General features: G+C 31.8%; 4 protein-coding genes across 15 annotated transcripts in view; all 4 read right to left on the minus strand.

Moving 5' to 3' along the window:
- Nucleotides 1-7,745: 7,745 nt before the first annotated feature.
- LOC147073794 (cytochrome b5-related protein-like) lies at nt 7,746-45,399 on the minus strand. 2 transcript variants are annotated; one of them, XM_085944243.1, is made up of 6 exons: nt 44,873-45,399; nt 39,857-40,103; nt 38,152-38,555; nt 25,112-25,303; nt 23,228-23,449; nt 7,746-8,161 (listed from the first exon to the last, which is right to left on the minus strand). In XM_085944243.1, the coding sequence occupies exons 1-6, from the start codon at nt 44,938-44,940 to the stop codon at nt 7,885-7,887; spliced, it is 1,410 nt and encodes a 469-aa protein (XP_085800369.1). In that variant the 5' UTR covers nt 44,941-45,399; the 3' UTR covers nt 7,746-7,884. The 2 variants fall into 2 exon arrangements, with proteins under 2 accessions (XP_085800369.1, XP_085800370.1); XM_085944244.1 differs by lacking the exon at nt 44,873-45,399 and adding an exon at nt 43,100-43,234.
- Nucleotides 45,400-45,865: 466 nt separating this feature from the next.
- LOC147073795 (cytochrome b5-related protein-like) lies at nt 45,866-56,058 on the minus strand. 4 transcript variants are annotated; one of them, XM_085944606.1, is made up of 6 exons: nt 55,992-56,018; nt 55,284-55,642; nt 54,651-55,054; nt 51,897-52,088; nt 50,767-50,991; nt 45,866-49,655 (listed from the first exon to the last, which is right to left on the minus strand). In XM_085944606.1, the coding sequence occupies exons 2-6, from the start codon at nt 55,560-55,562 to the stop codon at nt 49,391-49,393; spliced, it is 1,365 nt and encodes a 454-aa protein (XP_085800732.1). In that variant the 5' UTR covers nt 55,563-55,642; nt 55,992-56,018; the 3' UTR covers nt 45,866-49,390. The 4 variants fall into 4 exon arrangements, with proteins under 4 accessions (XP_085800732.1, XP_085800733.1, XP_085800731.1 ...); XM_085944607.1 differs by having other exon boundaries at nt 55,987-56,004; XM_085944608.1 differs by having other exon boundaries at nt 47,900-48,275; nt 49,359-49,655; nt 55,284-56,058.
- Nucleotides 56,059-73,777: 17,719 nt separating this feature from the next.
- On the minus strand, nt 73,778-84,230 carry LOC147073796 (cytochrome b5-related protein-like). Of its 8 annotated transcripts, none has more exons than XM_085944430.1 (6): nt 82,911-84,230; nt 81,872-82,117; nt 78,175-78,578; nt 76,632-76,823; nt 75,025-75,249; nt 73,778-74,211 (listed from the first exon to the last, which is right to left on the minus strand). In XM_085944430.1, exons 2-6 carry the CDS (start codon nt 82,100-82,102, stop codon nt 73,920-73,922), a joined length of 1,344 nt encoding a protein of 447 aa, XP_085800556.1. In that variant the 5' UTR covers nt 82,103-82,117; nt 82,911-84,230; the 3' UTR covers nt 73,778-73,919. The 8 variants fall into 8 exon arrangements, with proteins under 8 accessions (XP_085800556.1, XP_085800558.1, XP_085800555.1 ...); XM_085944432.1 differs by having other exon boundaries at nt 73,779-74,211; nt 78,208-78,578; nt 84,057-84,226; XM_085944429.1 differs by having other exon boundaries at nt 73,779-74,211; nt 84,057-84,215.
- Nucleotides 84,231-137,591: 53,361 nt separating this feature from the next.
- LOC147073797 (uncharacterized) overlaps nt 137,592-144,179 on the minus strand; it is a 16,188-nt gene continuing 9,600 nt past the window's right edge. The window contains exon 2 of the mRNA XM_085944692.1: nt 137,592-137,704. Coding sequence (XP_085800818.1) covers nt 137,592-137,704 — 113 coding nt within the window. The remainder of the gene's footprint in view (nt 137,705-144,179) is intronic.

Raw genomic sequence — 144,179 nt, forward strand, 5'->3', positions numbered from 1 at the left:
AGCCACTAACTTCGATTTCTGGTAAGGTTCATAATACTTATAGTATGTAATATATATGGCCTAACTTAAGTGTATCTGTGATGTATTTTACTACTACAAATTAATTGGGTTTCAGTAATATATTTTTTTCTTTACCATATCCACTACTTAGAGCCAAGATACGTGGCGCTTTACGTCGACACAAATTGCAGTGCCACAATGCAGATTTGCTTGATTCAATTGGAATCATATGAGACCTGTGTTGTTGCACCACAGTTTATGTTAATTCACGGCGCCCTATGTTTCAACCCTTAGATTTAGCAAATGGATAGCTGGCAGCTCATCTAGGAGTATATAAGTCAACAGTTTTCTTGTATCTTTCCAAGTCAAAATCTGACATACTTGAAATATAGATAGCCCAAGTTGAAATTCTCTCCGATCATCCATATCACGTGACCAACCCAATTCCAACTTTGCAGCTTAAGCGCGAATCAAATTTAGGTGCATGTCGCTGACTATCACGTGACATCACAGTAAGCGGAAAAAAATGTGTAATGTCGTTTCCTTGGTGTTTAAAATGTTACCAGACTGATGCTCCCATCCCGTAGCACATTTTGAACCTTTAAACTAACATTGTCAGTGTAAAAAAAACAGATTTTGAATTTGAACATTGATTTTATTTAAGTGATAATTAAATTAAGACACTTTTTTCATTTTTTCATAACTTTTTTAAATGGCAGACGTAACACAGCATGAACGAGTATTGATTTTAACCTAATAGACATTGCAAAGATTTCAACCAAGATTTTCTTTGATATAGCATTTGTTGTTGAAAATATTTTATTATGGTAAGTATATTAAAGTAAAAAGTATGTAATTATTGTTAAGTTATGTTTACATATCACATTTTAAAATTTTTGGCTAGTTTTTACATTTAGAAAGGCAAAAATAATTATAATGTTGTATAATGTGTAAAATATCAAAAATAAATTGAGTCATGTATTTACATTACATGTTCTTTTAATTAATAAAGCTTTTATTATTATTATAATACTACTAAACGTATTATACATTTACATTATTCACCAGTGACATAACGTCATTCATGATTTAAAACAGGTGTAACTTGTCAACGTTAAAGATAAGATTCCAAAATGAGATAAGTCACCAATGATTGCATTTTGTCATCTATAAAAACACGCATCATGGCCAATTGAATTTATCAACATAAGTTTACAATCGATAAAAAATTACTAAGTTTAAATTACTTGACTAAGAGTATTGTTGTACCTGCGTCAACAATGACGTTTTTTATAAATTATCTCTATAATTAATAATGTTTGAAAACAAATGACAACAAAATTGAATCGATAAGAACTATAAAAACTATATTAATTTATTTAAAATGTTTCAAATAACCCCCCCTCGCTTGCGATTGTATTGCGTTATTATCATTAAAATAATATTTTGCTTTCTACTTAATACGACCTTCCACGTTTGGGGTTTTCTACAGTTTCCTGTATTATGTATCATGTACTTTCATAATATTCAGTCAGCTCTCAGTAATTATGGGTCTTCTATAAAGAAACCAAACTGGGTGCTTGCAGGGTGAACAATAACAAAACTTAGTGTATTCAAAATCCACATTACATATTCGAATAGATTAATTATTATTATGTATCCTTTACCATCCTTAAATATGTAATTTTATAGCATTATTGTAATATTATATTATTTCAATAAAATTTTGATTCGTATAATATATTTCACAAACCCAAATATCGGCAATCATCAGAGTTTTCTTTGTATTCATCATCATCATCATCAGCCTGAATCTATCCACTGCTGGATGAAGGCCTCTTCAAGCTGTTTCCACTTCTCTTGGCCCTGTGCATTGCGTTGCCACGTACTTCCGCAGAACTTTATCATTTCATCGATCTAGGTCTACCTTGCGGACGTTTTGTACTTCTTGGATACCACTGGATGACTAGATTTGTCCAACTATTGTCTCTTCTTTGAGCTATGTGTCCAGCCCATCTCCATTTAAGGCTTTTAATAAACTCTATTACATCGCAAACCCTTGTCTGCTTCCTTATCCACTCATTCCTCTTTTTGTCCTTTCGCGTTATGCCCAGCATGCACCTCTCCATACCACGTTGTGCTACTCTAAGTTTCTGGATCTCTCTTTTACTTAGGGTCCATGTTTTACAAGCGTATGTGATCACGGGAAGCACACACTGGTTGAACACTTTGCGCTTTAGGCACAGTGGAGGGTCACTTTTGAAGACATTATTCAGGCGGTCAAAAGCACTCCAGCCTAGCTTTACTCTGCGAATAATTTCATCAAATATACATCGATCTATATAAATCTTGTTATCCCAGATAGATGTAGCTTTTCACCTGTTCGAGCTGAGTGCCATTGATGGGGATCTCTTTTTGGCCCGCAAAGCAGTTGAACATGACTTTCGTCTTTGTTACATTTATTTTCAAACCTACTTTGTTGCTTACTTTAGCGAGTTCCTGTATTCTGTTTTGGAGGTCTTCTGAGTTTTGAGAGATACTCTGTATTATAATGATTAAAATATAGATTAAAATGCATCCATATATCTTTATTATCATTCTCTTGTGACTGATGATCGTTATTATTCTGATATGCAACAGGTTACAATGACAAACACTAACCATTCTAACAGATATAGTAAAATTAGTTGTAGTAAGTAGATATCCATAGACATTGATGTTGTCAACAAACAGCCCTGTCTCGGATTTAACATATCTTATAAATGTAAATGTGAGGCTAATACTATAAGGAGAATAGTAATGGAAAAAAAAACGTTAGGTATGTCGAAACTACAACCAATTTTGACATGCAAAAATATTACCAAAACTACTATATTATAATGCATCTCGTAAAATATAATGTAGAAAGACAAAAGAATTTAACACTCAGTTTTTCAAAATTATTTTTAATAGATATTAATATTGTACGGGACTAAATATACGTTATTCCCAAAGGATATAAAATGCAAATGCCAAATTATTTTCTAATTTTAGCTTGTAATTTTTAATAACGAAGAAAGTGAAGTGGGAGAAAGATCTAACCAGCATTTATATTGGTTTTCCTTTAATAACCTCCTTAATTAATATCAAATTGGGAAAATAAAACACGATATTATTAATATATAATATATTTCAAGTTTTTGGGCAATTTTATATTCTGACTATGACCGAAAATCATTACAAAAACGTTGTTTGTACCTCGTGTACAATTTGATTTATGTGGGTTAAGTCCTTTTGCATTTTAACAGTCGATATTATTTTTCCTCCTAATTATATGCATATGCCTCCAATATTAGGAAGTTAAAATATATACAAATACATTAGATGCATTTTACATGGTGCTGGAGGCATTTTTTGAGAATCTCTACTCTACAGTGAAGTTTTTTATACAGCTTATATGAAAGATAACAGCATATAAAACTCATAGTATTTGTTTATTTTAATTACCGTAGAGAAGGAAAAAGAGCTTTCGTCAAATGAACAGATAAGAATTCCTCAGGTTTTCCACTGAAACCGAGCCATCAGAAGATTGGAAAAACTGATGATTTCAGTCATAAGATTTTAAATAAAAATAATTCTAATTAATAGGTAGGCTGTTATAAATTTGCAAGAGTAAATAGGTGGGTACTTACGCTAGTTTTTACGTCAATTAGAAAATATTCTATTTTTTACAAATTTTGTTTTATGGTAGGTATACAAAAATAATGTCTTTAATGCCCATCTTTTTTAATAAAAGCTCGTCCAGTATAAAATATTTTCTAAAGCTCGCAAACCAATTTTTGTATCGCGAAAGATTACGTCTTCAATACCTGTTCAAATAGTCCGATGATTAATGGACTTTATTATCCCACAACACTTTATAATGATGACTTAACACTTTCATTCAACTCTCTCGGTTTTTTGTGCAATTTAAGCCCTAATAATTCAACGGACCAAAAAGATATCCTCACAAAACATTTCCTGGAAATAGCAAATTTTATCAACCAATTTGTTGTAAATTTATGTTTAAAACAGCCCATCTCCCAAAAATACCTAAATTAATATAAAAATATGTTTAATATTATCTAATATCATCATAGATGCAACAGCTTAACGAGCTTATTGGCCAAATCCAGGATACGATTCCACTCCCTTTATCTACAACTAGATTTGTATTTTGTTTGAGCCCCTAGGACAGAGCTGCAGCCGCCCGTGTACGAAAAAATCAATAAATAATCAACTAACAAAAAATATAATACACTGATCTACATATTTTGTCACATTTCAGATTCACACCCTATATCTGGACCATGTCCGATTCTAATAAGATCATATGGGCCTCCACAGAGTACAGGTTTGTATTAACAGATTTTTTTACGAGAAATGGATGCCAGCCACTTGCTCAACCTATTAGGTCCATACTCTGACTCATACACAAATTGAAAAATAATATGTGTATTTTCCAGACCCAGTTTGAATCATTCGAACCTATATACGCTATAGGCCGACGCTTAAGCCGCGCGGTCATCGTGAGTGTTAAATAAACCTAAATTACCAATCAGTAACGTCATGCACTAAATGATTCAATTTTTTTTCAACACCGGTGAATGTGTGCGAGACGTAAACTACAGGTTGTCTTATTACGAAGTTATATACTTATTTCATTTTTTTACTCTATAATTCAATCAATAATAGAAGAGCAGTTATATAATGTTTGAGGCTTTCACGGTTGTTTTTTATCGTAGTATATTCTTGGCTTTTCACCGTGTCTCCTTCTTCCTTCTATACTCGACGTTTCGGGCTCGTTGCAGAGGCCATTGCCAATAGATGTGTTATGATGAAGTATAGTGTAGGTGTATGTATGCAAATGCCACTCTAAGAATTCCAAAAGGAATCCGATTAGCTAAGAGCAAACGTTGCTCAGAGTGCTGTGTCAGTTGTGACAATCAGAGATACCGGATCGAATATTGGATATTGCTGACAGTGCCCATGACGTTCTTAACCATAGCCTACCACCCCTATTAATATTTCTCACAATTGGTAAATGAAGCCATCAAAATCCATAAAAAAACACTGAAATGTCGAGAAAATAATGAAAAAGTGCACATGGAGAAAAGCCAAAAATCTATTACGATAAAAAAAAACCGTGAAAGTCTCAAAAATTATGTGTCTTGTACTGTTGATTTATTTTTCTTGTACCAATCTCTTTCAAAGGTCTGTAATCATCCGGGCGATCTTCTTTTTGCCATCTGTCACCCAAAACAGTTATGTAGACGTACAAATTACGGAAATTCTTAAGGAATAAGATTTGACATCGTCCTCTTTGCATGAGACATGATAGTTGTAAGAAATAGCATATTACATGTTTATTAATCAATGTGATAATGTCATTAGTTCGCGGAATTAGTTGATCTTGGGATTATATTATAAAATATATATAAAAAACATTTCCTTTTCAAGTGTTATAATAAAAAATATCTACATAATGTAATTAAATATTTTCTTAAATAATTAAGTTTAAAAAAGTTCAATATTTTCTTTTCCTGTCTTGCGTATTTATATTTAAAGCATGTATATTTTTATTGAGGTAAATAAGATATGGTAGAAATATAGGTAGGCATGCGGCTTATAAGCTTCGGATTGCCAAAGCCTTACGCTTGAGTGTCCAAAATTCTACACAAAAATTTTCTTTGGCATCGAAATTCAAACAGATATTGATGAGATTTCTCAAGTGTGTATTACTTTGAGTGAAAAAGTTTTTCAGATGAAAAATTTTTCGTAAGGTACAAGACGTGTATTGAAATCGAAGTCCGTTATCGGAAAAACTTTAAGCATTTATTGGAATGTAAAAAAGCTTGTACATGACTGTTGACATATAAGTTGTAATACTACATAAAACTACTTACTATCTTCCGTTTGAAAGCTTTATTTCAAATAGTGATTCAAGTGACAGTTTTAAAAAAATGTATTTATTAGAGATATTTCACAATAGTTTATTATAGTTTTAGTCACAACTATCAATAATATTCAATACTTAAAATATATGTCAAAATTATAATCTAATTAATCGATTATTACAGATCGCGGTTAAAAACGAATGTGTGACTAGCTAAACTTTTCACGTGAGATAGCGCATATTGAACGCAATAGGGCTTTTGCTGCCTTCGGAAATCGAAAAAGTTTGAAGCCATCTTGTGTGGAAGCTTGTTGCAAAGTGGAAAATAAAACTGTTTTATACTTCGCTTCTAAAACTTTATTTTTTACCGTTGGCGATTGATAGCTTAAGCCCTCTCATATAACTATTACAATACAGCTTTGGAACGTTTTCTTTAAATATTCATGAAAGGGGTATTAATATTTAATTGAATAGTTAATTAATAAACCAAACGAATTTTTTTTCTATAAAAATGTACAGTTATTATAAAATATCATCTTTATATTTTGCTATAGACTAAATTGAATTTCATCAATCCTTCCCATTAATTCTTTCCTGTGTCCAGTAGCCACACTTGCACGCCAAGAAGTTCCAACGTACTCTCTTAACTCCGTTATGTTTAATTAAATATAGTGTTTTTTTATTGCTAATAGTTTTTTTGGCGTGTTAATTTTTTTAAATGTAAATTCTGACTTGTTTCGGTACCGTGAATGGGTAAAAAATCAGCGATAGTCGAAGCACTCACTGCTCATTTTTTTAAGTACAAATGCACAGAATATATTTATTTTCCAATTGAATGTTTGTTATACTTCCATTACAAAGAGCCAAGTATTTTTTAATATACCTTTCAACAAAAATAAATAATATATTTTGTATAATATTATTGAAATATGTTTCTAATAAACGTAAGCAGAATCTTAAAATTCAATGCTTACGAGCCTTTTTAATTGATTTTGTAATTAACGTGTTATTTGCATTTGAAAATCAATTAGCAAAAACACAATTTTGTGCGCCCCGTAAACTATTTCATTTTTGATTTAAAATATATACATAATATAATATTATGTGGGTACTTGAGAATTGAAAATTATATATAAGTTAGTAATAGTTTAATATACATAATTTGAAAATACCTCAGTTATATACCTATACATATTATATAGTTAGAAAAAATATATATTTGAGATGTTTTCAAATTATGTATGTTCAATCAAAAATATTACATTCTCAAACCATATGAATTAACAAGAATTGACATTGAATTAAAAAATACTTTATTAAACAAATCGGTTGCTTAATTTTCATGAAATCAATTTCAAAGAAATGAAAGACAGAAAAACAAAAAAATGATAACACAATACAATATAAATTATCATAATTTATTATACCATAAATTATTTTATTATTGTGCTAAATTAGGTTGATGCATCTGTCATCATGTCATCTTTTCTGCTGACAACTCCATCGATACAGTACAAATAAATGACAACAGCCTCATTCATATTGCTTGAATTTTTTTAATTTTGTCATTTTTAAGTACACTACGTTATATCCGTTATTATTCTGCATTATTTTCATGCGTATATATGTATCTAATCAACACACATTATTTAAAAAATATAAATAACGGCATTATTGATTTGAATAAATTCAGTTGCACGGCAAAAAAAGTATATATTCCTTGTTTAAAAAATATTTTAAAAAACTACTTACACTACTAGTTATGATTTGTATAAATAAATAAAATTTATTTAACAATATTAAATATATCTTCGGTGTCAAATTATAGCATCAATGTATCAAATATATCAAACCATTGTCAAAATAAAATAATATAATAAATTTATACCTCATTAAATATATCATTGTAAAATCAACTAAAAGTAACTAAAAAACCTTTCAAAATTTCGTAAGAAGGTTGACGATACATTTTATTGAGGTTTCCTATTAGTCTTATTTCTAGCCAATTGTCTGAACTGGCCGACAAGTTGCTCCAACTGCGTAGTCATCCTAAGTTCAGTCTTGAATTCTTCACAAGTCTTGAAGAGGACAGGGTACAACAGCGGAAGATACGCATGGTCCAAGGTAGGGAAGAGATGGTGCAAAGCGTGGTCTCCGAAGTTTGTCAAGACAAGGAAATGAGATCCAGTTATATCAGTTCGATCCATTACCGCATGGAGCTGGTGCATACCCCAATCAGAATCCTCACTAAAAAAGAAGATTTTTTCACATATTATTATGTAAATTAATAAACAGGTGTCTTCTTGTGAACCATATATTTCTATTTCTCATTGGTAGCTATAGCATAGAGATAATTTATTTAGTTAATAAAATTAATTTCTTACTACTATATTGTATTATAATATTATTTGAGACTGTCAATCAACTGTTGTTATATTTGGTTTCTGGTAAAATGTTGTATTATAATGATATCAAATTTGACAAAACGTCGAGCAAAAAAATGTACGAAGATACAATTACTTATGTATACGTATCGACTGTTTAATCTGCAAACCGGCTAACTACATTTGGACAAATTGTTTGGGAAGGAGAAAAAACCTAATAATTTAACTATCGAGTGGAATTTAACAATTCCAAAAATACAAATAAGCTGCACTATGAATTAATACATTATGTTCGATTCTCTTTTTTATATAAATTTGTATAAAGAGCGGAGATATTGAAAATTTGGCACATGCAGTTGGCTGTTTTGTTTGAAGAACGATAACGTTTTTATTTATAGGTTTAGAAGTTTGAAATTTTGTGTGAGCATAGACAACATAGTTTATAACAAAATGCTATCAAAGCCTCATTTTTGGTCAAAAGTGTAGTTGACCGGTTTGCAGATTAAGCAATCTATATAGATTTATTAAACTCTGTAAAATATTTTTTTTAGCTGTCACATAATTATTAAAATATTAAAACCATAAAAAATACTTTTCATTTTAAAAAAATCTTGGCTCTTTAAATTAGTAAATTCTTGAACATGTCATAAAGACGTTTTGAAAAATCGTATTATATAGAAACGGAGCATAAATATATAAAATTGAAGCTAAAACGTATTACTATAATAGCTGATGGTGAAATTAGTGGAAAGTTATTTTGCTTAGCAAATTCATTTTTAGTAAACATCATACTTTTGGGTTCTGAAATTTATTTTCAAGGTTTTACAATTTCAAAAAATACAATTAACAGTAATCATATGTATTAATAATAGCATAACCAAACGCTAAAACTGGGCATCATATTTAATTTTCCTGTAGGTATGTATGGTCGAAATACTTTGGCATATCATAAATTTATACTCTTGATTATTTTGTAACAACCAGAATAAATAATATAATGTGTAGGTATGTATATTTCATACTATTGTCCACTTTTACCTGGCATTTATCATACAATTGAAAAGCAACCATTTAAACTGTTTCTCCAAAATAGAGTCTTCTGTGTGACAGACATATGTCTTAGAAGTGAATGGTTTTTTTATCTTTTAAGAATACGATAAATACCCATATTGTGTGAAGTGATGTTTTGATAGATTAACATTACATGACAAATTCTATATTGTATACATCCATCTACTAAAGAATATTGTTTGAGAAAGGTAATCTCGCTATCTCCTCTTTAAAACATGTCTAACCGAACTCAGTTTCCACTTAAAATAATACCAGAAAGTAAGCCTCAGACATAATACAATGTCAAGACATTCCGTATTAATGACATTATTATATTAAATTCTACGTGTCTCACAATTTAGAATAGTTGAGCTGTTACGGTTTAATAACATATTATAATATTTTTTTCTCTCTTTATATTTTCCCGGTTTTTCTCTTATTTATTTCCTCACACAAAAAATATGAGGCATTATAACTTGCGATATGATTATATTAAAAAAAAAACATTTTTCCATAGATGTCAGTGACGATGGATGGAGTTAGGCTCTTAAGATCCGACATGAATATTGCACATTAAACTTTTGCAGTCACTCGTATTTGTTTTTATTGAACTAATACTACAATTTACAGATAGTAATATATAACAGTTTATTTATTTCCACTACATCCCTATAAGCAAAAGTCACCGCACGCCACTGGTAGTTATATTTTAGAATAGGATCGGAGCGTTGAGACAACTAACTATTCTGGGCCAGTCTTATCAGATCCCGAAAATCTTAGACATTGAGCATCTTATGGAGATTGCATAACTAATAGATTCTCCTTCTACCTAGGTTTTTGCGGTTCCATGACAAATCAGAACAGTGACAAAACAGAACATGACAAAACAGAACATGATAAAACAGAAAATGACAAAACAGAACATGACAAAACATAACAGTGACAAAACAGAACAACGATAAATATAACCATGACCTTTCAGGAGAAATATAAATTTAATAATTAAATTGTCCTATCTCTATTATGTTGATAGATTTTTAAGAGCACAGATTTTCAATACGCCATAATAAATCAAATTATATACCTAATTTCTGCATTCCTAATCGATAGAAAGCCTCAAATAAACGGGACTGCCACTGATAGTTATATTTTAGAATAGGATCGGAGCGTTGAGACAACTAACTATTCTGGGCCAGTCTTATCAGATCCCGAAAATCTTAGACATTGAGCATCTTATGGAGATTGCATAACTAATAGATTCTCCTTCTACCTAGGTTTTTGCGGTTCCATGACAAATCAGAACAGTGACAAAACAGAACATGACAAAACAGAACATGATAAAACAGAAAATGACAAAACAGAACATGACAAAACATAACAGTGACAAAACAGAACAACGATAAATATAACCATGACCTTTCAGGAGAAATATAAATTTAATAATTAAATTGTCCTATCTCTATTATGTTGATAGATTTTTAAGAGCACAGATTTTCAATACGCCATAATAAATCAAATTATATACCTAATTTCTGCATTCCTAATCGATAGAAAGCCTCAAATAAACGGGACTTAACTCGGTGTTGCCGGCAAGCTTAGGGTATCTCATCTTAATCAATATAATATGTTCAAAATGATTGGGTGACTAAGTACAACGAAATAATGACCTAACTTAACCTAAAAAGATTCCATAAAAAATAATGTTTCATTTTCCCCCTGGCTGTTCTGTTTTGTCATGTTCTGTTTTGTCACAGTTCTGTTTTTTCATGTTCTGTTTTGTCATGTTCTTTTTTGTCCGGTTAACGTTTTTGCTGCCATACCTTGCACTATGAAATGTTCTAAATCATAATCGCAGAAAATATGTTGTAATTATAAGCTAATACCCCCAGCATTTAGATATATTATAACTGACAATTCATTAGTTTTAAATAAATTGAGACTCAAGTTTAAATTAATATAATATATATAAAAATATATATTATTATCTTGGTACATAAGGCAGAGTATGATTCCGCGTATAAATCAATCAACATAGTATAACAGTGTGTATCGTAGAGTTTACTTTTAAAATATCAAGATCAAAGAACAGTTTCATGTCATATTATCTAATATGAAAATGTCTTATTGCATCCTGCAATACCGCTAAATACCTTTCACAAAGTGAATAGGTACGAATCATAGATTCTAGCATGCCTGGGAAAATACAAGAAGACTGGATAGCAAGGAAGATTAAATAATATATACATATAGCTTCATGCGAACTTGAGGAGTGTATAGATTCCAATACTAAATACATTAAAATTCTAAAGGATTTAAGTTTTGTACTATTCCATTTGAGCCGTTTTTTGCGACCCAGGTTTCGCACTATGTACACTCACCAAAAGGCAAATATACACTGTCAACGAATACTATTAACTGTATAAAAAATCAATACAATAAAGTAGGTAAAAACTTTATCACCTACCTATTAAGTCACAATAAAAAAATATAACAAACAAATTATGAATAGTTGAAGTGTTTGTAAAAAACCCCCTACCTTATCAATAATAATACACTAGATAAGCGTATAATAAATCGTCAAAACCTAATAATAGATCATTAGTAATAAACAATAAAAATACTACACTCAAGAGGTGTAAAATCATCCATTCTGGGAACAGTGGTAACGTATTGGAAATTAATGGAGTTAACTAATAAGATATATCTATGATATCAGTCTTTAAAAGTTATTAGTTAAACAATTTATATTCAATAATATTCTTACATGATACCTACTTTTTTAAAGTCGGTAAAAAGGGTAAAAAGATAAAAAAAAAAGTGCCTGAAGATGCCGAAAGGCGAAACTGTTGCAAAAAAACGCTTCTAATGGAATAGTACAAAACTTAAATCCATTAGAATTTAAATTCAAATTCCATCAATTACCTCTGGTCGATAGTATTAATATTAGGTACAGTAAAAACGAAACAATCATGCGGTTCGTCGATTGTATATGTACGTATACGTACGAATACGCGGTCATTGGCTGCCAGGCATTTATCACGGCTCCCCATACGTACGCACACTATTGACCGACCGCATTATTGTTTCGTTTTTACTATACATACATTAATTGTAAAAACTGACAATAATTCAAAAATGTTGATTTTTCCCTCACGATAGTAATACGAGTATTATGTGATGACATAATTTAATACAGAACTCTCACATGATAAATGCATCTACACAGATTATTCACATCTTAATTCTATTATGTCTTCAAGTCTGGTGCAAAGTGCACACAGCTTAATGTGGAAATTTAATTTCCGCGAGAAAGTCATCCGCTTTGCTTTGTATGCATTCTGCATAGCCGGAAGTCATGACACAGGAAACAATGTTAATACTAATTTTTAATAATAATATTTCTGAGTTCAGTATTTTAAGTCTACGTTTAAAATTGATGTTTCTAAAATAGTATTCTACAGATTTAGGTTACTTTGACGCATCCTTTGAAGTTTGGCCGGCATTACTTTTTATTTGTTTTCAGTGAATTACCATTGTAACTCCTATAGAGTAATAGTTTTAGTAATATACTTAAATATGAGGAATGCTTGATAGCCATTCTCTCGACATACTGGTTCCTGGCTTTAGATCAAACAGACGTTGGATAAAAATAATATGGACCTCCTGAATATATGTTTCCATTATTTTCGTATTTTAAATCAATTTGTCATTGACAAGTATGGGATTAATAAAATAATCTAGTCCTAGCGTATAGACGATTACGTAATTTTAAAACGTATCAAAATATTTTTTTAAATCTTTGACCAAATCCTTTTATAGATTCTAAGGCCTGCCTCAATGGATATCATTAGTCAAGCAAAATCTGGGAAAAAAAATCTAGATTAAAGTGGAACAAACATCACACTTTTCTGCTCTGAGATTCATTTACCAGAATTTTAATGTACGTAAAACGGTTTTTTTCACATGGACCATTACATGACACATCTACAGTATAACTGAAGCCACCATTTTCAATACTGTTCAAAGCATAGAATAAAAATCATCATCACTTCAGCTCGATCTACTGCTGGATGAAGGCTTCCCCTAACAACATCCACTGTTCTCGGTCCTTAGTTCTTTACTGCCACGTACATCTACCGAATGTTTGAGTTCATTTATCCAGCGGGGTTGAGAGCATCCCTGTGGCCATTTAACCCCCTTGAATTCTACTTCATGACAGTGTTTGTCCAGCGCGTTACCGTTTGCTTCCAGAGCAGAGTAGATATGTACGAGTTGTTAGTTTAATTATTAAAAACGGTAAAAACTTGATTGATTCCAATCGAGACAAGGCGATACAACAAGTGCTATATTTATACTATCTATAGCAGTGATTCTCATGGGCGGCCACCATCATCATTTTCAGTATTTAACTTGATATAGTGGGCTAATGTTAAATATGCTTGGAAATGAGTCATGACCAAGTAAAAAAAACCATTTTAATAATACCACGATTAAAAAAATATTTGACCGAGAATCAAGTTAGTTAATTCAAAGAATTTGCAACAACTGCGTTATTAATATTGTCGATGTTTCTTACTACAGTATACTGTGAAAGATCATTCAGTGTAATGCATTTCATAAAAAACAAATATCAAAGCCAGTTGACAGGTGTAAACTTAGAAGCAGCCAGGCGGCTCGCATTGGAAAAAAGGAGTATTGAAGAATTTCTATTTGCATTATTTTTAAATAAATAGATATGTACTTACTAAAATGTTCAAATGTCTTATAAATAAATTGATCCATTTTTTGGTAAATAAAATTTAGCTTTAATTTTTTCAATCACAACTAAAGTGAAATTTGATGCGGCCACCAGACGTTTCCATAGAACTTTTAATGTGAATTGTGCGGCCTCAGTTGAATATCACAAGAGAACTACTGGTCTATAGTGACTATATACACAATAGTTTCGAATTCTTCCCGCGCACCACTTTCTGAAATCGCGATGAAATTTTAATACTTACTTTTTTTTTTAAATAACAATTATAAAATAAGAAGTTTACTAGAACTGAACTAATACAATATTAAAAATATGACAAACTCCAGCTAGACTGAGCGTAGTTTATTTTAACGCTTTATTTATTGAACGTTTAAACTGCAAAAGGTTAAAATAAAAAGGGTTGTCACGTTATGAAAACACAAGTCGACCGACGGAAGCGACGTCAGAAACACGCGGACGGAAGAGTAAATAAACCAAGACTTCCGTTGGAAAATATAAATAATAATATCGAAATAACCTCGTTTCAACAGTCGTTTACTTTTTAGTTACTGTAAAATATTAAATTTTCTCGCATCGTAATTATCAGTAAATATCATTTGCTGATGAAAAAATCTATTGTCATTTCTTTGTTCTAACCCAGTAGTTTCCAATCAGGAAACCCTAGGGTGCTGTGAGACGAATCAACAGTTCCGCAAGAATTCGTAAAATACAACATAAAACATTTTTTTTTTGAAATAGATAACAATAAGGTTGAACTTACCATACTATGTTTAATCAATGAATAATTTAGAAGATTATCCAGGTTGAAAATTGAATCATTTTACAATATGCATTGATGGTTTTGCTAAACAAAAAAGGTTGGGAATCACTTTTCAAAGAAAACCAATGACTTTAATAGTATAACTAATAGAATTCATATTATAAAAATTTTATATAAGTACCGATATATTATGGCGACCCGAGCGTGTTAATGACATACCACACTGAGTGGTGTTGTCGTCAATAATACTTGAAACAATAAGAATCCAGCATTTTTTAATAAATACAGGTAATTTTCCTGTGTGAATAGGACTTCAACCCATAACCATCGTATTCAGAATGCGATGCTTTTAAGCTTAGTAATTGCTAAGTATTTGAAATTTCTAACAGTATTCAACTAATGTGTTATTTCAAAATCTCTTCTTAACGTTTTTTGTAATTATAAATCAACGTATTAACAATATGTAGGTACTATCTTCCATTCCTAGATGACGTGAGGATCACTCCAAATTTTTGCTATCACGTACATGCACTTGCTATTATTTTATAATTTAACTATTTATTTATTTTAAGATTTTAGAATATAGTATACTTTATCAAACATTAAACTTAGGAATAAAGGTGTTTCAAATTATGCATGTTTCATAATTGAAATGTTTACCATCAATTATTTTTTCGCAAACATGTTTTATCTTTCTCATGAAAACGTTTAGTAAGAAGGTAATTATGTAACGTACTTACATAATATATGTATCGTTATATTCCATGAAGTTCTCTTGTTATACGCCCCAAAGACCTCAACGTGCACCGTTTCGTAAGCAAGTTACTTTGAGATGTCCTATAACAACTGACATTTCCGGTTATAGTGCAAGAGACATACTAATCTTGAATATATCCAGTGACATGACTTGAATAGATGTATTGCTATTCTAAAATATCTATAAATGCCATGATAAAATAGATAAATAAGAAGCGTTTTACGATATGTAGGAAAAATATATACTTTTCCTGATACCACTAAAACACGATTATACTTCTAGATATAACTATACCATAGTTTAATAGGGAAATAACTCAAAAAAACCTTATCCTGATATAATGGCGTCTGAATTTTTTGCACAAACTCTAATTTTAATTTAAATCGTTGATTTTTGACAGTAATATGTTTTTATTTATTTAGGATAGAGGTATTTAGCAATACACAATAACAGTTTAACAACGAATATACTCAGATATTTCTGTTTATATTTGAATTAATAATTAATTTTAGAAATATTTATTCAATTTGATAACCTCTTTTCATACTACATTTTAAAAAAATCGGTGTGTGTACTTAATTATGTACGCGCGTTAGAAGTTATACTTCTTTGGCGTAACAAAACAAAAACAAAACTTGTGATAAACTAGATTCTTTGACTAGCTCTTAATTAACTTGTTAAATTACACACTCAAGAAAAAGGACCGCTTATTGGAACGCCGTTGGTTTATTTCTATACACTTAAACTTATATTACTAAATTATATACTTAATGGTTTCTCGTTGTTTTTATTTTTAAGTACAAATTGTCACTCTGACGTTTAATAGTTTGTTTACGTAAGGAATTGCAAATAGCCGTCAATAATAAATTCGCTGCCTAGGCAACGGAGCAATTCTAAACTATAATATTATACTATATAATCGTCACGATTGTAGTATCATACTGTGAGGTAAAGGTAGTGCGTTCGGCTGATAACCGAACAATCGGTGGTTCGAATCCGATCAAGTGCGTTTTTTTCGTGTGAAAAAATAAATTATGTGTTACATGTCACACGCCAAAAATACACTCTGATCTGATTTCCCAAACGCGCCAAAAGAAGTATAACTTCAATAATAAGTTATGTGATATAATTTCATTATATAGCATTACAAGAGCTTTGGTCAAATTTAAATATATACATGAATTAAACATGCAGATATTAATTATCAACAAGATAGAGATTTATAACTTAATAATATATACGTACTTGGTACAGTTTGCTGTATAAATTAAACGCGTGTTATTTTCATGTTATTATTAAGTTATTCATATATTGTTTTTAATATTTATATATTATTTAAATATTCATCGAGTGAACTCTAAATCTATTTTCTTATCAGATGATGACAAATCAGAACGAAAGGGTGCTTTCTACTAAACAAAACTACTAGATCTCTATTTGTACAAATCATGTTATATTACAATATTTAAACAAACTATTTGTACGTTACTGAAGTGTACAAGACAGATTCCTTTGTATATTTCAGCTTGAAGGTGCTCACACGTTTGATAACGGTACCATATATTATAAACTGATCAACATTATGTATAACAGAATATCTTCTACTCTTTGTTGCAAAGAATTAGAATATTTATTACATTATTCAAAATAATATTTAAAATGTCAAGAATACTATTATCTGATAATAATATATCTGTACCTCAGAGGCAGACGGATGCAACTCCATTTTTGGGGAAAATGAGTTTTTTTAAGAATCGTCATGCTAAAGGCTTTATTTATTAGAGGAAAAGAGATGGAAGTCCTAGTCCAAGATATGCATTGAATAAAGATGCAAGTGCCATACCTACCTTAGAGGCGGAAGGATGCAAATCCAATAATCCACTAAGATAAAATTCTCTCAAACCGTCTGCAATATGTACTAGACGAGAACCAGCCAGGAGATGAGCTTTAGAGGAGGATACAGCACCATGGACCATATCCATATGTCATCAGAGAAATCAGAGCGGTAACAGGAATGCAAGCTGCCACTATCCATGGGTTTTATAGACTATGAGAAAGGGTTCGATTCCATAGAGAAATTTTCAATACTCGATGCACTCAGAAATCAAGGAATCCCCGGGTGCTATATAAATATTTTCAATAATATATACAGTAGCGCAACAACATCTCCATAAACCATCGCGCATTTTCTATCAGCAAATGATTCCAACAAGGTGATACAATCTCACCTAAACTATTTACAGCTACACTTGAAGACTTATTTAGATAACTTGACTGGAATGACGCGGGCTCCCATAAATGGAGAATACGTGAGTCATCTGCGCTTTACCGATGACAATAAATATTAGTTTACAAGACCCAGAAGACCTCCAAAGCAGAATGCAGGATTTCGCTGGAGTAAGCAACAAAGTAGGCTTGAAAATAAATGTGTCAAAGAAGAAAGTCATGTTCAACTGCTTTGCGGGCCAAAAAGAGATCCTCATCAATGGCATTCAGCTCGAACAGGTGAAAAACTACATCTATCTGGCATAACAAGTGTCTATAGATGGATGTATATTTGATGAAATTGTTCGCAGAGTAAAGTTGGGCTGGAGTGCTTTTGGCCGCCTGAATAATTTCTTCAAAAATGACCTCCCACTGTGCCTAAAGTGCAACGTGTTCAACCAGTGTGTACTTCCCGTAATCACATGCGTGTGAAACATGGACTCTAAGTAAAAGAGAGATCCAGAAACTTAGAGTAGCACAACGTGTAATGGAAAGGTGCATGGTGGGCATAACGCAAACGGACAAAAAGAAGAATGTGTGGATAAGGGAATAGACAAGGATTAATGATGTGTTATAGTTTGCTAAAAACCTCAAATGGAAATGGGCTGGACACATAGGTCGAAGAAAGAACAATAGTTGGACAAATTTATTCATCCAGTGGTATCCAAGAGGTACAAAACATCCGCAAGGAAGATCTAGAGGCCGCTGGATCGATGAAATGATAAAGTTCTGCGGAAAAAACTTGGCAACGCAATGCACAGGGACGAGAGAAGTGGAATCAACTTGGAGAATAGCGAGGCCTTCATCCAGCAGTGAATAGATTCAGGCTGGTGATGATGATAAATACATAATAAAAAAAAATTTTAAATGTGTTTTGCTTTGTTATATTTATACCTATAATTTTTTTTTACTTATAATTTGTTTTATTTTGGCTAGGTAAATAAGATACAAATCCACATTTAACAAAATATCTTTAGAGGCAGGAGGATGCAAATCCACACTACGTTTTTTATTTTATTTTTTTTAGATATAAAATTGTATTATATTTATTCCTTTCTTACATATTCCAGAAGTACTTTAATTGAATTAGAATAAAAAAAATAATGATCATTAGCCGGCTCGCACATCACAATGCGCCTTGTGTGCCTAACGGCCATAAATCAAAAGTTCTAAGACTTTCGACGAATGTTGCATCGTACATCCTCGCACATCTGCCCAGCGGCAAACGTCAAACACGAAAAAAGAGAAGTCTCTCGTCTGCCATTTTTATTGTGTTGATTGTATGAACAAACGTCAAACGCTCACCGCGATGAGCGAGCAATGACAGTGTAGACAGAGACAGAAACAGAAATGGCCGATGGCCGCAGGCTGTGCGCTTGCGCGGAGGCGACATTCCCGAGATCGACATGCACGCTTTGGCCATTGCAACTAGACGAATGTCGCAGGGTCGCAGAGTTGCAGTTGCATCGGCCAATCTGCGAAGGTCCATTTGATAACGTTTGTTTCTTGGTTTACGATGACGTCACATCGACGAATTCGTCGTAAGACGCATGCGGCGAGTTCTGATGTGCGAGCCCTCTTATACCTCAGAGGCAGACGGATGCAAGTGCCAAATACCTAATTGTTCAGGAGAGTCAAAAAACATTTTTATTTTAAACGAATATTCATAACTTCTAAGAAAATATACATAAAAAATTTATAATAAATGGGATATTTCGAAAAGATCAGCTCATTGTATTTTTAGCGCGATTCTATTGCAGCCGATATTTCAAATATTAATATGGAGTTAAGTTTTAGAGTATAGTCTATATAGTATTCCAAATACTTGTAAGTATTTTGGAACAAGTTTTGATGCTAAGTATTTTTTATACTGGTAGTAAGTATACTTAGTCTTCAAAATCGACTAGTTTTCCCACCTCTAGTAGACATAAAAGTTTAGTATTTAGCATAATTACTTTCGTGAATTCATATTAAAAACACTAATACAACTTGAGATGGTGAATTATAATAATAAAGGTTAAAATGATATATTATATATAAAAACTTCTATTATTCAAATATGAACCAAGGTTAGACGTTGGCGCCTCAAGCAAAGAAAGAAAGCAAGTCCGCCTAATACACTATCATAGATGTACCTAAGTATATTATATTATCGCAATTTCTAGCTTAATGACCTGCCCACTTCCACTTAACATCACAGATTTTAACATTGTTGAATGATATTTGAGTATTTTTTCTGTGAAATCTAAATATATATATTTAAATATGAGACACGCTTCTTTTTTATAAATGTTTGTATTAATTGAATACTTTTAATACAGTTTTAAACTATTTGATGACTCCTTTTAAATTTTTCTAACGAATAGATTGTTTCATTTGCGCTTTAAAAAATCCGGTGATTGTATTAGAATTAAATGAACAATGTTACGAATTTTCGAATAATTATGTATAATATGTTTCTGAGGTATACATTTTTTTTATAATTCATGTAATATTGCTGTCAGTCGCGTTACGCATTAGTATGAAGTGGGAAAAACTGATTTTTACAACGTATTTACAATATAGTTAGTGTAGTCTATCTGCCAAAAGAATTCATATAGCTAAATCAGACATGATGTGCCTGTCTTTTAATGCACTATGTATCATTCATAAATTAGTCGTAGTTTAACTATGAATTCACGACACTGTCCTTTAAAAACTAGTTTGTTCTTATTTTACGTCATTATTAGAACACATATCAAAATCACTACAAATCCAAAATGTATACTGTTAAAACAAAAATGTTACATGTTAATATTTTTTTTTTTAGTATTAATAACCATGCCCTTGCTTTTTTGTACAAGGTGGTTGGGTGGGTTAGTTGCATTGATGTGGGGCTAATTATGTTCCTCCATTTATATCTTTAATTTTCTTTATGGCCAGGCTTAGATTCTAGAAAAATATAAATAGAGCTATTGCAAGTGTTTGTCCCTCAAAACATGACGAACTTTTTCATGCACTTGCCTTGCCCCATTCACGCTTCCTCCGCGACCCTTTCCTGGGTTATTCGAAAATATGTGTGACTTTGTGCGTGTCGTAGTGTTGCCAGATATCGAATATTTATTCCAATGTTATAATTTTACAAGCGATGTTTTTATAAATTGTATTATGACAACACTGGCGTATTGACTATGCACTTGGTAAAACATTACTCACTAAAATCGGCCCATGCGGAGTGCTTGTGGCCAGGATTAAATATTTTGTGTAATGTTCTTGTGTTGGTCAATTGCTTAGTACTTCGTGAGGCTTTTGGAGGTCAATTTCATGATTATGCTATCTACATCGAGCCCTGAGAGTCTTTCGTAGTATAGGGCAGTTGTTGATGACATGCCACACAGTTTGAGATGTGTTGCCGTCACATGGACAACAGGCATCATCCCTCAATTTAAATCTTTTTAGATAAGCTAGCACTGCTCCGTGGCTTGTTAGTATATGTGTGAGTTCGTGTGACATTTTGATGTTCCTAGCAAGAGTGATGGCAGAGTTTATGTTTGGAATAAATATCTGCATTATTGATCCTGTGGGGGATGTTGTGTATCTGTGGTTCCATAGCTCTATTGTGTCTTCGTTTAGTTTTTGTTTTGCGTAACTTAGAGGGAAGTATGTGTAGGTCGAAGGTTTTTTATCTGTTTTGGCTTGTTTAGCTTACTTATCAGCTTCCTCGTTTCCGGCTATCCCTGTGTGACTATTATATAGTTATACTATTATAGTGTTGATATCAGATACCACATGGTATCGTGAGTACCGTCGAGTGTTATAAATAGTGATAATTTGTGATACTAATATCTCTCGTGTACATCATATTAAAACGAAAATTTAAAATTTCCAATATAAGTACAAATAATTTCATTTTCCACTACCAAAAATCAAAGAAACACCCCACACCATATTTGCTCACATATGGATTATTATCAGGCAGCTAGTCTTTCTATTATCTGAATAAGATTTCATCTCATTTCCACCAAATCATTTGACATTTATTATAAAACTCATTGAATAAACATTGTTATTATATAATTAACTATATAATCTTTAAAACTCACTTCACATTCATGGAAAAAAATTGTAAATGACAACAAATAAAGTTACATGATAGTTGGGTACAACTCATATTAAATTAAAAACTACGGAGGGTCCGGGCCCAGGGCTAGATGGGAGGGTAAATTTTTCATGTTTATTTGGTACAATATATTGTGTACGTCAATCAAATAAATATGGAATTACTATTTACAATGTTCATTCATTTTTAATTCCATTTTCATTGGTTAAAATGTTTAGTCACGTTTTCTAATAATATTAGTAAGTGTCTGTCTAGGATTTCAAAATATTTGCGTTTTGATCAGAGTTTTGACTTTTTCCAATATGCATAAACCCGAAATACCTATAGATTTTTTTTGTTGATCTGTTTGTTTCCTTATAACTGAAATTAATGAAACGTGTGAAATCTTATAGTCTACATTCACACTACAAATTTAGTAGTTTTTCTACATTTTCTTGACAATAGCGTATTTGCAACAATGCGATATAGGTAAATAGATGTATACCTATACCCAACTGAGCTTACTCAATCTCTAAATTCGACTGTGATACTGCTGTATGTTTTTAAAGACACTGAATGGATATTGATATTCCAGTATATTTAAAATGATAAGAAATTGACATGCCAAGTACATAATAGCGCCTGTACACGTGCATGGATTTACTGGCAGCAATAGTGCGTATTTTAAACTATCGTGACAATAACTGTTTACATGTAAAAGTGCTGACTGTCTCTCCAATTCATTCTTTTAGAGTGAGCGAGACGCGATGTTGTGATTTTATTGTACTATCTCATACTATTTGACAGGTAGTGAAAATCGGTCAACCTGAAAAATCGTTCGTAATTCGTTTTTTTGCCGGCAGGTTCTGTAGGTTGCGGAAGCACAGATCGAAAAAATCCTACTGTTGCATGAAAATTCAGAAGCTTCCAAACTTTTTTGATTCATGCATGCAATCTTGCCAACTGCAGGATAATACATGTTTACCCGTACATGTTCTTATTATGGCCGCGATAATACTTACTGTCAACAGTAAATCCATGCACATGTAAACGGAGTATAATTTTAATTTTGCCATAATAGTACGTACCTACTAAATATATATTATTACATGAGACTGTTAATTTTAAAGTCAGTATATTCCATATTCTATAATTTTGAAATAATCGCAAAAATCTATCAAGCACACTAAGCACTACAAATAGAATAATTATTTTTTCAAACTTTATTAGTAAAAAAAAAACAGAAAAAAAGAAACATCTTACTGTGGTGCGTCTCCATCGTGGAAGGTATCCGGGTGATGATGGGCAGCATTTACTCCAATCACAAAGAATACAAAGCTTCCAGCGTGTATGATAACCATCCAACTGAGCACACTCATTAGCAATGTTGTGCCACCAAACAAAAACATTATTAAGGGTAGAGATAAGGGTATAAACTCGTATCGTCTTATATCCTTTAACCCGTTAGTGGCAACTCTTACAAACCTGAAAACATTGGTTTCATATTCATATAATATACTATAATCCAACTATTAAGCCGGTGTTAAACTATCAACGATCTTTGACAGAATATTTTTTTTTCAAAGCTGATATAATATATCGGCTTGTACATTGGATTACACAGTCGATCTATATATTTACTACATCTATGCCTAGGTGTTTCTGTGATTGCTTTACTACTATACTGTTTTACTACCACACTACTGTAATTAGGTCTTGTAGTGAAAATAAATATATATATATATTGGTATAAATAGTATGTTAATATAATATTATGTTTCTCTTCTTGTTCACAACAGTGGCGTAGTTTTCATCAATTCTTTTTTTTACATATATGTATGTATTTAAATATAACAAAAATTTCTCACTTCATAGAAGTCCATATCTTGGGATCGATCATGTATGATGTATGAATAGGTAGCATAACAGACTATTAAACAGGTTATGTACATTAATGAAAATAATATAATCTTTGAAATGCCAGAAATGTATTTGCTTATCTGAAAGAAGATAATATATTATAATATTATCATCATTAGCCCGAATCTATCCACTGCTGGATGAAGGCCTCTCCGCGCTGATTCCACTGCTCTTGGTGATGTCCATTGCGTTATTACGTACTTCCGCAGAACTTTATCATTCAATCGATCCAGCGGCCTGTAGGTCTACCTTTCGGACGATTTGTACCTTTTGGATACCACTGGATGACTAAATTTGTCCAACGATTGTCCATTCTTTGAGCTATGTGTCCAACCCATTTCTTTTTGAGGTTATATATATATATATTATGCTTTTGTTCTATTACTACACTCCGAATTTGGAAGGAGGTAGTCCGAATCTCTAACATCAGCTACAGTCGACCGTTTAAAAGATGAGTTCATAGCCCGAAACAACTGTCAGCTTAAATAACTCAAACATCATAAAATTACAAAAAACTTTACTTCAAAACCATTCTGATGGAATTATACCAAGTAAAAGCAAGTTAAATTATTATTTTAATTAATCTTTTTATGGTGTGCAACACGTGTTTTAAATAATATATTTAACGGCCCACATGCGCTACGTAGATCAAAATGGAGTTTTTATGGTATTTTCAGAGCATACGCCTGGACATTCCTTAAACGTTGTAGATAATCTATTTATATAATTTTGAAGTCTTATTGTAAACATTTGATGACTGCATAAAGTATTTTTATTACATAAAATAGAATTATTTTAAACCTCTCGATCTAATGTTTTAGATTTTTAGAATATAGTCATATTTCTTGTCAAATTTGGGATCACAGAAATTATAAATATAATTTTATATCGTAAATATTTCTATTATTCAAATAGTAAACAATTTTATTAATGGTTTTATAACGCGTTTAAAAATTAATAAATCTAAAAAATCTTAACACTACTGCACATGGATGTACTGAAATATGACTATATTCTAAAACATTAGATCGCGAGATTTAAAATAATAGTATTTTATGTAATAAAAATACTTTATGCAGTCATCAAGTGCTTAAAATAAATATAAAGGATAATAAGGCTTCAAAATTATATAAAAAGATTGTCCAGGCTTATGCTCTGAAAATACCATAAAATCTCCATTTTGACCATGTGGGCCCTTAACTTTATTGATTTTTACCATATTTTTACCTTCTTAACATAATCAAGTCAAATCCAAATATGTAGATGATGACAGAGTAAACAATTGGTGCGAATCTTGCAAAAATCGTTTTTGATTTCCTCGGCATCCATTGCAGAACTGGCTCGAAACTGCTAATTTCGAAGTCCCACAAAGTATTTGTGTACAGATGATGGGACAGTGCGTGCGTCACTCGCCATTCTCTGTAAACAGTGTAAACAATTAATAACTAATATACTATGTCAATATCAGGCCAACACACTTGTGTAGCGGCCTGAGGGTGCTGACCCCCCCCCCCTTGGCCTCCCATTATTTCATAGAATGTACACACTTACTATAATTAAAATGTATTTATGATATAAACTGGCAATACATGGTGGAAATGCATTGTATGAATTAAAATATTACCCAAAGGGCAATATAATAAAGTACTAATTTCACTTTTTAAATATTTTGTTCCGGTTTCGTCCTCCTTTGGAGGGATATTGTCAATTATTTTTAATTAATAAAATAATGAAAATGCTTTGCTATTATTAACCATGATTTTTTTATCAGTAGTAGATATAATGTAATAACCTAACCTAATCTATCTTTTTAGTTCGCTAATATTCTCTCTCTATTTTTCAACATATAATTAATATTAAATCATTGATTATACGATTTTTAAAGAGGTAGAAAATTTTCCCGTGCACCACACATATGTAAGATTGTGTATTTTTGTCTAGGTGAATATTTTTAATGACATATTATAATATGTGAAAATAGCATTGTAACTGAACCAGGGTTCCGTGAGCTTCCGCAAATTTTCAAAAGCCAAAACTTTGTAAAATATAATATGTATATTATGTTTATTGCATAAGATATTAAAATAATATAATAATTTTAAACGCTCGCTTTGTTATAAATTATGTGGTAGGTATTCATTATTGAATCGGTGTTTTATATGGTAAGCATTTTTTTTGTGGTGGGAAATTGTTGTAGCTTCAATTAATACAGCTGGCAGAAACTAAACGTATTGGGTCCTACCTTGAATAGAAAAAGACTTATATCAGCGACGCTTTCATCCAGCATTAGATTGATACAGCCTGGTACAATGGAGAAGTTATTGTTTAAGAATTTAAAGTTATCGAAGTGAAATATGTTTTATTTTTTATTCATTTACGAATATATTATATTATGACAATATATTGTAAATGCGTAGTAAAAACTGTATTGAAAAGATAACACCGAAAATATTAAGGTTTATTGTTGTTTGATTTAATAAACCGCAAAGTTGTTTTTATAGTACTTATTCCACTTTAATAAATATTTGTGGACCGGTTTCATCCGCCTCAGAGGGACATTTTCAACGGCGGACGGCTGAGGCAGACGAACCCGGTTCAAATTTATTTTTTTAAGTCGAATAAGTACCTACTACAAAAAAAATTGCGTTTTATTAAATCAAACAACAATACAATGCAGTTCCACCATGAATAGACAGTTAACAAAATAAAAGAAATTTAGGTATATACTTATAAAGTTCTTTTATAACATGTCATATATTTATAACAGAAGATAATTTTTACATTTTTCACCTCTGTTAACGTTAACATGCTTAAAAGGGAAAGGTTGCCTAAGATTTCAAACAACATATTATGTTAAAGATTTCATCAATAAAAAAACCCGTTCATATTCTCTTGAATAAAGAAAAGATTTCCACATCAAAAAAAAATCCGATTACACGTTTCTATACTCGATATATAGGATATCATATTATCATAGAATATACCTTAAATCATGAGATAGGGAACCTGCGGATTTTTAGACTATTAAGTGTGTCGTTTAAAGTTATATCCAAACTTTGCAGTACGAATTAATTTATATTTATGAATATTTGTTTGACTCAAATCAAGACGCACTTAAGGTCACAAATGGAGGATACCAGATACCTATTTGCTGCAACTAAATATTTAAATTCTTCCCTACAAAAAGTAGTTCAAATAACGTCAGTAAAAGGTTATTTTTTTAAATCAACAATTTATACTGTTATATTATATTTTTTATGACGAAAAAATAAACAATTAAATCCCCAACTATTGATTCCAATTATTTCATAGTTTCATTTTTTTAATTAGTCAATGTATAGTGGTTAGATTTTTAAGCAATATTATACGTTTTGAATTGCATCTTATGTATTGAATGCTGCCTAAATGTTCTCTACCCCAACTTTAAATTAATAAAGATTAGATATATTATACATTGTACATACAGATAATTGAAAGTATGTACAAATTTAATATACTAATATGATTACAAATGAAATACAAATTCTGTATAATAAAATGATTATGTTTGAATGTTAATATTATCTATTCATTTGGATGATTTATGGTGAAAACTCTAAATAATTTTAAGGCGTATGTTTTCAAGTTCTAATAACATATGCATTGCCATAAAACTATTAGAACATTAATAGCAGTTATTACCGACCAGGGTTGCATGAGCCGTGTCAGCTACCTAATTAGAACATAATAGTAAACCGAGTAGGAATTCCCTGATATTAGCCAAAATTCTTCAACGGTTCCGCCATAAAACGGTTGAAAGTCACTGTGAAATTAGTATTTTTTTTAAATTTTAAAATTGTACAAAATTAAAAGGAAATATTACCCCATTAATATGTAGTTAAAATCACAAAAAAATAATAAGCAAAGATAGGTAGGTAGCAATTATTTTAACCTGTTTTTTTCTTTGCAGCCAAAGAAGTCTGCAGAACAAGTTTTGTCGAACCAAAAAACTGGATGTAGCAATTATTCATCATTAATTTGTTTCGTTAATAATATTAATTTTTATCCGAAACGGAATCTAGAAATCCGTCTCGTGATTAATAATACGTTAAAGTAAAGTGAGGCGCTCTCAGTAAATTAGTGTATAGATCGTCCGCCCTTAAAGCTGTTGGTTGCCAGCTCGAATCCTGTTGCCATTTAAAATTTACATAATTTTTTTTTCGATGTGCGACTAGATTCAGAGTAAAAAGTCATAAAAGGGTATTTTAAAATATCAGCTAGATACTCTTTGAATATCAGTATGCTTTACTTTAGAGAGAAAATGGCAAACTACTGTTTTACATAAAATATAACAATTTAACTCTATCAATATTATCGACATTTGTTTATAAATATTACATAAGTCATTTTTTAACAATTAGTTATAACATCAAAATATACATTTGAAATAAACACACACTTTACATTATCATATTCAATCCTAATGCTGCATTTACATTATAATCACGTCCCACGCTGGTACGACGACAAATTTAGTCTATGTTTTCGTCATTTCGCAAACTATTTTAAATGATCACTATCTCTATAAATTCAAATAAGTATGGAAAATAAAATGCTAACTCTAAATTATTAGTATTTCGAATTATTATTCGTACGTTAAAATTACTTGCTATATTGCATATATTGATAATGTTGAACAGAACCCATCCAGCAGACCATAGATAATAGTTTTATAATTTCATAGAAAATCCATAGAGAAAAAAATAAAACAACGAGCGCGCGTTTTGACGTGAGTCGAAAATGTGTAGGCATGCACAATATAATAAAAAACGTTTATTGAGTCATGCCGTTGCCGATGTAGCGCGGTACGCGTAAGGTGACCTCATTATTGTTGCTAATTGACTATCTTCGTTTAAAGGTTCAAAATGTGCTACGGAATGGGAGCATCAGTCTGATAACATTTTAAATACCAAGAAAAACGACATTGCATAATTTTTCCCATAGTGGCATCTTATTGTGACAGCACGTGACAGCACATAATGTGATGATAATGCATTTGACGCATAACGTTTTTTTTTAACGATATGTCAACACTTTCTTTCGATATCGATATTTGATGATTTTTTTTTTCAGAAATAATTCTCCCACAGGCAAATATTATTTGATACAGATAGTTTATGGTCGATACTTTGATAAATTTGCATCGATTATTTTTCTTTCAATATGACGAGCTAGCTTACTATGGGTCTCCACAATGTGAAGGTTAAATTATTAACAAATCTATATTTTTACTAGAAATGATTACTCTGTCTACAAAGACACATTGGAAACAATATGTGAATTTTTCCAGACCAAGAATTCGAAGTCGGCACCCATGATATCATTACCCAACACGTTTCCACTCGGTCATAGTAGGCGAAAATAACACTCAATATGTTTAAAGTGAGATTATTATTTTTTTGTTTTCAAAGATATTGATGCTTATTAATAAAAAAAATCAGAATTCTTAAAATACAAATTGAAGTAAGTGGGAAGGTGATTAGTTATATAAAAGATAATCTATAGTTTATATTATTTCTTCTTTTGACCATGTCCGATCCTAATAGGATCATATGGGCCTCCACAGAGTGGAGGTTTGTATTAACAGATTTTTATTTTTACGAGAAATGGATGTCAGCCACTTGCTCAACCTATTAGGTCCGTACTCTGACTCATACACAAATTGCAAAACAATTTGTGTACTTGCCAGACCCAGGATTTATTATTCTATGACGATATTCATTTTTTTAAATATGTAATAATAGTATGTCTGTAAAACTATATTTTACAACGTTTTTATTAGCTCGTATTCTTGTTTGTCGGGTGGTTGTTTGTCCAGTACAAATCTTGCAATCAATTTTTAACAACTTCCCGACTAGCTAGACATTTGAAACTTTTAGAATATATCAGAACACGATGCCAATGCATTCTTTTAATACTTTCAGCCATCTCTAGGCAGAATTGAATTCATTTACAGTTAATTCTGTTTTGTATTGAAAGTTATTTCAGAAAAATCCGTAAAAAGTAAAAGACTATTGTTGGTGGGTGTACTAAACGTGCTTTACTATGGAAATCAAAATGAAATCTCAAAATGACATTTCAGTTTTCTATATTTGTTTGTTTGTTTTTATTTACTTCATATCAACTACAAGTTTGAGCATATTGATCATAATAATTCAACAGAAAATTTAAAAACGTTGTATATAAAAAGTTGTAATTATTTTAATCAAATTTATGACATCGAATCGAATTATGTCAAAGGGAATTAAGTGTCAAATAAAATATTAAAAAATAATTGAAATATAGAAAAAATAATATTATGTTAGCAACCACAAACTTCCATGAATCATCATCATCATTACCGGGGGTCGATCCACTGCTATACGAATGCCTCCCTTAGTTCTTTCCACGCTTCCGGGTCGTTAGTTCTTCGCTGCCACGTATATAAACCTACTTTCATTTTCTATCCAGCGGGTTTTAAGGGATCACTAAGGTCATTTGTGTTAAACTGAGTAATTTTTCCGAGTTTGGTATTTTAAATTGGGGCGCCCGTGGATACAGATCTTTATATTTTAGTAAATCATTAGAACGCAAAAGAGATTATTACTATTCATTGAAAAATAGAAAAAATAATATTTACGTAAGAAACAGTGTTTCAAAACCAACAAAACAATATCGATCCATTGACCTTCACACTGATTTCATTTTTTCTGAAATCGAGCCGGTTTTTACGGTATAATAAAATATTCTGACTTTTTTTAACCTTGAATTATGGATATTTGAAATAAAAATACATTTCGGTATGTGAGAGGTAAATTATGTAGATGCCTTTACAAGAGGAACAATTTGATGTTTTTTCGGGAATTAAACATATGGTATTTTAGTGGGCCATCTTAGTTGGGCATTTTAGTGGGATGCGTCGGCTTCTAATGTTGTCGATCCCGGGTTCGAATCCCGGTTCTGACAAAATTAAGATATTGTTTTTGAATGTGTGTTTGAACTCAAAGTATGGGACCTAATAGGTTGAGCAAGTGGCTTACATCCATTTCTCGTAAAAATAAATCTATCAATAAATCTTCCGCTCTGTAGAGACCCACATAATTTAAGACAACTATATCTTTGACTAATATAATATTTGAATTATATTATATATAAAATAATATTTTTCAATTTTTTTAAAGTCTACCACCAAAGATATTTTAATATTTTTCTTTGCTGTTAAAGACGATGAGTAAAATATTGACATGATAGTAACTCATTATCACAAAATCTGAATTTACTGTAGATTACTTTTCTCATACAGATATTATGACGGTAAGTTATTTTATTAATATTAATACTTTCGACCGAAGGTACTTGATGGAATTTGAATTTAAATTCTAATGGATTCAAGCTTTGTACTATTCCATTTAAGTCGTTTCTCGCGACCCGGGTTTCGCCTTTGGCATCTTCAGGCGTCGTATACACTCACCAAAGGCAAACACATACTGACAACGAACACTCTTAACTCTACCTTATATAGTAAATCAATACAATAGAGGAGGTAAAAACTCCATTACATATTGAATTTAATTCATAAGAAATAATGCGTTTCATGTAATTTTAATAAAATTATATATTTGATAGTTTTTCTAAAGACAATATTTTATACTAGGTACTGCGTTCCCACGTGTTAATTTTTGTTGATCAATTAAAAGTTGAACAACAAATTAATATACACTTTTACACAATTCGCTTAAGTTGAATCAAAACTTGTAATCAAGGTGGCATCACATAATTTTGTCCAACAACTATAAAGTTTTTGTGAATGAAAACATACTGTTACATACGACACTCAAATAAAGATTTATAGTTGAATCGACTAAAATTATAAATTACGTCAGCTTACAGGTTGATTAACTTTGTTGAAATATGGTTCTTACTAATCAATTTAGTTTCAACTGTCATTCAACAAACGACAATACTTACGGCATACGGCTGGATTAAATTATCTCACTTCATATTATTTTAATTCAGAAAATGAGCTTAATGGTTGATAACATGGCTAACAATTAAACTCAGTTGATAAATTTAATAAAATTTGTCCACCCAGTATATGACGATGTATCCGCCAAAATGACCGGAGGTTAGTATTAGTTCTCTATTAGTATTCTGTTCAACAAACAAAAATATTTGCTCTTTTTCTATAGGTACCAAGTGAATCAATAATGGCCCTCGAGGAGAAACTTCTATTTGTGTATCCGTATCTTGTAAATAAGGGTCAGTATTGATATTCTCTTTTTTTTTCCTTTTTGTAATGGAAACAGAGAGGATTAGGTATGAATTCTATATCAAACGACATCTTTCCTTTTTGGATATTTTCAAAATGACGGTATCACAATGGATATTTATAATGACAAAATAATTTATATGCTGATATAAACAGAAGAAAAAAGTAAAAGAAAACAAAAGAAGGCAAGCCTCAAAAAATTTAAGGCTATAGGAACTTTGACTTTTTGTACTAAACACTTGTCCAAAGTCTTTGATCTGGGTAAAATACACATTGAAAAATCAACAATGATATTTTTAAGGATAAATAATACAAACTTGTAATAATGAGTTGTCGAATCGCAAAATAAGCTCTGGAAATTTTCGAAACGCTGCTTTGGATATGTTTAAATGGCATGAAATTTCCTTGAAAATTGGGATCGGTACTTATCATCATCGTTTTATGTTAGTTAATGTTATAAGAAAATAAAATTATATATATTGACGTAGAAGGTATTAAATAAAAACAGTTTTTAAGTAGAAAAAAATCGCCAGAGCGTATTTTGTAACTCAACCACTCAAACGTATTAATTGTAAGTAATTAGCGACATCTAATAATGGCATGATGGAAGATGCAATTTATTATAAAATTATCTTAATTAAAAAGTATTTAAATCAATTAATATTGAAAGTAAAGATATTTTTTTTCTTCGAGGGTAAACTTACAATTAGAAAAAACGCTTTGGACGAAAATAACGGTCCATTGGACGAGTTTTTCATAATGTGATTACATTTTTTGTTTTGTTTATTTTTATCATTAAAATGTAGTTTGATAAATTCTTTTGAATATGTTACGTAGAAGAGATTGACAAAACATAATTGTTTTAAAAAAATACATTATTTAATTTATTTTAAATCCTTTTTATATTTATATATTAAAAAATATGACAATATCAATGTCGTTATTCTAGTACTAGATAACATTAAAACACTACTGTTGTAGCACTTCACTTCGTTTTTACACGCGCCGAATTTTATCACTTTATACATAAATTCGCGAGATATTTTTTCAGTGGAGTGTAAAATTGTACAGCTGCTTTCAGATTATAATGAAGCGACGAGTTTAATATGAAACCTGATATACAGATCTACGCTCCACTGCAACCGCTTAGCGGAAAATTATCGCGCGGATTTATATAGTGCCAATAAAATTCGCTGCATGTGAAAGCGAAATAACTATTTTTACTTACGATTGAAAAATATGTTAAATTTTGTTTAAGTCAACTTGCAAGGTTTTATAAGACATGCGTAAAAATGCCATATACATACGCAATACAAAATAATTGACAAGAAAAACCTTCGACAGGTTATTAAATTAATATAAAAATAAGATACAGGTAAAAAATAATTATATAGTTACCATATATAATCAATATTATGGATATATTATCGATAATGAACTGTAATATTTGAACCGATACGGAGTGGATAATTGAACAATATTTTTCGCCTGTTAAAATATACCTGATTTTAAATACCAGTTAATTTTACAATAATAAATTATAGTAGCTCTCGTAGTGATGTCACTATCCGTGAACTATTATTTCCATACCAGCTTTGAGTAATATTAAATTTCAACTTTATTGCCCACTTGACAAATTTTTGCAAAAAAGACGTAGGTGGCGTTTGTCATTTTAACTTTCAAAAAAATCCCTCTCACATTTCAGTGAGAATATTGAAATTGGGAAGTTATGAAGACACGTATAGTTCATGGATTGGCAATCTTGTGTATGAATATTTTATTGTTAGATCCCCGTTAAGCAGCACGGTTTTTAACCAATATTTCATTCCATATTTGATATTTAATATTATTGTTCCATAGCGTAATACATAATTAAATTTAGAGGTTAAAAGGAATAACAATATAATTATCTTTACGACTAGCAAAATTTACCAGATGGCAATATTCCCATACATTTTATCCCTGTCTTCGTATCTCTGATACGTGTAATAATCATACCACTCAGGACTCAGCATTACAAGGGTGACACACTATAATATAATATATATGTTTTGTCGTCAAAACCAAACAATGTAGCAAAAGCGATCGTGAGCATTTCCTTAATCATAAACTTGATCAATACCGTATACTATGATTTGTTTAATTATTGCAACAATGTCTCTTGGAGTACATGGAGTGCATTTAAAAAGCAAGGACGATCCATGACTCGTCACTCCATTTGAGTCCATCACTCGGCGCAATACTCATTCCGGTCACTCCACACAGTCAACCGTCATTCAACTCGAGTCCAGTTTCTCGGTTATATTAACATCTCAGTACATCGCTAGTCAGTTCATTAATATAGTCAATTTCATCAGTACATCCGTACCCGCGATTATAATAATATTATTCTGTCATCTTTACCATTGTATTTATTTATTCTTGTAACAACAAAATATAAACTCTCTCCTCTAAACTTTCAAGCGACTGCGACCTTTGTCTTTCTCTCCACATAGTGGTGACCCCGACGTGACAAGTATTTTTTGGCGTACTGTCTTAGTTCTGGTATTTCAGACTCAACTATTCATCTGTAAGCTGCTGCATCAACCTGACGGATTCTTTGTAGAGTCTCCTGACTTCTCCGAACACACCATCGCTTAACTCATTCATTTATCAAACGGCAACGCATAGCTGATGGTTCTTCCTCATACATAATGTTTTTATTTTTTGTTTAATTGTATATTGTACCTAAGGTTAGAGTGTACGCTTCATAACTTTGCATTTTTTACTACACTGATACGCCTCTGTCTGATTATGCATTTTTTTGACAAAGCGCAAAACAGCAGCTTTACCAACAAGGCCAACGTGGGACAATCAAGATAGAGGGTTAAAATCTTTATAAATAAATGTGTACTTAATGTATTTATTATTCGTTTTTCAAACGTCTACAGGACCCAACTTATCACCTTAAGTCATATTCATTCAAAACATTACTTTCAGAATTTGTAAATCAGCGCCATTATTTATATTATTAAAAAATGCATAGGTACTTAATGAATTATTTAAATCTTGTCTGATTTTATTTCTCTGACCACATAAATAAATGTTCTACAATAAGTTTATCGTGAAAAGTTATTAAATAAAGTATTTTAAGTTAAGTTAAGTTTTGTAATTTCATTTAATTATGTCTTTACACCGTGAAGTACCAATACTCAATCTATTAATTTGATAATTGTATAACCAGTTTTTGCCGGGCATTGTAAATTAGCTAAAAATATCTACAAATATTGATTGACACTAATGTATTTTTATTAAGTACCTACTACATATTCATTATAATATGTTGTTTTATTTTAATTAATGATAATATGTCTTACATTGAGAGTTAACACCATTAAATTGATTAGATATTGATAGTACATAAATTTTACAAATCGCATACATAAATTAGTATACTTATATTATAATAACATAAATGTATAATACCACGAAACTTCTAAATATAATAGGTACAGTAAGTTCAATAAAAAATATACCTACACGCTGTGAAGTTTTATTTATTCGACTTTTTTTACTTTACTGGTCTATGGTATTGAAATTTCAATACATAAATAAGAATTTCTACGAGTTTTTTTGCAAAAAAATATACCATAATTTTCAATGGCAGGACATTTTTAAAACCATATTTTTTTTAAATGTTTCTAATATTTGAGTGGATCTTGACTGCTTCACGAAAAATTTACTTAACAGATTGTTGTTTTTACGAGAAATGGTTATTAAATACTTGCCTAATCTATTAGATCCATGCTTTGGGTCCCAACATGCATTGAAAAAAACAATATGTGAATTTGCAGAGCTCGGGAGTCGAACCCGATATCCACGAGTAATAATACTAACGATATTAAAACATCGAAAAAATAAATACTGCCAAAAGTTGGTCAAAAGTCTCGAAATCTTGTTATGGAGTAATTTCAAGTTGAAGTTTGTACAATTGATGTTTGACATGCCCTCTAAAATCAGGCAAAATGCTAAGTTCTTTGTGCTTTATGTGCATATTCTATACATCGGATGACATTTTTTTCTAGTATATATATAGACACAATCCGCTGTTAACTCAAAATACCCAAATTATCGACTTACCAACTTTTGGCAGCAAACCCACAAGTCATTTAAAATTACAATATTATTTTAAAATCCTTTTTTTTCAGTATATAACCAAATAAATTCATTTGACGAATATTTTTGTAATACAGATATTTTTTATTCAATAATTTTTGAAAGGGAAAGTCTCAAATTTAAGCCATGTATGTCCGCCATGATTCCATTGCCGATCCGTGTAACGTGTACCATTGACTTACTAAATAAAGGACGTAGCGTCTGATGAATTAAAGACCCACTATAAACTACCATAGTCATAGACATCTAAATATTATACTAATATAAATTTCATAAACTGATTATCGTGATTTAAAAATATATCAATATTGCCAAAAGTGTAGGTACCCATATAATGAAAGTGTATCCACTATGAAAGAAGATTGATAATAATTGTTAAATTCAGAAAACTATATATGTGCGAACGACCCATATAATCGTAAATATAATCCTCATTGTATTGCAACCATTGTTAGTTATGGCTAGGAGTTACATCTTAGTCTCTAGTTCTTCCGGCATATCATGTACATTCATTATTTTGTTATAAACATACCACATAAGGGCATAAGCATGAAGTTCGATAGTGTTGACAGAAAATATGTCGTATTTAAAGCGACGGCGAATAATCTAAAATGATGTAATAGGCTTCCTGTATGACCAGTTGGAAATAATAACGGTAAGAAAAATTAAAATTACCCTATGTAAATTGTGCGCAGTAGAAGAAATCGTAATCTGCACCAAACGATATAGAATAACTCGACAATAATAAAAGATTTAATCAAGATAAGAAAAAGTTTAAGAGCGTACTTTAGTGAAACGGCAAATAATTTTCAACTATAGGTGCGACGAAATTTTGGACTCGCTGGCAATCGGAGAGCGAAAGTCGAGCTTTGAACACGTCAAATTGTTTCGTGATGGCGACGGGGGTATTAATTTTTAAATCGTGTAAAGATGACTAAAAAATGTTACCCATTTACTTGAAAAAGAAAACATGTCAATGAATATATTATTATTGTTACTAAATAGAACAATAAACAGAACATTAAATGGACGCATGTTGGATTTATATGACAAATTATATTTCGTTCGGCACGCGTCATTTTTACAATCCGCGCATCGCCTAGCCACGATCTTTTAAGACCATGCCTGAACTGAGGTATAGCCTTGTCCTTAAGAATATTTTTGTCCATTAAAATAATCGCAAATAGCGGTAGATTTAACCAGCATGTTTATTTGTCTGTAAGTTGTTACCAAACAAAAATAGCTAATACTTTGTGAAAATGTGTTTAAATTGTATCAAGGTAACAATTTCAGGGTATTTCCAAAATGGATATTGTAAAATATAGTCATAATTCGATGTCAAATTACGGTATAACTTGACAATAAATTAGAGACCTTAATACTATTTTCGTAATGCTCTTTAACCGCGGGCCGCAAAGGAACGCCCTTGACTTGTTAAACGAGGTGTAAGTACATTACAATAAAGTAAAATAATATAAGTGACGTAATGTCAATAGTAATTAGATTACTTTACTTAAACTATTTTCAAGATAATCAGTAATCACACTAAAGAGCTATTAATATTAGTCAATTATTAATATTAATAATATGAGTTGTTCGCTGCAATCTTGCAGAATCCCTAGCTTGCTTCGATATAATAAATGATTCTAAATTTCAATGCGGAATCGACAGTGAAGATAGTACTCACCTTGTTTCTCAATTTAATTGTTAAATATTAAGGCTTTTTAAAAATCTAAAAAGTCAAAACCATAAATTATCATTTAATATCTTGAGTTGTTTATAGCTCAGCCAAACATCAGTGTTTTTAAAAAATATATCAACTCACCTACATGACAGAAAACTGAGATTGAACAAATACATCCTCCAGTTGTCTCTTTGATGAAAGAAGTTATGAGCACAAATCGTCGTCCAAGCAAGGAATAATCCTGAGCCACATAACAGGGCTATTTTTGCTCCCATCCAAGGTACCTGGCATCCCGCAATAGCCAGTATAACAGTAGTTAAAGTAAGGCACTCAATCAGTCTTTTACTTTTCGATTCCAGATTCTGTGGGAACTTTTTTATTTCTTCTCTTACTTTAACTTTTAGTGTCCTGTAAAATCCTTTGTCTTCGAAAGAGAAAGGAGAATTTCTTAATTTTTCCGCTGGTTTTATGTGAAATTTACTGAGCATCCTTTCTGGAAGCGTAGTGATGTGGTGACATTCAAATGCTTCTGTTATATCTGTGCCCTTGAAATAAAAAATCATTTAGTAATTTTATACAAAAATAATTTATTTTACTCGTGTAACTTTTAATAACATTTTGGAAATTTAAAAATTATTTTTTTACTATGACTAGTAGTTATTAGGTATGGTCCCAATACTGAAGCTCGATTTGATATAAATAAAAAGGATTTCAAGTTCGATGCATAATCGATGTTTTTTAAAATGAATATAAAAAATAATAAAACTATGAATAAGTCAAAAATCTCTGTCACAAAAAATAGAAAACTTAAATAACTAAATTTAATAATATATATGACTATAAAATAATATGTGATAATAACGTGGGACCCCGCACAAAATTCACTATTTATAACATTTTTCTTAAATTGTAGGTTTATCTTTGACTTAAAATAAAAATATTTTTCTTTTTAATGTTTTCAGATACATATTTATTAATTATAACAGTTTAAATTGTAAATTATCAAAAAAATGTCTCCAGTTGCAAGCTTCGTATTTTTTCGCTAGGTGCCTCTTTTAGAAAGGCTGATTAAAGGCTTGTACTAGTACTTGTAGTAGACTTGTAAGACCTTAAACAAGTATACACAATATGCACGCTACACGTTCCGCACCGAAAAAACGCTACACCGAGCTCTTATATCCCGTTTGCATAGTGCATAGATTTACTGTGCACAGTAAGAAAATGTTTGAGGAAACATGTATTATCCTGCAGTTGGCGAGATTGCGTGCATGAATCAAACAAGCTTGGAAGCTTCTGAATTATTCTGATTTTTTGTGCGCAAGTAAGATCTGCGCCTGCGCAGTAGAACGATAACGGCGAACTTGCCGGTAAAAAAACGATCTACTCATTTTGACGTTAACTGATTTTCAATACGTCCAGTCAAATAGTACCAAAAATGACCACATCGCGCTTCGGTTACTCTTGAAGAATGAGATTGGAGAGACATTCAGAACGTTTACGTGTAAAGAATTGAAGACCTGAGAATGAAAACAGGACAAAAACCAAAAAGTCTAAAAACGGTTTTTCGCAAAGAGAGAGTCCAATCTCTTTGGCTTTTCGGTAATTTCATCAAAAAAACCACTGTTCAAAACCACTTTAACTATCATGTTACACTCACTTTTTGAATGATAGAATCACAATATTTTTAAAATCAGTTTATAGGCTCTCCTGTAAAATTCTCTATTATTTGGTCTTTTTCCAGTTTTCATTCTCAGGTTTTCAATTATTGTCAAGATAAGTCCACGCACGTGTACAGGCGCTATTAAGCTAAGAGAAAAAAACATGACAGTCACCAAAAAAAACTTACTTTTGTCATTTCAAGCCAATCCGCCCCTCCAGGATGTTTATTAATAAATTCAGAAAAATCATAAATATCATTGTGGATTCTCCAGAACCCTTCAGCTCCATCATCAAGCACCTTTCCTTGTAGCCACTGATCAGCGTCTTTCATTATATCATCTCTTAATGAAGGGTACGGATAGTCAGGAAAACTGGTCTCTTCCATGTTGACAGGATTTTGTTGATTTGGTGCCATAGTTTTCAGATCTAAGTACCTTAAATAAAAACAATTATTTTAACCTACATGCCGGCACAAATACCGTTGGTTGCGACTTACTGAATGTGTTCGACGCAGCAACTTAAAATTCGTATTCTACAAACTGTAGAAAATACTACAATCCATAGTGTATGGCAGCCACTCATGGCTATGGTCAGTAGTGGTGTCTGCGCCTGGCTTTATAAGTAAGGATTATATTGTATTGTACTTACTCAGTGAAATACAAGTAATTTATTCATATTTATACTGCCTTATCCAGATTAAGATACATAATATAACCACATACAAATTATACAATTGTTGATAAACTTTAACAGTGACACAAAACGCACGTAATCATTTATTTGAAATTAAATTTAACTTCATACTTGCGAGAATTTATTAACTTAAATGTAATTTAGCAGTACATGTAGGTACTAAAAACAAGATTTTACATGACCACGCGTTGCGACTCCCGACGAAACAGTAAATCTCTAAATATTATTACATTTACTTGTTTTTCAGTACATTTGCAAAGTTTTTTCCATCCCCAGTAGAATATAAAAAACAAGGTCATTGTTTACAGTTTTTATACATATATTTTAAATAGTTCTTTATGCAAGACGTGTGACGTGCTCACGACCGTTACGGACAGATATTTGTCGTTGATCTGGTCTATGCAGAAGAGTTGATTACACAGTGTTATAATAATATGAAAATAATAATGTATACCAGTGCTCCGTAGCCAGTAGTCCGCGAGTCGCCTAGTCAAATTATACAAATGTAGAAAATATATTCTGAATAGTCTCAATCTTTCTCTACAAGATCCACAAAGTTTTTTTTATAATGAATGACAAAATTACTGCTACGTACAAAATAATATTAATTTGATCTTAATAAAGGCATTTATGGTAATTATTTTCTCAAAATACAATGAATTGGTAAATAGTAAAAGTTTTATTTTTTGACAAAAATAAGACGCATTATATAATGAAAACACATTTGGAAAGACTGCAAAAAAATCAGGACTGTTTTTCCAGTAGGATATTTGCGAAAATAACATAAATAAAAACGAAAATAAAACCGACAATAGGCTATCACCTATGGAAGAAAATCCAGCGACAACAATTTAAATATTATAATATTTAAGGAAAAATAACTTCCAGGATTTTGGATGGTATTAGATTTGAATCTTGATGAAGAATTTAAGTGGAAAGGCGTTGCGACTCTTAATAATAATTATGTTCTCGTCAACATATTTATGTGAAACTGGTTTTTCTGAAATGACTACAATCAAACAAAAAAAAATGAAAATCGATTTAAATGATCTTGAAGCATGCGTACGCTTGGCTCTTTTGAACTTGATAAAACCTATGATAGATTTAATAACCAAAAATATTCAGAAACAGAAAACATTAACTTTTATTGTGCTTTTTGAATTGATGTTTTTTAATAATTATAAATTTATGTAATTTTTTTTAAATGTTTCAATAAATTTTTCTTATACTATATTTTTAATTTACATTCTTTACCTAATTATAATATATTAATAAATTATAAGTATGTTTTATTTTTTATATGTGTATTAATTAAAATTTAAAAAAAGGGTTAAATTTTGAAATGAGTGGTTTTAATAACACTTTTTTATCACGCGTGAAACTTCATACATATTGTAAGGGGTTTACGATACCGACAAATTTTCGGAACACTGATGTATACCATATTATAACCATTTCAAGGTTTTAATTTGGATTACTATTACTAATTTGGATATAAGATTTAGTTATTATTAAGAATTCACTTCGTCCGAAACATAATATGTCTACAAAGATCCATTTTTCTAATCATATTGCTTCATGCAGTAATCCCGCAATTTCCGTTTTACTAAGTATAATAATATTGTGTCTCTTAATTAATTATAGTTATAACATAATATATTTTTCAGTTGAATACCTCGGTGTAATAGAATTTTAGTACCTAGATTCAATATTAAATATGTAATAATAGGTTAATACCATCTACAGGTTATTTCTGATAATATATTACAATACCGGTATAATTATTGATATCTGGTTTTGGAATCATTGTATTAAAGACTACCTGACGTACTTGACTTTGCGCGATATTGCTTAGATGAACAACATATAATTATCTTACACAATAATAATTTAATTTAATTCGATTTTTCAATACCATGAAAATGTTTATACGTCATATAAAAATAATAATTCTGGTAGCAGTGAAATAACCGCGTCGGTTTATGTAATTTTTAGGATTTATTTGTTTGAAACAGAATATGGACATATTGGATAGAGCAAGTGACCATCACCCATTTCTCTTAAATACAAAAATCTATTAATACAGCCTCTACTGTGTGGATACCCATAATTATGATCTTCTTAGGATTGGGCATGGTTAATAATAAATATAAGATATATATATATATAGATATTAGTGAGTAATTTTATTGGAAAACTAATTAAATAAATATGTTATGTTTGGCATATAATGTACCTAGGTACTTTATACTTAGATACATCATAATATTATATTATGATTTTTTGTTTCCATTTTAATTATATTAAACAGGTAATAAATTGACATAAACAAGAAAGATTATGAGTAATGACAATGTTTTTGCTTTATTATAAAAATTTACTAAAACATAAACTTAATATAATATCTACACATAAAGAGTAACATAATAAATTTCTCAATTACTTAATAAATATAATTGAAAATTTCAATGTATATTACCTTACTGACATTAGTAACTACTATTGTATTTGCGTACTTAATATAAAAAATATATTATTTACTATCCTCTTCATAATTTATAATTAAATATATTATAGCAAATACAAATCAATACATTACCGTCGAATACATCCTACTTTTATAATAATGTTTATGAATCGATAATCAAGGCTTTGAATTGAATAACAAAATAAAAACCCATTTTTAAATGATTATAACATAAATAGGTAGTGAATAATAATATGATTATAAACTTACTTTCAAATGTAATTAACACTGACATCAAATACTATGAATACACTTTACAAACTATCACAATATCACTTTTTTAATAGGAACAAAATGTAAATATAATTATTACATTCTTATCGCTACCAGACATTGATTCGTACTGAAAAAATACTGGCAATACTACAATTATATCAGTACGTCTTATCGTAATAACATAAACTTGGTGTTCAGTGAACTAAATTCATTTAGGCAGGGTCAGCTGTTTTGACCTAAACATTATTTATTCCAACCGTTCCAATGTACTGTTTATGTTTTCCATTATCTATTTTTATAGTTTTTTCTCATTTATCATAATAATATATTGTTAACTGATAAGATAATGTAATATTACATGTGCTACTAGCTGCAACAACATTGATAACAAATCGTTATCCTAATATTACATTAAATACATACTCGTAATATTATTACATTATATTAATTTGGAAGAATTGCAGCATCACAAAGACCCTTAAAAAAGTCTCATTAAAACGCTGATATTTTCTATCGTCCTTGTTTGTGATTTCTCGATATTTTTCATCTCTCGACATTCGAGAATTCTCGTATCCAATAATATTTATTTTCTAGAGAATTCGAGATTGGTTAATGATTTCTCGAGAAATCAGCTTTATAACGAAATTTCCTATTCACATCGATTTTTATTTCAATTCATCTGTTTTAGCCATTTTCTCAAGATTTGGAATTCACTTTATTCAAGTATTTCTCGAAAATTCTCGATCAGAACCTCTACTTCCAATACGGTATGTCAACCTGATGCATTCTAGATGTGGTGCTGGCGGAAGGTGTTCTACATTCCATTGACGCCCATTCAACGAAGAGCTTGGTATCAAAGGCGTTCTCCAATTATACGTGGTAAAAAGAGATCCGTAAGAGAAGACTGATCTCTGGTAGCGTCGGAATACTTGTTGATAATTCGCCCAACGCATTGAGTCCTTGCACCAGATCCCGTAGGTATGGCCCCCATATCCTGAAGCGAGCCCCCAGGCCAGGATCTTTGACGCCCCCTCCTACCCATCGCAGGGTTAAAGGCAGCGTGATGCTCTTTAGAAGCGTTTTGAAGGTATTCCAGGTAATAATAAAAGACAGTATTCAATATATTTTAGCAATGTTTTGTATTCTTGAATACACCCAATTGAGTTATGGAGTTGTTGAATATCGAAACACAATAATCAAAAATTATATCACATAACCAGATATTTTAAAATGTTAATAATCCAAGTAAAATAGCGCCGCAGGCGACTTTTTTACCATTAGAGCAAATTTATGACGTGTGTTTATCTCACTTATAAGGTAGACGCGCCACGCCGGGCCCCCAGGTTAGAGCCCTGTCATCCCCCCCTCCCCTTGTGGGGGCCATGCCCGTAGGCCTACATCAGAAAAACAATATAAATATTTTGACCACTCGTGATTTGAATCTATGACCCATAGCACAGACGGCTGCTCAACCAACTAGGCAAATGTGGGTGGTGTCATTAAATATATTTCAACAATTTTAATAACAAATAATATCACTCATAATTTTAATAATTATTCTATAAAAATTCCAAAAAAATGGCTGTTCTTCTTTTAATATGCCCACACACAACAACCACTTCTGGGTACGATATGTCACAGGCCTAGTATAAATAGTAGAGTATTCGGATGGATAGGAGAAATGCGGAAATCTGCAGAAACAATGAGGGGCGGTAAGCTAATCAGAGCTAGATGATAATTAGTGCAGGGAATGTAAACCAAATTTACCATACTTCACCGCTTTGCTTTCCCGTGTACATTCTTCCTGCCGACACACTTGCCGGAGTGACGCGCATCCTCCGCTGATCACCTTATCGTGTCTCGTTATTACCACCGTAGATCTCCACATTGTCACGAATGCACTCTCTATGCCCAGATTGTCCTTGTAATAAACACATGAATGGATAACGTTGTTATCAATTTAATCAGTTAATCGAAAAATATTTAGTAATTATTTACTAGCAACATAGTAAAGATGGAATAGACTGGAACATTGTCGAATACGTAAAAATACAATCACTTTCGATTAATTTTAATGGATATTTTTAGTTTGTTTATTATTATTTAATGATAAATTAATTTAAGCGGTTATGAAGATAAACGTAAATAATATTAGGAATCATTTTCATACTGTGTATAACTGGGAACTGGGGGACACTTTTTACAGCATCAAATATCTCAAAATTTATATTATTAAACCAATAACAATTATATCAAATGCACGGATGTTACAAGAGTCTTCGCACGTCTGTACTAAAACCTGTTGCAATCAGTGTTGCCAAATTCAAAATTAAAATTTCAGTAGATTTTGACAAAAAATTCAGTAGATTCCATAAAACATCAGTAGATTTTGGAAAATGTAGTAAGTATATTAGATATAATTTAAGACTATTAAGAATATCTAACAATAACTAATAATATTAATTTATTATAAACAACGATGATGTTAGTGGGTAAAATGGCGCTATTGGGTAGAGTTACAATGCTTTTTTGGTCAATTTAGAAGTTTCACACATCAAAAAAGGGCGTGCGTAAATCATGTCAAGTTTATTATTAAAATAATCATCAGTTTACTTACAATTATGGAAAAACACAAATATCAGTAGATTTCATGAATTTCGAAAAAAAAACAAACATTCAGTATATTGGCAAAAAATATCAGTAGATCTACTGAAATTTCAGTAGACATGGCAATACTGGTTGCGATACCAAAATGTTTTCTAGGTTAAATAACGTGAAACAGAAGAGTATTAAAAAAACGCTCCGGTACTTTTTTTGTTTTGAACTACTTTACTGGAATTTGATTTGGCGAATCGGTCTACTTAATTCTTTTATTTTAATCGTATCATTAGTATAATAAAAGTGGTTTAATAGCGCCTGTACACTTTCATGGATTTACTTTCTCCAATAGTGCGTATTTTAAACTATCGCGATATTAACTGTTTACACGTAAAAGTTGTGACTTTCTCTCCAATCTCATTCTTCAAGCGTAAGCGAGACGCGATGTTATAATCGTATGGTATTATTTAACATATTCCAAGTTTTTAGATTATCGGTGGACGTCAAAATATTCTGTGCGGTGATATGTAATCAACAAACTCGTTCGACGTTTCACATTATATTTATTTTTACATGTAGTATTTTTGATAAAAGCTACATAGCTGATATAATTTTAAAAATTATATATTATCACATAATTACACCGGGAGGTATTAGCATGACACAGTGGCACACTCAGGATTTAATATTGGGGGGAGCCCAAGGAGGAAAATGTAAATTAGTCCCATAGGCTCTTTTTCTTCTTCATATAATTATTTTTACATATTTTCACAATTACACGGCGGCATATTTGTACAGTTTCTCCTAGTTTTTATTAAATTGGAGGCAAAGTGGCGGTAACCGTTGAACCGTCCAGCGACCATGCTGGACGTGTGCGCTTAGTACCTATGCTAACTCAAATAATATCGGCTGTGCTACCCGCATGGTAGAGCTACAATATGTATGCCGAATTTCACTGAAAAAAAAAGTTCTTTTGATTTACACCACCACCGATGGTAGTGGGTGTTGTCGTTCTTTTCGCCGAATGTTTATTGTCGATTTTTGGTTTTTAATATTGATGTTCCAAAATATTAATTGAAAATGGAAAAAAAAAGTATTATTGCATTTAACATAATATACACAAACCTGCTCAACACAACACAGTCTAATTTCTCGTTTATCGGTCTTTTGTCTATTGCACTCGGTGTACCTACACCATGGCCCCCACATCCTGAAACGGGCCCTTAGGCTAGGATATTTGGCGGCCCCCCTACCTACCGCTAAGATTAAAGACAGTGTGAAACACTACAATAAGGTTTTTCAAATTCTGTTTTAGTTCAAATTAAGGGTACTTATACAGTGAATCGAGCGATTTTTAATGCATCTACTTCAATAATGGAGCTGTCGAGTATCGACACATAATAATCAGAAAATATAATGTACAATTATATAATTTAAAATGTCCATGGCCATGAAGTATAATAGCGCTACTATTAAAGCTAATTTATGATGTGTGTTTATCTCACTTATCTGGTCAACCCGACACGCCGGACCCCCCAGGCTAGAGCCATGTCAGCTCTCCCCAGCCATGACCTACACCACTCTGGAATTCGGGTGGACACCGAGAATTTTTTAACAGATCCATTAAGGATTGGGTTTCTAAAAAAACCCGACATTAGTGTTTCAAAATTTTTATGCTAGAAATTTAAATCTAAGAATTTTTTCTAAAAAGGGTGCTGGAGAATTACAAATCATTTTTTGCCATCATTTAAAAAAAAAAAAAAAAACCTTATAAACATATATTTATGGTTGTAATTCCGTTAAGTATTTCACCATGATTCCAAGAGATGGCAGTCTGTGTAAAATCTATTAAATTATTTAAAACAATTTACCACATTTATGATAATGAGTATATAGTGCAGCGTGTATACGCGCTCAATTTCTATGGCTGTCCTTGCGCGCATGAAATATTACGGAGCGTGTAAATCTAATATACTTGTGGCATTAGTGAATAATCTACCTACCAGAGGCAGTTAGCGGAAAATTGTGAAGCATGCAATTTGAGATATTTTTCTGATAATTTATATTTTAAAATCTTTCAATTAATAACTACGTACTTATCTAAAAACATATAAAAGATTTTTTTACGTCAAATACAAACATACAGTTAAAAAACGTTATGAAATATAAATTAGCTAAAAGATTCCATCTAATTATTACATAATATTATTTTATATGGTCATGTGTCTAAAATCTAGTTTTTTCTAATTTATTTATAAGATTTTTATAAAAAAATATGAATTGCTTGAAATATTTTTTATTGATATCAAATCTATTTTCGGTATTATGTTATAACACTTTTTTAATAAAATTCTTAGTTTATCTTGGAAATAATATTTTCTTCTTTTTATTATTTTCAGATAGGTACTTACGTATCGACCCACTTTAAAAAGTAAATTATTAATAAATTGTTTAAAATTATATCCTTCGTGTTCTGTCTCTAGATGTCTCTAGTAGCATGACACTTCCTCTTAAAGCCGGATCGTCGTGATTCGATTAGACCGGTCATGTAATTTGGGTCATTATGATGTCTCTGTAAGTATGGTGTGCATATTATGATACAGTCAATTAAAATGATGCCATGCTTTGCCTAATAATTATTTTGTAAATACATGTAGTTAAAATATTTAACTACCTAGTGAACATTTCCATATTAATATTGTCTAATGTTTGGTAATTCCAGAAAAAACATGTCACTTATTAAATTAGTTCGATGATTTACTACAATATAACGTACCTAAAAATGATGTTTCATATCGATAAATTTAGATAAAAACTAGCTGGGTAATTATTAACAAAATTGATCTGTTGTTCTCATGTTTAATTAATATAAAATGCAATTAATTTTAATTATGACTAGGCTGGCAACTGGAATATATTGTTCAGATTTTTTATATCTACTATATCATCCAAAATGGTGTTGATTTGAAGGCTATTATTATGCAATTATTCCAGGTAGGGCCGTCAAAAATGTATTGATACTGTTTTTGAATCAAATGTTTACAACATTGTAGCGTATTACTTATATTACTTGTATTACTTTCAGCGTAGGTTTTCCGACATCTTTGCTTCAGATGGAGCATATAGATGTGAAATTTAAATTGTTTATATATCGTAAGCAATATAACGGTTGTCCCAATAAGAACTCTGGATATAATTTTGTTATAACTTGCAACATTTATTAAAAAAAAAACTCATATTTTGATTTCAGTATGAAGTACAAACGTCACAATGAATTTATTATAGAATACATGTCTTTTATTTGAAAATTTATATTGGATCAATTTTAGTAGTGCTTTGTTTGCAGGCATTCTTACATAATAATAATAATATTTTTTTTTGTAATGAATCGAACGGGTTTCGGACACAAGATAATGGGTTGTATTTTAAAAAAATAATCCTATCGCATATCTCTCATAGGCACGTTTTAATCCCGTTATTTTGATTCTAAAATAACAATCGAGTTCATAATATTACGCACCATATACCACATTATTTTAATATTACCATTTTGATGACGAACATTATTTCATCTTGCAAAAATCTTTTTCCCGTCTTTTAAATTTAAGAGGTAAATTAAGTTCATACTGCTATAATATTACGAATATATACACACCTACTATCTATACAATATATATAATTATTTCATTATGTTGGCTTATTTTTAGCTAACTGCTTAAATTGACCCAAAACCATGTCCATGTGTGTAGTCATTTTTAGTTCAGTGTTAAATTCTTTGGATGTTTTGTGAATGATGGGATATAACCACGGTAGATAAGCGTGGTCCAAAGTCGGAAATAGGTGATGAAGAACGTGGTCTCCAAAGTTTGTCAGGACTAAAAACTGTGAATTGGTGAACTCCACTCTATCCATTACTGCACGAAGTTGGTGTAATCCCCAATCTGAATCTTGACTGTAAAAAAACATAAATAAAACATCTTATGATAAACATAATCGTGATTTATAAACGCATAGATTTAATAGAAATTTTCATACTGTACTAACCAAATAACTTTGTATTAAACATCGATAGTTTGACCAGAAATTACATATTTTGTGTTATTTTTCGCCTGGATTGCCTACTATAACTATTCGTGTATTACACTCTCTTATATTTGTGTATTTTTTATATATTATTAATAACCATCTTCTTGCTTTTTCGTACAATGTGGTTATTAGTAATTTTGAACAATCACAAGCACCGAGGCTTTGAGAAAATCACATAAATATATTGTGATTCACCAGGATCGAACCCAGAGCTCCCGGATGGAAGGCCAGCACCTTATGCACTGCACCACGAGAGCTGCCCGAATGTGTATTGAATGAGTAATAGTTTTCACAGAAAGTTTTTAATAAATTTATTCGAAACCCTATAAATATAATTTTCAAAATAATAATGAAATTCAACGAAATATGTGTTATGTAATTTAAAAACGTTTTTTACAAGTTTCATCCGCTTGTTCTAAGCCAAAAAGTCAGTTCTTGATCGTTATCAAATATTATGAATACATATCTTGCCTTATTTTACTTCATTTAATGACTTTTCTCATAGGATTGACCTTTAAGACAAAGTAAAGTGTTAAGATAATTTCTGCTGTGGTATCTGCCTCGAATTATAAACAAATATTTTTTTGTTAAATACTTTATATCACTGGTATAGTTGATACAAATCCATAGTATGTTATAAATAATAATGTCAATAAATATCAGTTAATAGATTTTGACCGAGAACCTAAAACCGTAAAACCGTTATTTTTGTCAAAACAAAAACCAGAACCGAACCGAAAAAAAGTACCGGTTTATTTTGACCCTATTTTAGTGTCAAAATAAAATTTATAGCTAGATTACATAACATTATAGAAAAATTCTCAAATAAGAAAAAAATAGCAATATTTTAATCAACAACTAAATGTGGTGACAACTGACATTGCTACTAATTCTCTCAATAATTATTGTCTACTTAAAATGACAATATACTTTTGCAACATCTATTATCCAAAGTAAGGTTTATAAACTATACTTACTTTGGGGTATCGCCGTCATGAAATACATCTGGATGGTGATGCGCTGAAAAGATTCCGATTAAAGAAAACATAAAATTTCCTATGTGCACAATCACCATCCAATCAAATATAGTCATTAATGCGCTAGTATTTCCAAATACCATCATAAAAAATGGTAGGACAAACGGGACGACTGCTGTCTTTTCCACTTTTTGATATTCGTCAACAAACAGGAACCTGTACATCCTGTAATCAGATAGAAATAAAGTTTACATCATATAAAAAAATCGGGTCCGATTAGATTATTAAAAACACAACATTGTACTTGAGTTAAATATAACGTTCGTTAAACAATACGACATTTTTATTAGAAAAGACTATCTTTATGTTAGGACTAAAAAAGTTTATTACTGTAAGATAATTTTTGATGGAATCAAAAAGTAAGATCTCAGAATTAGTTCAATCAAGCTTAAGATACATTTAAAAAAATGTAATTCAATCATAAACACATCGTAAATACGTCATCATCATAGATGAGGACTTTTATTTGCTAATTAGTGGTTAAATAATATAAAAGCTTGAAAACGTTAAATTCTGGATTTATCATCCACATCTACGACGAAACGATTGGTGAAGATTTTAAATACACTTTATATTTTTTTGAATTACCACCAAGTAAACGATGAATCTTTTAAAAAAACATTAATTTCGAAGACGTTATAAATTAAATACATAATATTGGAAACACAAAATTTGAATTTAATCCAGCCACGGGACTCAAACTCGTAGATTTAGGCGTGGACACTTTCTTCACTAGGTACTCCACTAGGTACTCCATTCCAGATATATATGTACAAATATATATATATATATATATTATTTCTATATAAATAATAATAATACATCAAAATGTACAATATTTTTCGTAAATAAATAAATACAAATGAGAATGTGGTTGAAAAACCGACTTCAAATACAATTTAATTATGGTGAATTTTGCAAAATTACGTTCATGTACCTATTTAAGTTATTAATATTACAAAATGTCCATTTTAATTATATTGAAATTTTGTACCTAATACATTCGGTAATATGTCAATTAATATTATATAGGTGTTTTATTAGTAGTCAGTACATTTTTTTATTTATACCTGTTGGCAACGATATCTTCTATGGTAAAGGGTATCAGAAGAAATGAATAAATCATTGACCCATATCTAATGAAAGTTGACTTAGTTGTTCTCGGCATCCACTGAACAAGAGGTTCGATTTGGCTGATTTCAAAATCCCACAAAGTGTTCGTATATAGATGATGAGACAGAGCATGTGTCTTTCGCCATTCTCTAAAAATATAATTGCTGTAATAAATCAACTAAACCTATCCTATTTTTATATAATATGTACAAGCTGACCCAAAAATAAGTAGGCTCTATTAGAGTGGGCGGCCATTTTTGTTTGTTGTGAGTTTAAATAGCACTTTATAGTGCAAACCAACTGCACCTATATAATTTCAATACTATATTGATATCTGCAACCAACCATGATGAAGCCCACTTCAATTTAACTGATTTTATAAATAAACAAAACATAAGCTCCATGGGACCAGAAAACCCAAAAATAAATCACGAGAGACTATTGCATCAAAAATCGTTTATTTGTGGTGCAGAAGACCATATTTTTTTAAAACATCAAATATTTTATCGTGACTGGCGAGTGAATTTCAACTTTTACGCGACGTAAATGATAACTCTGTAAGTAATTCTAGTATTGGCATAGTATGTTCCCATATCTTAGAAATCAAGAGCATCATTTATTTGTTCTCTCAAGGTTCATAAATAACCAGCTATAGGTAATGCCAATTAAGTGGATATCAGATAAGTTAAAAGGGAATATTCTTTATGATTTTTTAACCATGTCCGAAATATCATATGGGCTCATACGGAGTGGAGCTTCTAATAGGATTTTTTGTCTTTGCGAGAAATGGATGTTAGCCATTTGCTCAACCTATTAGGTCCATACTCTGAGTTGTCAAACACACACTGAAAACAACATGTGAATTTTGCAACATACGCGATTCGAACCTGGAATCATGACATCATAGGCCGATGCATCATCTTCTCGGCCATCGTGAGTATAAGCTGATAATATGGGCTTAAACGTAAGTAATGAATAGGCAAACTCGTAATTTAAAACATGGCATTTAAAATGTCATAAAAAAGCAAAAATTCGTATCATTAAATTTATCTGAAATTATGATTAACTAGATGTTAAGTATAATATAGATAAAAATTACAATTGAAAATAAATCTTTAAAAAATTTAGTTATAAAATATTATCTATTGGAGGCTTCAATTATTTGTTAATGACTTTTGGTCCTCTGTGTATTTCTGTAGGTATATATTATTGGTTATAAGATTTATGTATATTATGTTGTTTTCAATTATAGATAAGACTTTAATGTGTCTGCATTAAGTAATTACACCAACATAAATATATAAAATAGTATTATTAGACCGTGACCCACGAGACCTTGAGTGATCAAAAAAGGAAACAGAAAATAATCTAAAAGTGTAACCGGTCCCACGATTTAATCTAAGGTTCAGGTGTGATGAGTGTAGACACCACGTTGATATTGAAAAAAAAAATATGTTTTCTTTATTTCATGATAGATTTATAAACACTTAAATTGCCTAACGAGTACAATCCAGTGTACGAACACGAAACATAAATTTTTGATATTAGTTAATTATATTATTTTATGCTCCGGACGCCTAATTCGACCCCGTGATCCCGAGAATAATAAATATGTCATTGAAAATTCGTCTATTATTACAAATTTGAGTATCTACTTTATAACATTGCATAATTCATGAGTTTAGAGCTAAATAAATGCGTTACACCTTGGCTCTGGCTATTCATATGAAAGTATGGTATGCGGATAAAATTCTTCCAAAGTCTAATATTATACTGGATGAACTTGATATAGGTATGACTTCTCTGGAATATAATATATTTGATTTATATTGATTTTAAAACACAAATTAATTATTATTATGATTCAGAATATCTCAGAAACATCCCTGTAAGATTTTTTTTTAAATATTTTATCTAATTTGTATATTTCTTAAATGTTATATAATTGCTCAATAACGATATAATGAAAATTAACAATTATTACAAATTATTATTGTTTAATTTAAAAATTTCAATGCAGTCTTAAAAGTAACAATCGTGTCAAAATAGTTATTTTATAATATGATCTGTTCATTTAAATTAGACCATATAATTACCTAATTCAAACTCTTGATGATCATGAAGCTACCAAAATTAATAATAGAATATTTCAATGTAACATATCTTATTTTATTACTACTAATAATCAATTTATGTAGTAATCACATCGGAGCTCTTATAACCCCTTATTAATGACAAGTATATTACTATGAATTTTGTTATTTAGATAAATCGTGTTATTTACTGACTTTTTTTGTGTATAACTAATTTACAATGAGCAGATTTTGTATTTTCTGAAATATTTCAATATCGTTAACATCAGCGGTTTTAACCGCTCTACAACATTATGATTATAATATAAAAAAAACCAATGCTAATTTTTAAAATTCGCTCAATTTGACTGCGGTATAAATACGCCACACCTTATTATTTATGTGTCTCTATTTTTATCAAAAGGGATTTTTATTTTATCCCTGAATAATTTATCTACCATAACGTAAATAATATTATATAAATTCTGAAATTAAAATATAATTTAGTTTTTCCGTGAATACTCTCCCACCCCCACACTTCTTATGTTTATTTACATTACACTACACAGTGTTTGCGTTTAGCGATGTCAGGATAATTTATTTTATGACAATTGGTGTAAATATATATGATAATTTTACCTGTACGACATGAATCCCAGATTGAACAGGTACATCCTCCAATTGTCTCTCTGGTGTAAAAAGTTATGCGCGGCAATTGTCGTCCACGTCAGCAAAACTCCGGAAAGAATATAAAGTAACACCTTTGCCGGCATCCAGTCGAGTCTACTCACCAAAATACTAACTAAAAAGACACTCAAAGCCAGGGCCTCGACTATCCTTTTTGATTTGGATTCTAAATTTTTGGGAACTATCCCCAGCTCGTTTCTTACGCGACCTTTTAGGGTCCGATAAAATCCGTCCGCTCTGAATGTGAATGGGGAATTTCGCGGTTTTTTAGCTTTCCTTGCGAGATATTTGCATAGCATCTTTTCGGGGATTGTGGATATATGATGAGCCTCAAAAGCCTCGGTTATATCAGTACCCTGAAATATATATACAACGTATCATTTTACTGAATATTATTCGTTACATTACAGATTTTTCATATTAAATAGTGTATCGAACATATATAAGTATACATTTATCCTCACAGTAATAGTGTAAACGTATTATTATTATTTAATTCATAGAAATAAACTACATTAATTACAAGATAATTTAAGGAATAAAAACATAATATTAACATAAATTATTTAAAATTTTCCGACTCACTTTTGTAAACATCAACCAGTCTCTTCCTCCAGGATGGCTGTCAATGAATTCACCAAAGTCATACAAGTCATCGTGAATCCTCCACAATCCTTCAGCGCCGTCATCAAGAGTCTTTCCCAGCAGCCATTGGTTTCCATCTTTCAAGTGTTCATCCCTTAGCGAAGGGTAGGTATATTCAGGAAAACTCGACTCACTATTATCGAAGTGCATACAATTGTGTGGCTTTATCCCTAGTATCTTAGATGCATTTTCATATAATGCATACAATACAATAGCCATGATGCTGTTTTAATTTAAATTAACTATCCCTTTTAAAGGTTTTGAAAGAAACTTTATTTTGTTATTTGAGTTGTTTTGTGCTATAAATTTAAAATGTTTGAAAAAGAAATAACCATCAACATAATAATCTCAAAACATCAGTATAATTAATAATTTATCACTTTTCCCAATCAAAAAATTGACAAAGAAAATTATGTTTTGTATAAGTATAATATTATTAAAACTACTTTATACACACTATAATTCACACATTGCACAATTTTTATTTTTTCATAAAATATATACCTTTCAATTAATTCAATTAAACTAATAGTTAAGCATTTCATAAATATTTCGTGTAATTATTTGATCAATATATTATGTTTTGCATCGAGTAATGTTACTAAGATTAACTATAATATATGACATATTATTATAACCATACAGTACAATAGTAACTTTATTTTGGCGAACAACCTCCGAATTCAGATGTTTCGGTTGAAATGGGGAAACAATATTAAGACTTTCGTACATATTATTAAATTTAAATATTTAAATCCTATGCACATTGAATGCGGTTTGTGATAGTATATTTGCAGTGATACTTATACTAAATATTCGACTATTTTAGTAACCGGATAATCGTATCTTTTTAAATGCATTTCTTTGCTTCTTAGGGTCGTATGCATGAGATTCCCAAATACTTTATAGGCTAAACACTGCCCATTTGTATGCATGAGTAAACATTTCCATTTGGTGGCAATACATACAGTTATATTATGACTAACTTCACTTCAATCACTTTTATTATGAGATGTCAAAACGGAATAAGAATAAATGAATGAATGAAATGAATAAACAGCACGACTATGAACTGTTTTTAAAGTTCGCAAATATTTTACAGAGTCTACAAAGTGAACGAGGGCCTCAAGCAAACGTTTGTTGTAATGAATGCATTATTAAAATGCCATTTGAAAGTGACATATAAAGCAGCCATTTTGAATGACGTGTGACGTCAAATTGCTTACGTCACAAATAGTGATATACGCTATATGGTGGAAAATCGGTTAAATAGCTTATAAATAATTTCGGAATCTCATACATACGGCCCTAAGTCCCATGTATTTTAATAAGTTATCGAATATAAAATTTACTTCTTAGTTCATTTCCACTTCTAACTTCCCAGGCACAGCATAATATGAACAGTACGCCATGCCTACAATAATCCGAGATGCTAGCGAGCTTAATTTTTTTAACACTACAACATACCACGAAGCCTAGTGGAAGTAGTATAATAGTATCAAAACCGTATTAGTAGCAGTAAAACAATCACATTATTATGTACATGAAGCTATAGGTTTCAAAATCGGTTACCGCTATATTTTTTTTTAATATTTCTTTCCTATTTCTGGCTTCCTTATCTAACGTATGAATTCATAATATAATTATCAACTCCGACTCAATCTTTTAATAAAACAGTAATAAATCAGAGCTTTTTAAATACATAATGTTCCATTATTTTCATCAATCGTCATTTTTTATATTTTTTATCATGTTTTTTTTAAGAATTTACTTACTTACTTATTTAATTTCACGTTTTTTTTCTAATTATTTACTTAATATGTTAAGAATTATTCTATTTGCACGCCTAAATGTGCTTGGCGGTTTTTATGAGTAACCTACCTCAAAAGTAGTCTTTATTGCGACCTCGCCAGGAATCAAATCTGAAATCCCCGAATAACAAAATAAATCAAAATAATAAAAAATAAATAAAGAAGGGTTGAACAATAATTTGTCAGTAAAGGATGCATATTGAATATGTCGACAAAATGAGAAAACAAACAGATAATATACTTAAAGCTATACTTCAGTTGAGGCATGGTCTAAAAAGATCGTGACTAGGCGATGCGCGGATTGTGCAAATGAGGCGAGCCGAACGAAATATAATTTGTCATAAAAATTCAACACGCGTCCATTTAATGTTATGTTATTGTTATATTAGTAATAATAATAATACTATTTGACATGTTTTATAGTAAATGGGTAACGTTTTTTAGTCATCTTTACATGATTTAAGAATATATTCCTCCGATGCCATCACAAAACAAATTGACGTGCTTACACCTCGCTATCGGTCTCTGATTGGCGACGAGTAAAAAATTTCGCCCCACCTACTGATGAAAATTATTTGTCGTTTCACTTATATATGCTCTTAATAGAAACATGTTATTTAAAGAATATCATTTTCGAATGATTTATTGTGCCTTTCCAGTTTATGGGATGCCAGAATACGGTTAGATCAAGAAAATTTCTCTTAAGACATCTACAGCATGTGGTCAAGCTATTTCCTCCATCACACCGAGACTGTTGACAATTAGACATAATACCTTACAATTAATTAAAGTCAAGTATCCAAAATATATCGATTAATCGCATAACTGAAAATTACTCCAATATCATGGTTAACTGGTTAAGCGATAATCGGGTTGTCATGACATGATCAATAAAAAACGATTACCCACTATCTGCATGTGCAAAACTGCCGTAAGTTTCTCCGACAAGGTGAGATAATTAATATCATGTAGGTACATTGTATGTAATTATTGTCTGTTTTTTTTTCATCCTCATCATAATCGGTATCTACTGGAAAAGCTTCGCAACGGCCAGCATTAGGAGATTGAGGTCCATGCATTGACATAATATAAAGGATACCCCGTACATTAAAAAATTAATACCTAACGTCATGGCCTCCACATAATGAAACGGATCCACAGGCTAGGATCTTTGTCGGGCCCTTCTCCCTATCGCTAAGATTAAAGGCAGTGTGACGCTCTACAGCAGCGTTTTCCAAATGGTGTTCATGGTAAAATTATGGGTCAAAACTATTTTTGTCGGTCTTTGCTTGACTGAGAAAACAGGTGAGTGCCATTCTACTGAGTACCAGAGACAGCGAATAAGCATAGAAATCCAAAGAGAAATGGAGTCGCCGTTTTGGATACTCTTGAGGTATTGTAAGACTCGGGGAGGTGTTTTATATACTTGGGGAGACCTAGAATATTAAAAGTTTTATAATTATTATTTTATTGGTTCATATAATATTAATTGTATAATATATATGTACTTATATCGTTTAATTTCACATCTTTTAACACTTATTTTGTCTTGCTCTTTTATTATTATTATTGTTTCTCTATATAATTCTCTATAATATAATTCACAATGTAATATAATAATATGTAACTGAAAAACTCAGATATATACCCACTAGAAAAAATCACATTTGAAAAAATACGACGCCCGATGGGATGTGAACCCGTATATCCACTGGTATCGCGCCAATATGCTTTAACCAACTAAGCGACGGATTCCTATTCAATTACGATAATTTTAACTAGTGGTTCCTACATGAAATGATTGTCAAATTGCGTAATTTTTAACTATCGGTTTTTGTGTTTTAAATTAAGAAATCATTAATTTCTTTAATTATTAATCGATGCCCAGCTCTCGCCATTGTTGCCATGTCTGATCGTCATGTATGTTCAATATATAGAATCTTACATTCTCAAATCTTGTGAATTATTCGTTGAATAAAATAAATAGTTTATTAATAATATGTTACTGTTTGTTTTCAATAATAAAATCAAGATATACTTGAATGAAAAGAACTGAATGTGTAATAATAACATGATTCTAATATTCTCATTCTGAGTTCCAAGTTTGGGGGTCATGAAAACATATTATTAATATCTTGTTATCAATGCCAATTTATCGACGATATATTAAATTGACATGTGCAATTGTCCAAGAAAATTAATTATTATTAACTCGTTTATTCAGGTATTTTCAAACGGTTCCAACTTCATTTTAATACTAGTCTTCAAAATGTATAATAGTATTAATGGCTAACATAGCATTAAAAATTATATTCATGTAGATAATTTGTAATAATGTTCGAGCTTCCCTAAAATACCATTCCCACTTTCAACTATGTAATTACAGCTAATTATATTAATTGAATTTTATACGCCGCCATGTGTGATTAAGTGACAGCATTTATTCATGTAATAAATGAGCGTAAACGTATCCAAACCGCCGAAAGCAAAAATAAGTATTAATGCGTATAATTTCGAGAAAAATTATTAAGGAAAAAATAGTACCAAAAACCGCGTGATAAATAATTGTTATTGGCGTTTGTTTCAACAATTACAATATGATAATAATTTAAATAATGTCCACGTGTCACATTTTTTCAGTGTTTAATGGTAAATGTTCATTGAACACCTCAGGTCAGTAGGGTCATAGTACAAAAATTTGTATCCATCGTCACACAGGTTTTTATGGAGTTTAAAATAAAGTTGTATCGGTGTTGTCTCAACCATACTAGTGTACTATAATTGATTAATCGTGTTATGTACGATAATAAATAAATATAGTACTTACACTAAAATGTTTTAATTTTGAAATTCGGGATATAATTATATAAATAATAAACATGAGGAAAACCAATAATATTAAAGGTTTTTTTGCACGGATTTAGTACAAATCATTAGTACCAATGGCGTCTCGACGACTTTCTAGGTGGTGGGGTTTAGCCATTAATTATTAAATATACTTACCTACTTTTTTTTTTTTTTTTTTATTAAATACTTACCTACTTACTTTCTTATAATATTCATTATGTACCAAGCTACTTATAATAATATGATTTTATTAATGAGGAAATGAGTAATTTTTCAGAATAAATAATATGATTACATGAGTTGTTACTTAATCACTTGTAAAAAACGTGCTTAAGAATTATAACAAATACAAAAAAGTGTGCATAATATTTTTATTTGTCACTAAACACTAGTTGGGCAATAATTGGCCAGATTACACGCTGCGACAAGTTGCGAGTGCAAATCGAGTAATGGTGGGTGTACGCAGGGCTCGAAATGGACCGGAACGCACCGGAGCGCCGTTCCGGTTCATACAATGCCCAAAATTATCGCTCCGTCTAGTGTAAATATTAATTTGACCGTCTGTGCGAGATATGTCATATTATAAAAAAAACTAACAAAATCGTTTTTTTTAAATACGTATATGTATAGAATTAGATAAGTAAAGTTAGATAATATTTCGTATATCGTTATCGTAAAATTATCAAGCGCTCCGGTTCGTAAAATTTTCCATTTCGAGCGCTGAGTGTACGTACTTATGATTAGTATATATGATAGGTTTCTATTCACTCGCATTTTTACTAATGTTTTTTAGTATTCGGCCTATTTACACGTTTCGGTATAACTACGAGTAGCGTGTACTAATTATTAGTACTAAATCCGCTTAAACAAACCCTAATGCAGCCGATGAGCGGAAGTGGCGGTACATTTATGCATTATATTAGTATTTTTTCTAATACATAATATGATTAGCAGTACTAATTTTAGCACACAAAAATTTTTCAGTTAGGTACCTTTTATATTATATTATAGTGAGTGAGCGAGAGATAGTAGAGTGAGAGTAATCACATATGCGTATGAAACATAGACCTTAAGTAAAAGAGAGATCTTAGAGTAGCACAACGTGGTATGAAGAGGTGCTTGATGGGTATAACGCGAAAGGACAAAAGAGAAATGAGCGGATAAGGAAGCAGACAATGGTTTTCGATGTGATGGAATTCGTTAAAAGCCTCAAACGGAGATGTGCTGGATACATAGCTCGAAGAAGGGACAATCGATGGACAAATTTAGCCATCCAGTGGTATCCAAGAGGTATGAAACGTCCACAAGGTAAACCTAGAGGCCGCTAGATCGATGAAATGATAAAGTTATGCGGTAGTACGTGGTAACGCAAAGCACAGGACCAAGAGAAGTAGAATCAGCTTGGAGAGGCTTTCATTCAGCAGTGGATAGATTCAGGCTGATGATGATGATGATAGTATGAGAAATGTGTTTAATGAATTATATTAGTATTTTTGGATGCTGGCAACATGCAGTCTTAAAAATGAAAACAACAATAAATCGAGACCAAAATGAATCTGAATGTTAGTGTATTCACTTATCTACTCATCACTATTAAAAAATGTAATATATTTTATTAGTCTTTCGCCGATATGCTGAGAATGAATGTTTGCACGTAAGTTTTATGCAACGACATGCGCACGCGACATAAATAATAACCTTCAAATCTGACAGCTATCGTTTACTTGTTAACGACAACTGAGGAGTTATTTCGAGAGACGCAGTCAAAACCTTTGTGAAATCATAAAAAGTACTTTATATTTTTTATATTATAACTTTTATAAAAAAAAATTAAAAACGGTCTAACGGAATGGATGTATAGATTCTCATTGTCGTCATAGAAGGAACCAATAATGGCGGGAATATAATAGTATGCGTCGTGATAAAGTATGCTACGCTTATTATAATGAAAGTGTAATGGGCCGGGCACACCGTTCGACGAAGCGATAAAAACCGAAAAAATATACCGTCATGCAATGGTACCCAAGATGTACAAAATGTCCTTTTCAAAGCTGCTGGATTAAAAACAAGCATTATTTTTTTACAATGTATCGATGCATATAGGACTATAGACCGAGATAATTATAATTTTATTTAAAAACTTTGATAGAATATGTTGTAGTAATTTTTTTTGTAATAAAATAGACAAGAGATTAATAATTTATACTATCTGAAAATAGATATTGCATATTTTATTATAACCTTAATCCTTCTTTATTTTTTTTAATTTTGCTTTTTTTAAATACTAATTATTTTCCAATAAGTATAATCCCCGCAATTGATTAGGTAATGGGGAAAACGTCTATGTCAAAAATGAATCAGTGTCATCTAAGCTAAAATTTCATTGGCATTTTTTATTTATTTATATATATTTTTTATTCTATTTTATTACATGACATGTCATTTGTTTTTTTTTGTACTTAGGATTAACGTGTGGATCAGAATGCTGGGTACACAGCAAACGAAATGAGAGTAATATGGATTTATTTGAAGATAATCTTTGGAAATATTCAAGAAGAAGGGTTGATAACGTGCATGGGTATAATCTCCAAGGGTTAGATAAGATCTGAACGCCGCGAACTGATACAACTGAAGTGTGTCTGAATAGAGGAACAGATGAAGTTTTTGAAGTAGGCCAAGGCCCACCAAGGCCTGTAGTGCCATAAATGATGATGACGTTCAGCAAACGTCAAGCATAATAAAAAAGTAGCATTACGCGCCTGCACCAGGTGTCAAGTGTTTTTTAGATAACTGCCTAAACCATTTCCATAACATGAAATTATAATAATACAATATAATTTAAGCTTTAATTTAATACTAAAAAATAGATAGTAATATCGATTATGGCGACTGAGCATTGCGATTTAAATATTTAGCTTATTCAATAATTTATATGTTTCGCTAGGTCATTTAATATTTAAAAACTTCACAAAATTGTTACATAATTATAATGAGAACTATGAGAAGGGTGCGCTTATTTTAAGTCTCTGGATATGACATCGTTGATATACTTTTTGTTTGGGCATCCATCATTCAAATTTACCCTTATAATTGAATAGATAAACAGAAAGAGATTTTGAGTCATATTCAAAAAATCTAATGGCATTCTGCAATTCTTTTAAAATTTTATCATAATAATGTTAAGTACCTACACATGACTATTACCATTGATTCAGAATCCACCTACATATTGTTATGTTTGACTATAATACAAAACCTAAATATTTAGGACTATAAGTAAAACGATTCAAATAAAAGTTTTGTATTTTAACACTCGCTTGTTTTTGAATTAATAGAAATAGAAAATATATATTTACTTATTTAAGAAAACAAAACATTGTGGAGATAACAAATCAAAATTCAGGACAGGACAATTCAGGACAAACATAAGATTTACATTATAACAAATAATACCCTCACAAGAGAGAAGAAGAATAAATAAAAAACAAACAAATAAATTTGTAGTAAAAAGTAAAATAAAATTTCAAAAACAAAATTCACAGCACATCATTGAAAATGTCTGACTTTAGGGAGCGCATTGACTAGTCTTGCATTCCTCACTAATAGTGTCTGATAGGCTTGACTCAAGGAAACAGTTCTGTAATAGTGGGTAATAGGGAACCACGTAGGTAATTGACAGACACATATAAATTTTAATTCTTTATGACGTCATTTTTTTCAATTTTTCAATTTTAATTTATTTTACATATTGTGGACATTACAAATATATAAGTTTAAGACGTTCACAACATGACATTTAGAAACAAATAAATATTATTAAAAAAGTATTATGTAATATTGTAATTATGCAATATTAAGTTATTCTATAGTATTAATTGTAAATACAAAAAATATGAAGTATATAGGTATAAGGAAGTACACCGGATGAGTTAAGCAGACCCTATTTTAAGAATTTATAAAATAACGTCCACCTATACTCATTCTCACGTAGATGGAATATATCAACATCCGAAGCAATTTGGTTGAACAGAGTTATTGCTCTACCAATTGACATCACCAATGGCAGGTTAGTTCTGCTCCTCGGGAGAACAAACAACTGATGCTCCCGATTTCTAAGATAGTTATCAGGGACACACAAGTCAATATTACCAAGAATGGCAGAGTTCTCATTCACACCACGTATTAGTCGAAAAAAATACGTGGCCAAATATTGATATCTTCTAGCACTTAAACTACAGTATGTTAGCATACCTAAGAGAAAGTCAGTTGGATAAAGGCCACGGATAGTATCCATATAACCTCAAATAAAGGAGTCTCAAAAATTTCTTTTGAACTCGCTCCACCATAAGGTCATATTTCAACTGATGCGGGGCCCAAACAATCGACCCACTCTCAAGCCGGCTTCTCACTAAGGAATTATAAAGAATTTTTAATACAGTAACATCCGAAAAGACTAGGGAAGTACGCAAGACGAAGCCCAACATTTGTAGCGCCTTTTTACAAATGATAGCTATATGACCACTAAATGACAGCTTACTGTCAAACGTAATGCCAAGATCCCTTACAGATGGTATTCGCGAAAGAACTCTGCCATTCATCGAATATTGGAAAAATAATACTCGCGAGGCTCTGGTAAATGATAAAATATTGCATTTTTCAATATTGAAGTCCCTTTTGTTACGCCTGCCCCAATCTAATATATTGTCTATATCAAGTTGGAGTTGACGACAATCGTCCAAGGTGACAACTTCCATGAAGAGTTTCAGGTCATCAGCGAACAACAAAAACATAGCATTTTTAATGACCATTGCTATGTCATTTATAAAAATCGTAAACAGCAATGACCCCAAGTTTGATGTCCCAAGCCCCAAGTCATGATTCTAAGCCATCCCTCGTGATAGCAGGCAAAAATGTCTCAAGAGCAGAAGTGACCTACGAGATTCAGAGAGTGAAAAGTGAGCATGCCTTGTAGAAAAGCAGTCGAAAAGTAATCGTTTGACGAATTATTGAAAGGAAAATAACATTATGTTTTCAAATAAAGACATCGAAGATATTTTTCTTCTGGACTCGCTCTTTTTCTCTCGCTATTGTATTAAAAAATGGTATAGTTGAACAATTTAACCTTGAACTTGCGCAGATGTTTTTAGTGTGCATCAGTTAAGCTGGTCATATTCGATTATTGTTACGGTTACTATTGCCCTACTGCGCTTACACTAAGCCTAGTAGTATTAATGATTAGTACTAACCCCATGATGTAAACAAGCCTTAACGCTATCGAGGGTTGTTCATCATATTTATTTATGGTATTATAATTTTTACAATAAGTACGCCGTTTAAACTATCTATCTCGCTCTAAAAGTTAACACAGCCAAGAGAGGGACTATTAAAACATAGCACTTTTTAACAGTTGTAACAATAATTATTAACCGCCTCAATACATAAATATGATATACTACCAGCGATAACCGCCGTATATATGTAGTACAAGATAGTGGCTTGTTTTTACAGTAGATTATAATAAATAATATGTATCATTTAAGTATTAAATAATGTTGTTTTTTTATTTTTGGTGACGCTTTATCTAAGTTTTCTATATTTATAGTTCATTGTACTATAAACAATTTAATTTACGGTTGGATTATGATTTGTCAATATTTTGATAAGACCCACAAATAATAACAGATTCGTGTCGGCACTATATTCACAATACTCGTACATAAAAACAATATAGTTGCATATTATGAATTACCTACATAATGATATAAAAAAATGTCATTGAGTTAGTGAACATAATAATATATAATATTGTATGTGCAGTTATAATAAATTGAGTTACCTAGTATACATAAATCTCCCGTCAGCATCATACCTTTATGTTAATAATATATCGTGTGTTACTGCCAAAAGTTGCTAAGTCTCAAAACTATGTTATGGAGTAATTACAATTTTAAAGTATGACATACTCTCTAAAATCAGACATAATGCTAATTTCTTAGTGATTTATGCCCATCTTCTGTATATCGGATGACCTTGATTTTCTAGCATACATATTTGTATTTAGACACATAATCCATTGTTAAGTCTAAATACCTAAATTATTGACTTACTAACCTTTAGCACCAACCACCGTAATAGAGTATTTAAGAATGTCTCATTCAAATACTTATACAATAATATTATATCCATTCTATAGTGCATAATATATGCACTCACCCATCAATATATAGTAATAAAAGCTTTAACTTTTTTAAGTCCTATTATAAATTCTTACTTTAGTTGATTGTAGCCAATCCTTCCCACCAAGATGCTTAAAAACAAAATAGGTAAAATCGTATAAATCATCATAAATCTTCCACAACCCCTCATCCCCATCATCAATGACTTTTCCTTTTAGTCATTGTCGTCTTTAAAAAAATGATTTCTCAGCGCAGGATAACGAAACTCTGGAAAACTTATTTTACTTTTGTCTGTAGGTTCCACATAGGTTTCATTAAAAAGTTAAATATTTATGATTTTTCAAACAATGGAAAATATATTTTGGAAATTGAACGACAGCTTATTGCATAATTTAGGAATCAAGAGAATTTTATTTAATTAGGAATCATTATTATACTTACCTATTGTGTTTCTTCAAGTTATATTTTGTTTTATTATTTGATAAATAGCATCTTTTCACGAATCACGATGTACATGTATTATGATTTACATGTACTTAATAATAATTACACGACACTATTTTGGGAATATTTCAAACTCTAGGCGAATTCTCTATCTACCAGAGCCACCTAACGGAAAAATACTAAGCTTGCAATTTGAGAGATTTTTTTGATAATTTACAATTAATAAATATCTGGTATTATAATAGTAATTAACACTTAAACATAATATAATAACATTTTATAATAGCAAAATAAACAAGGATGATTTTTTCTGATTGTTGGTATTCATTTAATTTGCCGCAGATCAAATACTCTTCTAATTAAATGATCATATTATTATTAAAAAAAAAAAAACTATAATATATTTATTTTCGCCATGATGTCTTTTAGCTTCTTTACTCATCTAGCATATTATATCAGAGTTTATCTTGGTCACCGCTTTGCGTCGATTAATTTTATATGCAATATATACATAATATTATATATTTATAACAATTTCCAAGCTTTGTTGCTTAGAATACCAAAAGTTTTTTTATAAAAATTATAATTTTCAAAAATCCAATATCCTGTTCATAGAACTTATTGAACACTTAATATTTTTTCCCCACTGTATAATATAATATAATAAATAATTTTCTGAATGCCTCCAGGGTGGAGTAGGGGCAGAGCATCTCAGGAAGCCGAGAATTTTGAATTATTATTGATCCAGAGCAAGAATCCAATCGTTGACTTTCTTATTCATGAAATAGAAAGTTTTCTGAACTTTTAAGTAGTAAAGTATTTTTTGGCTTTTCTCAAAATCGTTACATTGTATCTACTACAAATGATAATAATAATTAAAGTAAGCAGTATTGTGAAACAAAATATAAAAAAACAATATATTTCTAAGGTTTCTCAAAATTATGGAATTCCAAAACCTTTACACCGTTTTAAAAAAAATATGTCTATAGGCAATTTATTTTATGAAGGAAATATTGTATTTGTTGTAAGTAGTTTTATAAAATAGCAAGTACCTAAGCTTGTTCAAGTGAATTCCAAGCACGCACCAAAATATCACGACATTTTCCACTACTGCCATCACTGCATAATTTAAAATGTACTTACTACACGTAAGTATAATAATATATGAAACTATTAGAAGCAAAGGCCCACTTCATTATTCACAAAGCGATTTAAAACTTTTCTAGTACTAACTAGAAAATACTAATTATTAGGTTATAGTATATTCTTTATTCTATGTGAAATATTATCACACCTGTTATTTTATCTTTTTATGGATTAAATATAAAAATATCATTAATTTAATAATCCAGCTTTCCTAGAGGTGTATCATTTTTTCTTACTTATTATAATATTTTATTATTGAAAACAAACAGTTATACAGTTAACATTGAGAATTATATAGAAAAATAATAATAGTAATAAAAGAAAAAAACATATTAAGTGACAAAAGGTACAAAGTTAAACGATTGAAGTGCATATTATAATATATTATATCTAATATAAACCAATAAAATAATTATTATAAAACCATTCGTCAGGTGAATGCAAAACTATTCAAATTCACGTTTGAAGTGTTCTTTGAAATACCCTATTTAAATTATTTAATTTTTATGTGGGTATCATTTCTTTCATCAATAGTCCTCCTAAAATATGATGTATACATTTATATATTCAAATAATAAATAATTTAAGTACTTTGTTTCAAAGAACTCCCTACTAAAATATTTCAAATGTGTACATTCTGACGTATTGATATTATACTATATTTCCCCACATATAATATCCTCTTTGATTTCTATACTTATTCGCTGTCATGGGTACTCATTTGAACAACACTCAACTGTTTTATCAGCCAAGCAACGACAAACCGATAGGTGTTGAAATAAATCTTCTTTCTTCTTCGGCCATATCCGCCCCTTGAATTGAGCACATGGATATCACGAGGCGCCTCCAATAATTCCTGTCGTTCGCCAATGTACTTGCATCGTTCTAAGTCAAATCAACATCCCGTAGCTCCACCCTATACACTCTATAGATAGTATTTAGCGGCCTTCCAGGACGCCGGAATCTGATTGGCTTAAAGAACAGGCAAGTCAGGTTGAAGTTCTCTTTTGGCATTTGCAGCACGTGACCGAGCCAGGTCCAACGTCGCCTTTTCAATCTCAGCGTGATGAGAGGCTGCTTGGTGCGTTTTCTTAAATAAATACTCCACTAATTATAAAATCTTGTTGAAGATATTTTTCATTATAATATATGAATTAAATATGTAGAAAAATAATGTAAAACATTTTTTTATATTTTTTAACGATGTCGAATTTGCTTCTAGGAACTTTGTATAATAATATTCCAGTCATCACTCTAACACAGCTCGTGTCTGTAGTGTGCAACAGAATTAGCGGGTGGTGAAAAACTACCCACTGCAAAATAATGCTTCAGTGCATCCTAAACGTTCACTAGCGTCCTCTTGCGAGAAGAAAGCTGTTCCGTAGGGAAGATGCTGAGACAGTAATATTATTTTATTGAATGTATTTATTTTGTTACGATCTACTGTCACAACAAAAGACTGTTCTTCCACGCCGTCATATAAACGAAAAAAATATTTGAAAATACCATTATAAAAGTAATAAATAGTCGCCGCGCTTCAATATTTAATATTTTACTATACCTATATCAAAATTATTCTTCTATGTTTTAGATTAGTCACAACGAAGAACTACAACATAATAGTGAATAACCTACGGACTAAAGACCTTCATCTAAGAATTGATCCAACCCAGCTGATATCAATAAAAAAAACATCCTACTATCTCTGAATCAATTAAATTAATACAATTAACTTATATAATAACTCCTTATTCGTTACGAAATATTTACAAATTAATAATAGTAAGTATACCAAACTTTTTCATACCACGGCCCTCAAAATCTAAAAAAAATAATCCCCAGCCCCCCTTAACAATCAAAATAAAACAAGAAAAATATACGATATGACAAAAAAATTTAATGATAGGGATGTGGTTGCATATTTTTACATAACAAATCAATATATTATTATTAACTTGAATTTTCTTAAACTTAAATTAATATATTCATCTGTAAAAGATCTTCATGAATAAATATTTGTAGTGCTACTGAGACATTTGCGGCATTTGGACTATAGAACACTTAAATATAGGTAGAGTTAACTAAAATTTAACATACAATTGCATAATATAATATTACAAAATATCGATAAAATAATAATTTTAATATAAATATTAAAACTAAACAACCCCTTAGATCAGGTGTTAATAGCATTAATTTGTAGTTAAGGTTATTAAACTACCCCTAAATAGTACAGTAAATTATATACCTTATTCACCGTGAAAAATCTTAACAATTTTTTTGAAATTATCATAACTATCATTTTGCAAGAATTAGGTGACTAGATTAATCAGTTCAATCGTCAGTTTCATCAGGTATTTTAGCTAATTCTAATAAAACCAAAAAATACAACTGTCTGTCACCTAATAATATTGTTTGTTCCCTGGGTTTCGAGACATTTGCACCCTGGGGATCGTCTGCTTTGAAGACGGTAACTGAGATAGGTCATCGCTTGGCTGATAAAACAGATGAGTGCCGTTTATATTATATTAGAATATAAAAATGTACGTCATTACATCGTTTAATTATATTCTTTTTGTCACGTATTTTGTTTTACTATTGTTTCTCTATACAATTATTTTCAATGACGTAATATAATATTATGTAACCGTTTGTTTGCAATAATAAAATAATATCGTATCTATGGAGGATATTATTTTACACAATTATTTATTTATATTTAAGTACTTAAAAATATGACCTTAGGACTAAACCAATTTAATATTATGACCTCATCGCGGTTTTGCAGCTGTTTTTGTTGACACCATACGGCATACCTGTAAATATCTATCTGTCCCCTATAAAGAGACTGTCGCAAAATTCGTCCGCTTCGTCAAGTGTAAATGTCCCCAATTTACTTTGTACCCTTCAGGCATTCTCACTCAGTATGCTCAGACATATTCCTTCCGTCCTTTGTGGCAAAAATGAAAAGTGTTGTGTAAACCGATTTCACATTGTATAGAAATACGCCCCCAGATAACATTTCATTCTTTCTATTATTAGATTATAGGAGTTCCTTCTACTAATAAAAAAATCCATAACGTAACTCTGTGAAAAAAATGTGATTTTGTTTTTAATATCACGACTTGACGGAAAACTTGACCGCATTTAAAAAATTATTTGCCATTTTCACACTTAAACAACATATTTTTAAATTATTATTTTCATTACATATTCAAACTAATACACACAATTCTCTTTTTCATCCCACATAACAGAGGATCGTGACCCAATTGCTTTGGCCGTCTGGCAGTATTCTCCAAGGAGTTTCTCCATTCCTCTCGACGACATTCAGCTGTGGAACATGTGGAGGTCTCCGATAATGTGAAACCTGTAACACTCTAGATTTCGCCTGTTTATGGAACGAAAAAAAAAACAAATAATTTTGGTGAATGGAATATAACTTTTAAAAAAGAGATAGAAGTTATATTTATTATATTTTGTCATTACCTTTTGCGTTTTCAACGATTTGACCCCTCTCCTCTCGGAATTGTACAACACGCGAAGTATGAGCGAAGCCACACGAGCGCTGCGTTGCGAGACCGCTGTATTCCGACTGCGAGCGGGAGTGAGGACGCGTCAACGGATAAAAAATATTTTTCTTTTTAATGTTTTCAGATAGGTACATATTTATTAATTAATGCAGTTGAAATTGTAAATTATCAAAAAAATGTCTCAAATTGCAAGCTTCGTATTTTTCCGTTAGGTGCCTCTGGTAGGTAAAAACATCGCATTAAAACACTAAAAAATATAAGATGTTATTTCTTTTCATATGAGAACAATGATGGCATTGCAAGAAAAAAATACTTCCATGATAATAAGAAATACTGTCAAATCGATTCCGTTCATATTGAAAGTGCACTTTATAGAATTCCCAAGTCAATGTTTGGCGCCATTTTACGGATACGTTACGTCATACCTTTTCTATTTTTAAAGTTATTGACACTTCAGTACAGCCAAGTGAAAATACACAAATGTTTCAGCATTGTAACATAACTATTGATAACTAGAATAACTTAATAAAATTTAAGAATGTAACATTCAAAATGAAATCATTTTCAGTTCAATATAATTGCTGCGCATTACTTGGCAATACTATTGATATACAGTATGTGCATACTACAAACTGTGTAACTGTGTCTTTTTATATTTCTGTTATAAACGTTTACAGTCCAGTGTTTCCCAACCTTATTTCTGCCAAGCCCACTTCAACTCTTCAAAAATCTTAATCAAAATTTTATAGTTACCAAACTAATTCTGAAAAAAATGAATTGCTTCAAATAAAAATGCACAGATGCTTTACTATTTTTAATTTAACTTTAGTAAGTAAATATGTATATTACGTTATATGTACAACTCGGAAGAAAATTAGTGCGATCCTTGTGCTATGCTTCGTTTTGATATATGTATGATTTTCAAGATGATCTTTTTGCCCCCCAAACATTCAAATTGCCCCCTGGTGAGACATACGCCCCACGTTAGCATAGGCAGAGCGGCTAATACGTCCATGATGGTTCGAATCCTGGCTCTCGCAAATAGACATATTGTTTTTCAATTTGTGTTTGGAGTCAGAGAGTGGACCTAATAGGTTAATCAAGTAGGTAACATCCATTTCTTGTAAAAACAAACAATCTGTTAATACAAACCTCCATTTTATAGAGGCCCATATGATCCTATTAGGATCGGACACGTTAAAAAAACGTTTATCTTTGTCCAACACGTCCATCAAAATAATAATAGGTAGAGTATAATATGCTTTATAACTTTGTACTTTTTTAACTAAACTGATAGGCCTCTGTGCCTGATTACGTCGCATAAAATTAGATCAAATGATATTCACTAATATTAATATGTAGTATTAAATAAATAAATAAATAGATAATATATTATGTAAACAAAATATTTTTAGAATATATTACATAATTTTCATCCTAGCCGGAGTGCAAAGTTATAAAGTGGCAACTCTACTTGTTAACACACTTACCATCCAAATGCTATACCTAAGTACACAATGTATATATCTCAGAGTACAATATGTTACCATTGTGGGTGTAATAGTAATTTACCTTGGCCATTGTGTATCGTGTTTAATTATTATTGTATCATTTCAATTAGATCTCTGGAGATTGCACGGTGCATTATTTCCGTTCATCCGACACGATCTATCTACCCATCAAAGCCTCGGGCAAAACGTATGTATCCGGAACAATTCATAAGGGATTATTCCTTTATAAACCCCACCTTTGAGTAGGTAATAGGAATATCATAATGTATGGTACGTGTGAAATAGATGTTGATGGTACTTAGTTAGTAATTAAATAAGTACTGCCAATCTAACAAAAATATAGCTACAATAAATTATTATTTAAAACATGTAGAATATATATTATCATATAACAATATTTTTTAGTCAATAATTATATTGAACATATATAATTTGAAAACATTAATAAATATTATATTATTATAACAGCAGGATTCGAACCTAACCCCGGAATTCGCGGTCATGTGCACTGATCACTACGTTAATACGTGTCTGAACTAATACCAACCTAACGCGAAGTTAACCAATGGTTATCTATATGCACTCTATCTGTAACGCATAACGGACGCGGTCGTCTTTGTTGTGCGATCGAATAAAATCATAAATATAACACCCACGTTTAACCCCTATCATCAACACGCATTGATTGGTATTCAAATTGACGCAAAATTTAGCTAAAAATATTATGTTACCATAATTTATGTTGATTTGTTTATATTTATTTTTTTTTAATGTTATTTGTGTTAGCTACATAGTATTATTAGATGCCTACAATGGCCGAGCGGCTTACGCGTTGGCTTATAATATCGTGGGTTCCAGATTCTAATGCTGGGTCTAGAAAAATCTCTTAATACAAACCTCCACCCAGGCTCATATGATCATATTAGGATCGGACATGGTCAAATGAAGAGAAAAAAAAATACTATTAAGCTTGATTTAATTTATTTTTAAGCTTCGCTATGAATAAATACCTCCTTAAATACTAAGATGTAAAAATATATTATAATAACCGTAAATATTTAACACCTTTTTAATACACAGTTTGTCTTATAATAAAATTAATATCGCATTATTGAGTTTCCTTCAAACGAGTTCTAATATTCGGAGTGTTTCTCGCCAGCTGTTTGAATTGTCCAATCGTCATGTCCATTTGTGTAGACATCATAACTTTTGTGTTAAACTCTTCACAAGTCTTGTAGAGGATCGCATTAAGATATGGTAGATACGCGTGGTCCAGCGTTGGAAACATGTGGTGAAGGACATGGTTTCCGTATCTGGTGAGGACGAAAAAAAAGGAAGCGTTGATGTCCTCACGTTCCATAATGGCTGACAGTTGGTGTAGACCCCAGTCTGAATCTTCACTGAAAAATTTACGTTAAAATTATATTTTATTACTACTTTTATTATTACATATTGCTATTTAAATCATTTATCATTTTACATAAATTATTACTACTACCTAGACGAATTATTATAATAGGTATATAATGTTACTTCAGCCAAAAATTATTTCATTCAAAAAGAGTTTCTGGGCAGTTTCAATTTCAAATTAATTCTCGATGTCAGATAAAAAAGATGTCAGCCAGAAGTCCAATTTTCTTATAATTATCGTCTGACTTGATTGATTTTCAGTTTTTGACATGTATTTAATGTTTTTAATATTTATAATGAAGTTAAATTTGATATTTTGCGATTGAAAGCCTATAAATAACACTAAGATGGCAACAAAAATGTCAATATTCTATAATAATTATCGTTTGATTTGATTGATTTTTAGTCTGTATTTATATTTATAATGCAGAATATTGATTCATTGTTTATTTTGTGGTTTTTATAATAATTGAAAGCTTATAATAAATCAAGATGGATTCTTACCATATTAGCCCACTCGGGTTTGATTCCCGGAGATATTATAAATTTTTTGTGAGTTTCCCATAGCTTGAATATTTATATGACTATTTTACCGATACTACTACTTAACAAATTGCGCATTGGGTACCATATTAATAAAGATATATTATCGAAACTCCTATCTTCGTAGCTCTTTCTAAAAAGGATTCAGCATGATGAGCCACACTTCAACAGCAAAATATTCGCATATATATGCAAAATAAATATGCAAAATAAGAGATGAGTAGGTACTAGTAATATGAAATTGATAGATATATACTTACCAAGGCGAGTCACCATCGTGGAATATATCCGGATGATGGTGCGCTGAATTCAATCCAATGAAAGTTATAGAGAAACTTGAAACATGTAAAATGATGATCCAATGAATTAGAGTCGTCATCCAAGATGAAGACCCAAAAACACACATCGTCAATGGAATGGAGAAACCTATCAAATCGCGGTATGTCAAATTACACAGGCCGTTGTTGAAGAAAATTCTGTATAACCTGAAAAATTGCCTAAAATAATTTAAGTTCACAAAAATTAACAAAACAGTTTCGTGTCCGCTTCTGAAGAGAATAAACTCCGATAATATTCTTCAATTTTAAGCAAAGCTTATCACTGTTGTCGGTCTCTATTTTCCGTCGTTCAAATTAAGTTACCACCATTAGCCAGCAATTAATATTATACTAGCAACCATTATCCTTGAAAAAATTTCAGTGCATTACACAAAACAGACTTAACAAAGAAGTTTACACTTTTTATGTCTTAGCCCTCTCGCACATATAAATCGTTTCGCCTGAGACATGGTCATAAATCAAAAACGTCGTTAATGTTGCAACTCTCTTCCACATGCACATACCATGCGGAGATAGTGACATTGCCCAATTAGCCGTTAGCCGAAGTAAATGAAAAACAGTTTTTGCATATGCACCGATATCATATTTTGCTATTTTACTTGCGGCCCGTGTCCAAATGTTTAAATAATTAATGAATACAATTTATTTAAAAACACATTTGGCGTTTCGTCATCGTTAACACGTCAGGGCACCACTTTTGGGGGTAGATGAGATGGAGGAGATAACGTCGTAGTGGCTTGGACGTTGGGAGGGGAATTTATTTGTCATTGCAAGAATACAATAATACTTTAATAAAGATGACAGCGTAAGTTTATAATGATGTACTGGTGAGATCGATGCGATCAAAAGATTTATTATAGGTATTAATGAATAATGTATAACTGAGAGACTTGATTCAAGTAGAATGACGGTTGAAGAGTTGTCGAGCGAGGAACTCGTGAGAATAGTAGTTCGTCTCATGACGGACTCAATGAGTGAGTGAGGATTCATGCATTGTCCTTCCAATTTACCTCCCCCTCCCACCAAATATTTTTTTTGTGCGCGCATGAACTAGTAGGTACCGTAGTCGCCGTACTGTTGAATGAAATAAATAAACGTTTATTACGATTTTGTACAGAAATTAGACGAGGAATTCATCTATTTATCTACTATAATAGTAGTTTTAATTCATTTGCCTCATAACCTAATGTTTTTTATTGCAGATTGAGAAATATTATGCCTGAGGCTTTATATAAAAATCAAATAAATCTCTTTTCGTTGGAACATAAATATAATATGCATAATTAGATCATTTTTACGTGTGCATATTTATATTCTCATCAAGTATTAAATAATAATATAATAATTTAAATATATAATATACTGAAAATATTATTTTAAAAGTAAGTACCTATAATTCACGAACGTCTATTTATTTTCGAATCATTCGATTGCGTGGCGCCCAGTTGTCCAGGTGCCAAATCGTCCTAAACCCCTAGTAGGTACCCTCAATAATTCGAATATTGCTATTTATTAACTATAATACTAACCTTAGTAATATAACGCTGTCGGAAGAAAAGGGATACAAAAATAATGAATATACAATCGATCCGAATCTAACAAAGGTTGACTTTGTTTTCCATGGTAGCCAATTCACATATGGCTCAAATGAGTACAGCTCGTAATCCCACAGGGTGTTTGGAAATAGGTGATGTGAAAGGGCGTGAGTCACTCTCCATTCCCTGTTGAAAAATAATTATGTTTTATTCTAAAATTATATGTTAAAAACTGTGATGACTGTTATTGGGGATTTTATAAATAGTATATTCTTTTATTTGTGTTTTATATGAGATCTATAATATTTAAGTTTATAAAAAATATAACACAATATATCAAGAAAATACAATATTAGAGAACATATGCAATGATGCGCAGTGGCGGAGGTAAAAGATTTTATCGTTTCTTTCTTTGATCATCAATATAAACAAATGATCAACATGACAAAGAGTAAAGTTATAAATAACCACATAAAATAACAATGCTTGGAGCAATAAAAAAGTATATACAAAAATATTAGTACATAGCTAGAAATTTCATATCAGAAGAATTCGATCAATATTTTTTATTGTTATGTCTTTCACAAATAAAATCTCTCAAATAAACACCGGTATTTTGTCTTTATTCTTTGAATTATTGGATAGTAATTCATATATACACCCACGATGACCGAGCGGCTTAAGCATCGGTTTGTAATGTCGTGGGTTCCAGGTTTGAATCATCTATCTGGGAAATACAAATAATATTGTTTTTCTATCCATTTCTCGTAAAAACAAAATCTGTTATTACCTACAACCTTCACTCCGTGGAGGCCCATAATAATATTATGATCCTCTAAGGATCAAACATGGTGGAATAATAGTAGTGATATATTATTACCCAAATAAAATTACTTTCACTGCTGAAAATAATTTATTCTTTTTAGAAGTTCTAGGATAATTAATTACACCCTGTACAAACCCCTGAGCAATAATCCCATGTTTAAAAAAACATCCATATAAAAGCTCTCCTGAACAAAAACTGTTTAAATAAAATTTCACGGATACAACACAAACAATGAATATTAAAAAAATGGATTTGACAATACAATAAATTCAACAAAAAAATATTTACAGAAGAAAATATGGATACAAATTTAAAATTATACTACCATCTAATATGCACATTTTAGAGAAAGAATGAGATAAATAATTGATTACTTTAAATATAATTATTTATGAAATGTCTGACAAAAAATGTAGTTTAATATTACTGTTTAAAATTATACTTAAACATAATAATACACATTTAAGTGTGGGAACAATGAAAACCATATTTAATAATTATAACGAAATATTTTGAGAATTTTTTTTTTGTATTCATTATTTTGTTATGTCGAGAAAAAGAGTTTTTTATTATTATGCGGGGGATTTTTACACGGGGAGTTAATATTCTGGTGGTTTTTGTCTATGGGATATCACATTTTATTGAAGAAAGCGAAGAATTCTCTAACCTTTGACACTTCGCCCCACTGCATATATTCATTTAGTCATTTACCTGGTTGATAATAAGTTTAAATTATACAAATACATTCTCCAGTTATCCCTCAGGTGCGTAAAATTATGCGCGGCGACGGTTGTCCAGGCAATGAAAACACTTGTGACGACAGTCAGAATTGCCTTTAAGGGCAACCATTCCACTCGGCTTGCAAATATAAGTGCCACAAACGTGCAGACTGCTAAACAATCCACAATTATTTCAGATTGCCTCTCCAGTCCTTTTGGTACCGTTTTTAATTCCTCTCGTACCCGCCGTTGGAGAGTTTTATAAAAACCATCTTCTTTGAAAGTGAATGGAGAGTTTCTTTGTTGTGATGCTGTGCGAATATGAAATTGACTTAACATTGTTTTCGGGAGTATCGATATATGATGGCATTCGAAGGCTTCTGTTATATCTGTACCCTGAAACATAATATCACATATTTTCACTAAGCGGTTATTCAAATTATATTTTGTTATTCCGTAGAATTCGATCTAATAGTATATTGAGGGCAATATGAGTAAGATAGATATGCACCAGGTATTATTTTAAGTTATAATATGCAATAGATCTTGAGTTCTCAAGAAGGTTAAGAGAAAATGAACGGACAAAATCAAAGGAGAAACTAAATTCAAATTGAAATCAGATTCAATTTCAATTTCAAGTTCAAATTTATCTGAATACAATGAATATGAGCAATTACAAATTTAAAAATTGAAATCGTTCACGACATGATATAAAAAATAAATGCTAATAATACCAAAAGCACACGGAGTGAACCAAGTGGACCCTGCCTTAAAAATTTGTAAAACAACGCCCTTTACGTAAGTGGAATATATTAATAACCAAAACGATTTGTTTGAACACAATAAATTGCCCTCCAAATTGGCATTACAATTAATGTCTTATGACAAAGATGCCTGTAGGATGCATTGCACCACCAGTCTAATTAACTAACTAACTAGGGGTTGAAACCGTTTTACCGTGATATACATCTGCACTAGGGATTCCAATCCCGGGATCCCGAATCCCGGGATCCCGGGATCCCGAGCTATTTTCGATACCTATGAATCCCGGGATTGATAAACATAATCCCGGGATTTCGGGATTGATTTTTTTATCAATTTTTATGGAAAATAAAATAAAAGCGAAAATAAAACAGAAAAAATACTTTTAATAAAAAATAACTACATTAGAAATAAACTGAGTTTGAATGAAGTTTGATTTATACCCATGTGTAGGTTGCCGATTCATTTTATTTTTTCACATGAATTATTAAAAATGAGAAAGATTGGAAAAAAACAATGCTTCGCACTTTTAACAAAGTAATTCTACCATGATATCATACGTTTTACGGCAGTTTCATATTTGGCTGACTAATTAGATTTTTGATGCGGAAAAGCCATAAGTACGTCATGATTATTTGCTTTACTATTTTAAATCTCGCTAATCCATTCATTATGTCTTTACTATCAGAAACAGCAATCTCATATTAAATTCACATTATTATTTATATTACAATGTTATTTACTCCGTTAAACTTGTGTATTTCCAAGATTGAACGTATACAATATTAACAATAAATGTCTTAAATAGTATAAATTATACTAGATTTATTTTTGACCGATTTTATCAATGTTATTTGTAAATATAAAATTTTTATAATAACAATGGAAAAAAATACCAATCCCGGGACCAGTCCCGGGATCCCGGGATTGTCAAATTATAATCCCGAAATCCCGGGATCAGAATTTTGGCTCGGGATTGGATTCCCTAATCTGCACTGATATCGTTATCAGAAATTGGACGAGGGTTAGTTTAAAAAAACTGGTGTAAAATCCAAAGAAGTAATAATTTCCATTATTCAGAAACTAGTAAATAATTATACTCGCGCGTCCAGGTTCTCAAATAAATCAAATATATATTTTTTAAGAAAGCTAGCTTTTGGAGTACTCTTAAATTGTTTACTAATATAGTATCAACGACATCTAGTGATAGAATTACGTAACATGCAACTTAATTTAATTGATATGAAAAAGAAAATAATTAAATACCAAAGTAAAATAAATACGTTTGTGTTTTTTTTAATTTCAGTAAACATAAATTGACGCTTATTTAAATAAGTATCCAATGAATAGTTTCAATTTATTATTGAATTCACTTATATGCGATTATTTTTATCATCCCAATGTAATTTCATATTATAGTCCATATTTATTGTTAAGTGTAGAAGGAAATTTTAATACATTTTATTGCATTTAAAAATCATCGATTTTTCTAGAATACAAAATTACATGTAATTAGAAATCTTTTCCGTTTATATCTAGGCAAGCTTCGGTTTTATCACAATATATTTCATAATTTTATCATTAACCCATATAAAAGTTTGAGACTGACGAAATTATTGTATAATATACTTAAATTATGCATAAAGACTTTTAGGAATTTACATACTTTCCTGTCATAAAAAATATCACCAAATGTTTTATACATATTATTATCTTTTCGTGTGATTAAAACCTATTTTAAATCCACGACCGTTATAATATCCGTTCTTATTATCCAATTAAAAATGGAAAAAAATATATTTAGACAATCCCTTCAAATACATTTTTAAAAGATTTGTAGGTATCCGAAAAGTGTATATTACTATGTAGAAAGTGTTGACACGTGTACACGATTAAAAATATGACCTTCAGAAATAACTATGTTAATATATTACATATTTATCCAACGTTTATACAATGATCATTTCCAAATGACATCACTTTAACACGACACAAGGAAAATCTCTCATCCTGAAAGGAAAATTTAAACTAGGTATATTTTTCATATACAAGTCTGTACTAACAACTCGTTAAATTTCTCATAAACATGATCATTTTCAAATAAAGTATTTAAATATATAATATTTGTACACGGGCAACAGACATAGTATATTATATGAATCCTGAATTAAATATATTTTAATAATGACAAATGAATGTATTATTATTTATATAATAATACAAGAGTACGTAAATTTTTCTCATTGGAAAGGTGAATTTAAAAATGCACATTTTTTATTCAACAAAAATTACCCAGTTCAACTTTATCGATCAAATGATGAGATATCGCAACTGATAGATATGAGTTTAAACATGATTTCATAGTGTGTGAACTAAAATATCCTCACTCATTAGCTAAATTTAATCACTTCAAGTGTGAATTTAAATGCGCATACGGTGTAGGTATTTAAAGTATTATTAAATTAGGTGACATGGCTTTTAAAGTGGTTAAAACAATTTTATCCACATTTTTTTATCCATGACAAAAATGTGATAGAAATATATAGACATCCCGTTCTCGAGAAGATGCTTCATTTACTATCGCAAAAGAAATGAGAGTGGCAATTTGATCAACAAACAAATCTTGTCCACGGAAAATTCTTTTAAAACGGTCTCTGACGTATTTATTTTATTTATTTTTCAAATCTAATTTCCAATCTCAAACACGACGATTTGCGCATTTTTTTTCAAAAACTTAAAACATTATGACGTATTCCCAAATAAATAACTGCATTTGGCGCCATTTAATTTCAATTGTCGGTTCAACATGTGTGAAGTAAGGGTTGATTCGATTGTCGTTTCGTTCGATGTCAGAACACGCCTTTCCGCGGCGTATCATTAACACAGTGGTTGAGAGTAGAGACAATAATTTATATTGTTATTGTTACCTTTGTTAGCCTGAGCCATTGCGCGCCTCCTGGATGCTTTTTGACAAATGGGGAAAAGTCATACAGTTCATCATGTATCCTCCACAGTCCTTCGGCATTGTCACATCGTACTTTCCCTATCAGCCATTGATCAGCATCTTTTATAAAGTCATCTCTATATCCAGGATATGCGAAGTTGGGAAAGCTGCTTTCTTCAATTCTCACAATTGGCTTTTGCTCATTTGGCGTCATTTTGGTTGCGTCAATCTAATCAAACAAATTTTACCAAGAATAAAATTTCATCAATTAGTAAAGTTTTAACCATGAATATTACACGCGCATAGATTTATTGCTGACAACATGTATTATTCTGCAAGTTGCAAGATTGCATACATGAATCAAAAAAGTTAAGAAGCTTCTGAATTTTCACGCGACAGTTGGTATTTGCTCGATATCTAAGCCTGCGCAATGAAACAATAGTGACAAACCTGCCGCGAAAAAAAACGAACTACACCACGCAGAGACTCATTTTGATGTTAACCAATTTTCACGGCTATCAAATAGTACCATAAAATGATAACATCTCGTCTCGCTTACTTTTGAAAAATGAGATTGGCAAGACAGTCAGCAGTGTCAGGACTCACTTTTACGTGTAAACAGTTATTATCACGATAGTTTAAAATTCACACTATTGGTGCAAGTAAATAAGAGGTTGTAATAAGATATTAGGTGTAGAGAAATATTATGTCATAAACTTAAACACATGTGTTCATTAGTTGCGTACGTCTGCTTCACAATATGCATTAAAATTTATCATTTTAACGAGACACGCATTCCAATATTGGTAATTTTTGAGAACGCTCCGCATGCTTTGTATACTTTTCTTACGATTAATAATAAACAGAATCCAGCTTCAAAACCATAAACACAGTCTATGACAACTAGCTGTCATATTTCTATCATATCAATATGTTGTGTGGATACTACATATAAATAGGTTTCCAAACTTTTTGGAATAATAGTTCCAAAACTTCTAAACAATGATTTAGATTTTCCTTACCTCTTACACTGCAGTGACTACATTAGAACATAGCTTTCCAACTGGTATGATATGCGATACATTGTATTTGGCGCACTGTACTTACAGTATACTATTTTTTAGCAGTAATAGATATTATAATGTATGGTAGCTGAGTCAAGCTTCTTCTTCTTCTTCCACGGCGCTACATCCCGGGATGGGATTTGGCCTCCTCCACAAGCGCTCTCCACTCACTCCGGTCTCTCGCCACACTAATCCAATTACCAGCTCAGTCAAGCATCGACGCAAATATAAAAAAGTGTTTCCTTAAACATGCGCATATATCTCACAGATGCAATTCTTACAGTCACAGTGTTATTCTCACCCAAAAACTGATAGTAGACGTTTAATTTTATGATTTTTTTTCTATACTACATTTTGTCAAATCATAATATATTATATTACTGTTGTTTCATGTGCTCTATTTTAAATTGTTTTAATTTTTATCAGTTGATTTGTCTATATTTACTATAAATTGCCTTTTCAATGTGCATGCGCCGTTCATTAATAAATAAAAAAAATAGTGCGAATAATCCAGTGTGCAGCGAAAAGTTTATATTTTATTTTTTATTTTATGCCGTGACGTTGGAAAATATTGGTGTGCTCTATGTGATGTTTGTTTTTTCGTGGCAATACGATAGAAGATGATTTTTATTTTGTTTTAAAACGTATATTTAATAAATGTATAGTTATGTCTTACGTATAATACAAATATCCAAACACATCCACAAACACTTATTTGAAGAGAATCAAATTCCAAATAACTACTGAGGAAAACACAACAAAAAATATGCGTATGTATTGTGAAGCTTTGACAAATATACCGTTTCACATCATATTATTAATACAGTCTATCCAATGCTGGATTAAACCTTCCCCTGGTTCGTTCCACTCTTCTCCATCACTGGCTCTTCGCTTCCACATTCACCAAACTTTACTAATACGTCGATTGACCGGACTTTAGGCCACAATGTGGTCATTTAGTGCCCCTTGGGTACCAGTGTATGACGATATTTGTCTAGCGGTTATTCACTCGCTAAGCGATATGTCCAGCCTTTTTATTGTTTAATTATTTGTAATTGATTTTGATGATAAAAATAACGCAAATTATAAACTAAACTACTTTACCTGTTTAAATTTATTTTAGTCGTTGTACGTATTAATATTAAATATGGTAATTCTAAGCGGGGTTAGAGATTAAGGTCGATAATTTCACTATAACACCAATTAATTTATAATAATATAACTCTGTCGTTAGAATACTAAATGACTTGCTTCCAATCAGATGTTTTTACCACAACTAATCATAAAAATGTATTCTCATAATATCCCTTCTCCTCGCGTTCAAATCGACATGCACATTATTCTTGAATAATTTTATATGCAACCAATATGTACAGGAAAATCTTTTAAAACATATTTCCTTCACTTATTACAGTATGTACTTTTTCAATACCAACACTATAACGTATTATTAGATTATGATTAGACTATACATATAAATCCATTGGTTATATTTTGTTTCATATATATTTATTATATAAACTAATATGTGCCTACACTATTTTTAATCACAGTTTTTTTTTATTAGTTACGTATCTTATATTTGACAACTTTCTCAATGTAATGTAGATTTAAAATCATATATTTTGAAACCCTGTTTTGAGGTACAAAAAACTGATTACCTTTCACCAATGACATTATTAATAGACAACGCACTCAGTTAAGTAGCTAGCAAGTAAATTCGCACATGTATAGGTAGACGTCACGCAATTTCCATTATGCGATATCACGCATCGGGAATTTATAGCAATATCACCTTTATTGTAATAGCGTTAGAACAGTGTTTCTAGTTTCAATGTTAATTGAGCGAACCCGTTCGAACCGAACCATTCGGCAGACCCGACAAAAAGCATCGGGAATTTATAGCAATATCACCTTTATTGTAATGGCGTTAGAACAGATTATGCCATTCGGCAGACCCGACAAAAAAGTGAGTGTCATTTTTTTTTCCAGATGCTTCGTCCATATTAATGTCATTGCCTTTCACAGAATTTGGATAGCTTTTGAGACGATCGAAGCTATTTTATACACAAGGTACACGCTATCAATGGTACTTTATCTTATGTTTGTATTGAGGCGGTTAAATTGTCACAAATAAGTTAACTGTCAAAAAGTGCTCTGTGTTAACAGTCCATATCTTGGTTGTGTTAACGTTTGAGCTAAATAGTCATTTTTGATAGTTTAAAAGGCTAACAAATTATAACAATTAACTGCCTCAATACATAAATATGAAGTGATAATACTTTTCACTTTGGCCGTCGATAGCCGCCTTGTGTATAGAATAAACCTATTGAGAGCCAAACATGATTACCACAATAATAATTTCAAACCAGCAAACAACATTACAAAATAGAGCCGTTCAAAATTATGTATTAACATAATTTTGGAAAATAAATCACTCAGACTATTTATAGAAACTTTAACAAAACTAATGTTAATAATAAATCTTGCTTTTTATTTCGTCAGATTCATTTTAAAAAAATAGTTTATTTGTAGGAATTACCATCTGTGGGGCGTTTTTATTTTTTGCGATTTCTTAACAAACGATTAGGACATGTGTTATTAATGTTGTTTGAAGATTTTGTCCATTTATTAAAATAACAAACATATTTTTTCTAGGTTCCGTTACTGATTTTTTTTCTTATATCGCCACTAGGGATCCCAATCCCGGGATCCCGAGCTATTTTCGATACATATGAATCCCGGGATTGATTGATTTTTTTATCAATTTTCATGGAAAATAAGATAAAACGAAAATATAACTGAAAAAATACTTTTAATAACAAATAACTACATTAGAAATAAACTGAGTTTGAATGAAGTTTGATTTATACCCATATGTAAGTTGCCGATTGATTATATTTTTTCACATAAATTAATAAAAATGAGAAATATTGGAAAAAACAATACTTCGCACTATTAACAAAGTAATTCCACCATGATCTCATACGTTTTACGGCAGTTTCATATTTGTCTGACTAATTAGATTTATGAAGCGGAAAGGCCATAAGTACACCATGATTTGCTTTACTATTTTAAATCTCGCTAACCCATTCATTAAGTCTTTACTATCACAAACACCAATCTCATATTAAATTCACATTATTATTTATATTACAATATTATTTACTCCATTAAACTTATGTAGTTCCAAGATTGAACGTATACAATATTAACAATAAATGTCTTAAATAGTATAAATTATACTAGATTTATTTTTGACCGATTTTATCGATGTTATTTGTAAATATAAAAATTTTATATTAACAATGGAAAAAAATGCCAATCCCGGGATTCTCAAATTGTAATCCCGAAATCCCGGGATCAGAATTTTGGCTCGGGATTGGATTCCCTACTCGCCACAGAATACGTGCTGGTAAATGAGGTGCATTGTTATTATTTTGATATTGTTGTTTTATTTTCATATATAATATTTATTAATAACCATGCGTGCGTAGTAAATAGTCACATGTGGCCAGTCATAGTTCTCCGACACCTGGTCTTACAAGAAGTAGAATATAGATACTTCATACAAGATTTTGATAATGTTACCCTATCTCCACTCGTCATGTGTGGTGGTTACCTTCCGTGACGCTTTAAACGTATCAGAATAATTAAAAAAAATAGTCCAACACTTCTATGTTCGAAAATTAGTCATGCAGGATCCAAGTATCACCAGTAGCGAGGGGTGGAGGTAGGCTGTTAAGATTCGACATAAACCGTGCACAGTAAACTTTTTTAGTTATACTCACTTGTTTTCATTTATAGATGGCGTTGGTTAGTTTTTTCTTAATTCATCAAGCTCTGTTTATATTAAAATCATAATTTAAAAAAATATTCTTCTATCTATTAACTAAAACTAAAATTATTTATGTTTTAGTGGCATAATTTTAGATATTTTATAGATAAATTAATATTTTTGACTATTATACTTAGTTCAATGAAAAAAAATACCTTGACTGACAAAGTTTAGTGTGCACTAGTTATGTCGGGTCTTAACAGCCTACCTCTACCCCTCGCCGTCTACGTGATGATCTCGTATTATGAAAACGGACCACGCTAAACAGCGCATTGGCCGTGACTAGGGATTCCAATCCCGGGCTATTTTCGATACCTATGAATCCCGGGATTGATAAACATAATCCCGGGATTTCGGGATTGAATTTTTTTATCAATTTTTATGGAACATAAAATAAAAGCAAAAATATAACAGAAAAAAATACTTATAATAAAAAAATAGCTACATTAGAAATAAACTGAGTTTGAGTGAATTTTGATTTATACCCGTGTGTAAGTTGCCGATTTATTTTATTTTTTCACATAAATTATTAAAAATGAGAAAGATTGAAAAAAACAATGCTTCGCACTTTTAACAAAGTAATTCCACCATGATCTCATACGTTTTACGGCAGTTTCATATTTGGCTGACTAATTAGATTTATGAAGCGGAAAGGCCATAAGTACGCCATGATTATTTGCTTTACTATTTTAAATCTCGCTGATCCATTCGATTAGGCTTTACTATCAGAAACAGCAATCTCATATTAAATTCACATTATTATTTATATTACAATATTATTTACTCCAATGTATTTCCAAGATTGAACGTATACAATATTAACAATATATGTCTTAAATAGTATAAATTATACTAGATTTATTTTTGACCGATTTTATCAATGTTATTTGTGAATATAAAAAATTATACTAACCATCGAAAAAAATGCCAATCCCGGGACCAGTCCCGGGATCCCGGGATTGTCAAATTATAATCCCGAAATCCCGGGATCAGAATTTTGGCTCGGGATTGGATTCCCTAGCCGTGATTCGTGACAACATAGTTAGTAGGTACCTAAGTAGTAATAAATAATAACCATAAATGAGCTGTTTATTATTCATACATTATCTTCAACATACAAACTTGCGTAATTCATTTCGATCCTAGTTTTGTAAAAAACTTTCCAATCGGCAGAAAACTTGAAAAATTTTGTAACCATCAAAAAAATCTATGAATCGTGGGCTCAAATAAAACGAAACTTTTGAAAACGGAAAACTTTAATAAATTCTGTCTTATTTAAAGGCATCGAATTAAAAAAAATGAAAATGTTTTTTTCAGCCATTGAAATTATGTGACTTAATTAAAAAGACTGTCGCTCGACCTTATCAGCGAAATCTTCAACTTTATATTATTTGCAAAGGGTAGGTACCTACCTAATGATAATACTTGGAAAACTTGTTTAATTAAACTGTTCGAAAAAACCTTAATAGACTAATTTAATTTTTTTTAAGAACGGACATTTTTTACAATACTTGAAACATAATATTTCTTATTTACCTAAACCATTCACCGAAATCAATAACTCCATATTTCTAACTCCTCGACGACATTTTGAGAAAATATTCAGCATCATAAATAAACCCATTATGGCAGTGGTTCTCAAACCCTATTTACACAAAAAGTTTACAAGAATTTTTTGTGTGTGATTTTTTGTTTTTCTGAATAGCCAATTGAATATTATATCTTCTAAATCATTCCATAGCTTAACTTCTGGATTTTCCAGCGACTTAACATTGACAGATTTTCTTCTTTGAATAGCGAGCTACTGGGGATTATCTAAGTCCTAGGGCACCCTGAGACGCTCCGTCACACGTTTTGAATGCAATTCTTCGGAAATACCTATCTGTACTTTTGATAATATCCACATGGTAATAAATATATAACGACAGTAAGTATTGTACATTGGGGCATACGCAATATGCATTTATATTGTTTTCATTTTTAACTGTATTGCAATTCGATTCTGTCTCTACTGCCCCAACGCAGACCAAGCAAACAAAATCGTTTTGTCGCCTTCTAAAGAATTTATCAAGCTGAATTTCTTTAAAATATTCATAAAATAAAATCTACTATTAAAAATCGGACTTCTAATAAACGCACATATTATATCGTATTTTTAATTATAAGTTAGTAGATACATTATATTAGAAGTGCCATGTTTAAAGATTTGATAGCCTGAGCCACTTACTGATGGGAAAAAAAAACCACAAATTACTACCACTAACGCACCTATTAAAAAATAATAATGTATATTTTCCATAAATCCCATTATTATTGAAGATTATAGTGAAGTAATATAATAATATTAGTGGTTTATTTTTTATGTAGTTACATATAGGTACGTATCTGTGTGGATGGGTCCTTTTGGTGATGGTTGCAGGAATTTTGTTATGCTTTCAGTAATATTTTGAGCGTAGTTATACACAAAGCAGCCAAGCTACAATTTTGAAAAAAAAATAAGTTATTGTGATTTCCATAATCTCACACGTTTGTTTTACGATCTGTACAAATCAGCCAAGCTGCTGTCTTACAAAAATGTCCTATAAATGCGTTCTAAAAATATGCCATATTCGTTCTGCAAAAAGCAGCCATATTATGTACTTACCTAATTATTAAAATCCTGACTGTAAGGTGTGTTTTTCTACATTCAATTAATAAACATTATTTTCTCAATTACATTATATGTTTTTCACTTTATTATATATAATACTAGCTGACCAGGCAAACGTTGTTCTGCCATATAAATTATTTCTAGTGAATATTTTGGTTGTTAAATAAAAAGTAACGAATGTATCGTAAGTGTGTGGGGATGGGATCTATGACAGAAAGAGGAATAGAGCACTGTAGACGATGACCGCCGATAAAAACAAAAAAACATCAACCATTCATTTTCTCAATTCAAAATGAGTAATGATGTTCATAATGAATGAATTACCTGTAACAGGATCTCGTTGTTTAATGTTTATGCAATATCCGTCTTGTCACTTCCAGAAAATTAGCGGATATTGGAGAGCGTTGTATGAACGGTGTGTGTCAGCGATGAACTCCAGATTATTGTTTCTTCTTCGAATCACAATTTTTCGCGTCGATGTGCGGTCGCCAACCATGATTCCAGCAATGTCGTCAACAACAGTCGCATTGAATCGACGTACGTCGACGTGTTTTATCAGGATTGTTGACAATAGCGTGATTGTCACTTTGCAATTCGTGCATGTGTGCTTTGAAGAATTTCAATAATTCATTGTGCTCATTCAACAGGGCGTCCAGTTTGCCGACGATGCGCCTGGCATTAGGCGAATTGAGGCTATTGTAGCCGCAACGTGCATCCACATAATTGATGTCCTCACCGCCGCGCCCATGAAGTAGATTTGTAAAAATGTATGTGGTTCGTTTGGCATTAGCAGCAATGAGCCTACTTTGTGGTATACTTGACCTTTGATTTTGAACGTAGAATGGAATTGTTGACCATTTGCCGCAGTATTGTGAACTATTTCTGTTGCTCCGGACGAAGTCATTTGGAAGCATGAATTGAATGTGCGAATGGACTTCAGAAACAGGTTTGAATCTGGAACCGTGCCAATGAGCAAGCTGTTCAATGGTTCTGGTGGTATCTCAATTTCTGGTAGTTGCACTTTTCCTGATGCGCAACACATCCCGGCTGACTCATGTTTGAATTTGAACGCATGACAATGGGGACATTCTTTGTCCATAGCACCAATCAGCACTTTCGGATGAGCGGAATATTCAATATCTGGCTCGTACTCGAATGCGAGACGAAGGAACGAAGCGGATGTAAATGTTCGATGTACTTGTTGGCGTTGTCGGTCATTTGCTCTGCGTGTGTTAACTACGAACCGGCGCGCTTGGCTCGGTTCCAATTGTCGTTGTTGATTTCGTTCAGCTCGTGCCTCTTCTGATTGAGATGCACGCAATTGCGACATGCTTACACACACGTTTTTGTTATCTTGTTGGATTTGTTCGTCTGTTCTTTCTACTCTACTATTTTGCATGTTTGTTGCTTTATTCGTTCGACGGCCCAAATGGCCCCTCTTGCGTCTTGCTGGCATTGTGCACTGTAATACACGCACATAAAAATAGATAAATTAAAATAAATCGTACAAAATTTTGCACGCACTGTGTTGTGATTTGCCGAATGAAATGTCAAAATGACGCAACGCTTCTCTTGAATTCTTCTCGGACGTAGAGCCATCTGTCATTCAACAACATAAATAATTTCGTTCTGTTTGAAATACGAACGACGGTTAAATTTGTTCATACAAAAATAATAAAATCGCGATTAAAAAATGGGAGGATGAGGGTAGGAAAATGAAAATTTGAGGTTATAGGTATTTTTTTATGCCAAATAATAAAAAAAATACAAAAAATAAATTGTCAAAAAAATAAAAGAAAATTTTTCTGGATAGAGATACCCTAATTACCTAGCGGTATGAAATATACTTGTTGACCTATTTTCATACCTAACAAATATACATAAAAAAATTCATAAAAATCGGTCGAGCCATTTCGGAGGAGTTCGACCACAAACATCGTGACACGAGATTTTTATATATATAGAGATAATATACAGAGTTTTCATATAAAAATTAGTGCCAGGCAGCTAAATATTAATGTATAAATTACAAGTTTTTCGAATTATTTTCAGATCTTTGAAATTCCCATAATACTTCTATAACTTAGAAGGTTTTTTTTAAGAAAATAGATGCAAGAATAAGAGTTGGCTGCATTGAAGAATGAACATTCTAAAAAACCCGTTTTGCACAAAACAGCCTGGACGGCTAAAACACCAAAATGTCAAAGATTTTATGCTTTTATCTCTTTATAAGTTACACAAAATCATATATATATAATATATATTATCTATCATTCAAAAGGCATAAACAGTATACAGAGGCTTTGTGGATTTAAAGAAACACATTTTACATAAAAGTGCTTCTATCTCTGTTTGAGGTTTGTGTGGCTTGGCTGCTTTGCGTATAGCTACGCTCATTTTATACTCAATTTATGATTAATTATCTCCTTTTAAATTTGTTGGTGAATCGATTGTTTCATTTGCGTCAAAGAAAATCGCATTGCGTACCAATTGGTTATTTAAAATGTCTATAGTATCTGTAAAATGTAATAAATTGAATTCCTCTCTTAATAATTATTGGTGTTACATAACAGCAGTATAATATTATTTATTTATTCAGTCTACATCTATTTTAGCGGATTCATTATAAAGCTTGGTGAAAGACTTGTAGACTTTTTAGTAAATGTGAAACTTAATTTTATACAATTTCTATACGTTTAACAATATCATTACCGGTCCCAGTTTAAGGATCAATGCAATAATAGGGCCACGGAAACCCCCTAAAATACGTACACTAAATAAATACGTAAATCAGTTATATCAAGTTACAATATCAGTGTAAGCATCCGCTACTTGAAACAACAGACGAGCACCTATTGTATTGAAGCACTGACATTGTAATACAACGTCTTGCAATCTTGAATAATTCAAATCATATAAAGGTATTCAAGTGCCTATGTATGTTTAAACGAAGGTTAACCTATAACAATTCGCCATCGGAAAAAAATATTTTAAAAGAACGCTTTCCTACCATTGTATTAAATACATGAAAATTAAAAGAAATAAGAATATCAAACATTGGTCTTTGTTAGATATTTCGCTGATTAAATCGCTTTGTGTTATAACGAATTTAATATTTTTAATAATATCCATCTAGATGGCTTATGTTTTTTTTCTGATTACTAACGTTTTCCACCAATGCCGAAGGAGTTTCTAGTCCAGACCAGTTGTCGGCAACCGATATATCACGGGCGGCACGTGGCAGATGTGTGCTTTTTAGCGGCCTATAAAAATCAACCTGTAGAGGTTTTACCTAACTTCATGCAACTGACATGTCTATACTTACTCTAAAAATGAGCATAGTCAAAACCAAAACGGAGGCATCAGAAATTTGATCACTTCAATATACCTCACTGAGTATTGTTCATATACTTACGAGAAACACGTATACGCTTAAGTGTGATAGTAAACATATCGTATACCGATGTAATCATTAAAAAACTAAAAGTGTAAAGTAACATTTGCTTTATACAAATAAAAACAACCTAAATGTCCACGAGTGTTTCTATTTTCAAAGACCCGTATATAATTAATATCTCTACATTCTTATGCAACCTGTCTGAACATATTATATAGCGGAGTAGTTGACCTACCAACCTGCACCCACAATAAACCATAGATACTAACATAATATTTTGGGTGCATACCGAATCTATATTGAATTATTTCAATAATCCATTTCAAATAGACAGTTCAATATTCATATAGGTATATCTAATTACAATTTTCAACAAGTTTTGTGAATTCACCTAAAATAAGTAGCCAAACACACGTGTTCTTGGATCGTTTACTTCAGTATCCTATTAAATATAAAAACAATCAATAGTGAACGTATTATCAATATTCAACATCTCCGACGTGTGTAACATAATATATCTACAAATATTTATAAGAATGATAGATATAATATAATTTAGAAAATGTCAGAAACATATTATAATATATTCGAAAAAAAATCTCAAAAAAAGTTGGACCTAGTGAGACTCGAACTCACGTCTTTTACTTTCTGGGTGAGTGCTTTCAATTTTATGTTATCGATCCGTCTATGATTAATGTGACTTATTTACTACTAAAAAGACTGTGAAAGTTGGTTAGAGTCCCATTCTGTCCATCTTTATTATAGAATATTTTCTAATATGTTTCTGAGGTTATCAAAATTATGTTATTTCTATAATAAAAAAAAAACATTTTTTATTTCTTGAGTAAATAAGTATTCAATACCTATGTAATAAAAAATATTATGAATGATATATTATATTGATGGCATGAATGTAATATTCTATACCATAAAATATTGAAAAATGGCCTTGCCCAAATTTGATACTGCCCGTTAATAAAATTCAATATGGTTACAACAAATTTTATGTTAAGCAATCATATTTATCATTGTACTTGTTTTCTGTCATTTCTGATTTAGTGCGCAAATATTTTTACTTTAATCTGGCTTAGCATATTTTATGTACCTATCGATTTTATCTAGACAGGATTTAGATATAAGCAAATACATAATTATTATACTAGGAAGCCCACGTGAAAACTGATCTTTAGGCATAAAAGAAATGAAAGAACAATCGCAAAAACAAACACTAAAAACAAACGCTACATTTTTTTATACTAAAATATTCACCACGCCAATTGAAATATACGTGTGTATATTACAAGTGTAAACATACGTTAAATAAGCCTGCTTTTTAGGAAAATTTCGTTTATTATATATTGTACGGTGACTTTGAGGTGTCTATAAACCCAAAACCCCAAAGCAAATACTTACAATGTATGTAAGGCCATTGACAGCGAATCTTGGATACTCGTGGAGTTTTATATCCACAAAAAATATAAATATTCATTTGGACAATAAAAAAAATTGAAATACACTGGACTGATTGATACATTTAAAGGAAAAATTCTAAGGATAAACGATGTCGTGAGGGTGGGAGATAATTCAGTAGTAGAGTTATAGCATATATACCAGGATTCAAATCTCTTTACCCTAATTAAGCCTTCAATGCCCAAGTTACTAGATAGGTCGTGTCCAGCGCATGTTAGAGACACAGTACACAATTAACAACCGGAAATAATGCACGTTAAAAACCCTGGAGGCAGGAAGACATGAGTTTAAGTTACCCCATCTCCACCCATCATGGATATACAGCCCGCGATTTATCTCCAGTCGCCTACAATAAACATCTATAAATAAAAATATTGAAATGCATCATTTCCTTGTCGCACGACAAAGCCGCACGAGACTGTTATCACTAGGTCCCGGGTTTATATGCTAGTGCATGTTTTGTTAGGGTGTATGCACAGCTATGAGAGTTGCACAGAAATCCGGTTCGAAAGACGCAGAATCCAAAAATTATTGTGCATATAAATGCATATTTCAGACGTTAGAGCATATTTGAGACATTACTGCATATTTCATAAATAAATGCATATTTTAGGGCTTTTGCATTTATAATATAATATAACATAACTAAATCAGGTAGATGCACTTGCATTTTTAATGCCATCCCCGAGCATTTCATTAATTTATCAGAAAAAGTGAAGTCAACTCGGGCACCTTTGTTTAAATTTTGCGCTATCACCTTTGTGGACGTTGAGAGATCATTTGCCGCATATAAACAAAATACTGACAAGAAATTTTATTGCCAGAGAATATTGAAAAAAATATTGTAACTTATTTTTTCGGACAAAAAACAGCAAATAGTGTTTAGGAATAGTTATGTGTGTCGTTTTTGTTTTTTTAAGTTGTGCTTAGTTTCCATAGTTTACATTTACATTTTGCATTTATTGTTCAATTATTTGTACCTACTTGTAAACAAACTATTTTGAAAATTGTAATTGATTAACTTTATATTATATAATTTAGAAAAACACTTCTTTCAACAAGTTTTTTCTATTGGTTGTGATATACTCTCTCAGTTAGTGTTTTTCTAAATTATATAATGTTCAATAATCAGAATGATATATTCTTAAATCTTGTGAATTATTCGTTTGAATAAAAGAAATAGTTAAGTAACTTTATATTGATTATTTGTGTTTTTTTGTTATTGTAATATATTGCTTAAGATTATTAATTTGTTTTTCGATTTTTATCGGTAATATTAGGTGAAGTGGGTATTTACAATATATTCCCATAAAAATGTCAATTTTTAACTGCATATTTCTTTGGTTTTAGTGCATATTTCAATGATTTTAAGTGCATATGTGCATGCATATAGTCATGTTTTTTGTTGCATATAAATCCGCTCCCTAGTTATCACAACCATGCACTGTGGTGATTACAGAAAGAATATTTTTATAAACTAAAAAAAATCATGACTTGCCGTCATTATCTTTAGCGACAGTATCCGCTGTACCTGTGTACTGAAACTCTCTAAAAATATGAGTCAGGAATTGAATTAGAGAATCTACGGAGGAATCATAATGTGCTCTGAGTGGGAAGTTCACAGATGCTGTTAGAGAAGTAGGGAAAAGCTCGTGACGAGCTTTAGTGAAATGCGAATAAGATGAGAATTCACTATCTCTTCTTCTCTGGGTATTTGCATTGTACGTTTTGGTTTAATATTTCTCGGTGACAAATTCCCCGAGTATTGCTAACTTCATCTTGCGAAATTACATGAGAAGTGTCATACCATATAACAAGCCAGTAAGCAGAAACGTAACGCGTAGTCTCTCATTGGAGATGGGGGGAACGTTATTAATTGTCCCGCTAAGAAAACTTTTATTAAGTACGTTTGGAAAATGTATTTCAGCGTAGAGTGTGTGCGCTGTTTACATAGGGTGTAATTAAAATTCCGTAAAGATACTATGTTCAAATATTGCAAGCTTTTTTAATCAAATGCCATTAGATTGTAAAAGAGAAAAGTTTTTCTAAAAATAATAATTGTTTTCAACAGAGCTGATGAACGGAACTTTAAAACGTTTAGTAAGTTTCCAATCATTCTCTCTCTATTACTTTTGCAGTTTAATTACACTATTTCTAGTCACTAGCCCGATCGCTACTTTTGTGAAACAGGAAGAAATGAATACCATAACATATCACTGTTACCTTTGAATTTGAATGCCAATTTATTACATATAATAAAACAAATCTTCAAAAGTAACCTTCCATTGAATCTAAAGCGTAAATTGTTCAACCAATGTGTGCTACCATTGCTCACGTATTTATGTAAAACATGGACTCTTAATGTAAGAGAAATCCTAATTAAGAGTAAATAATCTGAAAAAATTAAGACGTGGCATGGAAAGGTGCACGTTGGACATAACGCGTGGAGATCTTCATCTACCAGTGGATCGAACTCGGTTGATGATGATGATGATAATAACAATTAACAATTCCTGATAATTTAATAAATATCAGATTGGTTTCATCCACTTAGTAAATATTTAAAATCAAAGTTATCAGTAAAATGCATTATAAAAAATCTTTACTCTCACTCTTAATTAACTATATCTTTTGTTTAGTATTTTTATTGTTGAATTATTCCAATTTTCTGTATACCCAAGTAGGCAGCAACTATTATTGGCTCCGTTTATCCAGTGATTTTAGCTGCATCCTATTAGACGGTTTATTATTTTTAATTCAAATTTATTTATTTTACATATACCTCATGATGAACTTTACAAATTACAAATTTAAGACGTTCACAGTATGACATGAAAACATATAAATTAATAACAGTATATAAAATTAACTAAGTAAACTACACGGAAGTATATCTATACTTAATGAGCTGCTTAGAACCTTGTTTTAAGAATTTATTTAATATCACTATTTCCGAAGCGATTTCATTATAACATACTTTTTTAGCACTACAGCAGGCCTAGAGGCCGAATGACAGTAGTGTATTTTAGTAATAGAAGTTAAACAGTCACAGACACCTAGGATTTGATAAAATCTTGTAAATATATTGTGTCTTCACCGGTAATCGGACCCAGAGCTCCCGGATGAAAGGTTGGCGCCTTACGATACACGAATAAGAATAACAAAGTTCTCATTTACACATACTTTAAGTCAGAAAAATCGGTCATAAAGCAATAAGTACATCTTATACAAAACCATCATATTAATATGTAAAAATAAAATTATGTTACGAGTTTACATAGGTGTGAAAATATATTTTTTCGTGTTTAATTCATGTTTCTGGAGTTTTGAGTGCTTTTACCAATCCTTGAAACTGTTTCTGTAAGAGCAATATAAAGCCAAAAATTATTTGTCGAAATGCTTCCTACGTAAATATTTAAACAGTCCGCGATTACTTCATAATATATTTCTCCCTCTCCGACATTTGTCTTTGCCGCTCTCGATTCAACAAAAGCTACTGATGGTGAGCTTTCGTCTCTCAACGCTTCGTCGGGGATTACCGAAACTTTAAACCGGGCGGAGTGAAAACCGAACAGGAATTTTCAGAATCCCCGTTTGTTCCGGGCGGTTTTTCGAAAAGATTAATGTTGTTCGAGTTTGTGAACTAATTCGAAAATATTCCGCAAGAGCCTCCGCCGCCGGCGGCTGCGATACCTTTCTTTCTGCGGAGTCGGAAGCCGAAATGGAAATGGGACTCGCAAAACATTCCGACGATTTACACTCCCTCAAAATAATATTTTATAATTCTATTAGACTTGCATTTAAACTTGATGAAAGATACATTGTCTCTATTCTCTGATGAGATCATCAATATATAATACAAAAAGAAATACATCTGTAATTAACAAATTATTGTACGTAACCTAATAAAGTAAACAAATTTTAAATCAAACTTTCATAACGTAGTACCAGTTAATTAACAATTACATTAACAATAAAAAACAATTAACATACTTAGTGCCATCTAGTTACATAGGTTTATTTCTGGGGGTTTTGGTATGATTACATATTTTTTCATCATACCATTGAGATTGAAAGCAGGTTTAAATGTGAGAATTTTGAAAATAAAATAATCAATGAATCCTAATTTGTATTATAATCTATAGTTAGTTTTTATCAATCAGTGGTAAAGAATTCTTTTATCGTTTAAATAATTTTGCTTCAATTATCAGCGTAAAATCTTCATATTAAAAAGTATTGGCATATTTTTCGTTTTTCCAACTCTTTGCACGTTGATAATTAGTATTACAGAACTATTTATCTTTTACAAAAATATAAAATATACCAATACTGGTTGAGATATATCGCGTACCTTTCTTTCATCAAGGCCGTCTATAGACAGGTTGTAGCACTAAATGGAAAACTTTGATGGTAGTGCTAGTTATTGCATAAATTCGAATATACGTAGTAAATGAAAATTTTCGATTGCATATTATTTCATTTATATTAATAAATTAACTTTTTACCATTGTTTTTCAATAGGAAGCAAACATTATTTTCTATAAATATTTTAGTGAATAAATTTATAAGTTTCGGGCTGCGGTCTGAATATACCTGTTTCATTGTGGGAGAATTTTTGCAGGTTCTCGACCAGTATATCTACTAGAGTCTCGATTTATTTACAATTATTATTCTTACATCACTTTTATTCATGGAATTTATATATGATATAAAATTGTGGTCGGCAACCGGTATCCCTCGGGCTGGATACGGACCAAACGTGCATTTTTCCAGTTCATAAATTGTTGGCCACAATTATTTTAATGAAAAAAATATTTTTTATATGCTGCAAATATGTATCTGCATGTGTATGACAAAGACAAAAAGATACTTTTGTTAATATTATTGAAGGTTAGCAAACCAAAAGTCCAAGAATTTATGGATTTTCATGAAAAAATAGTGACTTATTTATATTTTAACCCATTTAATATAGACATCAATGACGTACAAAACTAACTACAAACAGAAATTTTGGAATAACATACCAAATACATTTGCAAACCATTATTATTTACCAAAGTTTTTGAAAGAACTATTTTTCATCTTACCAGACTGATGAACATCTGCATCTTTTAATTTGAATTTGCATCTCAGGTTTTAAAGTGAACATTGACAATTTTATTAAAGGAAAAACTCACAAAGGTCAAATTTATAAAGGAATCGGTCAGTGATGCGTAAACTGTGTTTGCTTTTGATCTGTTTCGATTGTATAAATTATGGTTGTATCATATCTGGTACTTAAAATATCTGACAAGGTTACCGACTCCTACTTTAAAGAATAGATGTACTGATGATTTTGGTAATGCTGACCTCAGTATATTGCGAGGACACACATCAGTTGTTTGTTCTCTTAAGGTAAGTTCTCTTAACTAACCCGCCATTAGTAATGCCAATTGGGCGAGCAATAAATGTGTTAGACCAAATGAATTTGTGTATTCCACCGACGTGAATATGAGGTTAGATGCACGCTGTTTAATTCTTCAATTATGGTAAATATTTAGTTAGTGCAGTTTGATGTTTTTATAATATGTGTTTATTATGCCCAAGTATTCAAAGTGAAAAGTATATCGTCAGTGAATGATCATGACTTCAAATTAGAGATTCTGAGAATAATTGGTTTAACTATTATCTCGAGTGCACATTTATGTATATCCAATGCTATATTTGATTGCACGACAAGCCTCCATACACCTATAAACCACAGTAAAGAGTATCCGTCATAATAATAATCGTGTATACACCTCCGTATTACATTCTGTGTATGGTTAGAATAGTAAAATCAATGTGTTTATATTGTAATAATGTTTGACAGTAAATTATGTGCTTGCACAAAGTCTTTCCGAACATATCCATCCTAATAACATCATATTATGGGCCTCCACAGATCGGAGGTTTGTATTAACAGATTTTGTTTTTACGAGAAATTGATGTCAGCCATTTTCTCAACCTATTAGGTCCATACTCTGACTCATACACAAATTTAAAAACAATATGTGTACTTTTTAGACCCAGGATTCGAACCTGGGACCCACGACGCTATAGGCCGACGCTTAAGCCGCGCGGCCATCATTAGACTGTATGAACAAAGTCCAATATCACAAAAAATAAGTTGTATGTTAAGTAGGTATCTAAATCATATGAATAGTTGAAATTCTTTTTTGGGTATAAAGTAAAGTGTACGTTGAATTAAAGTTGATATCCGAATCACCACTTCTATAATATTATAATGTCTACATCATGACTTTTTCCCGAGAATAGGTACACAAATAAAATTTGACTTTTCTTTAATAATCAATTTGAAAATATTACTATGGTTTTTGTCAATTCTACGTTATTTGAGTTTTTTAAGGTATTACTATTATAATATATATAATAGGACTGTGAGACATTATGTGATTAGGTAGCCAACTTTCCATAAAAGACACCACCACGAGTAAAAGAAGATTTATGAAGACCATGAAGATGCCGCTAGTTTTTTTATTAAACCTTTCTGATAATACCCGAATCATCACATTTTTAATAAAAACTGTTGACTTATTCCGCATTATATTATATTCCATTCATTTTTTTTTTCATAATATTTCGTATGTCAGTCATATCGGATGTTGTTGTTATAAGACAGTATCATATTAAAAAATACGTAATATAAAACAAAACTCTGTACACACGTACTCCGACACATTTTCATAAATCATAAAGATACATTTTCTATTATTGTGTGAGAAGCAAAATATGTTTCTCAGTTCACGATATCTTCATAAAATATTTAAGTAGATAAATATTGTACGTATTTGGGTGTTTATAATAGGTAGATTACTCAAACAAAATATATTTTTTTAATTTATGGAACTTTCCTCTTAGTTTTGACAATTTCGTGTATCTTAACAACTCAAGGTGTACCTAAGTCTTTTCCAAGAACTTTCTTCGTATTTCCTACTATCCAGGATGTCACTTCGGTATCCGGCCATTTTTTTATTCTTGCTATAGATCCATGCATTGAATTCTACAAACAGTAACGTAGGTATATAGAGATTCATTATTCTCAGATTAGGTTTTAAAGTGCTAGAGTATTTATAGCATAATAGCGAGAGACCGGAGTGAGTGGAGAGCGGTTGTGGAGGAGGCCAAATCCCACCCCGGGATGTAGCGCCGTAGAAGAAGAAGATTCTTGTTTGTCCAGTACAATTTTTTACTTGTTTGTCCAAATCTTGCAGTCGATTTTTAACTAACTTCCCGACTAGATAGACATTTGAAACTTTTAGAAAATATCAGAACACGATGACAATGCATTCTTTTAATACTTTTAGCCATCTGTAAGTAGAATTGAATTCATTTTCAGTTAATTCTGTTTTTTATGGAAAGTTATTTCGGAAAAAAATCGTAAAAAGTATAACACTAATATTGGTTGCTAAGGGGGTTCTAGCAACTAAATTATTAATATATACGTGCGTTACTATTGAAATCAATATGAAATGTCAAAATGACATTTCAGTATTAATTCTATATTTATTCAGTATTTCTATCAAGTACAAAAAAGGTAAGTATTTATTAATACACAGAATTGACAAGTTTATATCATGCAACATAAAAATTAAAAACGTGGTATATAAAAGTTCTTTTTATCTTGTAATTATTTTTATGTTTTGCTTTATTTGTCTTCTTACATACTTATTTATATTGATAGTTTTTTAAACTATGCTACGAACAAAACCTTCACACATCAACTACCTTCAGTTAACTTAATCATGAGCTTTTTTTCTTTCGTATATTATTTAGATTACTTACGTATTCGTCAAAGAAGATTTTCTGTAGTTTATTAAATAAATAATTTACTTTACAAAACTAAACCGTATAATCAAACTAATCAAGACGAGAAATAATAATATGGTACATGCATGGATAGGTATATATTGGGTATAAAGCGAAAAAACCAGAAAATAATCCAATTTATAAGGAAGAAGACAAGAGGTCGCTAAATAGATGAAACGGCGATGGTCGACGTACCTTTCGCTCGGCGAGTGGAAAACCACTGGACAAATTCCATCAAACAGTGTTCCCCAACTGACTCACCCACTTAACAGCCACGGTCATACTCTCAAGCCCGCTGGAACTCATAAAATTTGGTGAGTTAAGAACTAGTAACCGAGAAAAGTGGAAGGAATTAGTGGAGTTCTTCATCCAGTATTGATCGATCCCGGTTGATGATGATAACTATAAGATTTGCTTTAGAAATCTTATATAAGTATATTATGCTATATCTTGTTCAGAAAAGGTTATATCAATGGCTATTTTTTCATATATATTTGTGGTTCAATCAGTACCGTTTATATGAGTAGCCTGTCATCTTCTTTATATTGAAGAGTTTTTATTATAAAAAAATCTTTACTTGAAAGTCACTTACGTTATTGCCTATTGAAAGCGATTTTATACTACCTCGATAATAATTAATCCCAATATTAAATCCTATTGAAATAGATGTCTTTCTGCCATTTTGAATGACTTTCCCTTAATCTAAAAACCTAATTCCACTATTAAATTTTTCATTTCAAGTGTCTTTTTGCCTAGCACGCGTCGTAAAACCTTTATAGTTCAAAAGAAAATTTTTGTAGTCAAAGGGAAAGGCTTTCCGTATAACCACACAAAGGTGATATTCCTGAATAGCCCACAAGAATCGATTATAATAAATACCTTTATTTATTGGATTTTTAATGCCTTCGGCTAGTGATGGTTTCTCTCGGATATTTTGAACGTCCACACTTAGAAAACTATTTATTGCATGCGGAATAATATGATAGTTTTATTCTGCTTATTTATATTCCTGCCATGAGTTTTTCAATTTCCAGTATATTAGGCAAATCCATGACGTTTATACCAATTAATACGTGATGGTTTACATTTACTCTACCAACTGAAGATCTAATTTATATAAATATATTGTATCCAGGTATTAGTGGCATCAATTTTGCTGATCAACATAATTTATTTACTGAAATCAACTTTACCTAAGTTTTAAACCATAAATATTTAATAAAAACCCCTTTTTTAAAACACTCGCCATAAAATGGGACCAAAATATCGTACTAACTAGTAATCATGAAATGAATACATACACTCAGCAATCAGCATATACTACTCTAATACTCACATGATAGCAGTATGTAGTTGATAGCACATACACATATATTATACTTATATAATATGCTATATTTCCAGAAACAAAGCTTATTTTTTTATTATCTAGTCAAACAATGGGATCAATCGCAGAAGGATATAATTAAATGAGTTATAAAATAAAATAATAAGTGATGGTCCCACTAACAGGTAGACACATGAAGCATAATTAAATTAAATAATAAATACAATTATTAGCAATACATTATATAGAGGTATTAAAAATGATAAAAAAAAACACATAATGTAGTAGGTACGTACACTATTATAAGATAATTAAAAATAAAATATTTTGAAAATGTACCTATATGAAAAAAACAAGCAATATAAGAATAAAAAATCAAATTAGTTGTAAATTTTGGTGCAACTTAATTTCAAAGAGGCAAGAAAACAAAACATTTTTTTTTACGCATTTTTTTTATAGTACTTACCTATTCCACTTTTAAAAGTGGAATAAGTACTACAAAAAAAAATGCGTTTTATTAAATTAAACAACAATACAATGCAGTTCCACCATGAATTGACAGTTAACAAAATAAAAGGAAAAAAAACATTTATACTCGATTACTGTGATTATTCACACTCGTCATTCATTATTTTATATAAAAACTATTGATTAACACATCTTAAACAATAATACTATGTTATCGGTACATACCTATGTGGAATTCTCTTCGCGAAATGTATCAGTGCCGACTTATAAAAATGTATTTGCCTATTTTATCAATTTCTATATAAATTAATAATATAATAAAATGTCACTCATTACTATTAGTATATTCATAGTACATACTGATGCATTTCGCATCAGAAAATACCTCATTGGTATATGACGATGACGTATTTACGATGTATTAATCAATAGTTTACATATATTAGCATTGTGCTAGTGCAGGGTTGGCGAATCTTTTTACGTACGCGTGCCAAAATTTCCCAAATAATATTTTTCGACGGTCTGACGTGCCAAGCAGTTTTTTTTTACGAAAAAAAAAAAGTTTTCTAAAAAAATAGTTTTTAAGAATTCTATTAAAATAGCTTGAAATTACAATTGAGTTATTGATATTCCATCTTTCATCGTATTACTAGCCGAAGGCATATCTTTTATTCTTTGAATATTTTGTTCCTTGTTTTCAAAATTCTCAAATCGTGGAAGCATTTAAACCACTCTTCTTTCATATTATATTCTCCATCACTGAACGGTTTTCCATTTTTAGAGATTATATTTGAGACCACATAACAAGCAGTTATTATATTTGAATAACTGCCGATAATTAATTTCATAAGGTTTGAATATTTTTATTTGTAATTGCCCGATCCCAAGGACCGACCTATGCAATTGTATATTTACATTAAGGCTATACTTCAGTTGTGGCATGGTCTAAAAAGGTCGTGGCTAGGCGATGCGCGGATTGTGCAAATGACGCATGCCGAACGAAATATAATTTGTCATAAAAATTCAACATGCGTCCATTTAATGTTATTTTTATTGTTATATTACTAATAATAATAGTATATTCATTGTCGTGTTTTCTTTTTCAAGTAAGTACATACGTAAATTTGTTTAGTCATCTTTACACGATTTAAGAATATATTCATCCGACGCCATGACATAACAAATACGCACAAATACGACGTACGCACACCTCGACTGTCGGTCTCCGATTGGCGACGAGTGCCAAATTTCGTCGCACCTACTGTTGAAAATTATTTGCCGTTTCACTGAAATACGCTCTTAAGAATACGTTAAAGTGCCCACCACCACCCGTCATATATGCACAACCGTGGATATGCACGGCCGCTTTCTATGACGCTTTAAACGTGTCTGAAAGAAGTGATTTTAAGTGCTCATTCCGTCCCGAGACGGAGCCGCACGGGACTGATGCTGCAACCATGCACCGTAGTGCTGAAAGAAGAAAGTTAAGAAAGAAAATGTTTGTTTTTGGACTGGCTCTGCTGTCCGCTGACGTTAAGCGCTTTGTGTACCCGCATACTGAGTGTCACGAATTGAAATGGATGAGTCTACAGAAGAGTCGGGACTATCCCGCTCCCCATACGACGCTGCAAATTTCTCAAATGCCGCAAAGTTGGCCTCGGTTGCTACCAGATCTCCATGACCAATTGGGCCCGTGTGAGGACGGACCCTGGCAAACAGCTCCGCTCGTTCGAATTCCATAAGCGGGCAATCCCAGAGGATGTGTTCAACATCTTGGTGGTCATGCCCGCAGGTACAACCCGGCCCATCTACTATCAAGCCAAACTCGTGGAGTCTGGCGGCGAAGTTGCCATGGCCGGTGAGGAACTGGCTAATCCAGTGCGAAGGTTGGAGTCTTCTAGTTTGGTGCCTGCAGAATACGTCTGGAAAAAAACGGTAAGTGTGCCGCCCCTTGGGGGAGGCGGTCCACCTCGCCTGCCATGCCGCAAATGCGGTCTTGTACACAATGTCACTTACAGTCTTCCTGTAAGGAACGTCCTCGGATCTCTGCGGTGGTGTCAGATGGACACCGGCGAGTATTGTGCTGATCCCCCTCAAGAGGAGGGTGATCGATCCTCTGACTTGGACGTGCAGATCGAGGGGTAGCACCCCCGCGAGTACGGCAAGCGCGTCAGTAGAAGTTGTGCGGTAGGCTTTGGTAAGCGAGATCAGCGCAAGTCGCTGCCCGCTTAATAGTGCGCGTCTCACGAGAGTTAAGGAGTTTACTCGAGAATGCCAAATGCTGGAGGCGTAACCGGCAATTCCCATGAAAATTGCGCCGTATGCAACCTTAAGGGCTCTAGGCTTAAGTCCCCAATTGCTGCCCGCCATTCGGGCCATTCTCTGATAGGCCGAATTGGCCTTAGAGACGGCCGTCTTGGCGTGGTGAACGAAAGACAGCTTGTCATCAAGAATTACTCCCAGATACGTAACCCTTTCGGAGAAACGCACTGAGGTCTGGCCAAAACGAACCGTGGGCGGCCGTCGAGTTATGTTGACCCGAGAACTACCCCTGAGGAGGACAGCTTCCGTTTTGCTCGGGGCAAAGGTCAGCTTGTTCAGCAACCCCCAATTAAGGATTCTGCCCAAGGCGTCCGTGGCTGCACGCTCAAGTGCCGGTCGGCTGGTCGCCCCAACAAGCAGGAGCAAGTCGTCGGCGTACGCAACGAGCGTGCAGCCCGGAGGCAGTGGCAGGGACAGAACGTCGTCAAACAGAATGTTCCACAGAAGGGGTCCCAGGACGGAGCCCTGGGGACACCCCATGGTGGTCCTCCTGTGAATCAGGCTGGGGCCGGAGTCGTAGGTTATCTCCCTATTGCTGAATGATTATTCTTGAAAAGGATTTGCCAGCTATTTTTATACAATACGATTTGTCATTTATGCATGAATTTTGACGTTTCCGTTAGCGCATCGATTGGTAAACATACTATTATGAAAAACCGAAGAAAATACGCATGGCTATGTCGTCATATTTTTTTTAATATTATATTATATAAGTAAGTACTTAAGTACACAAATATTTATTTGTAAAACTTTTTTATAAAAAAAACATTTTTTAAATATATCTCTTTAAAATGAAACATTCGCGTGCCTTAAGTTCGCCATCCCTGTACTAGTGTGTTATGAGCAGATATGTAAGTAATAAATCTGTTGACAGACTTGCTACACTAAAGTTAATGAGTCCTTGATGTTTGTATGCGGTTTTAGGTCATAATGATTGTTCAGTAATAAAAAAATCCAACTGCAATTTCCACCATATACCAGCTCATCTGTGGTTTGCTTAAATAGGCGACGATATAGGTACATTATACAACGATGATTTTCTTTGACTCAGATATCGCAATTGATCTGTCAGAAAATTTAAAAGGGGGCCTTGAAATCGTTGAAACTAATCATATTATATTATAAAATGAGTACTTCTCACAAATTTAGTAACTAGTTATAACATATTACACGAAGTAAAACAAAATCCCTAGAACTAACATCAAAAGGGCCTATAATATAACCACTCAAATATATACGCAATTTTACATTAAAAGAATACTAATATGTGCCAACACTGCCATCTTCAATAATATTGTTATTTTTACTAGGTACGTTGATAGATAGAATTTATAGTTTTTATTTTGTTTTTCATTGTAGGGGACTCAAAATCAGTCAGTGCCTTGGGCATCCAAGTCCCTAAACCCGCCCCTGACTATATGTGATATGTTTATACTTTCATCAACGAGATACGACGTGGCGGTGGCACTACCGTCGGGTTGAGAGAAAAGTCGATTTCCATATTTTTATGAGAATTTTTATAACCAATTCAAAATCCACGCGTGGCTGAGGCACCTAATCGCTGAGCGAAATTGCTTTACAAATATATTAAAATTAAATTTGAATCCGTGTAGAAAGAACCCGATCGAGCGACCTAGGGAGGGGTTGCAATACCGAATGAAAATAATATCAACCCCGGTATTTCATTTTGAATATCGGTAGCAATACCGGTGTTCGTTAAAACATTTCTTCACGACGCCATATTATTTTTCTCGGTGTCGTCAACTTTTCGCACAAAATGAAAGATTACATTCAGAAACTGTAGCCGATAAAGAGCATGCTGTAGCTCTTACCAAATTCCGTCCAAAACTATATTCCAGACCTTTTTTTACCTCTTCTAAGTCAAATAAAAATATTCCATCCAAAACCAATGCTGAGAGATTTTCTCTTTTCAATTTCCCTAGTTTCTTGATACTAAAAAGTACCACTATGTTGGATTTAAAAAAACCGGTATTTTGGTATGGATGAATCACCGGTTTTCCGGTTTTCAAATTACCGGTGTTGCAACCCCTAGACGTAGGTAACCCCACTAAATTATTGAAAAAGTATTCAGGTGGCGTTCGCCAATAGAACGGAAAATCAGTTATGCCACAGATACTTGTGTATATGCCACACCGCAGTATGTCAAATTGAAATGTATTGAATAAATATTTACACGAATTCAATTTGCTGAACAGAATCCCCTCGACAATCTATCAGTGGCACTTAAATATATTCGCATTGCGGCCTTAGCTTTGTCAGTAAACCTTTCATAAACAATTTATACAGCTATAAATTGCCTGTCATAATAACATAATGGAATAAAAGTTTAGGTCCCTACATACATAGAGATTGATGACAACCTGATATGACCATTTTACAGGGGTTTTTAAAGTGTGATACTTGACGCTCTGGGATGACACAGGATTACAATTATAATTTCGTATGATTCGGTGACTGTTTTTAGGCAATGACAAAAAATTCACACAGTAATATGAATTTTTATGTGGATTAAATATTCAGAATCCAACCTTCATCTAAGTAAACATCAGGTCGATAAAACCGTCCATACCTTTAAAAGTAAATTTTGTCGATGTAGAAATGTTTTATTTTTATTTAATGGTGAACTGTCAAATTCTTGGTATAAATACATTTATTAATTAAATATTAAATCGTTCCTGTTTATTATTAAACTAAATTCAATTATTACTACATGTTGTGTTTTATTTTAATTAATGATATAAAAATTGTTGGGTTTTCGATTTCAGTCTTAATATATGAATTAAAATTATTGTGATGATAATACCCACCATAATATTGCGTGCTAAAGAACTTCAGCCATCACGTCATTATCACACTGATTAATATCTTTTAGGGTGCCCTGAAAAAAACTTTTAGAATCACAGCTATGTTAGCTATGATAAAACCGAAATTTCAAATTATCTAATACATCAAAACAAAAAAATGATTTCAGATTCTTATCTTTTTTATTTGAAATTACTAATGCTATTTATGTATTTCAGCGCAGGAGTTTGTTTTATATGTTCATAAAACGAAGGTTAACCAAATATCAAAAGAGATCAATACTCATTCCACATAATATTACATTTAATATTACCAACATTTTTGTGAAGGGGGATCAAAATCAATTCACAAGCAAGAAAGATTATATTACATAATATTATAATTAGCAGATGTCTGAAGCATTTCATCGACCGAAAAATACTTAGGAAACGAGCAAGCTTTGTTATGGGCAAGAGAACGCGCGAACAAATACTGAACATCAAGCAACTGATTTAAAAATAGTCTAATACCCCTATGATGACTATCAGAAGGCATTCAACTATTTAAGATGGAATTTTATGTGGAATGTACTTCTGGAAATAGGAGTTCCAGCAAACCTTAGCTATGTTATCAAAAACATATATATAATAATAGCCACACAAAGTGTAAATAGCGCATTTTCTGAGAGTTTCCCAAATGAGAAGGCAATCTATCAGGGATGTGTTTTATCTCTCCAGTTATTCAATATAATTGTGTCACTAGATTTCAAAATCAGCCAAGTCTATAATGTATGAATAGGAGTAAAACAGCTTTTTGTTTTCTCAAGTACATAGTCTCAAGGGTGAAATTTTATATTATATCGATTATAAAATATTTAAAATCAACAAGTTCCACATTTCGATAATGCAAAAATGTTAGAAAGCAGTAGTTCTTCAACAATTCACAAAAAAGTCAAAAATACCTAAAGGTGGATTTGACTGATTTTGAAATCTAGCGACACATATATGGAGAGCATATTATAATGTCGACTATAATATTGCTGTCATATTTTTTACAAAGTAAGTATAATTCGTTCGAGTCTGCCAATTTTATCACACTAAAAATATTACAGAAGGATGTGCTATACCTAATATCAAAAGCCTACGTGTGTTCTCTAGTTAGTATATTATAACGTCATCTTCTTCGAGGTGTGAATGTATCGGCGTACCATGAAGATATTCTGAGCTGACCTATAAGGGGGTTACCAACGAGCGAATAAAACAAAATAACCTGTATACATTGGTCATATTATTTTCAACTTATAATTATTCAGGGAAAGGTAGACGTAATTAATATATAACTCAGTTTACAAGGCGTTACGCATTAGATTCGATAAGAGGTTTGTATCAAACTTTCGGTAGAAAACGACAGCAAAATAATAAGTTACCTCTAGTCCAAATTTTCCATATTATATTTTAAATTATTTATTTAAAAATCGAATTATGTCATAATATAAGATTGTGGCATTTTGTTTGCTTTTCGATGAGTGCATATACTGGCAACTATCTTCTTCAAACGTATCCGTGTTTACATGTCAATGAAGAGAGAGCAATGTTCATTAATAATATTCAACATGTTATTAGTAAATAAGTGGACATTTATATTTATAATTTATAATAATTATTACCGATGACATAATATGTATATACCTAATAATAAAAAATAGAATTAATGCAAAACAAAGAAGGTGATTTAATTTTGTTAATGAGCGCCTACCATGTCGCTGGTTTCACTTTTTATATACAATATCTAAAAAAAGAATACTATTTTATGTAATAAATGTTTAAAATAAATATAAAGGATAATAAGGCTTTAAAATTATATACATAAATAGATTATCTACAAGGTTTAAGGAATGTCCAGGCGTATGCTCTGAAAATACCATAAAACTCCATTTTGACCTACGTGGCGTGACCTTAATGAATTAAAAAAAAACTAACCATCACCACCCGTAATATTTAATTTTAATTGGACGAAAACAATCAAGGACGACTGAAAAGGTGTAAACTATTTTTGTTGGATCACCTATAACATCACCAATACCACTCAGATCACCCATACCTAAAATATTATGATTTGGTTAGGCAGGGCTTAATTGAATTTTAAAAACTAATCAACACCATCTGCAAACTATATTCTTAGTTCAATGAAAACAATTAAGTATGACTGAAAAAGTTTAGTGTGCACTATTTATGTTGAATCTTAACAGTCTACCTCCACCCCTCGCCACTGCTGTATCTGCAATGGTCAAAGTTACGGTTGCTAGTGAGTACCTGGCTTAAAAGTTTTAAAAGATATCGATTATTCGATTTAAACAGCAATACCTATTTATAGTATGGTTAGTTCAGTGTTTCTTTTCTATCTACCACGTATCCGCACTCGTGACGAGGGTTAATTAATTTAACTAGATATAAATTGGTTGCTTATTCAAATTAATTCTTAATGTTATCGTTCTTAATTGATAATTATTATTTTTAGAATGAAAAGTAATATTATTTTCATAAGTTTCCCTGTAAACTTTCAAAGACTTCGAAACTTTTCAACTTCTATTAGAGGGAGTTATATGTTCGAAACCTTCCGCTATGAAATTAGTTGAACCTGTGAAAAATAAATTATTGTCAAACATTACGTTCTGAAAAAAAAAAAATTACACAATACTTGTATTAAAACTGTAATTCTAACAATATATTGATATTGTTCGATTGGTATGATGTATCATTTTTATTAATAATAAATCGTCAGTTTCTTCAATTAGCATCATCAGCTGGGATCTACCTTTTGCTGGATGAAGGTCTCCCTTAGCTCCTTCTACTCTTTTCGTTCTCTAGTAGTCTAGTACTTTACTGTGCCATGTAATCGACCGAGCTTATTGAAGTTGTCGAACCAGTTCGAGATCGAATTTTAGCGCAGTTCTGTGGTCGTGTAGTACCTTTTGGATACATCAGTATGACTGTATTTTATCCAATGTTTGTCCACTCAATAAGCAACATCACTATGTACTCATTCTTGCCTCATTATAAATTTGGTTAATTTGTGGTATTTCCGTGTTATTTCCAACATGCACTTTTCCATCCCAAGTTGTGCTACTTATAGTTTTTGAACTCTCTTACATAAGGGTTTTAGGTGCATACGTGAGCACTGGTAGCATACATTGGTTGAACTTATTACACTTTAAAAACAATGATTTTAGTTTCCCCATCTCCACCCGCCATGTATATTTAGAAACAATAGAAGATCACTATTGAAGATACTATTTAATCAATTTGGTCTTGCGAGCAATCTCATTATACATACGTCACTAGAGATATTTTGGCTAAGATAGATGCAGTTGTTCACCATTGAGAAAAGTTGCTTTTAGGTCAGAAAAGTAGTTTTTATCATTCTTCAATACATATTCCTAATTATATTTAAAAGTGTGATGTTACCACGTCTTCTATGTTGTTATGACATGCTATGATTATTTTGTTATTATATAAATTATATTATATTAATAAAAATTTATATTTTTATTGCCTACGAAATTATAATAATCAATATAAAATTATTCGTTGTAACCTTCGAAATTGAATTTCTGCAATCAATTTTCCGAGCGATCTATTTTCTCCGCGACCAATAATTATTATTGCCGAACGATAGTCCGCAGCGAGTTCACTACGGTCAATTGCCCGAATGCGGCGTAAGATAAATCCGCGCCTTTGTACCGAAAATATATATTGCTACTTTTCGTTTTGTATGCAGAAATTTATTGGTTAATTCAGAAAAAAACACAGTTATAAATGCTGTGTTGTGATATACTCTTGTGTAAAAATAAGTTATACAAATATTGTTATTGTATTTTATCTCTTACCAGTTAGGATCATACACTATTTATTTGAAGACGGTAAATAATAAAGAACCGAATATTTATAATTAGACATCGTCTGAATGTACGTCTTGAAAAGATATATTTCTTTGGATACGGCGCCAACAGAATATAATTAATACTCTCAATTTATGTAAGAAGATTATAGATAAATATTTCATTTGTCAGCTGATAGCTGAGAAGACAATATAATATTGTAGACCATCAGTTACCGTACAATGGCAGACAAAAAATAGAAGAGGGTGGCATTTAAATTCTGCTTTACCTAGAGATGTTACTTTCCCTTACGATTTCAAAATAATAATAGAGCGGCGCTCACCTAAAGGGATTTCATGATCCACATATATTTATATTATAAAATATATACCTACTAGAAACAATGAATTAATTAATGGTCAATAAATAATAAACTAATTCTTCATTGTATTGATTACGTAAAAACATAACAATGAGAACAATCTCTATATATATAAAAATCTCGTGTCACGATGTTTGTGGTCGAACTCCTCCGAAATGGCTCGACCGATTTTTATGAATTTTGTTATGTATATTTGTTAAATATGAGAATAGGTTAACAAGTATATTTCATACCGCTAGGTGATTAGGATATCTCTATCCAGAAAAATTTTCTTTTATTTTTTTGACAATTTTTTTTTGTATTTTTTTTATTATTTGGCATAAAAAAATGCCTATAACCTCAAATTTTCATTTTCCTACCCCCATCCTCCCATTTTTTAATTGCGATTTTATTATTTTTGTATGAACAAATTTAACCGTCGTTCGTATTTCAAACAGAACGAAATTATTTATGTTGTTGAATGACAGATGGCACTACGTCCGAGAAGAATTCAAGAGAAGCGTCGCGTCATTTTGACATTTCATTCGGCAAATCACAACGCAGTGCGTGCAAAATTTTCTACGATTTATTTTTATTTTTTCTATTTTTATGTGCGTGTATTTACAGTGCACAATGCCAGCAAGACGCAAGAGGGGCCATTTGGGCCGTCGAACGAATAAAGCAACAAACATGCAAAATAGTAGAGCAGAAAGAACAGACGAACAAATCTAACAAGATAACAAAAATGTGCGTGTAAGCATGTCGCAATTGCGTGCATCTCAATCACAAGAGGCACGAGCTAAACGACAATTGGAACGGAGCCAAGCGCGCCGGTTCGTAGTTAACACACGCAGAGAAAATGACCGACAACGCCAACGAGTACATCGAACATTTACATCCGCTTCGTTCCTTCGTTTCGCATTCGAGTACGAGCCAGATATTGAATATTCCGCTCATCCGAAAGTGCTGATTGGTGCTATGGACAAAGAATGTCCCCATTGTTATGCGCTCAAATTCAAACATGAGTCAGCCGGGATGTGTTGCGCATCAGGAAAAGTGCAACTACCAGAAATTGAGATACCACCACAACCATTGAACAGCTTGCTCATTGGCACGGTTGCAGATTCAAACCTGTTCCTGAAGTCCATTCGCACATTCAATTCATGCTTCCAAATGACTTCGTCCGGAGCAACAGAAATAGTTCACAATACTGCGGCAAATGGTCAACAATTCCATTCTACGTTCAAAATCAAAGGCCAAGTATACCACAAAGTAGGCTCATTGCTGCTAATGCCAAACGAACCACATACATTTTTACAAATCTACTTCATGGGCGCGGCGGTGAGGACATTAATCATGTAGATGCACGTTGCGGCTACAATAGCCTCAATTCGCCTAATGCCAGGCGCATCGTCGGCAAACTGGACGCCCTGTTGAATGAGCACAATGAATTATTGAAATTCTTCAAAGCACACATACACGAATTACAAAGTGACAATCACGCTATTGTCATCAATCCTGATGAAACACCAGCTGGAGAGCACGTACGTCGATTCAATGCGACTGTTGTTGACGACATTGCTGGAATCATGGTTGGCGACCGCACATCGACGCGAGAAATCGTGATTCGAAGAAAAAACAATAATCTGGAGTTCATCGCTGACACACACCGTCCATACGACGCTCTCCAATATCCGCTAATTTTCTGGAAAGGACAAGACGGATATTGCATAAACATTAAACAACGAGATCCTGTCACAGGTAATTCATTCATTATGAACATCATTACTCATTTTGAATTGAGAAAATGAATGGTTGATGTTTTTTTGTTTTTATCGGTGGTCATCGTCTACAGTGCTCTATTCCTTTTTCTGTCATAGATCCCATCCCCACACACTTACGATACATTCGTTACTTTTTATTTAACAACCAAAATATTCACTAGAAATAATTTATATGGCAGAACAACGTTTGCCTGGTCAGCTAGTTAATTAATATAATTCTTTGTTCATTTCGGTTTTCCGATCAGATATTATGCATCATTTTTCATTACCGCATTTCTCACAAAATTTATAACGTTAATTAATTTTCCTTATTGTCTCTATTCTATATAATAAATTACTTCATAAAATAATATTGATTTTATTGCGATGTTCTTCCTCAACTTAAGAGACCTACAGACAATTAGTTGTGTGATGTTGTGCCATTAATAATTGTCAACCATGTAATTGATATCACAATATTTACTTTATTCAACTAGTTATATAAATAATTACAAGATAAAAGAACTTTTTATATACAACGTTTTTAAATTTTCTGTTGAATCATATAAACTTGACTTGACTAGCTTAAACGATCAAAAAAATTTGTTGTCATTTTGATAAGTCTTATTGATTTCCATAGTAACGCACGTATATATTAATAATTTAGTTGCTAGGACCACAGACCCCTAGCAACCAATAATGGTATCGAAATAACTTTTCATACAAAACAGAAATAACTAAAAATGAATCCAATTCTACTTAAAGATGGCTAAAAGTATCAAAAAAAAGCATTGGCATCGTGTTCTGATATATTCTAAAAGTTTTAAATGTCTAGCTAGTCGGGAAATTAGTTAAAAATTGATTGCAAGATTTGTACCGGACAAATAAGAATACGACCTAAGAAAATCGTTATAAAATCAAAGTAAAAGCGATGCTAATGGATGTAGATACAATATAAAACAAAGGTGAGCGATCTGTTTTCGTCCACACTCGATAAAAAAGCACCTAGGCTAGGACTATAAAGCCGATATCAAAATAATAATTTCAATTGTTTAATGAAATATTATCCTTTCTGTAATTATTATAAACATAATAATGGGTCAAATGTTCGGGATTAAATATTCCCCATGGACCGAGGTTTGACCATGAATGTCTAAAATATCCTCAATGTCTTTATAGCTATGTCTACACATCTTCACTTCATCCTCCAGTTTGCTTCAACTTTTTCTGTTTTTATTAAGTAAGTAGTTTTACGCATGCCTTAGATTAAATATGTGGAACGCACTCCGTCAACTGTTTACACTTGTACGTCAAATAGTTTTTAATTTTTTATGGGAGGCAGTGTTGTCATCTTTTTATATGCTGATTATATTACTAAGATGAAAAAACTATAGTACAAAAAATACATATTACGGTTTGATTCCTTCAAAATTATAGTATTTCTGGCTTATTCGGTGTAAATTTTCCATTATACATTTTTCGTTAAATTATTCAGTTGGCTTACACTACGTGATTTTGGACAGAAATCCAATGCCGGAGGAACTACATGCGTTAGCACTTTCATCACGAAGAACAACTGTCTTGTGCTAACTAGTCTGAGGCAACCGATGCATGCCCTGTGATGCGTTCATCTACGAGCCAAAGCACATTTGATTTTCTTTGCGCACAGGTTATTGCGCAAGGCAAATGCTATTTAAGCCCCCTGCGCCGTGCGCGCTTCGAACGGCTTCTTCCTGTGTGCTCCGTCACTAATGAACGAAAAATTCACGAATGTAGATATAGCTTATAACGATGTCTATAGATATTATCATATTATCTATAATATAATCGATGAGTTTATTTTCGAGCACCTAGTTGTTAACATCGTTCTTTAGTTTGAAGAGTTATTTCATACTATACCTACTCAATACTGAATACTCAGAAATACAATAAATAATTATATTACTAATGCCTATGTTTATACACTCATGTTATTATTATGATATTTTCCGCGAAAAGCACTTAACATTATAATTAATATATTTATATTGTAATTCAAATTTTCAATATATTTTATTACATGACTAAGAATAAAATATTTTTTGTTTATTTTAGAGAAAACCAGTATTTATATAAAAAAGACTAGCATAAATTATAGTAAGCAGACACGTATAAATATATCTGAAGTATTTTTTCTTTTACATACATCAAATGAAAGTAATGTTATATTTTTAATCAATAATTGAGTAACTACCTAAGTATTGAATTAATAGAAGTGCGCCGCTGATCAAGTTAAATAAATCGACTACAAAGTTAAATAATATGCTACAATAAATAAATTCTACGCAACTGTTTTCAATATTCTCTAATTCAGATCTCGTTCGATGATTCTTTATAACTATTTCATGAAAAAAATATTGATAATTATAATAAATTATTCACAATAGAGACAGTTGGATTAGAAGAGATTTTTTTTCATTATACTGTTGAATAATTTATCAATAATTCCAATATTCCACAAATCGATTTAAGTTAAACCGGGAGTTTAATCGAGATAGCGTCACGTAAAATGAATACGTCTGATGTGCCGATATGAGTTGTTATCACCCCGGATACTCTATCCAGGGTTTCCCAAACTATGTTCTACGGAACGTGAATAGGTGTTCCACGAAAAGCTGGAATGGTTCTATAATCTGCAACGGCTGCAACAAATTCAAACATCTTTGACTTTGTTAAGAATGTCATTCACTTAATATTAATTAAATATTGCTTTTTTTCATTGTCTTAAAAAATATTGATCATATATTATTCAACTAGGTACCCTACAAAATAAATATGGTGTTCTGTTAAAATTTCTTGCGAAGTGTTCTATTGCAGGAAAAATTTGAGAAACCCTGCTAGGCGACTTGCTAGGCAACCAATTACATCGAATCTCGACAATAGTAGAAAGGATTTCAACTCAATTCAATTCAATTAGCTAATTGATCAACTTGTCTGAAATATGATTCTGACTTCATCAATTAAATTTCAAATGTCAACCTCAACATACAGCTGAACGACAAAAATCGACAAACGACTACGTGGTACACTAGATAGAATTCTCACCGGAAAGCTAAAAATGTAAGTATGTTCCAATCGCACTCGGACACTTTTTATCTATGATTTTTCTCATAATTTTGGTAGCTTAATGGTGTATGTTTAATAATTGTATTCATATTATGCGACATTGTAAAAGACACTTGTAGTAGTTTAATGTGACGGAACGATAGTTTCGATTAAAATTAAATCAATTAGTGTTCTCGTCACGCAATATTATAATCATCTCGACGAATAATCTGTGATATATTGTAATGCTCGATTACTGTACGTTATCTATTGGGCTATAAAAGAAATTATTGTCAGAACAACTAAGTAATCAAAATACACTTTTGCATTTAAATGCTTTTCAATAGATAATAAAGTTGAAATGAAACTTTGGGGGCTACTTACATCAAGGTAAAATTTTTTGAGAAGAATTGTATACTAGACGTTGGCCCGTAAACTATTGACCTACGGGTCGGAGTGTTGGGCTCTCATCAAAGCCGGTGAGCGCACGCTCGATATATTCCTGAGAAGGGTGCTGCGTAAAATATTTGTATCCTTTCTAGAAGAATGGCGTATTCGACACAACTTGAAACTCTACAACCCCTTCCAAGAAGAATATATCTCCGTATTTGTTAAACTTGGTACACTCCAAAGGGCGGGCATGTAGCAAGAATGGACAGTGCCCAACGCTGAAGACTATCTTCGATACTAGATCGGATGGTAGGTTGACTGGTAAACCTAGACTCCGATGGTTGGACGGTGACAACAAGGGTGCTATATAGACTGGTCCACAGACTTGGAGGACGTTGGCTAAGGATAGGGGGAGTTGGAGAATGCTAGAACCTACACTGGGTTGATAATCCACTGATGACAATGATGGTGATCATTTTTATATGTTAGTATATCCTCTCTATAATGTATAATTCACTTTGGTTGATCTTAAATAAGAATAATAAATTATTACTTTTTCACTAACAATGGTTATGTAGCGAAAAAAAGTTTAATTATTGATTGATCATGATTCATTATCATCATCATCATACGAGGTTGGTCCACTGCTGAATGAAGGCCTCCCCTACTCCTCACTCTTCTCGATCCCTTGTTCTTTACGACCACGTACATCCACCGAACTTTATGAGTTTATATTATATCCAGTGGGTTTTAGTGTGTTTTGGACTTCTAGTGCCCCTTGAGTATCACTGTATATCGGCATTTGTCCAGCGGTTGTCTAATCGCTGAGCGACATGTCCAGTCTATTGCAATTTTATCTGATTAGTGACCTCTGTCACATCGTGTACTTTTGTCTGCTTCGTTATCCATTGATTTCTTTCGTGATCTTTACGCTTTATGACAAACATGCACCTTACCATTCATATTACATTAAGGAACCGTGTTTCACATGCGTGTGTGTGCACTGGTAGCACACATTGGTTTATCACTTTACGCTTGACGCAATAAGAGGTCACTTTTGAAAATACTATTCAGGCGCCCAAATGCACTACATGATAATCTATTTCTGCGAGCAATCTCGTTATACTTACATCAATTGACATTTATTTTGTTGTTTATTCATAATATTATGTGTTGGTTTATAATATTATGTTGTAAATAATTTGCAAAACTCGGCTTCATGTCATTATAATATTTTTAACTATGACACACTTCTGCTTTATTGTGTTATATTTCTCTGTAGCTAAAGCAAAATAATACTTAAAACAATGCGAGCTTTAGTAACTATTGTATAAAATTAACGGTCTATTCCCAAATGTTCATTAAAGATGTTGCCAGTTTCTCGTAACGAGGAAGTATTCGAACTTAGTCAGCTGTCAAATTGTTCTAAATTTATACAAAACTTGTTACCACGTTTTTAAGCGACATAAAGTCAGTTCAGATGCTTTTCCATCTGTCAGGTACATCTCTTTGGCTAACCGATGAAAGGTTTCGGCATTCGCCTATCTGCAAACAAGTCGGCCGTAATCGCTGATAGTGATGGGTCGCGTCCGCCAGTCGTCCATCACGCAGTGTGATGCTTTATTTTCGGTTTTAATCCATCAATTTTTAACACATCTACACACCCCTACACAGTAAAAAGTAACAATTTGAGAAAAATAAAAATATTGATATTTTAAAAATGATAACAAAGAGTCAACCAATGAAGATAAAAAACATCGGTGTGTGTACTTATGTACGCGCGTAAGAAATTATACTTCTTTGGTGTAACAAAACAAAAACAAAACTTGTGATAAACTAGATTCTTCGACTAGCTCTTAATTATCTTGTTAAATTACACACTATTATATACACTTTAACTTATATTACTAAATTATATAATTATTTATCGTTGTTTTTATTTTTAAAGTAACAACTGCCTCTATGACGTTTAATAGTTTGTTTATATAAGGAATTGCAAATGGCCGACAATAATAAATTCGCTGCCTAGCAACGGAACAATTCTAAACTATAATAATAATATTATTATTATACTGTATAATCGTCACTATTGCAGTATCATTCTGTGGCGTAATGGTTGTGCGTTTGGCTAATAACCGAACAATCGTTGGTTCAAATCCAATCGAGTGTGTTTTTTTGTGTGAAAAAATAAATTATGTGTCACATGTCACACGCCAAAAATACATTCTGATCTGATTTTCCAAATGCGCCTAAATAAGTATAACTTCAAAAATTTATAATAGTTAAATATAGGACGACGTAATTTTATTTAATCTTAATTTTCTATGTTTAATGTAAATGTTACTATGATTTACTAATTAATGACAACATTTTTATTATTATGTTTCATAAAAAGACATATTCGTTGAATATTTTTTTCTATGAAGAGGGGGCAGTGGGCCAAAAAAGTTTGGGAATCTCTGAGTGACTCACTCTAGAGTCTGGGCTCTGAGACGACTAGATAGTTATGTATAAAAATCTTTACAGTGGCAAAACATTCTAAATTTAAATTGTATTTAAGTATGTACAGAAACGTAGCAAGAAATAAATCTTTACTAAATAATAACTCTCATTAAAAAATGAATTAAACGAACCGTTCTGTTATACCTCGTTTAAGTACCTATAAATATGAGAAGTCGAATTCTGCGAAATAAAAAAACCGGTACAGTTCTTAAATGAAAATTGTTTTGATTTTTGTAAAGGGCATGGCTGTGTCTATAGACAAAAACCGTTCAAGAGTAAAATGGTGGTCCTAATTGGGCTCGGTTGTCCAAATACAATAGGATTTTTTTGTAAAAGTTTTTTTATCAATCCAACATTATTTTTGACTTTTACTTTTTAGCTCAAGGGAAATATTTTAATAATGAGTATTGGGCTGTGAAAAATTATTTAGGATATTTCAATCGTTTAAATTAATACTACAGTGTAACTTTTGGGTACCGTGTTGTTTCCTGAATAATTGACCCCTTCTAAATACGGGCAGACATTTGTTTTCACAACTCTTCAAAGAGCTGAAAAAACAGAAGGTGTGTCAGAGAGCTTTTGAATTACGTGGAGGTTTGTTTCTCTTCAGCATATTTATTATATACGGAATTTGGACGGTGTATTCAAAATGACATAATAAATACTGAGATCTTTGTCAAAATATTCGTCAACGGTATGGTAAAATGGGATGTAATCATATAGTACCTACAGGAAACAGTAATAGTGTATTTTTGTGTACTTACAAAGATTTGGAGATGTACTTATTTTTCATATAATATGTGTTCACATAGATGTGGAATCTCCCGCGAATGTGAATATTTTCCGACGAGGTTTGTATTTACAGATTTTGTTTTTTACGAGAAATGGATGTCATCCAGTGGCGTCCCGTGAGTGTAGGCAGATTGAGCGTCGCTTGGGGGCGGCAGTTACTTGAAGGGCGGCAAATCGAGGAGAATCATTTGATATATATGGAAATAGGTACCTAAACTCAATAATAATAGAAATATCTTTCCATGAAAAAATCAGATCGCTGGTTGGAAACAAAATGTATTGATTAACATAAAAGGTTTAAGAAGGATGTTTACATATTTGCAGTGGCAGAACTTAAAATCGTGCCCTCCCCCCCCCCCCCCCCCTCCTTTAAACAAATATCAGAGCCTTCATGATAACATAGTTCAGCGAATATGCTAGAAACACATTACATCACGTCACGTAGTAAGTCGCCGTCAGCTCGTGCCACCGGCAAGAAGGGTGCAATATTTTTTACCATGTTCGATCCTAAGAAGATCACAATATGGGCCTCTACAGAGTAGATGTTATCTTAATAGATTAAATCTGTCAATATTGTTTTACTTGATATTTAAAATGTTATCAGACATATTAATATTCCCATTCTGTGGCTGAAAACTAATAGTGTCCGCTAGTAAAAGCTACTAAAATACATCAGAACCACATTTAGGTCACCACACGCGTATCACGTCACGCCACAATCCTCACGAGTGACATTTCTTAATTTTCTCAAAATTTACACGTTTCTGAACTACGTGCTCTCACGTATCTTTAATTTTAGTGGTATACAAAATAAAAGGTAATTGACACAATGTTTTTGTAGGTGGCTGCGATTTTCAGTAAACTGTAATAGGACAGGGATGATTTGGTTACTGGGGGAGGGCTATACCAAGAATTCCAGGTACTGACCTTTAATGATGATAAGACGGGCGCGCTAGGTAGGCTCCGTGGTCTGGTTCTCACTCTCTATCACCACCACTCTCCCGGTTACGTTGTACTTTTTGAGTCACTCTGTAGTTTGTTGTATATATGGTTTTTTGGCGGAGTCACTGAGATGTTGACGTGTTTATGGTTTGACGGTAACTGCCTTTTATTTATTTATAAATGTGTCTGGTACTCTAGTTCCTGAATGGCAGCAATAATTATTATGGACGTGGGTAGGAAATTTATATGGGATTTGCGCTACCATAATAATTACCGTAAACAGTAGATTATCAGTTTTTATTATAGAATGTTTTGATTGTTATAGCACGTGCGCTCACGTGACGTGGTGGTAATCTTTTTCGCATTAGTTGCACTTATTCAATACTCAACAGCTACATTCCTCTTGGCTAACTAATGCCTAATGACGAATGTATAAGGTAAGATAAGATTAACCGCATAACCATGCTAACATAGAGCACATTTTGATTGCCTGAATTGTATATATTAAAAATGATTTCCCACTATATATAAAGCGTCAAGTAGTCAATATATACTACTAGTGCTGACATGTGCATGCGCAACCTAAATTATTTAATGTAGGGAAATTCAAAAACTACGTGTAGCGCAACACGACATGAAATGGTGCATGTTGGGCATAACGTAGAAAGACCGTAATTGATAAATATAAGTCTACCCAATCTGATAGAGGTATTCAAACTATTGAAATGCCAATGGGTTGGACATGTCACTTATACGGTTGTACATATGTGGTACGACCACAAGGTTGCCCTAAAATCCACGTAATCAATGAACTCAACAAAATCGGCTGCTATAATAAGTAGCAAAGAACTAGGTGATAGTGAAATGACCTAAGGGAGGCCTTTATCCAACAGTAGATTAACCCCAGCTGGTAATAATGGTAATGATTATATTATCTCATTCAATAATTCCTCAATAAAAATATTGTCTTAACACAATGCTTACGGGCCCTTTTAATTAATTTTGTAATTAACGTGTTAATTTGCATTTGAAAAGTAATTAGCAAAAACACAATTTTGTGCGGCCCGTAAACTATGGATTATTAAAATAATTATCGTATATAAAAATAGTTTTACATTTTACATGAGTATTAATATTATGATATTTCGATTCAAAATTATCGCGTTTAGGTAGGTATCTTAGCGAATTTTCTGCCTATCTGCAAATACTCGAGAAAAGAGAAACCTAATTGAATCGTCTTGTGATGCCACCCTGGTGTCCAACAATATAATCCAAACATTGTCTTAGTTTTGGATATCATTAGAGGAAAGATACCCATCTCTAAGTTACAGACTCATTAAATTATTTTCCGAATTTTCGTTCACCTATTCATTTGAGAAGACTTTTTCTGCCATGTCAGTAATAAAAACAAAACATGATGTATGATTATAACAATTTATTTACTGATTATGTCAATTGACAATATAATTTATATTTATATATATATACCTATATGTTTTTTTGTATTCTAAATAAGACTGATTTATGTATAGAATAAAAACTAATAAAAGTTTTTATGTATTGATGGTCTGGAAAATAGTTTTCCTATTTTCACCGGTCCGCAGGCGTAAAAATATTTGAGAACACTGCTTTATCGCATTTAATAATACAATATGCTAATTGGTTGTAAGTTTAACAAGCCGCAATTAAAATAATCTGTACCTACTGTTTAATTACAACGGTTTTCCAATTCTACAATATTTTTTACTTATTTTGTTTGTCATTCACCTGAATAGTTTTTGCTCTGTGATGCAATACCTTCTCAGAACACTTAGCAATAAAATTCATTGTGATATAAATATTTGATTGGTCTCGAATAAAACCAGGGCTCGAAATGGACCAGAACGCACCGGAGCGCCGTTCCGGTTCATAAAATCTCCAAAATTATCGCTCCGTCTCGTGGAAATATTAATTTGACCGCCTGAGCTAGATATGTCATATAATAAAAAAAATCTAACAGACTTATTTTTATAAAATACATATACAATTAGATAACAACGTTAATATTTTCATAATATTATCGAGCGCTCCGGTTTGTAAAATTTTCCAGTTCGAGCGCTGAATAAAACCATTAAGAACAAGAGGCGATAGAAAAATGTATTTACTTCATTTTATTATAATATAGATAATAAACAAATTGTGAATATTATAATCATATATTTTCATTGAAATGTGAGCCTCTCGTGCAAGTGCTTGCAATATACGGTCCTATCACTGCATGTATATATATTTTTAAAAACACAATATACGAGGGTTGTCCAAGAATTAAAACCTTTATTCATTTTCGGCGACGTGGATGTTATTTCTCAAAAGATGGCAGCACTGATGTGTAGATGCAGACTTCTCTCTCCAGAACGAGTGATGAGCCGGCTCGGTAGTTCAGTGTGATCTTTACGTCCGTTTAATATGGACGTAAAGATCCGCTGATGAATCCCGCCACCTGCAAGGTGCATTTAATCATTCACTTTCTCAGACAGGAGGGACTCCCACCCTGTTGAAATCCATCGTCGTCTCACACCCATTTATGGTAATGTGAAGAACCAGCGGAATATCAAGAAGTGGTGTGCTGAGTTTTCGAGTGGTAGAAAGAGAGAGGAAGGAGGTGTTCAATTGGTTCAAGAAAATCAATAATAAAGTTCGTGAAGATCGCCGTCTGACAGTCTGTGAGCTCGCAATTGTGATACCAGATGTCAGTAAGTCTACCATACAAATGATTTTCACGGGAAAATTGGGGTATGCAAAAGTATGTGCTCGTTGGGTATCCAAAATGCTGACGGAAACTCACAAGCGAAATCGTTTGAAAAGTCCCACACAGCCAACGCCATCACCGTGCTTTTGGACTCATTCAAATGGGATGTCCTTCTTCATCCTGCTCATAAGCCCGACCTAGCGCCGAGTGTTTTCCATCTTTTTCTTCACCTGAAGCAACATTTGGCCGCCGGAAAACTCTTCGAGACTGACGAGGACTTGGGGGATGAGGTGAGAACATTTTTTAGAGCGGCGGCGCAGGAATTCTACGACCAGGGAATCAAGGACCAATTGCCACGGCTCACCAAGTGCATCGATCGTAACGGGCACTACGTCGAAAAATAGTGGGGATAATATAATATAGGTACCTAAAATGTCATATATTTTTTTTGTAAAAATAAAATTTTCCTGTTTTTTAAATTTAATAACTCTTGGACAACCCTCGTATTTATACAATAATAAATTTTATTAATCAATTTAGTTACAAGAGATAAAATATCTCCTCAAGTTATAAATAATATTTATGAATTAAACAAACAAATTATGAATATGGTGAATACAAAATGATTTTCAAATTTTATACACTTGAAAAAATTCTCGTCGACTTATTAGCGTTTTTCTTGCACGTTTAGTGAACTCTAAATTCACATTACACGTCATGTTCTAGGTACTGCGTACCTGCAAAAATTATAATATCATACATACGAAAGATTTATAACAAAAAAATATGACTCTTTCAGCCCGTCAAGCAAAAATATTTATTAGTATGGAAGTCGCCGCGGGTTGGTATTGCGTATGCCCTCTGTGTCCCCGGTAATTAATCATGTAGTTGAATTTTGTTTGCCCAAAAAATACGGAAGAATAAACCCAAACTCTCAATGTATACCTTAATATTATTTTTCAAACATCAATCATACACGTATTTTGAAAAATGAATGGTTTACAAGAGGTAAAAGCTGTCACTTTTAACGGCCGCCATTGTGGAAATATAATCAACAGCAGAGATCTTACAGGACTTCGATCAATCTCTCAATTATTGGTCTCACTTTAAATAGTTAGGTATTTCATTCTTTTACATTTCAATAATATATTGAATACTATAAGAAAATAAATACATTCATTTTCTTGTACCACGACTGAGAATCGACACAACTTTTAAATATCCTAGTCATAAACTATTTTTTTATTCAACGAATAATTCACCAAATTTTAGAATATAGCATACTTTATTGAACATACGATAATATATAACACCTCAGAGGAATAATATATAACGATTAGAAAAAATCTTTTTGAAAAAAAATACGACATACTTTATACGATTGGTAATAATTAAAACTTTGATTTCGAATACAAAAGTTGACTGCCAAAAATTAAGACAATTTAGAAAGTGCTTCAGAGAGAATTGTAAAAACTACTAGTTAATTATGTCGCAGTTAGACAGGACACACATAACTTACTTAGTAGATTACATGTGCGCGAATCCCACTGGGTGTTTTTTTAATTATCTATATCTTGTTATGTTTATAATTATGCATATTTTTTTCAACTTATGGTAATACCTAACAAATACATCGCAGTGCCAAACTGTATACGCTGCGTACATCCCCGATGTGCGTGTGGCATACTTAAGTGAGCATTAAACTTCTTGTATGACTGCGGCAAATCTAAACCTCGGAGTGTCATTGAGACCTGCGTCCCGTGTGGCTGTCCTAAGGGACTTACTAGCCATCCACCAAACTGATAAGCACTGGCATAGATTGAGAAAAAAACTTGATAATGTAATTTTGTGTAGGTGACTGTGGTTTTGTTTGTGGGGTAAGTATATATTATTATTTACAGCCTGCCGCCATACGAGTTAATGTGAATGAATATATATTTTTATAATAATTCAGCTCAAAAATATACACATTAGAAAAATTATGGTGGAAAATATTAGTGCCGAATTTCACGGTGTTTATATTTTTATCAGCTCAACAATCCGACGTGGACCTTGGCCACCTCACGAAGAGATTTTGTAACGTTTTTTTTATAAGTAACGGACATTGGCCACTTAATGAACACATTAAGTCTATGCTCAGGATCCAAACACACATTGAAAAACAACATTTGAATTTTTCCAAATCCTGGATTCAACCCTGAGACCCAGGACTTCTCAAGCGGATATGTTGCCTCTCGGCCATCGTGGACGCATGGTATTAGATCTGATTACACGTAAATAATTGAAGTGTTCACCACTCATATATTTTATTGTAGGCGCACTCTGTGTAGTTATTCTAAAAAAATATCATTTTGTATGATATTTTCTGAAAGAATACAAAATATAAAAGATATATTATTATCACAAGAATTCGAGGCCTGAGAGAGCTGTTTTCATATTAATTTACTTGTTACCGACAGAGAAGACTCCATCTTGCTGAATAATAATTCTGTGCCTCAGAACCAGTGTATCTCAAGTTCGATTTACCACAAATGAATAAAGTGCTGATCAATTCACCTATTGAGTCTTTTCATAACTGGATCCCGAAATTCTTAATACCATAAAGTTCATTATCATTAAGTGCGTTTTCTCAAAAGCGTTCATTTGGACATAAAATAGACTCCCACGCGTGTGAGAAGTATGTAGTGTTATATTCAACGCTGAATAGTAAAACTTTATTATATCCTACTGACACGAGCAGAAACGCCGACCTTCAGTTAGTGTTTGTGGCAGAGTATGGTTTAACGACATAACTATACAAATCTAGCCTTGTAGTCAATTCTACTTCTCAATAGCCGTGCGACAACCTCACGACAAGGTACAAACAGAATATATAAGTCCCATGGTTCTAAACTATGGAAGGAGTAAGAATGAAATAGTCGAAAAAGACCATGAACAGGTAACCAGTAGCGTAATCGTTTAGTAATAGGAAGTAAAATGTATGTTGTTAACCTTTTCTTTGTAAATGTAATAAAAATTTTACGTAAAAATTTCGCCTCAGAGAATCGAGACTGCTCAAGTGTAATTGGAACGCTGTGACCACAGACCTCGAAATGTCACGTCGTGAAATTTCAATTCGATCTATTTTGAATATAAATTTCCGGGAAATCTCCATTAAACTTAGAAAATAAGTTATGGGAGAGATTGTTTACGTAAAATTTAGCAAGTACATGCTTCAATAACTTTTATAGCAATAATGGAAATGTATGAAAATTGAAAAAGAAAATTGAATATTTATAAATTTATATACTGTATAATTGTGAATAAAGAATTTTAATACTAATTTTATCGATACAAGATAGAAGCTAACTACCGTTATAAAAATACTGTAAACTCGTACCTATATCTATAGACGCGTAATTATAATTATAGATTTTGTTAATACTATAACTCGCTGGCTATAATGAATATTGTAAAAGTAACAATTGGAAAAACTTAAGATTCTGGTATAGATGGGTTTTTACCCATAAACAATAATAAATCTTAATAGCTTCCTAAGTAATAAAAGAATCAAAAATTACAACTAAAAATACGAATTATCACACGACCTTGAACTTTAAAGAAAATCTATTTCAGGCAAAACACGGCCCAGCTGTGCTGGCTTGCGAGGTAAAAATAGATTCAAGGTTACATTCAAATTATTATGTAAAAGCTACCATGCAAGATTAAATAAGTTAGTAACTGCTCGGGTATAACATCTTGTTAGAATTAAGCATTTATATACTTAAGTGGAAATGTTAAGTATAATATTATAGTATTTTCACGTAATAATGTTCGTCCGAAAGGTAAATATCAAATGAGAAAGTTTCTGCGGGACCAAACAGTTTTATTAAAACCCAGTAAAATTCTATTGGCCTAAAAAGGCCAAGAGTGGTGGAAAGGACCAGCACGTGGGTGTCAACCTTTCGTTTTGACGTTTTAAATTTACAGACTGCCATCCCCTTATCTAGTACACGAATACCTATTCCGGTACCTCGTTGGAAAGCTAAAAACTTTCCCCTTCGTTTGAACACGAAAAATCATATAAAATCAACTATTTGGCTTACGTCATCCTAACGGCGTATTTAAGGGACATGTTCTAGAGGGTGCTCAAAACACCCCTATTGAGTCTTAATTTTGCGGAAATAAAGTAGAGTAAATTTAACCCGACTAAAGTAGAAGATATCTCTATTAGAAAGTTGCCAGGAACGGGAGATATACGTAAATTTATCCCGTGAGAGAAAGATATAGATCTGCTATCCCTTACGGACTATTTCCTGTTAAACCTCTATCCGAAGGGTATAAAAGGCGGCCACTTTTCCCGTAAAATCATTAGTTTCTACACTTCTCACCAGCGATCTCCTACAAAGCAGCAGTCCTTCCGCGGATACGAGGCACGGTTCTCAGTAACATTCGTGAAATTTACCTACAATAAGTCCCCATCGGCGGGCAAAAAGTAACGCGAATACCTCGTATCTGCCGGTAGTGACGTGTGCCGCTAAACGTGGCGCGAACACCACGTATCTGTCGGTAGTGACGTATGCCGCTAAAACGTAGCGCGAATATCACGTATCTGCCGGTAGTGACGCACGACGCGGAGTAGTTTTATTTTTCATTACTCATCATACGAGGTGACGTAATCGGGATAAATTACGCGATCGGATTTGTTTTATAAAAACAAATTAATAAACTCAGTTTGTAATAATAAATTTTACAAATCTTTTCGGAATTATAAAATAAATTTTTGAAACTTTATTAAGTAAACATAATTATAAAAACAAATTTTAGTAAATAAATTTGTAAACATACGTGCGTACGTGCGTATACATTCTCCGAGTTAGGTGTGACTTTTTGGAAACTTGTGAAAGATTTCACAGAGATCCTATAGTGAACAAATAAATAGTTTACTGATACTTTAATGAGATTTAATTACGGGAACAATGACAGTTAACTTTATTGTGAAACCGTGAACTCTAGAACCTGAATAAATTCGGCACCACACCAGCTGAGAGTTTTATTTGGGAATTCAAAAGTTGTGATACTACAAAGGAGATCTACCCTCCTAATTCATCACTAGTCTCCTCAGTGACGGCCCGTTAGCATTACTGAGCTAGCCGTGAGCCGGGTCATGTCACTACACTATTATTTTAAAATCCGTACGTGCAAAAATACTATTAAAAGTATACTATTAGGAAGAAAACGTTTTGCTAGCAAGGTGCTCAGTGAAAATTGAAAATGAAGAATTTCTCACATGTGATTGAGAATAAAGCCATATTTAATAGGTACATCAGATCTACGTGGTTATAAACAGGGCTCGAAATGGACTGGAACGCACCGGAGCGCCGTTCCGGTTCATAAGAACCCCAAAATTTTCGCTCCGTCTCGTGGAAAAATAATTTGACCGTCTACGCTAGATCGGCAATATAACAAAAGAATCTTACACACTCTTTTTATAAAATATACATAAAATTAGATAAGTATGTTAATATTTTCGTAAACTTATCGAGCGCTCCGGTTCTTAATTTTTCCATTTCGAGCGCTGGTTATAAAACTTGTTCAAATAACACGACGTGCTTTATTTTCATAAATTTAACACTACATAATATTACATTACATATTTATAAATACAACCCCCACCCTTTGGAGGCCCATATTATAAACTTCATAAGATCGGACATGGTTGAAAAATAGTTGTAATTGACTCGTAATTTTGGAGAAATTGCATTCTTTATTTGCCTATATTATGAATATTATGACAGTTATTTAATATATTACTATCTCAGTGCTCGAAATGGACAATTTTACTTACCGGGGCGCTCGATAATTTTCCGAAAATATTAACGTAATATGTACCTATGTAATAACACCACATCCCAAAGGCTTCAATTGCCTTCCGCTCCTTTGCCCTCTTTCTGAGTTCCTGAAGTTTCAGTTTCTGCGCGGTGTAATTCGTTTTCTTACCGGCAGGTTTGCCACTATCGTTCCACTACGCAGGCGCAAATATTGCATGGTCCAATTGTCACGTGAAAATTCATAAGCTTCTGAACATTATTGATACATGCATGCACGATAATACATATTTACACGTGCATTTTTTTGTTATAGCCACGATAATACGTAGTTAGGAGTAACTCCATACACGTGTAAACGGGGTATTGTATTAGATTCAACATTTTTTTTTGTATGATATAAAGGTCAAAATATTTTTATTTAATTCCCTTTTCCTACTTGTTCAATTCCGATTTTGAATTTTGATGACAGAACATGTTATTATTTTGGATTCAATTTAAATTTGGCGTCTTTTTTTGACTTAGCTGTCAGAATTATTTTTATTTTGACATGTTGTCTGCCTAGATACAAAGATTTTAATATTGCTATTATTGTTATGTTACGTAAAATAAATTTATATCGATCAATTAAGCCATCTTGTGTATAACCGGGTACTTTAAGTAGTTATTTATAAAATTGGCTTTATTAAATATATTATTATATTTATGTGTCGTTATAATAATATAATAAATAGTTACTACACTCCTTTAAAATTATTAGCTCAACAGGTGTAGTCGCCATTATGGACTATGTGTAATAATAATTAAATGGTAGTAGTGTTACGATATCAAAGTAAACTTTCGCACTTAAGTGTTGCCACCTTTTCTCAGGCACAGTCTATCGATCATCCTCGTAAAATAAACAAATTTATTTCAGCGCTCGGGTACATCAAAAAACCATCAAAACTTTAATACTGGAATTTATTATAAACATGTTATATTTTTGTGTTTCCCTGTTATGTGAATGTTTGTTTCTGATTTACTCGTGATAGAAAGGTATCAAAAGTTTTATTATAAATGTTGAGATGAAAACAAATCCCCATAAAGCATTCATAAAAGTTTTAAAAGCTTGGTCCAAACTATTACCGCGTATCTAAAAATACGCTTCGCTCTGCGTGTCAGACTGAAAGCGTATAAACAATACATCGAGTATAATAATAATTGTAATTGTAATTGTAATTTGTAATTAAAATTTATTTTCAATGAATTAATGATTTATACCATAAAATATTGGCTTACAGTAATTTCAGCTTTGTGACGCTAATGGCTTCATTCGTCGTTGTAGGATTAGTTTGCCGAATAGACCAAATATTCAGGAGACGAAAAACAAATTTCATAATCCGATATTTAAATACATGGAGATATTTAAATTGTTGTTTTTACAGCATACGAATGATGTATTCATTACCATTACTAAGTAATTTAAATAAAAGAATGGTTCTGGTTCATTTAGATACAAAAAAACATTCTGCATTAAAAGGTCGATTTCGACAAAAACGGGTATTCGTCATACCAATCCTATAGCGACGATATGGCAGTTGTATAATAGTAGTAATTGTATGTAAGTATAATAGATTCATTCCATTTTTCTTGGCTTTGTAATATTTTATTGACCTCATACAGTTAAGCCAGCAGTTTAAAAAATGCAGTTTTATTTATTTCTTCACCCCATTTCACCTGTAAAAATGATAAAAGGTCTGCTTCCAGGAGAAAAAGTTTTTTTTAAACTGGACTACGCATGTTTTATACCAGGCATGTCCAACTTAAAGTTTGCTGTAATCTACTAAGCCCTTCCCTTCGATGATGGGTTGGGAAATGCTCTACTTTATTATAGTCTAGTTTTCTTTCTGTTGTCATTATCGAAATTTACGTACATCATTATAGATCGACCTGAATCGGAAACAGGTTTAGGGACATGGAAGCTCGAAGTACTGACTTATTTTATGGCCGTCACGATAAGAAATAAAATTAAAACTATGAATGGCAACCATGGCCTCCATGGCCCCTACATCCTGAAGCGGGCCCCCAGGCTAGGATGTTTCGCGCCCCCCCCCCCCCCCCCCTACCTATCGCTAAAGGTAAAGGCAGTGTGACGCGCTTAACGTTTTCCATGGTGTACGCGGTAAAATTAAGGTGTATTTTTAGCGATTTTTTGTATTTTTAGTATATTTGAATTATGGAGTTGTCGAGTATTGGCACACAGTTAAAAATTGCATTGTACAATCAAATATTTTAATTTTTAATAATTATTGAATTAAAATAGCGCCTTTTCATAGCCTTTTTTTTTACTATTAAAGCAAATTTGTGGTCTGTGTTTTTGAACTGTTTCAATGCCCTCTCTTCATTTTTCTGACAAATCGATTGCGTCATCGAATCTGTTGGCCCGTGATGTATGAATTTGGACAACAAATTTATTTAAGTAAATTATTATTTATTAAATTTGTATTAAAATTAAAATTTAATTATTTATTTAAAAGTGCACTTTTATTGTGAACCCCCTATAACATAATATATTGTTTCCTATTATTTCTTTGATATCGCGTATAATATGTACTCACATGACGTATTATTACGTTTGTTGTGAAACGCCGTCTCAAAGGCGTATGTTACGACCCTGCTCGCAAAAAAGCCCTCGCCCGATTTGTCATTATTGAAAATATAAAATGGCGCATGTTTTTTCGCCAACGGCTAAACATGTTACAAAAATATAATAATACAATAAAACAAACTGCCGGCGCTGTCATAAAAAGACTTTGCGAAAAAAATCATATCTCTTCTTGAAAGATGTTTTATGTATCGATATTATTATTTTATACCGATATTATAAATAACATAATATGTTTGCAAATACTAGGCTAGCTAGATTTAAACCAATTCATTTTAACTTTCGATCAAACTTATTTTCAGTTTAGTTTATGGAAAAAATTATTTCAAAACATTGTGCAAAATGTGCAAAAAATAAACTCTTACATAAAATTTTTGTGCTCCTATGTCAAAACTCATACATTTTATTGCGTCTTCAAAGAGAAGATTTCATTTTTTTTATACAGTTGTCATAATAATTTCCTACATAATAATATTGATTTTGATCTTAATCTCATCAATAAAATATTTTTACGTATATTTTGCATTCATTCTTCGATTTACTGCCACTTTTTTTAAATAAAAAAATATTTATATTCCCTGTAACACTACAACAGACCATAAGGTCCAATGACAGTAGTGTTGTAGTGAAACAGTATTGAATTTAGTACCTAATAGAAGAGAAACAATGACAACCACCAAGGCTTTGACAATATCACATAAATATATTGTGACCTCGCCGAGAATCGGACTCGGAATCCCCCGGATGAAAAAGCAGCGCCTTAGTCATATTGTAAGCGTCATGAATTAATAATCTGTTATGTGCTGTGTCTTTTTTAAATAACTTATGCTAAAATATGTTGCAGCATTACATTTAGTTTTTGTAATTGAATTTAATATATTTTTTTATATTATCGAATTGGGTATTTTGCCACCCCCTAAAACCTGCCGCCCGGGTGCTGTACGCTTGAAATATCCCCGCTTGGCGCGGTCCTGCTTTTAAGTAGGTATGTATTATTTCAATTATTCAAAGTACAAAATAATAATAACATTATAATGTTTGCTATATCATATTACGGCTGCCATACTGGCACTGGCATGCTTAAAAATAAGAACACTATTAAAAGTGCACTTTGGTTTTGTACCTATAGGGCTATAGGTAACTACCTGATCATCTGTGCAGTGCTTTTGAATAACTACGTAGTTTCCATTTAATTCGAAAATAAAGAATGGAAAGCTTCACGCTCGAATAAATTGAACTGAAACACAATCCAGCAACTCCTTCCATTATGTACATTTCAATAACAATAATTTATGTGGTATAAACCAACATTAGAAATATGAGCGGCAATTCGTGGCAATAGCATAAAATGCAATTTAATGAATTTCGTCCTTTTTTATAAATCAATATACATATAAAATCACCTGATAAAGACCTATGTATGTAATCTTTCTTATACATAATATGATGAAAGACGCCGCTTATTTTGTGATTCGTCTATGCGACATGTTAGTATACGGCATACGCGAATAGTCATGGTTCCAGCCCTGGCTCCCACATCTCACCTCCGTAATTTGGTACTTGATGGGAACCGTCGTCTACATAATATCATAGACGCAGTTTTTATTATCAATCGTTGGCCTGAGACGATAGCGTACACAAAAAATCATGGTACCAGCCATGGAAATGGTAGTGGATCCCATTACTCTCATCCTTACATGGTATTTGCGGTCACCGCGTGCTCAACATAATTTTGTATGCATAATATTATGATATGCGTACTTTTATTTTTGATGTGTACTTATTAAGGAGGCTCCTTTTATTTGTTAGCATCGTTATTCTTCTTCATTAGATCCGTATGACTAGGTATCGTGGCCCTGATGATTTAGCCGTAGAGCAGTAGTCTTCTTCAAGAATCAACTCTACCTCTCTCTGCATACAGTGACACTCTGTATCCGTGGTAAACCCGTGGCACTCTTGATTTCACCCGTTCATCTAATTATTCGTTATCTTCAAATATAATGGGATTTTCAGGTTGACTGCCTCCCTACGTAGTATGTGGCCAAAATTAAGGACAGGTAAATCAGAAAGATAATTACTGGCCTTAAGAATATGCAACATATAGATAATCCATACTACTTATTGAAAATGCAATTTCTTAAAATTCAAACATACCTACATATTTTTCAGCGTACAAATTTTAATGCATAAAGGTGGATTTTTTTTATTACAAATAAACTTACTTTCAAAACTAATTAACTACTCCATCAGATATCTCCTTGAACAGTCAGCATACTATGCGATAAAACAAAATACAACTTTGAACAATTAACTTTAATATGTTTACGATTTTAGGATTATCTGACAAAATCAGCATCTTAGAATTCTTCCATTTACTTACGTAACCTAATTCTAAGAAAATATTCAACACAATCTGAATCGCTCAATTTTCCCAAAGAAATCTATCCGCTACAACAGCTTTTCTATGGTTATATTGTTGTCCCTGCGGGCGATTGTGATGTATGGTTTGCGTCCGTGCTACAGACCTGTATGCACTGCAATTATTTAAAGAAAACAGCATCCTTTTACTCTAGCGGTGGAAACGTGAAGATTTTCTGACACGCGTTGAAAATGTTTGTCCAACTCGTGAGTGTGTACCAATCTTTCTGTCATAATGACATAGAATAATTACTTATAATATATATACAAAACGTGATGAGTTTGTTTATTTAATAATATAACCATTCAGTTATGCAGCCACAGCATGTGTATGGCCGTCTTCCATCGCACTATAAAGTGTCAGAATGAATATTTTAGTACCTCACTTATCCCGATACGCAGCTGGAAGAGACCGATAACTGATAATTGCGCACATAAAATTTTTATAAAGAATATATTGACATGCCCAGCCGACAGCTATATTGTTATCATATTTATATATACCCTAAAATTCTGCCGGGGAAGACTAATCCAGATTCAAACGCAATGAATCTTGAAGGAAATTCATCAGAATTATTCTTTTCCACGCGAAGCATCTATTTTAATCTTTTAAGGGCGCATGCATAGTAGTACTTATTTAAATAAGTCTATTTATGACGTTTTTCCACGGTCCGATACTAATTCAGATGACGTCTTACAAACTACTGTTCGATTTTTGAAAACCAATAACCATCGACTTATCAGTTTTGCCATCTTTTTCTGTGCTGATTACACACTAGCTAGATTTCCACACTCAATTTTCATACGTTTCCATGGTATATATATTATAGTTAACACCTTTGTTTTATTATTATATTAGGTACCTTATAGTATATATTATTTGTCTTGAATTATCTGTAATGCATGAGAGAAAATATATGTAAGATAGACAGGGGAAAGAAGTATTATACACGTCTAAACACAAATTCTTCATTTGAAAAATCGGAGGAATCGTTAAATCGTTAATTGGTTTATGAAAAAAAACAAATGATACTCTCATAATAGTTTGACAGATGATTACAGTAATAACATATCGAGAAATTAGTGTTATATCTAAAAGATTTAAGGGTAATCATAATAGGGATATAGTGCTATAACCAACTATAACCTTAGGCAACATACACAATCAATCAAAAAATATAAATAGTATAGATGAGGACGAATCATCAGCTAATCACCATTTGACAAATGAAGGAGTTCAGTGATGATGTCCTCGGCAATGTCATGAGACAACAAAGACTCCGCCAGGGTACGCAGCAGCTCACATAATTGAATTTGAAACACTGGAACAATGACAGTAAGACAGAATTTACTGGTAAACGTATAAGATAGAGGGATACAGGGAAAAGACATAATATGAGATTGTTGACAGAGAAAGAAAATTGTGTTACAAATATTTGAATATTGTATATTTTTTCAGATGAAATGTGCAAATTTAAATGGTATGCAATTATGAGAGTTTGAAAACAGTTTTAGTATATTGCGAAGTTGGATAGTATTTAGTATATATTAGTGTAATAAAATATTTTTATGACTCTTCCAAAAAACAGAATAGAAATTTTACGTCTGTTATTAGCTGTTAAATTGAGGTGCTTTATTTACGATATTTGTGGGGACTAGATTAATTTTATGAAATTTAACTCTGTATTGATTGTTCTATTGGGTAATTTTGTACATTATCAATAAATTGTAACTGCGATTCTTTTAAGATGAATATAATATCATATTAATGAAATGTCAATTACTCAGTAAACCATCTTACTTGTCTCATTGTAATTATATCTAGTTTACTCGTCTCTCGAATCAACTCGTTAAACAACAGCAAACTTCTGGTTTCAGGACAAATATATATCGAACATAAATTGAATATTGATTTCTTGGCATTGACACTATCTGAATTCGTTATAATAAGGCAATCAGTAGGTAACTTGGATAAAATAATATTGACACAAATGATTGTATTGAAGACTGATAAAACATAGACAGAACTGTTATATCAATTCAAAATTATATTAGGTATATCTGTATTTATTCTGTTTATACATAGGGATATATACTACTCGTACAAAACTCAATTAAGTAAGTAGAAAGTAGGTACATATTCGAAATATTTCGTAATATATTATTTGTTTTCTAAAACTGGAGTCGGCAACTGGCGACCCGCCGGTCGCATACAATCGAAAGGTGCATTTTGCACCCCATACATGGTTGACATACAGTTAATATGCAACCCGCATGTTGAATGTTTTGACACAAAAACTTTTGAATCCGAACAATGCATGTTGAAAAAACAGGTGATTAAAGAGAAGCCACATAATTTTATACATACTTATGTTGCAAATCTAAATCTGCAATAATTGGATGTAAAACACAAAAAGCCACTTTCGTTGATGTTATTTGAGATTCATAAAGTAAATTTTTAACAAAATTTACGGATTCTCATATAAAAAACAGTTAAATAAGCATTGTATTAATCCTTATAACATAGAGATTGGGTCTAGGACGATTTGGCACCGGGACAACTGGACGCCACGGAATTCGAAAATAAATAGACGTTAGGTACTTATAGGTACTTTTAAAAAAATATTTAATATCATTATTTATATTTAAATGATTATATTATGATTTAATAGTTGGTGAGAATGTAAATATACAGACGTAAATAATGATTTAATCGTGCATATGTTTAAGTTCCAACGAAAAAAGAGTTTTTTTATTTTATATAAAGCCTTAGGCATGGTAATTCTCAATCCGCAATAAAGAATACATTATGTTAAGAGTAAAATGAATTAAAACTACTAAGTAGTAGATAGGAACTGATTAAAATACCTCGTCTACGTTCTGTATACGTGTCTACGACAGTGCGGCGTCCAATTGTCCTGAGTCCAGTCGTCCCATTCCCTAGAGATTAATCGTAAATTTGGAATTACACTTTAATTAAACCGTGAAGAATGCGTTTTTCTTGGAAAATATCCAACAATTTTAATAAATAGAACAAAGAATTTTTCGAAGAAAGAAGAAAGTTTCGCAAAGAATATCGTAGTTAAAAACCATGCCCGACTATATTCAGGCTGTGATACTGAATTGCGAAATACTGATATAGCTAATAATCGATTATTTTCGAATGGAACGCGGTAACCCACTTTTAATCCGGTGTTTTTGTTTTTTACTAAATAATTTTTATTTGTTTCATTCGATTTCAATTTAATTAATAATATTTTTCATATATTTTTCAAGATTGAAATACTTAATAAAAATTGATTGTTTCTGCGTTCCCTTTTTTATCTTAAACACTTGTTGTAAAACTAAATGTGGCATATTCGTATTAACAGACTGCCGACCCCTGTTCTAAAGGATTATTATTTCATCACATTAACTCTCTATACGTCTTTGTTTTCACCAGATCCTATTCGCGTTGTCATTCCTTTGTTTACTTTCCCGCAACTGAATGGCTTGATTTTGACAGCGTTGGCTTTCCAGCTTTGAATAATTGATTTATCCAACAGCTTTAAGCTAGCACAAAGAAAAAGTCGATCAAACAGGCCAATATCCTAAAGGAAAACTACTCATCTACCTAACATAATTACGTCAATTTTTAATATGAAAATTGGCGAAAACTCGACACTAACCGATTATCAAATTTTACCCATATACATATTTTAAATACGCGATCTTTTTAAATATAATAAACATCAATTGCCACGTATTTATAGTGCGAATTGTATTATTATTTCATTTGTAAGTACTTAATGGAATTAACAGCGTGAGCAACTGGCGATGTATTTAAACACTATTCTACTACATACTATCAAAAAATACCGGGTGGCAGTACCACCTGTCAAAACTCTTGTCGATGCGCCATATTATTTTTATTCTAAAGCTAAAGATCACATCGACCAGAATACCAATATTGATTTGTAGATATATATTTCGATAAAGCCGGTGTATTTTACGTGAGTTTCAATGGTTTAAATTAAGAAGCGTGTGAGCGAAATGCAGATACGAGACTAGGCGATTAAGTGCAGCGCGCATGAGAGGGATGCAACTTGGGTGTTCTACTTTTGCAATCGCACAAGAAGAACGATAACTATTTCACGTGCAAATTATGAGCATCAGAGAGATACAGCAGTTACAAACAGAGTAACAGACAGATAGACAGCTAAATCAAGAAAAATAATATATTATGCAATTGTGTCTGTAATTATTATTATAAACTAATATTTTTACGAACATAAATAATTAACTCCTCACTTAAGAAAGACTAGATTATGTGCAAACATAATATTATCGAAACTGAAGATAACAATTCACTTGATTTTCCAAATATGATTGGCGTTACTAAAATATATACTTATTCCAGGTATATTACTATATATGAAATTGAGATTTTAATATTAACAATTATTCCTAAATATGAGGAATCCTGTGTGATTTTTCGTACCTATTACTGGATTAGTATTCGTACACTTATAGCCTGCCGCAGGAGTGAGAGGATTAGAAGATGTAAATTCCCGCCCTTTAAACTGAGGCGTAGTTTCCCCTTATCGTAATACAGTAAGCTCATCGCATTGTAGGAGAACAATTTGACGCTGAATGCAAAGAGTCACGGTGCCCAAAAGATGACCAAAACAGTGCCATCAGTCAAATATAATACGTTTTATTCAATTTGAGTAATGACAATGTGAGAGTGTAGTAAATCATTGGCTACTTAAAGTTGGACATGCCTGCTATAATAGTAAATCAATGTAACCTCTATATATACATACATCTGATTTCTTCTAGTGTGCACTAATTAGACAGAGCAAATACGGTTGTTGTTACGGTTTCTATAGTGGACCGTACTTACTTACATCAATAATATTGCATCACTTTCTCTCGCTCGGCATCCCACCGACTATGTCCAGAGTTTTGTCAAAATATCAAATCTCACGGTTTGTACTTCATATATTTTAATATATTATAAATAAATTTAAAACTTATTGCTCTTATTTATATATATATAAATAGTATTATATTATGTAGTAGGTGAACTACGGGAAAGCGGTTCCATAATAATAACCATAGAAGAATATACTTGCAGTAGGTAATATCTGTAAATTTGATATGAAAGTAGAAACATTTGAGTAAGAACCTAAGTACCTATTATTTATTTCTTCACTTCGGCAGTTAAATTTAGAGATTTTTGTATATTTTTTTTTAATTGGACTTTTCTAATTTTATTCTCTGGTGACTTGTAGCGCCGCGGGTTGTCGCGGAGAAATAACGAAGTAACCAAATTAATTTCTTGGGAAAGTGAATTATTGCCCCATGCTGTAATCTTAGTTGATAATAAATATTTCGAAGTAGCAAATGGAAGAACCTATTAAAATATATTTTTAATTATCGTTTATAATTAGTATTGCTAGCATACAACGAAAATTCATTAACTGACATATAATTATTTTCTATGATGTGTATTGTAGAATTACCGTAAGCTAAGTAGAATTTCATTACGAACTCAAACTATTTCATCAGCGACACCCAGTCACGTCCCGTGGGGGAAGGTAGATTGAGCGTCGCTTGGCAAATCGAGGAGAATCATTAGGTATAGGGATATAAAAATAGCTACATAAACTTAGTAATAACGAAAATATCTTTCCATTAGAAGAAAAGCGTCTCGAATCGCTCTTAATTCCTCATGACATAGCAAATTAATGTATAGCAAAGATTAAATATAAGAAACTACTGTATTAACATAGTCAAAAAATCCGCACTTTTGGGGAAAAATATTTATAAATTTAATTTTGTTAGTTTTAGTGATAGGTATGGTATATATTTTGTTAATAATGAACCCATACAATATATTTCTTAGATATTGGAGACATGAAAGGATGATAAAAATACTGTATAAAAAATGGGGCGGCATTTTGTCTAGGGACGTCACTGGCGACACCTGTCAACAGTCTTGTCGATGCACCCAATGCGTCGAATGTGCTATTTCTTTTATTCAACGAATAATTCACAAGATTTAAGAATATATCATTCTGATTATTGAACATATATAATTTAGAAAAACACTTTCTGATAGAGTATATTAGAACCAATAGAAAAAATCTTTTTTGAAATAATTAATTATAAATTATTAGCAAGTGCAAGTAGTTACATCTAAAAAATATTGGAGAAATTCCACTACGTCGGTTAGTAATCGAAGTAATAATAAATAGTTACCTACTTTGATTTAAGAAACAAAAATCGATTTCCAAAGTAGCTTGATTTGGAAGAGCGCTGATGAGTAGGTGTTAAAATTGACCAATAGTTAAAATTCGTCGCAATTAGTATGTCACGCCGCGCGCCGTGACATATGGGGCGTAAACCCGGGAGATGCAGGGTTCGATTCCCGGCCGGGGTGGCTTACATTTTTCAAAAAAGATTTTTTCTATTGGTTATAATATACTCTCTCAGAAAGTGTTTTTCTAAATTATATATGTTAATTAAATATGTTGGAAGAAATTTTTAGATTTACTGGTGAACAGTGCGCTGTGCGGATGCATCCGTTTTATGATAATTGTGCTCTACTATTGACCTCTACAAATAAACCACGCTTTTGGCACACATCAGGGCTCGAAATGGACCGGAACGCACCGGAGCGCCGTTCCGATTAATAAAATCTTGTAGGAAAATAATTTGACCTTCTGAGCTAGATCGGCCATAAAACAAAAAAACCTAACACTTATTTTTATAAAATACTCATAAATTTAGATAACTATGTTAATATTTTCGTAAAATCATCCAGCGCTCCGGTTCGTAAAATTCTCCATTTCGAGCGCTGGCACACATTGTTATATATATTTGTCATACTACTTTGTTAATCGGTTTCAGATATGTGAATGGAATTGGCAAGCTAACTGCGTGAAGAATCTAAGGTATGTACCTAATAGCGGTCAGCGTTATTTGAATGAATTGCATACACTACATGACTACACATACAGTCACAGCTACACAATACACGCTTCAAGATTCTTGTATGCATTCCATAATCTTGAATCTTGACAACTTTTTTCTCTTGCAAAAGGGTTTCTTGATTGTTTCATACATGATATTACCTACTTAGGAACTTCTGTATTGGTACAATAATGTTTCAATACTTTTACAATAATGGATCTTAGAAGAAGAAAAACTGTACATATCCAATAAAACATTGCTATAGCTAACGGTACCTTGGATTGAAATAAATTTGCTAAAACCTTCTGAAAAGTATGTTTTAAAAATAATTTTTTCAAAATGTGTTTTCCGCTGTATTCCTGATAACCGAACAGTACCCTAAAATGTTATGATGGATGACTAGAAACTAAAATGGATGGATTTTTAAAAATATGAAAGTCTACCAAATAAAAATGAAAGCAGTTATTTGGAAAGCTTCCTCAAATTGCTCGAATCATGAAATTCCATGAAATCTCATAAGCTCATTTCAGAATAATCTATTAAAATTAGCGGTGCTGAAAAATTAAGTGCCGATCATTAAAACTTTGAGTATTCATTTAAATGATTTTCTAATAATAAGTAAGTACCTGTGATTTAAAATTGCGTTATTTAATACTTATAAATCCTATTAAACTTTTCAATTAAATACATTATACAGTCGCCGCTTTGGTATAACAGATTTCGCATTTTACTTCAAAACAATTAAGCCGTATTTCAGATTTAGAAGAAAAATCCGACAATTATATACCTTGAATTTTAAAGATAAATAAATTATTCTGTTTACTTACGCCATGAGAG

Source organism: Rhyacophila brunnea, unplaced genomic scaffold (genome assembly GCF_057557595.1).
Source record: "Rhyacophila brunnea isolate RB1 unplaced genomic scaffold, BYU_Rbru_1.0 scaffold_17, whole genome shotgun sequence".
Lineage (NCBI taxonomy): Eukaryota > Metazoa > Arthropoda > Insecta > Trichoptera > Rhyacophilidae > Rhyacophila > Rhyacophila brunnea.

Excerpts from the sequence above, each read along its gene's own strand:
- LOC147073794 (XM_085944243.1), bottom strand. The coding sequence starts at position 44,940 with ATGCGCGTCACTCCGGCAAGTGTGTCGGCAGGAAGAATGTACACGGGA. Across the intron at positions 38,556-39,856 it reads ATTGGCTTGAAATGACAAAA|GGCACAGATATAACAGAAGC; the intron begins GTAAGTTTTTTT and ends TTTTATTTCAAG. Across the intron at positions 25,304-38,151 it reads CTCAGTTTTCTGTCATGTAG|AGAATGGCGAGTGACGCACG; the intron begins GTGAGTTGATAT and ends CACTGTTTACAG.
- LOC147073795 (XM_085944605.1), bottom strand. The coding sequence starts at position 55,562 with ATGGCTATTGTATTGTATGCATTATATGAAAATGCATCTAAGATACTA. Across the intron at positions 50,992-51,896 it reads GAAGATATCGTTGCCAACAG|GATGTACAGGTTCCTGTTTG; the intron begins GTATAAATAAAA and ends ATCTGATTACAG. Across the intron at positions 49,656-50,766 it reads CATGACGGCGATACCCCAAA|TCAAGATTCAGATTGGGGAT; the intron begins GTAAGTATAGTT and ends GTTTTTTTACAG.
- LOC147073796 (XM_085944425.1), bottom strand. The coding sequence starts at position 82,102 with ATGACGCCAAATGAGCAAAAGCCAATTGTGAGAATTGAAGAAAGCAGC. Across the intron at positions 76,824-78,174 it reads TTAAACTTATTATCAACCAG|GGAATGGAGAGTGACTCACG; the intron begins GTAAATGACTAA and ends ATTTTTCAACAG. Across the intron at positions 75,262-76,631 it reads GACAGCGTTATATTACTAAG|GCAATTTTTCAGGTTATACA; the intron begins GTTAGTATTATA and ends AAATTATTTTAG.